Below are 121,896 nucleotides of genomic sequence, written 5' to 3' on the forward strand. Positions count from 1 at the left end.
TGATTGCTGGAGATGACTGCCCCGTGCACGCCAACAAACCAGCCAACAACCTATTCGCTCAACAAACGGTCGTCTCCTTGTTAGTCGGTCACCCAACGTTCACTTACCCCTACGGTCGGGGGTAGAGAGAGAGAGAAAAATGAGGTTTAACGTCGACTCGACACAACATAGGTCATTTCGAAACTAACATATAGTTTCAATTTTATTTCAATAATTCGCTTGCTCGTAGGGGTCTTTAGCAGTGGGTGCAAACCGGAGGACCCGGAGAAAACCCACGAGGTTGGACAGGCGACCCAACTCCTTGCCACGTACAACCGGTGATTCGAAACCAAGCAGGTTGACTCAATGACAGGCTTAATGATACAGCGCGCACGCGCTTGAACATTCGCCCCCCCCCACCACCCCGGAAGTAGAGAGGAAATGGTCGGATGCAACGTAGGTCGTTCAGTTTTAGTGGCGAATCCCGAATAACGTGATGGCTCGTTATTCGGGATTAACGAATAACGAGCCAGCACGTTATTTGGGATTCGGCAATACAACAGGTGAGTTCAGGAGAGGACTGCCCCGTGCATGTCAACAAACCAGCCAACACCCTATTCGCTTGACAAACGGTCGTCTCCTTGTTAGTCGGTCACCCAACGTTCACTTACCCCTACTGTCGGCGATAGAGAGGAAATGGTCGGATGCAACGTAGGTCGTTCTATTTTAGTGGCGAATCCCGAATAACGTGCTGGCTCGTTATTCGTTATTGGCGAATAACGAGCCAGCACGGTATTCGGGATTCCCGAATAACGTGCCAACTTCACGTTGCCGCCGCTGATTAACATAAATATCGTCTTCTAATCAACTGCTATAAGTGTCATCTTAATGTGACTTTTTTTTTAATACGACAGCAGTCAGGTTTATAATTATGGTTATTAAGTGTCGTCTTACTGGGTTTATAATAACTCCGGATTACTTTTCCTGTAGTTTGGAGATTTAATGCCCTCATTAAAAACGCTTCAAGAAAGAGAAATGAAATGGAGATTACCGTCCCATTGAAAGAACCTCTTTGATTTAGATTTTAAAAGATGCTGAATTGGGTTGGTCTGTTCTGTTGTTTAGTAGGGAGAGAAATGGTGTTAAACGTCAACTCGACACAAACTATGTCTTGTCTGCGATATCACCTCGGTGGAAGCGGACGTTAAATAAAGCTATTTCAGACACACACACAAACTATGTCATTTGGGGACTAACATATGGTTCAATTTTATTTCAACAATTCGCCTGCGCGAGGTCTTTAGCAGTGGAAGGAAACCGTAGATAACTCACGGGGTTGGACAGGTGATCCAACTCCTTCCCATGTAAAAGCTGGAAATGAGACAAAGCATTTCAACCAATAAATTCCAAATAAATCGATAATTTTATTATTGACCAATACACATCTTTTTTTTCAGTTTCTCACCTACTAACAGTTAAGAATGTTCGCATAACTATTGGAGTTGTATGGATGTATGCACTGCTGTGGGCTTTGCTGCCATTGATAGGATGGGGAAGCTATGGCCCAGAACCCTACAAAACTACATGCAGTCTGGATTGGACCAACCGATCTTACAACTCAATCAGTCATTTCATAAATGTCTTTGTGTTTGTCCTCGTAGTGCCTCTGTTTGTGATGATGATGTCGTATTGGGCCATTTTGAGACACACTAAATCTCAGATTTCACAGGCGGCATACGAATCCAGTGTAGAAAATAAAACTACATTACCGGTAAAACACGCTAAACATGGTGTTAATTACATCAAAGACATAGAAACGCGTACATCTAAAGTAAGTAATACACTACCCCTCCCTCCCCCCCAAAAAAAACAACTAATATTTTGCGTTAACCGATCAAATAGCAAATTTGTTCTAACCCCATTAATATGACAGCCATCCCAGTTAGCCTATAGGGTTGATTATGGGCTTTTCATGTAAATAATTGTTTAAAAATAATTTATGTAACATTTGAAGGCCGAAAAGAGACCTGCAATAGACATATTTAGACTTTACATAATGCATTTTTTTTAACAGTTGTTATAAATTGCTTCACAATCTTCCAGATAATAAATAAAATTTCAACCTTTGACTTTTTAACTATGCATATCAATTGTATGTGTAGCACGTCAGGTGTTGTAAATCAACTTTCAGAAGCAAGATCTACATCCAATTAATATTTTAAAGTTATTTTCATTATCATTTCAGATTGTACAAATAACTATTTTATTATACGTCATGTCATGGCTACCATATGCTACGTGCTCCTTATTATCGGCCTGTGGAGTTGTCTTTCCTGTAACTATGACCGCCATTCCAGCTCTGATTGCCAAGACCCACTGTGCTTATACCCCTATAGTTTATATTACTGCTCACACGAAATTTAAGATTGCTTTAATGGAATCGATTGGTATTAGAATGCCATTGAGAACAGCCACAACGCCATCCAAGACAATTAAACCCAAGCACATGGCTCTGACATAAGTTCTTAGTTGTTCGGAACAAATTAAATAATCGTTTGTTTACGAGTAACAAATTTGTCAGAAGACATTAGAATCTAGAAATTATCTTCATTCGCCTGAATTTAAATTCTAATCTCAACATACGGCCTTACACAAAATTGAATCAAATCTCAACAAATAAAAAGTAAAACGAACCAGTGAAAAGAAAATCTGTACGAAAAACATTGTTTATGTTTAAAATAAATTTATCGACGGATGCCGAATGTCAGCAATGCGTTGTGCCTGGATAACTAGACGATGTTCGTTACTGGGATCTTATTTGATCATGATACAGTTTGCAAATGTGTTCCAGAAATTCGAGTTTTTGTGCTATAGACATGTCACATGAACAATGACGTAAGGCCTAAAGCTTGGATAAACTGAACTATCATCGGGTGTTCCTCATTGACTCGTGTGTTTATTTATTTATCTTGGCCCAGCTTATGGTCCGTAGATATAACAAAATAGTTCTTGTAGGTCAGAAAATACCAACTTCCGGCACATGCGCCAAATTGGATGAATAGAAGGTGGTGCATTCCACCCCTGTGATTATAATAATAAAGCAAGGCAGCAAGCTTATTCATTATTTTTAACGAATATTACCATCTTTCACATTTATCTGTTTTCAATTAAAATATGCATAATCAATCAAAGGTGGACTTTTGTTCATTGAAGTGCAAGAGTTGTATGAACCATCATACTTTTAAAGTGAACAAATTGACGCATGCGCCTGAGGCTGGTCAAGTCTTTTTTTTAAACTATAGTTTATGTTCTAATTTTTTCAAGTATTTTAACAATTATATGTTTTTTAAAAATAAAATTTCAAGTAATACGCCCATCATTGCGTTATTGTGGTATTAAATGAAATGGGGTTTAACGTCCTACTTGTCTGTGCCAACTGGGATAATGAAAAGGGCCATACCGTGTGATATAAGAGTTTTTTTTCCATGACAGCCTACCCGTATTTAGAATTACAACTATACGGGTTCTTTCACCGGCACGCCAACGTTTTTCGTCCAATCATTACGACTACATTTTGTTCCTTGTCAGACCCCCATTGATAAGGGCTACCCACGTCAAGCAAGAACTTTCTCGGCGAACACCGACTCCTCCTGGTTAGTAAGCCAGTGCCTTACTCACTGAACCAATGCCGGGTGCATAATTTCTTATTGTACATACATTTAATATCTGGGTAATGGACAGGGCTGTGTTTTAGTTATGACTGTCGGACTTTGTGTCTCCAATTGAAATAACTTGGTTCCAGTCTCCGACTCGGAATCAAAGGTCAGAGTCGAAGGTACGAAATTCGATTTGTTTTTAAACATATTCCCGTCAAAATGCCACCTAAATCCTGGATTTGGAACCAATTCACGAAGTGTCATGGTGGTAAGGTTCGGTGTAATCGTTATGCAAAGACACGTGTCTCTATGACCATGTTTTAGAAGCTTCGATAATTAACTCATTAACTCGTTAACTTTAAAATATTAAGGCGTTAACCAGTGAAAGGAAATTTTAACTTGCTCTCAGCCCTAGTAATGAATATTTTTAAAAAAAAAACATGTACCAAACAGTTTATTGAAAAGGCGACAGGAAAGCCTTCTAAATGTACTCAAAGTAAGCGCTTGTTGGCTTGCGGGTGTCATTCTATGCAGAATCCTCTTGATCTACTGTTTATATCACCTGAAGGGAAATATGTACAGAACCGTCATTACCGATCACAGGGCACTTACATCTATTAAAAACATTAAAGCAGCCGGTCGCTTAGGAGGTTCAGATTCCTGAAATTCACTGTGACCCAAAACACATAAACAATGGTCTTGAAATACGCATTACCTACAAAGATGAACCTAGTCCACCATTTGTGGGAGAAGTAGCAGACAATCTTCCTAAAACCTACTTGATAGCGTGTCCACATGCTGGGAATCACTTGCCTCCAGTGACGTCACATTTTTCGTGATTTTCACTGATAGCCCATGACGTCACAAAATCACGTGATCTACATGTTGGGAACGACTTGCGTCGAGTCATTCTCACGTGACACGCATTATACAAATAGTGCCTCTTGCAGTCAAGCGAGTAAACCCCCCCCCACACACACACACACACCCTGTTATATATAATATATACTCTTCAAAAAACGTAAAGGATATTCAGAAACAATACAAAACTGCGGAAATGCACTGCTGTTTTTATGAGAGGTAACCAGCGTATGTTAATAACAGGCCAATTGCCTACACATGAACATAAACAGTTCATATGGCCGGCTTATCTGACGGCCTCATTTCACTCGCAAATAGATACTGTCAAAAGCGAAAATGGACGTTTTTGTTTTTTGTCTTAATAATGAGTAATTGCTCCGCCAATCCTCAGACATTCAGCAATTCGTCGTGGCATACTCCTAATCAACCGTCCAATCACGATTTGGGGGCAATCTGACCCACTCCTCTTGCAGTGCCACGGCCAATTCTTGCAGTGTTGTCGGTTGACGTCGACGAACACGTGTGCCGATCGAATTAAACGTAACACACTAAAGCAAAGATACGCTAAACAGTAAATCTTATTCAAGAACCGATAGCAAAGCAAACATTTATAGGATAAACCAGCAAGCGGCAGTTTTCATCAACCCTTCTTTGAAGTGCCAAATTCTTGTATATTTAATTGTATATTTCACTTATGTATATGACACGTTCTGTCAAACATTGTAACCTATTCTTTTATAATTATGTTTTTGTTATATTAAACATTCCAATTTGGTAAGACTATAAACTATATCGCTTGTTATATTTTCAAGACCTCGCGATCAAGCTTGCTCATCAGCACTAAACCAACTTTTACAATAATTAAAATGACAAACACATACATATTATATAAATATAATAAAATGGTACAAATGTACAGATATTATACGTTATAGTTATAAAAACATACACAGTATGTTACCGGTACTAAAAATGAAATGGGGTTTAACGCCCTACTCCGACTGGGCGAATAAAGACGCCATGCAGTGTTCTATGAGAGAGAGAGAAATGGGTTTAACGGCCACTCGACACAAACTAGGTAATTTCGGGACTAACATATGGGAGGAAACTGGATGACCCGGAGAAAACCCACGAGGTTGGACAGGCGATCCTACTCCTTGTCACGTACAACCGGGGATTCGAAACCACGCCAGTTGACTCAGTGACAGGCTTTATGATACAGAGCGCACGTGCTAACCATTCGGTCATCTAACCCCCCAGTGTGCTATGAGGGAAATTTTGTCCGGACAGCGGCGCTACGGCCTACTCTTATATCGAATTCCAACCGCCAAGGGATATTTTACGTGCACGCCAATGTGTACACGGGACCTCGGTTTTTCGTCCCACTTGAAGGACTCGGACTAACCAGCTGTCTTTGTCAGACCCTCCGTCCTACACCACTGACAAGGGGAAACCACTCTGGAAAATTGGAAAATCCCGATGAACTTTCTCGACCAACACTGCTACTAAACAACATCGAAGAACACGCCAAAGTTGCACATAAAACTGAAAATAAAAATACTAATTAGTCGAGATTAAAATGTGATAATAATATTAATAAACTTATGGACTTGATTGAAAATGTTATTGCTAACTTCTAGACTAGGATGTTGAGCCGAACAGGAGACAGTTTATGTTTTTAAAGTCATATTGTAATTTTCTAGGGTTTCCTTTCGTGCATCTGAATAAAAATAGCACCGCGGAAGGTAGTGGTCGCAATCTTCAAGTATATGACCGCAGAGGCATGCGGGACTGTCGGCAACATGTCTAAGGAATTTGTGACCCTTCAGATTAGAGCATCGGAGTCTTAAGTTTACTATGGATTATTTGGAGCTTCCGCTGACCGTTATAGTAAAATGAGTTTCTTGCCCCCCCCCCCCCATGATTTTGATCGGCAGGACAGATTTTCAGGTTTATAGCCCCATGAATGTCCCGTTCTGAAGGCTATCTAACCACTGCCTTGGCAAAATTTCAAAATTCTAGGTGCAGCCATGGATAATTTTGACTGACTTGGCCCAAACCGGTAAATTAACGGAAATGCTGGTATCTGGACAATACGATGGTGAGCTTGTTTCTATGCATCCGTAACTGAATCTGGAATTGGAACAAGAATTGCCATTCTTCAAGCTCCAGTTTTCGGCCAAAACTATTTCTCTTGTTCAGGAAGCGTTCCTCAGCTGAAGTGAGGCAGGTGTTCCCTTCTGCTGAACCTCTTCTACGTCTCACACTGCTGACCCCTGCTATTTCCTGCTCAGCCGAGCAATTCTTCAGCACTCTGCGCCGTATCAAAACTTGGCTGCACAACTCCATGACGCAAAAACGACTGACCTTCTTCATGATCAGGACCCAAAGCAAGTCGCCAAGATATTCATTGAGAACAGTCCTGATCGTGGAATGAACGTCTTTGGACGATTCACTTAACTTCTTGAACAAATAATATTTTTCCATATCTTCATTAAATTACCCCTAGTTACAGCTTTAATCCAAATAACACTGGTACAGTAAACTATTCGTAATTATTATTTTGGTTTGGTAATGACATGTTCCAGGTTCCAGCCCCCCCCACCCCACCCCAAAGTTATGACAAATCCACGCCCTTGAGTAAAATAAACCAAGTTTCTGCATAGAGGGATGCATGGCTACTACCCAGACACCCTTACCTGCCCCACAAATAGTGCGTCAAGTTGATAACCATAATGAAAGTGCGACAGAGTGAAGGAAGAATATAAGGTATTTAGCGATTTTCTATTTAAATTGATGTTTTGCTCCAGATTATATCAGATTTTACTACTAGGCAGTCATCTTTGGATAAGTTTTATTCTAATGATTTTATTTAGTCGTTAATTTAAATATCCCCATATTTTCTCCTCCAGATCTTACCTGCAAGGAAGCCCAAATGTGCTACAAAATAGAGTAATGAAAGAATTGGAAATTATTTTTTAATCAAGATAATGTTGTTTCTTATTGCTTGATTAACTTGCTGCATAAAACCAGGGGATCCAAAAATAAAGAATATAACTGAACAGCCGTATGTCAACCGTTAATCAAATATCGCAAGATTTTACAAGCTAACAAAGGGTCGTACTTTCATGCAAAATTAATGACATATCCCACGAAACGCACGCTTGATCTACAGCTCTGCTATATAAAACAGTCTACCACCCGTCAATCTAAAATCTCAAAGTTTAAATCAAAATAATTTTAAAAGATAGCAATAGTAAAAGCACACCCATACAGCAATTTATGTTTCATGGATAGTAGCATGTCCGAAAGGAAACCTCATTGTTCACCAAATATGATAACAGATGCCTTCAAGAAATCTAATCTCTACCGTGTTTAAAAGCTTGGAATAAAATCCGTTAAAAATGTAGCGTCTTTCGCGTTCACAAGCTTTTCGGAAATGGTCGGGCTAACTTTACAATGCTAGGTGGTACTAGTAGTCTTTTCGGAAAAGGCGGGTTGGAAAGAAGATCACGGGACGCTGCATATCTATAGAGTTCGGCCTCTCATGACACCAATGCTTCAAACCAAATTTCAAAAAAAGGCAAAAACTGTAGGTTCTATCGCGTTCACAAGGTTTACGGACAAGGGAAAAGAAGAATGCGGAACGCTAAAAATCGATAGCATTTGTCTTATCATGACCATAAATATTTTGTTTTTTTTTAAATCCATTCAAAACAAAGTTTTCGAAAAGAAAAGTGGTGGTAACTCTGGAACTGAAGGTCGCCGAACGTTGGACGACCGCAACATTTTTAAAAAAGAATCTATAGCCTTATTCACGGCGTTTAAGGGAAAGCTGAATGTCTTCCAGAGAAGGAAGATCACAGAAAGCTGAATATTGATAGGGTTGTCCCTTTCAAGACCGCGTTCCTGTACACCAAATTTGAAATACATAATCCAGTAAAGAAAGTAACAACATATGTACACTAAGAGTCTTGTCGAATTCCAGTAAATTTAACATATTCTCGTAAACGAAACCAATTACTAACCAGGAGCATAGTAATCACCTGAATGGCCTGAGGAAAGCTGTGCTTTCATTATCGGTGTAGGGTCACGATACTTCAATAAAAGAGCATTAGTTTCCGGTGAAAAGGAAGATCGCGGAAAACTGAATATTACTAGCATTGGCCCTTTCAAGACCGCGGTGCTGTACGCCAAATTTGAAATAAATAATCCACTAATCACAATAATAACAGTAATTACCTGAATGGCCCGAGGAAATGTGTGCCTTCATTATCGGTGTGGCGTCATGGTGGTTTTATAAAAGCATTAGTTTCCGGTGAAACGTCAAGCAGCGACTACCGACACACTGCACACGGGCATTCTATTCAAGGTAGAATCTGTTTACTTTGGTACTGATGGCCTATTATTTATAGCACAGTGAACGTTTGAGGTAGACTCCAGGTTCAGTACAATATTATCACTTTTCTGATTTATAGGCTTGAGTTGCCCTTGGAAATGGCAAACATCTGACCAAACACTGAAGAAGAGTGATATCAAGTTAATCAAAGCATCTACCCAGGGTGGGAATATTTCAGAAATATATATAATGCAGGAAGTTTTCCAAAAGAATTTTACGTAATGCTTTGACTGAATTTGGGAACGTTCGGTGTATTCCTAGTCTTCCTCGGGTTTCTATTACGTCATTTGGATAAGGAGTTTCTATGTTTACGGCACTGTATTCAAATACTAGAAACCCGTATCCAAACACTATTTCTGGTACTATTGTTGTAGAAAGTGAAGCTACACAAAACGTCTACGTAACTTGCAAAAGCAATCGGGGTGGGGGTGGGTAAAGCCTGTTGCATCTGGGGTGGCAGAAACAAAAACGAACTATGCATCAGAAGTGGCTGAGTTGGACTTTACTCATACATATTATTACCTCAACGATAAATATTAGATAGCAAATATCTGGAAGGTATTTGTAGATGGAAGTTCTTCACTTAAAAGACTGGGGTGGAAAGAGGGAACTGTATATAATGACAATGCAAAGATGTCTACCGAATATACTTTTCAACATTTCAGTCTTGCTTTTAAGTAACTAAGAATGCGTAAAGTATCAAAGCCATCAAACATATTCTTGGGAATCAAGTATGTACAGCGCTTTCTTCATTCGTGCATTTCCAAAATTTATGGTGTAGGTAAAACGGCTTTTGGATAGTTATTTCGGACGAGATCACGGCTTGTTAGCTTTACAAGTGCAGTTTGCTGCCTAAGTAGTTCTGAGTAAAAGTTTGGGCGACCATTTGAAAATAGTCTATGCATTATTCAAAGAAATAGATGATAATTGAAAAAAATCAAATTATATGATTCTTAAGGATAACCTATGAGAAGCAGCAAAAAGTACACAATGTGCTCTGGGTTATTTTCAATTGGGTCCTTAATGGCAGATCAAGTCATGTCGTCGCATGAAGGCAGGTTCTCTATAAAATAATCATACGAAAATAAATATATTTTTATGGAAAATCATTAAAAAAGACATTGTATAAACATTTATTGTGTAAAGCAATTCATCCCCTCCTACTTGTAACGTTACCAAATAAATTTAACATCTTTTTTAAAGCTCAAAGGTTGTCCATTGATTGTAGTTTGTTTGGAAGATCATTCCAAGCTTTAATATCTGACTAATTAAAAAGTTGAGAGCTGAGTATTAGTGTTGCATTTGGAACTAGTGCTATACACGTGAGCATCTTTTACTAAATTGACTGTCTTGTGTGCACATTTTTTTTTACTTTTGACTGCTTAACTCTTTTTTAAAAGGTTTAACATGTTAAGATCCTTTGTCTCGTGGTGTGATATCATGTATGGAAGTGTATTTTGTAGTTTTTGGTCGAGACCAGAAAACCAAGCTGAATAAGAGTAGTCTAATGAGAGCATTTGTTACTAACTTTCTAGTGACTTTTCGTATGGATCTGAACAAAACATTTAACCTAGAATTGGCCTTTTTGATTATGTTGTTGCAAATAAATTGTTAATATTGTTAATATAAAGGCAAAGCCATTACTTGCTGATTTTACGTAATTAGTGTTGCTTTGCACCAATCCTAACCATGTCAATTCCTCCCGCTTCCAGAAGTATTAAGTATTGGGGAACAATGATGGAACCCTCTTTAAACGCATTAATGCCAGCAGATTATTCTATTCCTAATACTCAAAACAAAAACTATAAAAACATCACAAATATCTCTTTATCCCATCGCAAATGAATCAAGAATATTTAAATAATTATAAACATACCTGAAATAATCTACACTTGCTCAGCTGTCGGGTGTAAGTCAGGTGATGAGGAAGTACTTGGGGTGCATTTCCTAGGAATGTCTTGGATATATTTAATTATCAGCATTCCACCAAAAGCAATCATCCATCTTGATGTTTCCGAATCCCGGAAGCCTCTAGGACTAAGGCTTGTATTAACAAGGAAAGCAACTCAATACATCATAATGGTTTTAAGAAGGCTTCAGACCACATTTAACTAATTAGTATTAAACTACATGTACTTTATAAAGGTTGAATAGTGAGCACATAATGCGGGTTATATAATTATGATAGTATAGCTATATGATTTCTCAATGATTGGTTGAAACACACGATCTTCATAATATATATATGCTTTATACGTTTTTATATAATAAAGATGTATATTGTGACTTTTGACATTTTATTTATTGGCTACTCGGTGGTACGAAATTAGAATATTTCGAGTAAATGTAGCATATAATAGCAGACAATTAAAATTAGTTTGAAGCTTCAAACAATTCGGTTGTTGGTTTGCAGGCCTTAACGTCCGAGTAGAGCGTTAAACACTGTGGGAGGAAACCGGTGACCGTGTCTATTCATTTAGGTGGTAATGACATCGCCGCGACATCGTCACCTGTGGATTATTTACCGTAGAATACTTAGAATTTGTTCAGTAGTGACAATATTCGAAGAATCGGTAAAATTTTGACAAGAGGGTTTTTTCAAAGGCGCCTGGTTTGGAACCGGAATCATTTAAAAAACATAGAAGACGCGTTAATAAGTCATTAAAAGACAGATATAAAGATAAATTCGTGTGCTTTCCTGACATATTATACCCAAATGATTTTTTACAGGACCGCGTGCACATGTAGTCAGCGTGTTATCATACTAAAATCACCAGGATGAAGAAACAGTTATAGTATAAGAAGATTTTTGAATAGGTCACGAGACCGTTAAATGAACATTTTTAAATAAACCTCTAAAATACTCTTTTATTTGGATGTTTGGCAGTTTATTTTATAAACTGAATTTATTTTAATGCATTTTTCAATCTTTCTTAACTTCTTTAAGAAATCTTTATTTTATGTTATGTTATATATTGATATGCTTTTAACGTGTATTATTGTATGAAGACACTATAGCGGAGGCATCTATAATTACCTGTTTTCCTTTTTATAACTTCGTCGTCTTGGAAACAAACTGCAAAGCCCAACAAGATGATTAAGTTGAGTAGCAATCTAAAATCTAGTTGTCAGTTGTAAAGGGAGATAACTGCGTAAATATTTCAATTTTCTGTAAATTATCGAATGTTTGTTGCAATTATTATACTGATGCACTGCTAATTGACTATATTAGGTTTGTATTTTATAATATTGGGCAGTATTTGATAAGTATTTGGTAGTATTGGGTTATTATTTGCTTGATTTGGGTGATATAGGAAGGCAATTGGAACAGCCAGACATCGGTAATCACATTTGAAGTACATTTCCCACGATATATCTCACTATTTTTGAAAAAAAATCAATTAATATGCTCATTTTGCACCATTATGTTGTAATATTGGGTGGTATGTGGTAATATTTGACTGGTAGTCGGGTAGTATTGGGTAAATCGTCCCGCCGTGCAACTAATACCACCCAACTACCACTCCAATATCACTACATACTACCCAATATTACAACATAATGGTGCAAAGTGAGCACAAAAATAGTGAGATATATCGTGGGAATTGTACTTCAAATGTGATTACCGATGTATGGCTGTTCCATTTGCCTCCCTGTATCACCCAAATCAAGCAAATAATTCCGCGACCATAAATTGTTCCGGACATCCATGTATCTTTCCTGCACATATTTCAGCTATCATAATACATTATAATGCAATCTATACTAATATTTGTGACTGTTGTTGGTCTGTTTGTTCAAGGTTGACGGCTACACTAGGGCTGTCCCGAGTCTGAAATTTGAAGTATAGGGGTAGCTCTGATCGGGAAGTAACATAGTATTTCGCAGTAGGAATTTCAGTTTCGGAACCCAGTGATAAGATGACATCCTAGCGGGGGTCCGGTTGGTTCCTCCCTGAAATGATGATCTGTGGAGTATATCCTCCCGGACAGGAAGTCATATACTTAGTTCTAAGCAGTTAAGTGTCGATTGCAGATCACATTTCCGAATAGTGCGGAATTTGCTTGTTCGGGAATGTACTCGGAGAATTGATTCAAAATTTTTCTTTTCTAACGGTTATGCCACTTTCATTGACCGATGACACTGGTTCGCGATTCTTGTTGTCAAACGAGCTGCTGGGTTGAGAAACGGGGGGCGACGGAAATATCAGACAACTAATTAGACCGCTACCTGTCAAGCTGAAATAGCATCTCTGATATCAACTTCCCGCTGCCAACCAACCCAACATGGAATGGTTGATATCAATTTCTTTTCTGGCCGATGCCCCTTGGGGCCCCCCTACCTAATAATTCCAAAACTCATCGAAAAAAAGGACACTTTGTGCATATTATAAAAGATCTATTTACAGTTTAAATTAATTTTCATAATAGAAAATAGCAGTAATTCCGCAACGATATCGACTTATTTAATTGCAAACTGAATACTACTCCACGTAGCTGGGATCAAAGATTAATTCATATTCTTAACTATATAGCGATTAAACCGATGAGTTTTCGACCCAAGGGCTTTATGTCGTCGTTTTGGTTTAATCAACATTAATTGTTAGTGGGTTATTCATAGATTTAAATTGTGTTTAATAAATATAGTGTGGAGTTGCTTATTTAATTAACTTTTCTCAATGATGCAAGATTATTAATATCATGATTAGAACCTACATATCCATTAATAAAAATTAATTTGTTAAATATCGAACCATTATGTTGTTATAAAAATGGGGTTATTTCCCCTGTTTGGCAGTAGGGAGCAGACCACCATTAATTTCCCCCATTGACTTCAATGCCCGGCTCCAACTTTTCACCAAATTTTCGTTGGGCTAAATGGTTTTCACTACAGACAGAAAAACAAATGATCATGTCGTAGCACCAAAATTTGTATGAGATCGAACGACAAAATTTAAGATACACAAACTTGAAGTAGCATACTGAAAACATGTAAATAATCGCCGTAACCAATCGGGAGAGAGAAAGAATTTCTATCTATTATAAGTTCATATATCAAAAAGATTCTTTTCTTCACATTTACTTTTGCAACATTATTATAATACCGAATCATAAAGACAATAAATGATAATTAATGCAGAAATGGTGACCCTTTAAAGTTATGTGCTGATTTGTATACCGGGTTGCAGCTCAGGTCTATGGGCAAACAAAACTTGACAGTTGAAATTCGAAATAAAGAGTACGCCGTACTGCCGCTGTCCTGGCAAAATGCCCCTCATGGCACATTACATGGTGTAACCAGTCTTCATTATCCCAGTCGTGGCAGACAACTTTTACGTTAAACCCCATTTCATTTGATACCAATTGTTGTCCGGACAAAATTTTCATCATGACGTACTCTGTGCCATATGACCGTCTCCATTATCCCGGTTGGTCCATGAACAGTAGGACATTTAAGCCCCATTCCATCCATTCATTCATTTGAAATATAAACCATACTATGATTTTAATATTAACTTGCATGTTATACAGAGTCTTGAGAGTGTCCTCATTAACTATGTCAATATTCATTGTTTATCTAAATCATAACTTATATTTACATATTTAATATGGAACAGCGTGGTAGTCAACGAATATACACTGCCTTACAAAGATAAATATATAGGCTCTTTATAAATCATATTTACACACACTTGAAAATTTGACCCAGTTAACTTTACAAAATATTGACTTTTTGATGTCGAGGGCCCAATTTGTTGATAAAACATCCGAGAATGATAGGCAAACATGTAACTCTATAATATTATTGAATATAATTCTTAAGTAATCTTAAGGCATGCGGCATAAGGTGAGTTTATTTTAGGTTAACGTGATATTTTGGTGGGGAATATTCTTACTAATAGTTTTGTTTCTTTGTTATGCCGGCACTGGTTTGTTTTCTGGTATGTCAATGCTTGTTTTCCAAAATCATGTGGCTCACATTCGGTTTAAAACGGGCATTTTCAAATATTAATCTATTCAGTAATCGCTATTCGCAGGGATATAATATTTAGATTAAACAGAAATATATTTCAAAAATTGTCCAACTCTGCCATCCCGTTAAACCGTTCATATATGGATATTTTGTAGACATGTAGAGCTCGTATGCCAATATATGCCGCTGCTGTGTCTAAATTCATATAATAAAAGCAAGTGTAGATACAGAAGAAGAGTGGGATCTCAGTTTTGGCAAGGTAAACCCGGAAGTAGGTTGGCAATCCCGCACCCAACCCACAAATATGTGGACATATACAGCTCGTAAATCACTATACTGCTATTATGTTTAAATTCCAAAAGCAGATGTGGATACAAAATGAAATGAAATGGGGTTAAGCGTTCTACTGTTCTGATCCTGGTGGGCTAATAAAGAAGGTGGGCATACACCATGCAGTGTGCTGCCAGGAAACTTTTGCCCGGGCAGCGGAGCTACGGTCTACCCTTATATGGAATTCCAACTGCCAAGGGATCTTTAACGTGCCCGCCAATGTGTACACGGGACCTCTGTGTCTCGCCCCATCCGAACGACTATATACGTTGTCCCGTGCCAGGCCCTCGGTCCTGAGCCACCAGGGATTAATCACGTCGGAAAATCCCGATGAACTGCCTCGACCAACGCAGGGACTGAACACGGGACCTTCAGGTTAGCGAGCCAATGTCTTACTCACCGAGCCACCGTGACTCCCACTTATGGATACAGAAAACAATATTCATTGTTTACAATGCACCATATAGTACAACTTAGAAAAGTAAAAACAGGAGTTGGGGTGGCAAGCACGCACTCACCCCCCACGAATGTCATACCTCATTTACTAACATTTAATGATCAAAATATAGGTCCCTATTCACACCTGAATGCTTAATTCCATTGAAAAACTAAAAGGTTTTATTCTTAAATTATATTTATGTAATAGCATATTTGTTAATATAAATAATTCATTTTTATAGGTTTAATTCTTCACAGACAGAAGATATTCTTACTATTGAGCTTTTTTGTCATCTTGATCAAATATACAAAAATCATGGAAGCTCAGGAAAGACCGAAAACTATTGAAGGCTATTATTTTACTGGAGTATTGAAGTCTCAGAAACAGATTTTATTTGAAAGGGTAAATAGTTCTACAAATTTATATTAACATATTTAAAGTTACTTTCCCGCGAACAAACTGGGTGATTTGATGATATATTTGGACTAAAAACATATTCAAACTAATTAATCTATCCAAATTTTGCTTCAAATCTTTTTCAAAACATTGAATTTGTGAGGGAAACCCTGCCATAAGAAATCTATTAAACGAGGTCATGTTTGTATCACGTGTCACAGTACCTAGCATCAGGTACGTGGAGCCGGAGGAGTATTCATTGCATATACAAGACGATGTTGTCTTTAATCGCTGATTATTTATCATAAATATCGAAACCTAATTAAATTCACGGATTATCCACTGTCCACGTCTTTTTCCGCGGTTTTTATCCCAGAAACTGTTGTACGCTTAAAGCGACAATTTCAAATTTTCTAAGAAAGTCAAAACATAATTATTTCTATGTCTTTTGCTCAATAGGTTATCAAATCACTATTATACGATCATGGGCATTATTTCCCACCCTTAAAAATCTATGACACAGGAAATAACAACACAATTAGCTCCCCTGTTTTGTTTGCTATTGACAACATGGGGCAGCCATTTTCCAACGTTGGAATTTGAAGTTAAAAATGATATTTTTGTCAATTTCTCAGCTGGCAATAGCGAATTATAGGATTAATAGGATTATTCTTTAACAAGGTAGGACTGTTTATGGATACCATCTATTTTAAGGCTTTATTTTAATACATTTTAAAAATATAACTTGAAAATTTGCAATTGCAACTTTAAGCTCACCATCAATTTTATCAACACATACATCAAGCGCTCACGGATTCTTCTCGTGCAAGCTTTGACGTCACTCAAGCAGACATCCCTAATCGTCTGGTTGTCGATTAGGGGAACCCTTACATTTTTGTCCTGTATGCGCTCCGTGGGTGTTTTTCGGGGAATCCAGTATTTTTCTAGTAAGATTGGATATCTCTACTTTCCATATATACCAAAATTGCCAAACTTTTATAGGAAATAACCACACGATAAATACTTTTCTTGGAACACATCTTTAAACAAAGAACAGGGAAGTGGGTGGACATTAGGTTTAACAGTAAGTTCTCGTCAACATAACAGTTTGTCATTTTAAAGGGACTAAATCTCTCACTCAAATATTCCAAATTTAAAACACGAATTAGAATTCAGTGTTGGTCCATTTTAAGACACGATGCACATTTCATAATCAGTACGTGAGTCGTGTATTCTAATTCTATGAACAAAGAAAAACATACCCTGCAAGACAACGCGGAAGTAATTAGCAATCCCCGATTCACAAACGACAAAATAATAATAAAAAATGAGTGGAATGAACTAAGCAGGCGTAAACGAATGTCGTTCAGTTTGGACTGTTTACGTATAAAACTTTAAAAATTGAATATAAATCATCTTATATATATTAATATAACATTAATTTCGTTCAATTTGGACTGTTTAGGTATAAAACTTTAAAAACTGAATATAAAATTAATCATGTTATATATATGCATATAACATTAATTATGTGCTTTTAGCCCTATTTTCATTTTAAGGATCCAAAGAAATGAGCCATACGCCTTTAATGTAAACATTTGTTTGGTTATTTTCTTTATCATAATTACGACAGGGAATAATGAAATTGTTTCAATGGTATTTAGTAACCTACTTGAACAGGAATACACCGGTCACAATTACTGCTTATTACTGAGCGACTTGTCGGCTTGGCTTCTCGGTCTTTTTCAAAAAATGATAAAATAATAACGAGACAATATAAAAAACAAAAGCTCAACCAGAGCTAGTCCTCTAATTAATTAGCGGAAATCTAATAATATAATTATGAAAGGGATACAGTGTTTGGGGTAATTCTATAATATACAGACCACTTTGCCTGAAAATTGAAACAATTTAATTAATGGACACCATGGCAATGATTTGATCAGTAATATAATTCCATAGAATTGTGACCTGTTATATAATTATAATTCAATCTTTATTTTGATGCATTGCCAATCTGATTAAAGCAGAGATCCTATTTCGTTTCGATTTTTATAGTTCAAAATTTCGTTTTACTTGTCTTTCCTACACTAGGGTCTGAAAGAGTTATTATCATTGATGTGAGGGATTAGCCAATGAAACGATCTGTTACGGCGAGCTTTTGGGGTGAGGTGCATGGACTTTGGATTAATTCAAATTCCAAACGTCAAGGGTTCTTTTACGTACACGCCAATGTTTTTTACCCGAACTAACAAGGGGGAAACCACGGCGGAAAAATCCGATGTGGTTAAAAAAAAACAACAAAAAATACCTCATGGCTACATAAAATCCAATTACTTCTTTGTTGCGAATATGTTCTGTATTAATTGTAGCCATTAATGCCAAACGAAAGGCATTCTTTCATTGGCTAAAAGATGGGCAAAACGGGTCATTTGAAGATTATGTTAGGCCTATACTATAGTGTACATAAATAACATGAAATTGAAATAGAAACGAAAGTTGCCCGGGAAGTGATGTTTTGTTCTACGTGCTATGCATTCCATTTTGAAACTATATACTAACCATCTTACTGGGCATTACGAAAAAAAAATATCATCAATATCTGATATAAAGATTGGTCAATTTCGACCAGTTGAGGAGCCACCGTGACTCAGTGGATAAGGTGCTGGCTCAGAAAACAGAAGGTTCGGGGTTCTATCTGAGTTTCGACATCATTGGTGCTTCGATATTTTTTTTAGTGTGGTTTCCCTTTGTCAGCGGTGCAGGTTGAAGGATGGTGTGCGCGTATAAGTTCGAAGAAGAGTAGACAGAAGCACTGATGTCCGCGCAAAATTTCCTTCATAGGATACTGTGCGTCTTCGTTATATATCCCGGTTGGTTCAGAAAAGTAGGAAGTAAAAACCCATTTCAATTACCTAGCTATTTAGCGCATAATATAGAAGAAATCATAGTTAGTCCTCTCTGGTTTCAAAATTAATTCGGGCTATGACTTCATTTTCCTAATCAGTTACATCATGGATGCAAAATTGAACACAAACCTGCCAAGTATTTGCTCTGGTTAACTTCAATTTGATTTATATAAAATTAATGGTATTTTCATTCTTTTGTTTTGATTGTTTTTTTGGTGAATGTGCCTATAGTTTTATTGAACCATTTATTTTTATTTAAGAAAAGTATACTCTTTTTCTTGCAATAAACAAAGTGTCTAGAAGAAAATTGTGCTTATTTTATGTTAATTTCTAAAAGTATTCGATGTCGTGATTTATTTGGTATTTTAAGAAAAAAAAAACTTTTTTTGCAATAAACAAGGTGTCTAGAAGAAAATTGTGCGATATTTGTGTTGATTTGCCAAAAAGATTTGAGGTCATGACTTATTCGGTAAGACCATATACCTCTTTGTCATTAATCACTACAATGAATTCCAGTTGATATTCCTATATTATATTTGACAATAGATGATATACATTATACCTATATCAGATCAGACATTAAACAATAAACTATAATTTATACCAACTCGTGTGGAACAGGATATCAAATTTTATATAATTAGGGCGTCATTATTATCTATTAGTATGTAGAATATATCGATCAACAGAAGTTTGTATTGGTGTATAACAGAATGTAAAGTTTTGAGGTAGGGCTGTGTTGTTTTTTTGTTTGGTTTTTTTTTTTTGGGGGGGGGGGGTAAGGTGGCGGGGGGATGAAACAAAGAGATGTTGAACTTCGTACATTTTTGGACCACCCATGCTAATGCTGACGGAGGGGGGGGGAGGGTATTGGTGTATAACAGAATGTAAAGTTTTGAGGTAGGGCTGTGTTGTTTTTTTTTTGGTTTTTTTTTTTGGGGGGGGGGGTAAGGTGGCGGGGGGATGAAACAAAGAGATGTTGAACTTCGTACATTTTTGGACCACCCATGCTAATGCTGACGGAGGGGGGGGGGGGGTATTGACAGAGAGGAGTAGATCGAGAGATCCATTGCCCGGAACCAAACTATTGTGCTAGGACACATACATTTTACTAAGCGTAGAATTAAAATTGTTCGTGTGCAAAATTTAGGCGCGGCAAGATAATTTGGGTTTAATTTCAACTAGACAGTGAAGGGCTGTTATTATTGATTCTATGGCCGTACGTTACTTTTATGCCTATGAAATAATACAAAACCTACCTTGACTTGTTCCACATAAATTAATGAATTATATATGTTCTCATAAATAGATATAGCCTATACACTTTACATAATAATGACGTGTTAAAAACCACATTTAATATACCGTGTCTTTTTAAACAAATTTTAGAAGGAATCTATAGGGCATTTGGTTACTGTTGCTTAAGGGATATAAATCTAAAAGAAATTAATTGTTCATTTCATTTTCTATAGAATTTTCCAACCCGATTCCAAGTCAGAATCCGCAGAAGGTAGAATAAGCGGAAACCCCATGGTCCGTTGCAAAATTCACTTCCTATGCCAAATTTATTAAATACAAACATTTATTGCGTGTTATTATCAAAAAGGGCCCTTTTAAAGAGTTGACGAAACGTTGAACTACACCCAATTGCATTGCGAAGTGGATTGTAGCAGAGCTACATTTGTTTATTCTCGTATCGGTCCGTTTCAAACTGCATTATCAGTATTATAGTTTGAATCAGGCGTGTACGAAGTAGGCTACGTATAGAATATAACTTCTATTTTTCTCAAAATTAATATAAACTGAATTATTCATCCGTAGCAAATCACTGGCATACGAAGTAACAGCAGTGGAAGACGAACGGTAGCGCGAAAAATAAAACCAGACGACAAAGACGATAATCTGGAAAGTGTCACCATGACGTCAGACATCACATCTTTTGGTGACAGAGAAGACACATTACTTGATGACGTTTTACATGCCCCAGTCGAAGATGAAAAACTAGGTAAAGTTTCTATAAAGTATCTAACGTAAATCTTATTTAAACTGGTCATTTGATTTCAGGTGCCATTTTTAAAAATGTAAGAAACAAATTCGAAAGTCGGGATGGGAGACAGTGGGTTTTAGCTGTTCTAGTAAAATAATTGAAAACAAATAGCCCGAAACAAAGTGGAAATGATATCGTTTCCTATCACTATATTTATTTCCTTTTTTTTTTTAATAATAAATAAGAATTTCTGTTCTAGACAGGCTTTAGAGTCCCCTTTTATTGTTATTTTGATTTCATACAATAAAATTTCCCGACATCTAAGGCAATTTTATCTGCTTTATCGCTTCACGGCTAACGCGCACTGATTGGTCTAGCCTCATATAATCCTTAATCCCCTGTTTGTCGTGTGTAATAACGTGCAAGCTATTGTTATGTAAGTGTGTAATATAAAGCAGAAATATATTAAATTCTTTGTATATTTTTATTTAACAGACAATCTACCAGTGAAGCTTGATACAGTAGATATACAGAAGAAATTGTATAGACGAGAGTGTGATAAACTGGGGGTTATACCGATTGGCGTCTATATGAGAAATCCCGTCCAACCGCAACTCATATTAAAACACTACAGTATGGGACCTGATGGTGCTAAAGCATTAGCTATTCCTCTCATGGTATACAATATTCAATAAACAATGTAGGAGAAATGTACAACAAAATAGATAAAACAATTAGATACATATTCCCAGAATATTTACACGACAGGACCCCTGCAAGTTACGGCGTCTATATGTTCAGATGGGACGGAAAACCTAATTTCCGTGTACATTTTGGTGTGCACGCAAAAGTACCCTTGACAGCTGGAATTCAACCCAGTAAACAATAAAGCAAAAAAGGAAATTTTAATGAAAAACATTTAACGGTTATAAATTGCGTACAATACTTTTAAATGTCATTTTAAATTTTGAATATGTATTTTATTGTTGACCTGTTGGCGAAATGCACGCGAGGAAGACATATTGCAGAACAACGACATTTCTTTGATATCTAAATGCCAAGTAATCTTAAAAGACCAACCTATATTTTAATTATATGTTATTCTTGTTGTTTCTACATATACTTAGATGTTTAATGTAAAATATTTCACCAACCGGTTATTCATTTGAATAGATAATATTGAGTTTATGGAACTGGATACGTTAAGGGTCACTTTCTGCTGAATCTCTCAATACGCCTTCGATTCGTCATAAGTGAAATCGAAAATGAAATCATAGATTGTGCCCTCACCCACACCTTGTCAGTGGTGCGGGACGGAGGAAGGCCTGGCAAGAAACACAACTTATAGTCGTTCGGATTGGACAAAAAACGAGGTCCCGGGTTCACATTGGCTTGCACGTAAATAAACCCATGACAGTTGGGCAAAATCTCTCCGATAGTACACTATTATGGCGTATGCCCGTCTACATGAGCTCAGTCGTAGCAGAACAGAAGGACGTTAAATCCCATTTCATTTCATAGATTATTGTTTATATGAGTGTTGGCAATTTTTTACAGCTTGATTCTAATATAGTTTGTTTGGATTTAGAGGGTAATGATATAAATGCAACAGGAATGGTGGCAATGGCTGAAATGTTGGCTGAAAGTGTAACCATTAAAGAATTGGTAAGACTTCAACTTGAATTTGATCAAATTTAACTATGGTAAGATTTCTGTTTGAAATTGATCAAATTTAACCACGGTAAGACTTCAGTTTGAATTTGATCAAATTTAACCATGGTAAGATTTCAGTTTGAATTTGTATCTAATTTAACCATGGTATGACTTCACTTTGAATTTAATCTAATTTAAACATTGTAAGACTTCAGTTTGAGTTTTTATCTAATTTAACCATGGTAGACTTCGGTTTGAATTTGATCAAATTTAACAATATGTTAAATTGTGCCAGTTTGTATTATGTGCAGAAAATGTTCTAAATCGAGATCCAGTGTGACCTATTTTAATCAGCAGTACTTTATATATAAAGTTAAGGTATAGTGGGGTGCCAATTAATCTCCATTCCACTGAAATATTTACTCTGCTTATTTCGTAAATTGCAAATATCGTTTGATGTTTTTGAAGATCTGAAGGTTTTTCTCTGTATATAACCCAGTCTGACACCAATGATATCACCAATGCCCTCATTAATTGTAAAATTATTGGGGAACTTTAGTGTTGGTGAGTGATGTAATGATAAAACTATTTCGTACCATATATAATATTAGTTGGGAGCAGCGATGACTAAGACGTTGGCTCGCTAACCTGGAGATCCCGTGTTCTATCCTGGTGTTGGCCGAGTGGAGATTTTGCGGCATCGCTGTCCCTTGTCATTGGTGCAGGACGGAGGGCCAGGCAAGGGACAGCATATAGTTGTTCGGATGGGACGAAAAAACCGAGATCCCGTGTTCACATTGGTGTACACGTAAATAAACGGTTGGCAGTTGGAATTCGATAGGCCGTACCCTATTTCATTTCACAATTTTAGATGTTGTTACAGGCACATTGACGTGTTTAATATATGAGATGTCTATAAATTCTCTGTTTCAGAATTTATCTAGAAATAATCTGGGTCATCGAGGTGCACTCTCAGTTAAATCTCTTTTACGCAAGAATCGACTGATTGATACTTTATATTTATCTGGTGAGGCCTTAATTTATTCAGATCATTTAAATGAACTTTAACGTCCACTCGACACAAACTGGGTTACTTTTGGTTCAATTTATAATTTGCTTGCGCGTAGGGGTCTTTAATCTGGGGGTGGGGGCGTAGGACCCGGAGAAAACACAAGAGTTTAGAAGGTGACCCTACTCCTTGTCACGCACTTGTAAACGAATCAATCGATACCGCGGCACTTGACTGAATGACAGGCCGTGTGACCTAACGCGGTACACCATTCGGCTACCCAACCCCCGTGTATTGATAGAACCCATATTTCAATGTCTTTTTGTTGGAAATTGAACCACGGTGGCTTAGTGGGTAAGGCGCTTGCTCTCTAGCCAGGACGTGCGAGATTCGATCCACTGTTGGTCGAGAAAGTACACCGAGATTTTCCAGCAAGTTTGTCCTTGTCAGTGGTGCAGGATGGAGGACCTGGCAGGGAACAGCTACTAGTCTTTCTGATGGCGCAAAACACCGAGGTCTCTGTGAGTGGTGCTGGACGGCTTGGCGTGCACATAAAAAAAAACATTGACAGTTTGAATTCAATTACTGTCCGGGCAAAATGTCGCATTTCGTATGTCCGTCTTCATTAGCCCGGTTGAAGCAGAAAAAAATGATGTTTAACCCCATTTATTTATTGTTGTAGGTAATGGTTTCACTGATGTAGATACTACAACATTTGCAGATATCATAAAGGTAATATGTTGTTTATTTGTTGACCTGATTTTGTTTGGAGGATGTTTTCATGATGCCACTCATTAGGGATTTGTGAGACAGACAAGATCACTCTTTTCGTAATTGGAGAGAGAGAGAGAGAAATGGGGATTAACTCCACTCGACACAAACTAGGTCATTTCGGGATTAACACATGGTTCAATTTTATATCAATAATTCGCTTGCGCCTGGGGGTCTTTAGCAGTGGGAGGAAATCCGAGGATCCGGAGAAAACCCACGAGGTTGGACAGGCGACCCTACTCCTTGTCATGACCGGGGAATCGAAACCCCGCCAGTTGACTCAATGACAGACCGTATGGTACAGCGCGCACGTGCTAACCATTCGGCCATCCATCCAACCCCCCTTTCGTAATTGGAGGAAGAAATGGTAGTGAGATCAATAATTTTATTTAAATCAAATTCTGTGTTCATTATCTGGTTAAGAGTACCACAATAGTGCGCCCGGAAGACATAAGACTTTCTAATGTTTTATAAAAATAGATAAGTATTACTCCTTTCATCGTACACGATGATACTATTTCAGAATAGGAAAACATTAAGGAAGCTGATACTCTCTCTCGTTCAAGCTATAGTGCCCCGGAAGGCAGAAGATTATCTAATGTTTCATAAAAGTAGATAAGTCGAACACCTTTCATGAATTCTTCGCATAACACCATCTCTAATCATAACGATGACATTATTTCAGGAAAGCAAAACATTAAAGAAGTTAGTATTGTCTCATAATGGCTTCGGTGATGGTTCTGGAACTTTATTCGGAAATGCCATAAGTAAGTTACTTAAAGTGGCATCTAAAACATTCCTTATTTATCAGCATCACGATAACGTCGCTTATACCCCCGTCAGACCGGGGTGGTCGCCATACGGTCGCAGCAGCGCAGTAAGGAGGCCGCCCCGGTCTGGCGGGGGCTTTACACTGTTAAGAAATGTAACTTTTGGGCGCGAACTAGTTTAAGAAATCGACTTTTCAAATGGGTGAGTTGCGGTGTCTTGGGTTTGCTCCCGATGTTGGCCGAGAGAGTTCCTTGAGATTTACCCTCGAGTGTTTACCGTGTCGGTGGTGCAGGACGTAGGGCCTGACAGGGAAAGTGTCTAGTATATGATTATACCCGTGCCACTATTGAACATTATTTACCATACCATATAATAAAGTAGTGTTACTTAAAACATGTGGGTAAGACGCTGACTCGCTAGCCTGGAGGTCGGGTTTCGATCCCTGCATTGGCCGAGAAAGTTCATCCAGATTTTCCGGCGTGGTTCCCCCTTGTCAGTGATGCAGGACGGCGGTCCCGTGTACATATTGGCGTGCACGTAAAAGATCCCTTGACAGTTGGATTTCGATATAAGAGTAGGCCGTAGGGCCGTTGTCAGGGCAAAATTTCCCTCAGAGAGAGAGAGGGAGAGAGAGAGAGAGATATGCTGCTTCATCTTTTTATTGCATTTGCAGTTGTGAATGAAAACATGGAATATCTTGATTTAAGTTGGAATAAATTAAGAGGTAGAAGTGCAGCAGAATTATGTCTCGGTTTAAAGGTAAGCATTTCCATGGCAAAAGAAAACACGGTTAAACACCCATAATTTTATATATACATGTATTAACTAACTCTTTATCTAATTCTTACATAATGCATCTTTAATTCTTTTCTTTCCTAGGAAAATATTGGTCTCAAATATTTCAACATTGCTTACAATGGATGTGGAAAACATGGCGCTACTGCCGTTGCCATGGCATTAGGTGTAAATTCAACCTTACGAGAGTTAGATCTGACTGATAATCGTCTGACAGACGTCTATGTACTTGCTGTAATACGAGAGTTGTCCAACAATGAAACATTAAAAATACTTCGAGTAAGTTTTAAAAATGTTTAAAGATTATATCACTGGTAAACATGACAATCCGCCGACCGACGTCTTTGACAAATTTATTAACAAAAGTATAATATAAACCAAACCTCTATAACTCAACAGGGAACCATGGAGTGGGGGTGTCACCAACCAGGTGGTCCATGCTGGATCCCTGCGTTGGCCGAGAAAAGTCCTTGGGATTTTCGATCCTTTATAATGTCAGTGGTGCAGATTACCTGTCAAGAAACAGTGTCTAGTCGTTTAGGTGGGACAAAAATCGAGGCTATACGTTGGCGTATATGTAAAAGAATCTTTAAGCGTTTGAATTTGAAATCAGGCCATAGCGCCGCGCTCATAGCACACCATGGCGTATACCCGTCATTATTAGTCCGGTTGATACAGAATGGTAATGCGTTACACTGCATAATTATTTATAACTCAACAAAAATTGATGCTTGGGCCTTAAATATGTGACTATCAATGACAGTATCATTCCTATAGGTGCACTGCCTTCTTCTTCACGGTAGGACCACGAAGTCCTTGGATTATAACTAGTTCCTCTCAATGCGCCATACTGAGCCAACTGATTAAAATATATCCCAGTACACTTTACCGAACATTAAAGTTACAATTTCACATTTTTAAGTTATATTTTTAAAATGTATTAAAATAAAGCCCTAAAATAGATGGTATCTATACACAGTCCTACCTTGTTAAAGAATAATCCAATTAATCCTATAATTCACTATTGCCAGTTGAGAAATTGGCAAAAATATCATTTTCAACTTCAAATTCAAACGTTTAAAGATAGCTGGGGAATAGGAAAACAAGGGAGGTAATTGGGAGGTGATTGTGTTATTATTTCCGGTGTGAAGATTTTTAAGTGTAAGAAAGATAACCAATGATCGTATAATAGTGAGTTAACAACCTATTCAGCAAAAGACATAGAAATAATTATGTTTTGACTGTCTTAGAAAATATGAAATTGTAACTTTAAGGGTGCATGTTTATTGTGACTTTTCCAGATTGGAGAGAATCTTATCACTGGTAAAGGGTGTCTGGATATTTTAAGACTTTTCTTAAAGGCAGAAAATAGTGTTCTAGAAATATTAGATTTAAAAGTGAGTAACTCTGAAATTTAGGGTATATAACCCTGCTTAGAAAAAAATAATACATTTTTATTAGGTCAGGATACAAACAAAGGTAAACTATATGAAATAAAAAAACCGAAATACTTTTATCATTAGAATTTCATTACATATAAGTTGCATTGTTTTTTACACCTACTAAGAAATTCAGGTTTGGGACCATGGTTATTGATATCTGGAACTCTTTCCATTTCGAATATCAGTTTCGACATAACGGGATTTAAAGGGATTGCCAGCGAGAAAATCAAAATTCTATTTAAAGATACTTTATTGGAAAATTAGATAAAGAGCTGACAGTTCTCACTATAATAGTTAAAAACTAGACGATGTTAAGGGAATATGCTAAAAATTTCAGTCAAATTACTTCACTTCATAAGCCGAGAAATCATATTTTAAAATCTTTGTAGCCTCGATTGTCATTGTTAGGTCTGTCACAATAATTAACAAAGTCTCGATTATCCAGTTTTACGTTTAATCATCAACGGACGTTGAACAGCAGATCGGATTCAAATCCAATGAAAATCGGACAGATAAGATGGCATCGAGAGTTCATTATGGTCTTTTCATGTTAATTAATGTCTAATTAATAGTTTATATAACATTTCAGGCCTAAAGAAAGACATGTTATAGGCAGATTTACCTCTTGCATAATGCATGTTTAATATCCATGGATGTCTGCAACTCTTTCATTTCGAATATCAATTTTAAAGGGGGATTATGCCTCCCACCAAAAAAATAAATATCATATCATATTCAAAATAACTGTTGACTGACTTAATTATGGAAAATCCATGGACTAACCTATAACTTTATAAAATTAGCTTTAGGGTTGATCCTTAATCTGATTGAAAACCACTAAAAAGTGTCTACGATGTCAAAATCTCATCGATTGCTGAAAAATTTGTTTGTAAATACATGTATTTAACTGTCTTTTCAAATCAATTGAATCAAAGATTTTCTTCTTTTTTTCGTTTTGAATAATAAACAAAGAATACCAAAGCGCTAATACCCGTTGAACTGTATTTTGAGGGAATGGACACGCCCATTATTCCATCTTGCCTATGAAATAAACGTTCGTTCTGTCAAAAAAATAAATGAATCTTAACAGTATATTTAGGAGTATCATAAATGAAAGACTATTGTATTATTATTATTTCAGAACACCAACGTGACGAAAGAGTTTTTAGAGGAGATGAAAATGCTCCCATCGATACGCACACCGTCACCTGTTATTTTACACGGTTCTTGTCCTAGTGCTAAACAAATACCAATGCATACATCTTAATTATTAGGGTCTGGATAAGGAGGATCGATGGGTCACCAATCACAAATATTTAAATTAAACTATTTTAAGAATTCAGTCATTTCATTAGCCAAAAGCTAGAATGTGTACTAGGATTTTAAATCTCAACCAATGAAAAGGCTTCATCTTTAAAATGTTTTAGTTTACGTTTTTCGTGAAAAGGGCCTCGTGGAATTTTACTGTTTATTGCCCTGGGCCCTGTTTCACGAAATTGTAACTAAAGATAAAATCCAAATTTTAGTAGATACTTCAATTTTGATTGGCTAAGCACTACAATCATTCTAATATTATCCAATCAAATTTCTAAAATTTGGATTTTATCTTAGTTAAAATTTCGTGAAACAGGCCCCAGAATTGTGACCTGTGTATTTCACTGCAATAATCAATCTCCCAACAATCAATTGAAATACCTACCACAACCCATATTTTAATACCTATAATATTATGGATATGTGATTAGCATCGAGTCATTCAATGTTCATTTATCTTTTTAACAATACTAAATATGTACGTTTATGGTGATATACCATTTGGAGACCGAAAGGGTCAGATGAAAATGAGACATTCAAATTTTAATCACAGCTACTGTGTTTATTTATACTCCCGGGACAAGAACCTTCTAGATGTGGTTTAAGAAATCGTTAGAATTGTGAGGTTTTATAATCCCGCCACCAAATCCTTCTTCTCAATTCTGCGCCAATGTAATGAAATGTAATTTGGTTTTACGTCCCTCTGTTCTGCACCAACTGGGCTAATCAAGACGGAAATAGGCCAACCAATGTACAATGAGGGAAAATTTGCCCTGAAAAGGGGTCTTCTACGTGTACACGGGGCCTCGGTTTTTGTCCCATCACTCACACTGTCCTTGACTTAAACGCGGTCTTACTCACTAAGTCACCGCGGCTCCCTAGTTTTTGTAACATAACCAAAGATTCACACTCAAAATCAAGCGATCTGCCCATTAAGTGCTATTTGTTATGTATTTGTATATAAGAGATTAAAAATATTGTTAAATTTTTATTCACCCGGCTTTCATTTAATTGTTGAGATATTTCGTCAAGCAAGAATCATAGATGGGGTTTAACGTTCAGTCAACACAAACTAGGTCATTTTGGGACTAACATATTATAAGGTTGGACAGCTAGGCAACCCTACCTCTTGTCAAGCGGGGAATCGAAACCATGCCACTTGACTCAATGATAGACCTTATATTCTACAACCCCCCCCCCCCCCATTTCATCAGCCGTTGATTTCTTGTAGAATGGTAATTAATTTGAAACTGGCAACTAACTAGGTCAAATGGTTGTAGCCCACCAGGGGCGGATCCAGAGGGGGGGGGGGGTCAACCCCCCCCCCCCCCCCTGCTCACCTACATAATTTTATTTTTTGTAAAACAACTTTTTTTGTGAGAAAAGTGTCATAATTGTGCTTTATCCTTTATCATCAGATGGTGCGACAGGATGGGCACTCAAAGCGCGAGATAACCTGGCAAAACCCCTCCTGCAAAAATTCCTGGATCCGCCCCTGATTACTGAACTCCTGAGTGGTGCAATAGGTATGCCCCGGGAAGTGTGCACTACTGCCAGGGACATAAAACTGTTTTGCCATGGGTAGAATAGTTCGGTCAGGATATTGAATGGACCCATATTGTTGGCAAAAAAGTTACTTATAGAAACTTGCAAACTCTAAATTAAGGTATTTTGACACTTTTAAGTATGCAAAGAAATGAGACCTAGCTACGTTCAGAGCTGAACTAAGAAAAGCCTTGGCGTGATTTGGGAAATATTTCAATCTTCAAAACTTGTAATTATCGTAAACATGGAGTTGGAGGGATATAAACCAACCCAGTGGTAAGATGGGAATTGAAATAAATACGTCTGGGTTAGACTTACAAAACATTCAATTAATATTATGAAGTAGACGTGAAGGTACGTAACAACATAGTCGTAAGGAAAAAAAATGGTACTAAGTCGTTCACTTTCAGGGGAGGTAATGTGTAAATAACGCGAGGAAACACTGACAACCTTTGGTGATTTTTGTTTATTATACCTTAATGGCAACAGAGTCTGCCAGTATATCGGAATGATTTTCAGGGGTAAATACTACCGAACGTTTTTCCAGATTCAGCCTTGGCTTAAACTGTCGGTTTAGTAGAATAAAAAAACCTGCTCGTGTTTCTAGTACCACAATGTATCTAGGAAAGCGAGTCTATGGTACGACTAACTCGTACCAAATGCAATCCTATAAAAGTTGATTCGCGCAAGTCAGACTTTCACCGGATCGTGTTTCTAGTACTACAACGTATCTAGGAAAGCGAGTTTTTATTATTTATCGACCAATTCGTACCAAATGCAATCCTATGAAGGTTGATTTGTTCCTGTCAGAGTTTACACCCTCAGAAACAAATATATTATATTGAAGCGAGAAAACAAATTAATATATGCGCATGTAGGCCTAGGTAGTATCATTCTACTATAAGGAAACAGCGTGCTTATAGAATAAAACTAGTGATTTTTTCCCACAAAAATTGTGTTCTGTTAAACTTTGCATAGTAACTGACATATTAAAGATGTCTACTAAACATGTTCAACTAATAATAAATACAGTATAATTCAACATAGCGTCCCAAGGTGTTAAATTCATATTGGAATGGGTTAGTACCAAATTGTTTGATTATGTAAAGTTTCTCTGGATTTGCCGGCATGGTTTACCCATGTTAGTGTCTATAGTCATTCAGATTGGACAAGAAAACCCCCGATCTCCTGTGTACACACTGGCATGCACAGTTTGAAATATGAGTAGGCATAGCACTACTGTCCAGGCAAAATTTCCCTCATAGCACACTGTATAGCATATGCCTGTCTTCATTAGCTCTTTCAGGTTTCAGTGCAGAAAAGTAGGCAGTTATAATAAACCCCCATTTCATTTAATAATGTGACTATCCAGATTTAGACTAGAGTGTCCACAAAAGAGAGACACATACCAGTCGTCTCCGATTCCAATTACCAAGACACTTTCTTCCAAGTTAACTACGACAAAAATAACTTGACACTCTTTTTTGGTTAACATTCTTTTGTAAACAGGTTTCTTCATATTGTATTGAAAACCTCTTTCTATATGTAGTTCTCTTTATTATTATTATTATTATTTAGTAATGCTGATAATCTTTATGTAAGACAAGCCACCTGTCCTACTTTTTAACCCTTAAAAAATATAGTTATTATTATTATTATTTATTCATACTGATACTTGGGATCAAGTTTATCTTTTGTAGGCCTCTATTGTTAGTTCTTTAGTTTCATTAAATTTGACCTACATTCAGATAATAGCCTATATATTAACCTTCTATAGCTTGTAGCTTGTTTTATTCACAGTATTCAGATCAAAAATGGCCAAGAATCTTGCTGTACAACAGTATTTCTGTACCACAGCACTAAACGTAACACCTAAAGATGGGCTGATTGATGAACCTGTCAGTCTTAAGATTTCTGGTTTAGATAAAAATCAGAGAATAACATTAAGGAGTAGGATAAAAAGTAAAGAAGATGAAGTATTTATATCACATGGTTATTATACAGCGGATGTTAATGGTTGTATAGATGTTGAAAATACGCCATCTTCTGGTGGAACGTATTCAGGTATGCAAATAAAAACATGTTATTCAGATTAACATTCTGGCAAAATATATCCCGCCATACGTTCGATCAAAAATATAATTATTCAGTATAAATATATGCTAATATCAAATATCAAATTTAGGAATTGTCTACTAAAATTAAAGGAATGTTTGATTAAGAATATATGTGCTCTGTCTCTGGTACAGGAAGAAGCACTTTGTGATAATTGGCAATGGACCGACGCTGCCCGGGCAAAATCATATAGCTCATTTTGTTAGTATCGTAACTTTAAAAAATTGTCAACATGCTCAGATGCCTATATGAATATCACAGGACAGCTTACCCAACCATTTACAGGTTTTTAATCAAAACTATATTTTTGTTGTCATTAGGAAGCCATGGTGAGTAAGTGGGTAAGATGCTGGCTCGCTAGTCTGAAAGTTGCGAGTTCGCTCCCAGTGTTGTCCGAGAAAGTTCATCAGGATTTTCCAACGTGGTTTCCCCATGTCAGTGGTGCAGGTAGGAGGGCCTGACAAGGACAGCTGTCTAGTCATTTGGATGGGATGAAAACTAAGTTATGTTATTTCCATTTCCAGGAATTGATCCTATGGGTTTCCTTGCCAGTATGGTTTCAGCACCAGGAAGTAAGCCAAACCTAAGACTGGCAGCAAAAGATGTTACATCACCTCATCGAGTTGAAATCAGTGTATTAGATGGACAAACGTCCCTGGATGAACTTTCTACTGATAAATTAAAACCTCTTATAACAAACACTATTAATAGATGGTATATGAAGAAAGATTATCAAAGATTAGAAATTAATGAAGGGCGGATTAGAGGCACCATGTTCTTACCTTCAGGTATGAATAAATGAAATGGGATTTAACATCCAACTTTTCGGCAATACTTTTCGGCTGTTGAAGATGTGATTTGGCTATGTCAATTAGTGTGCTATGATGGATATTTTTCATGGACAGCAATTGAATTCCAACTGTCATGATGGTTTCTTTCACATGCACACCAATGTGTACATAGGACCTTGTTTTTTTTTTGTACCATCTGAATGACTAGACCCTGTTCCTTGCTAGGCCCTTTACATTTGAAAAATAAAAAGTATTTTTCTCAGTCTGTTCATTACTAATATGGATAACTTGATGTGAATGAGCAAAAATGCCTGACTAGAGATTGCCAATGGTAATGGGAATAGGAATTCATAATTTAAATGTTTCAATAATTTCAGATAATAGTAGAAAGCCTGGTATTATAGACATGTTTGGTTCTAGTGGACGTATTAAAGAAAACAGGGCAGCTTTATTAGCTAGTAGAGGTTTTACTACACTATGTTTACCTTATTTTAACTACTCTGATCTACCTAAAGATCTTAAAGATATCAATTTTAGCTACTTTAAGGTAACATTATTGTTTCTTTTTATTCTGTTATTTAAACATTTTTATTTAAAACTTATTATCATTGAAAAGTTATGAAACAAGATGCTGTCCAGAATCATCGGTTACTTGTTAAAGGTCTCAGTCAATTTAATACCCTAATAACAAAAATCACATAAATGATTATTGAAAACAAGCATTTGTGAAAGACCTACTCTTTTAGAAATACTCCAATAGTGATTATGATTTTAAATTCTTCTGCTATTTCCAAAACAAGACCATTATCCCTTCTAGTGAGGTTATTTGGGTGTTAAATGAAGTTGTTTTTGATAACACAAACTTTGTCTCATTGGACTGTCTTTAAGATAAACATGTTATTATATGTGGTTGAATGGTTTAGTCATATTAATATTATTATTAAAGGAAGCAGTTGAATTGTTCAGTCGTCATACTAATGTTAAACCTGGTGGTATTGGTGTTATAGGTATATCTAAAGGAGGAGAACTTGCTATGTTAATGGCTACATATTTACCACAAGTAAGTCTGATAATGACAACTCCCATGAAATGAAACAAAATAAAATGAGGTTTAACATCCTACTGCTCTGCACCAACCGGGCTAGTTAAGACAGCGTGCTATGAAGAGTATTTTGCCCAGACAGCAGCACTACAGCCTATTCTTTTTTCGAATTTCAACTAGAATTCAACCATTTTATAAAGGGTATTGATACCCCAAAGGTTATGACGCTGGTTAAACAATCTATAACTTCTACCTAAGTTTGTTGTACTTCTGTTGCACGGGAATTCTTAAATATCTGATAAATAATAACTACATATATGTGGGAGATAAAAATGTGTCTAGAAATAATATTAGTGAAAAATATCTTAAAAATAAAAAAATGAATACTTGTGTCTATCTAGAAATAATATTTTTTATCTTAATGGATTTGAGCTACCTAGATATTTTACTTTCAGGTTAAATGTGTAGTGAATGTCAATGGTCCACCGTATTATTCTCTATCAGATTTAATGGAGGGTGAAAATGTTTTTTTTAAAGGAGTTAGGTAATCAATCATTGTTTAAAATATGAAAGGAGCCATGCTTCTTTAATTTAATTCCAATAAAATATTAAACTGGGTCAATTTTAGTCATGCATATATGTTGTCTGCGATGTCAGTTCACAGAAAGCAGACATTAAATAAATACAATTTCTCACGTCCGGTGAGAGATTTGAATCCCTTACAAACTATAATATTATGATATGTAATTGAATCTCTAAACAGAATATACATAAACAAGCCAGTGCCACGTATAAGTGTTGGTAAAAGTTGAATCTCTAATTGATCTTTGGATTCTGTTTTCTTAATTTGACTATATTTTAGCAATTTCATAGCTCGAGACTTTGGAACACCATAACTCCTCTCCTTATTGAGTATATATAATGATAAAACTTGATGAAGATGTTCATTGGGTCTGTGAGAGTGATGGAACTTGATGTATAGTTTCATTAAACCAATGACTTGATAATGGTGAAGTAAATAAGTGTCATCTATTTGTTTGGGGATTAAAGATTCCTTATGTAAGAGCTAAATCTGCCCATTGCAAGTCTCCATTTTGGCTTCAAATGATATATATATTATTATTTAGACATTTATTTACATGACCAGTCTACAATCAATGCGCCAGACCATCAGATGACTGAGATTTAAATGGATTAAAACAACCATGAGAATTAAAAACTTAACAATAAAATGGATAATCAAGACTTTGACTCGATTGTCAAATACCGTTGCTACAATAATAAACAATCTACGCTACATCTACAAACAGTCATAACTTCACTCAGAATAAAGTAATTTGAATAAAATTTTCAATATATTTATTTTTCATTATCTATTTTTGAACTTTTACAGCCAAGGATAGCCAGCTCTTTATCCAAATCTTACCTAATGCATCTTTAAGAAGGAGAACATCAGCCTCACTGTTAGCTTATATTAAAGTAAATGCTGTATCATTGATTTCTATTTTGTAGTGTTGAAACCAGCCAAATAGAAGTTGTAGGAGACAGTTATGTATTGAAAAATGCATATAATTATAAACCAGAGAATTTTATACCCGTACGTAGCCAACATATATTTTATATTGAATATCTATATTTTAAGTACATGATGGTATTTTTTTTTTATTTTGAAACAATAAATAGTGTTTCATTATAGAGCACTGTACTTGTGTGTGTTACTTTTCGTTACCATAGTAATTCTGGTACAATCCTTTGCCATCAAATTAAAGGACAATGTTCGGAATGCACCATCGAGTTAAAGGACAATGTTCGGAATGCATAGACTTTTTTTATTTTTCTTTCGTTCTCTTATCTGGTGACAGTCAATTTTTAATTTTTATGAATAGTTCGTTTTCGAACAGATATATCATAAAAACAACTCTCAACGTCAATGGAATAATTAGTGAGCTGAAATTTGAACATGTATCTGTTATCGTTGTCTACTTCAATAGTAAGCATTACTTGTGTTTTGCTTTTTTTTTGCGTCACTTTCCAATTCTTCAAATCATTGTTACAGATTAACCGTGGCCAAGATCTCCAAGTTAAAATTATATTAATAGAATATGTTTAACCAGGTCTATCACATAATTAATGTTGGCTAACGCCAACATTGTCCTTTAAGCAGCCCATTTAAAGTATTGGGAATATTCCACTTGTTATCAGATGTAACCCGACGAAAATTCGTAGTTGTGCATTTTTCTCTTTTTCTTTGGAAAGTGAATTTTAAACCATGGCTGAATATAAGCCTAAACTAAGTACTGATCATTGTTGTGTGCAAATGCTATAATGTCTTATTTAAAAGTACCCGTTTTCATCTATTTTAGGTGTGGAAAAGTCAGGCCAAGATATTGATCATAGCTGGCGAGGATGATAATCAAATTAACCCGGACTCTCATGATGAATTCTATTCCCATTGTCCAGATGATAAAAAACATCAAATAATTATAAAGAAGTACCCTGGAGCTGGCCATCTTATAGAACCACCTTATACACCATTATGTAAAAACTCTTTCACTCATTTAGGAGGTAAGTATTACCGGTAGATATCAGGTATGGTTTAGTTTGTAATGATAGTTCACTTTTTTTGGAAGTAAGCATGAGATCGGATGTTTGATTTAGTTTGTAATGATAATTCACTAATTTTGGAAGTAAGCATGAGATCAGATGTTTGATTTAGTTTGTAATGATAGTTCACTTATTTTGGAAGTAAGCATGAGATCGGATGTTTGATTTAGTTTGTAATGATAGTTCACTTATTTTGGAGATACGCATGAGATCGGATGTTTGATTTTGTTTGTAATGATAATTCACTAATTTTAGAAGTAAGCATGAGATCGGATGTTTGATTTAGTTTGTAATGATAATTCACTAATTTTGGAAGTAAGCATGAGATCGGATGTTTGATTTAGTTTGTAATGATAATTCACTAATTTTGGAAGTAAGCATGAGATCGGATGTTTGATTTAGTTTGTAATGATAATTCACTCATTTTGTAGGTAAGCATTAGATTCAAGGTTTGGTTTTGATTTTAATGAAAGATTACCTTATTTCCTGTGGGATTTTTAGAGGTCCATGCATTTAGTATTATTTGTCGAGTTGTTAACTGTCATACCAAAACACAGCCCACACCATTAATCGTAGGACTGTGTATTTTAATGGGCACTTGAGTTGAAAAATTACTGGAAAATAATCATTGGCCTAAATGTGCACTGACCTATGGAAAGCAAAGGATCAGTAGTTGTACAGGCCTTGCAAATAGTTGGAAATCAAAGTTAGAATAACCATAAAATCTCCACCCTCAGTCAAATCTCATGGTGTGTGAATTTAATGTGTCTTTTCCCCTTAATTTTTCAGTTTGTGGCTTATTTGAGTTGGATAGATCATTTTTATCTATTATTAAGCATTAAGATCAAAGCTATTATGTTAGTGTAGCCTTGACAACCATAGACTGATGAACTGGCGTGATTGGGCAAACAATAGTCTCAACCTGTATTCTTTCTAAATATGTCATTGTACATATCATCTTAGAGAAAATTTGGAAAATTATTAACTCTCCTTGGACAGGACATCTTACTCTTATAGCTAGCTATAGAAAATGAAACCAGTTGACTTGTTTAATGTTTATTGAAAATATTGTGTTTTTACTTTCATCATAGATCTAATAGAAAAGGATAATTATAAGATACGGATAAATAGAGAATCTCTTACCAGTCTTTTTTGATATCAAAAAATATCAACACAAGTCGATAAAGTAAAAAAAAACGAGTGTTGATATTTTTTGATGTAAAAAAAAACGAGTGTTGATATTTTTTGATATCAAAAAAGACTCGTATGAGATTTTATTTATCACTCAATCCTTTCTTACATGCACAAATAAATAAATATAATTCTTTGCTATAGATTTCACTTTTACTGAACCTGATTACATTACGGCGTAGTGATACATCATTTTTTGACAGCAATTCAACCATTGCAAAGTCCTTTATATTGACCCAGTGTTTCCATGGAAGTCAATTAAATAAAAATAGTTCCCTTTTTAATAAGAAAGAAGTTACTTTTAATAAAAAATGAACTGTTCTTTGAAAATAAAAAAAAGTAGTTCCTAAGGACATATCAGGGTAGATTATGAAATTTATCACACAAGCGATATTTACTGTGTCTGTAGAATGTATTATTGGGTGATAAAAGATTTTATTCTATTTTCAGGAGTAATGTTAAATAATGGTGGAAGTTATCCGGGTCATTCCACTGCTCAAGTTGATTCCTGGAAGGATATAATACAGTTCTTTAAAAATAATCTTAATACACTACAATCTCAGTTATAATAAAACTCCAAAACGATTTGATGATGAGCAGACAGACGTATTTATAGATAATTGTGTAAATAAAACTGAATAAACATGTGTGTCAATTCCTAAATGCCACTCAAAGACGATATTCGTCATCAATATAGAGATGAGACAGTGAAATCGGTGAATTTAATTGGTAAATTAGAGGGTAAATATATTAAAGGAAAAAACAATCTGACTTTTCTGCTCCCTCTTGATTAATTATTAATTAGTTGTTACTTGTTTTTTTGCATATAAACATTCTGTATATTATTTTCATCATCATTTGCTTGAAAACGTTGTGTTTATTACTTATATCAGTTGCTAAATGCCGCTGAAAGAAGATTAATAAAAGTTGTTACTTCAGTTTGGAAGGCTCACAGAACCATTTATTTTAGTCTCAAGCAACTATTTGAAGTTCAAACAAATGCCAATATTGGACTAACAATCACCTTGTGTCTGGATTAAATGAAATGAAATGAAATGGGGTTTAACATCCTACTTTTTTGCACCCACTGGGCTTATGAAGATGGTCATAGGCCATTCATTGTGCTACAGCCTACTCTCATGGAATTCAGATGGCCAAGGTTTTGTTTACGTGTACGCAGGACCTCAGTTTTTCCATACCATCCGAATGACTAGGCACCGTCTTTTCTAGTCCTTCACCACAGACAAAAGGGGAAACCATGTTCGACTAACACCACAGCTCCTATGTATAAGTCAGATGCGTGTGCAGTGAAGATTTGCAGGTTACCAATGGTTTTATAAAACCTTGACAAAGTTTTACAAACAATGTTGAATAATTGCTTTTATTAGTCTTTAAAAAGGGGGGGGGGGTGGATGGCTGAATGGTTAGCGTGCGCGCGCTGTATCATAAAGTCTGTCATTGACTCGACTAGCGTGGTTTTGAATCCCAGGTGGTACGTGACAAGGAGTAGGGTTTTCTCCGGTTTCCTCCTAGTTTGTGTCGGGTGGACGTTAAACCCCATTTCTCTCTCTCTAGTCTTTAAAAGGAAAATTGCAAAGAACACTCTTTAAGTTAACCATAGTTTAAACTTTAAGAAACCCATTATTTAACCGTGGTTAGCCCAAAAATAAAATATCTCTTAAGTGATCTTAGATGTCAAGACCCTATTGTGTCCATAGTTGACCCCATTTGACTGTAGTAACATGGCACTATGCTTAAAACTACAGTCAACTAGGGTTGGACTACACTTGAAGTACAGTACGGTCACAGTACTGTTAAGTACGGTTAACTACATTTAAACAGTAGGGTCTTTTGAAAATATTGAACCAACTTCACCTTGCTTTAACCTAGTTGACCGTAATGGCACTATGATTAACTACGTTCAAATGAACGTCCATTTACTGTGTCACTGTAAGATGTGACCGCAGCTTTAAAGAGTAATGCAACTGGTATAAACTGTTTCCAAATGACCTATTTTTTTTTATTTGAAAGTTTGGTACAGATTTTGGCATTTGATTTGTATCGTGACAATATTAGAGTGAATGAGAGGAAGGTGTTTTAACGTCCACTCACATATTTTTGTGACCAATATCGACATATGGTTCAATTTTATTTCAATAATTTGTGTGAGCATAGGGGTTTTTAGCAGTGGGAGGAAACTGGAAGACCCAGAGAAAACCCACGAGGGTGGAAAGGCGACCCTCATCCTTGCCACATACAAATGGGAAATCCAAACCACAAGACTTAACTCAATGACAGACCTTATGATCTAGCATGCACGTGGTAAAACATTTGACCACCTTTACCCCCCCCCTCCCCTCAATGACAATATCGACATCCACAGGTTTTATCTAGAGATCTTTGCTATTGTTGAACTGTAAGTACCTTTTGGAAATTGATGCCAAAAAGGAAATCTATTTTTGTTACTGAAACAGAAGAGTTGTCACGAAGACGTCAGATGAAGGTGACAATGTATGTTCACTCGACACTAACTTGTCATTTTGGAACTAACATGCTACAATTTTATTTTAATAATTTGCTTGCTCATGGGGGACTAGCAGTGGGAGAAAACCGGAGGACCTAGGAAAAACTCGTGAAGTTAGGCAGGCAACCCCAATCCTTGCCTTGTCATGTACCAGCTATTGATAAAAACCACACTACTTAACTCTGTGACAGACCTTGTGATCTAAAGAGCATGCATTCGACCAATCCATTCCACCCCCACAAGAAAAAGAGAAAACAAGAAATACTGGATCAATATACACACTGGCTGATTTATTGGCATTTTCTGTGAATCAATTAAGCATAATATATAACATAATGATACTCCAGCATGCTTCATATATATCACCCATTGTAAAACGTTTAACGTTATTTGGTAGCAAAGCTAGGCTTTTACAATATCATAAAACAGACATTAATAATTAATATAACAAAACAAAAACAAACAAAAACTTGAAGCAGTTTTTATAGTTAATTGCTAATTTCCTTCTTTGATTAGTTCATTATTATTATAATTAATCGTATTTTAACTCCAAATATTTTAAACTCCAAAATGACATAAATTATATAATTATCCACAAAAAACTATGACTCATTAAGTACTGCTCTTAATGTATAAATTTTAAGAGTACAATGAATGTAAATGTAATGGACAAACACAGGCATTAAAAGTAAAAGATGGATATAAGTAAGAAAAAGGAATGATAGGATTTACCTAATAAGCTTGTGTTTTAGGTAAACTGTTGCACTAAGCACAAGGTCACGAAATCAGTGATGATATTGTTTTGTCTAATCAAAATACAGCAGTTAAGATGAAGATCTGTTAAAGATGCATTATGTAAGATTTAGATAAAGAGTTGTCAATCTTGCTATGATAATTCAGAAATAGATAATGGGAAATTAATATATTGAAAATTTCAGTCAAATTACTTCATTCTGAGCAAAGTTAAAAGTGTTTGAAGTTGTCACAAGATAGTCTCAATTGTCAAGTACCATTGCTATGATAATAAACAGTCTCAATTTTCCAGTACCATTGCTATGATAGTAAAGAAAGTCTTGATTATCCATTTTACCATTAAATTATAAAATGGTGAGGCAGTTCTAATCCATTCAAAATCTAAGCCATTCAATGGCCTTGAAAGTTGATATGTCTTGTCATGTTAATAAATGTCTAGATAACAATAACAATATTTTTATAACATTTGAATCTAGAGAAAAAGACCTGCAACAGGCAAATTTAGCTCTTACATAATGCATCTTTAACATCATCTCCCCTCTATCCAAGTAATCATTTCAAACCAATAACTTCTCAAAATCAATACAAAATCATTCTAATTGTTCCTTGAGCCAGGTGCAACTAAGCCACTAAGTTTGTGCATACAAGAGATGGAAGCAAAGCATATAATAGGGGTCTTTACTTAATCCTATCAGAATGCAGTATAGCCATGCCGAATTAATGAATTCTACCTCATTATCTATATTTATCATACAAAATATGCATAAAGTTCACAATGACAAGTACATAAAGCAAAACATCTTAATTATGGAAAATTTGAAATATATTAGATTCTCCATATACATGTACATGGTACAAATGGGGTGCCTTTAACTTATCAATTTACATCTGTGCTATGTGCAATGTGCTATGATTGTGTGCATTATTATATGGTGAAATAAATTGTGTTGGCATTCAAAGAAACTGTTCCTCTTGTCGGATGTGGCTGATCATACCATTCATGACCAATAAACATGTATATCAATGTTCTAAGATCAATAAAACCTGATTATCTGAATATAAATATATGAAAGTACAACTGAAGGCATCAAATTAAAACCTATATGTTTTCTATGCAATGTGGTGAATTAAAGACAGAATATAATTGAGAGGTATAACAAGAAAAGTTGAGATTCACAAGTAAATGATACATGTGGGATGATTGTGAAGAAGCAGAGTTTTAAATTTCTGAGAATTTGAATTATATGGCAAATATTAGCCAACAAAACACCGCGATCTTTTTGATCAAAATTAGAAATTGTAAGCCTACATACTTGCATATTTATGTAAACAAGAATGGTTTTGATAATGTCATGTTACATATATCTAGATAAAGGCTGTAATCTATCAACAAATAAAGACTTGCATGTTAAGGTATAGGGAATTTCCTAGTTCATGTATGCCCTCCTGGCTTTTCGGCCTTAAATGATCCCCAATTCATATCCTGTAACTTCACTGATCAAGTCAGGAGGCTTCTAAGAGGGGTTTTATTACATCAACATAGAACTTCCACATTAAGGAGAGTTTGGAGATCTTCATCTAGCAGTTATAAACATGTTTTGTTTTAGATTTGATGTGAATTGACTACACAGTTCCATCTGCAGTTTTTATAATTTGAGAATTAAAGACCTCTCAATTTATCACTGAGAGAAACATGTTTAAGATACACATTGTGGCCTATAGTGGTTAAGTGAAATAGCCCTTTATTCTAAGTATGTGAATTTTGAATTTTTAAGTGAGTCATATAGACTATTCAAAATATGATAAATTGCATTTACTTTCTTGTTGAAAGTGATGATACCTCTTGCTTAAGGTCATTTATACTAAAGTGAGTCAATTCTTTGAATAGGGACCACCACGGTAAGTATTTAGATGCATTTTTTTAATAAAAAATAAAATAATCAATTGTTTTATATAGACATTGTATATGATATAAAATGATCTGAGTGAATAACCTTACATAAATATACAGCTTATCTTATATATACATAAACATCTACTACTACACCAAGCTATAGTTATAACATACATACTGACCGACTGGATACTCATCTATAGTAAAATGAGTGCTAGTTCCTATACCACTTGACAGGTTCTATTTATAATGCAGTTGTTTTATTCAAGTATTCAATCAGATGTCTATGAAAACTTTATTACAAAACAGGTAAAACTCAAAAACATTAACTCAAGACTTTATATGCTATGATTAACCCATTTGTTGTCTTTTGTGACCAAAAGAAAAAAAAAATACTGAAATACTACTGTTAAAATTTGAGTGAGGAAGAATGAAGGGAGATAATATGGTTGCAAATGGTTCTCAAACTTTTCTTTCACTACTTAATAAGAAACCATGCTACTTTTACATAAATTATTGAGAGAAATTTTGTCACAAACATGTGCTTCCATCAGTAGTTTTTTTTTAACAGTTAGCTTGTTTTTTCATATTTTTCTTACTTTGTATAATCATCTGACAAAAGTTTGTGGTACAAGAACTAAATGTGTCCTCCTCACTTTACAGAGTTTGTGGTACAAGAACTAAATGTGTCCTCACCTTACAGAGATTGTGGTACAAGAACTAACCATGCCCTAACCTTACAGAGTTTGTGGTACAAGAACTAACCGTGCCCTAACCTTACAGTAAGTAATGATATAAAAAGTGTGGGTGTGTGGTAAGGTTATATACTATGATGTGTATTTAATGTAATGTACATGTGAATATTTACCATACATTTATTACACATAATATGTACACATGTACTGTTATTGTAATAAATGTGTACAGTATGTAATAATTAATATTTCATCCGAATGGATAATTATGACCAAGAATAAAATAAATCTATTATTAACAATATTATACAATCATTCAAATATCAAAAGCTGTAGCTCGAGAAATTGCCATTTTCAAAAACACAATGTATATCAAGTTATAAGCAATTCATCTACAACTTACATGAATATGCGATAATTCATTAACAATTGATAAAAACTAATTGCAAAAGCTTTTTACTTACATAGATGTACATGCATACAATAATTATATAACTGATTTCTATGTATTCTCTTTATAAAGAAGAGCCTCTTTTAGTAAATATTGAAAATTAAACGTCTAATGATCTGATACAAATATTTTTTTGTGGATTGGTTAAACATGATGACATAGATGAGGAACATCTAGTATTGACCTTCTGATATCTGGGCTTTATAAAAAAGCAGGATTAAAAGGAAAAACTGAGTTAAAAAATTTGAAAATACAAGCACAAAAAATTTGAAAATACAAGCACAAAAAATTAACAAGACGTGTAGCACTCATTATAATGCAAGTAGAAGGGAAACCAACTTATTCTGTAATTTTATATCTTTTAGCTGCATGTAGATCTGAAGAAATTATTTTGAATATGTTTTTAACAAGCTCAGCTACAAAGACAATAATGTCTAACAACAAAACTTTATATAAATTAACATAAACAATAAAACATAAACAAGTAGTTGATTACCACCAGGGTTTAAGTAATCAAATATTAATAAATCAGAACTAATGATAACAAACGTCAGTTACTATAAGAAAATGCATAATTGTCTTAAAGAGGGGAAAAAAAAAAAACCCCTAAATACTTAGTATTGGAGCAAATTAAATTTTTTTAAAAAACGTTTTACTCCCTTGTTGAAAAAAACAAGATTATTTAGAAAGATTTAGTGAATTGAGATTTTCGATTCATTGCATACTTTAAAATTTTTGAGAATTATGTTTATTCTGTCAAGAATACTTGAAGGATTTAGAGTTGCACTGGAATATACAGGTGACAATTCTATGTAATCCAATAACTGCTTATTACTAAGCAACATTTTGAAACGTAGCTCAGTAATAAACAATAACTGTTTTCTATAGAATTTCACCTGTGTACAGTCCATCTCAGGAACGGTTAAATAAATGCACTTTACCCGCCCGATTAAAACATCAAAATATTTAACTCAGTATACCAGGATATCTCTTACGAGTTAAATGCAGCCCTGGAATTATTTAATTAATGATCAACATTATAGATTCTGTTTCTTAATTTACACAAGACATTTTGAATAACCATGGGTATATAATTACTTTACCAACATCAACTCTACATGTTTACTAGCGACATAGCAAAAGCAACAAAACAAACAAGTAATTCGTCATTTATCACAAAAAGTTCATCACAATAAAATTAATTCTTCCATAAGAGAGCTAAAAAGAAACAGGATTTATATTTTGGATATAAATTAATCATTAATTTTAAACAATCAAAGTGTTGATATCATTTTTATAATTTGATGGTTTTCATATAATATATTGACAGAGGGAGTGCCCTGAAGAAACTGAATGACTGTTTGGTTAATACCCACTGTATATTAAACAGAACACTGCCTTTCTGCTGGGCATTTAGTAATTGACAAGCATCAATCAAATAAAAATAAGTATATTGAATAACAATTACTTCGCTTTTATTACAGCAACATTTCAACACAGCTTCTCTAGTCTTCATCAATAAAAAGCTAAGTAATTGTTATTTTTATTTAATTCTGTTACTGTTTATTAAATAAAATTCAATTTCTTCGATATCTCACTACATTAAAAAATTTATACCCAAAGATTTAAAACGTTTTTGAACTGTTGACCATGATCAATAAACTGAAAGTAGTAAAGCAATGACTTTTAATAGAATTGAAGTGTCAAAGGTCGACAATGAAACTAATAGTATTGTGGTTAAAGGGTTTGCTATCCTCCATCAAAATAACACATCAAATTAATTCAACAAATAAATCAAATTGCTTTGAGCTCTCATATCTTATGTTTTACCTTCTACAACTGGAATAACAGTAGAAATTATTCACCTTGAATTTCATTTATTCTAACCTTCAATAATAAAGTTTAACGATTGAGTAATCCCATACTCCTCAAATATATTTTCGCTTATTTCATCAATCAAAATACCAGATTTAATCTTGTAGCCCCCCCCCCCCTATTTGTTTCACATGTACAAAGAAAATTGAGAATTAAAGAAATGAATAAGATAAAGCGAGGATGCTTGAATTTGAAAACTGAAGTAATGTTGTATTTTTCAAAAGCAGTTTGAAATTTGTATACACCATGATATAAATAATATCTACTATATTAATTCAAGAGTTTGTATTTTGGATGCTATGGTTACCTAGATCTATTATTAATATCATAATATATACATTAGCACATATATAAGTAAACATTATCAGTTTCCTTAATACAGATCAAAGTCAATTATAGCTTAATATATATATATATAAATATTAGTTAAAATCATTCTTAATTTGTAGAACGTAAAACGCTCACACAATAATATTGGCCTGATTTACGTTTAAATCTGGGTTGGTGTAGGCCTTAAGCTGATGAAAACTTGTACTCGTCTTTGGTAATTTCTTTACAGCAGAGTTATTTTGAACAATATCGCTCTGACACATAAGTCTGTCATCGTAAAGAGAAAATCGGGATTTATTAACGAGAACTGGTGTTTTTACCCTTTTCTTGATTTTGTCGCTCGAGTTAGTAGAATTTTTATGATCATTATGCACCATGTTTGGTGCCGATCGTCTGATAGAGTCACTACCACCACTATTGGGATTAGAATCCGAAAACGAAGATCCTTTCAAAGACAGAGAAGTAGGCCGTCTGCCACGAACATCATTCCCTTCACCTAAATTAGTTTCCTGTAACTTTGTGGATGTCTTTGCAGGACTTAGATCCGAGGTGCTTTTTGACTGCCCACTGCCTTTTATCCGCATCACTGAGGGACGGGGGCCATCTAAAAGTTGCAATTTAGCCACGCCTACTTCCGCAAATCCAAGCCTGTTTTCAGGATAGTGAGGCCTGACATTAGCACTATCAGTTTCAGTTTCTGTATACTGATTGCCTATGACCTGCAAGGCTAGATTTGTAGGTCGGGTGTGTGTTTGGCCATTTTGTAAAAAGACTTCGGTTTCCCTATGAAGGTTACTGTGATCTTCTTCCATTGGATAAAGTGGACTGGTTTCATCTACCAGTAAGCCATGATTTGATTGGTTAGTTTTAGCACTGTCTGATGTTTTTACTCCTTTATGATTCTTTCCAAATATGCTCAAATGACTAAGTTTGAGTCCAAGGACTTGTGGTTTGATTAATTTGCCAAGTTTTTCACGGAAAGTCTTTCCTTCCCTAGCTTTATTATGTGTAGAAACGCCATTTCCAGGGACATTAGCTACTTTAGGCCGTGTGGATATATTATCTCCATGAACTTGGTTCTGTAAAAAGGGAATCGGTGGATTTCGGTGGTGACTTAACACGTCATTCTGAACTAACGAGGTCTCTAAATTATCCCCTACAGAATCAAAGAGATTCTCTTGTAATGCTATATTCCCTTCTCCACTACTCGAATCACCGTGATTTGTTGAATTTATCAAACGATTTCCTGACACTGCCAGTTCCTCATCACTACATTTATGAGTATTTCTGGCCACGATGGGATTGCGACCTTGATGAGGTTTCAAGGCGACACTGTTTCTAACTTTAGTAATATTGTTTGCTTTGACTGGTAATTGCTCCAACTCGACAGGGGTTATCGGTATAACGGTTTCTGTGGTAGAACCACTCAGATCTTGGTACCAGTTATAATTATGACTTGTTGTGGAGATATCTTGATGACCTTGGGACAATAGTGGAATGCTAGAATCTGTTGGTGGACTATTTATATGATTTTCTGTAGTTTGTACATCCGCCTCATTCACTGTATGATTAGGTATAATATGATTTATAGTTTGTTTCTCTAACTGTTGCATTGTTGGATTAATGGTGGGGGTCATACCTGAAAAATATAGTTTAAATAAAAAATATAGTTTTAAATAAAAAATATAGTTTAAACAAAAATATCAATGTGAAAAATCTGGACAAGCTATTCATTTAAAACACAGAGAACAGCAGACTACAATCCCATAGTAATTTATTAAACCCAGTAGCTTCCTTCAGCCTCTGAAGTCCAGATTCAATTTTGTTATAAGTAATGATGGGTGTCATTGACCAAGCCTGGAAATAAGGCACCTGTAACAGACATTGTCAGGCACAAATTAAGGCTCTGTCAGCACAATTCCATTTTGTCTGGCACAGATTTTCTTCTCAGTGTCTTAACTCTTAATGTTAATTTGAATACATGTCCTGCACAGAATTTAAAATGCCAGGTATTGCCTGAGATTTTGTCAGGTACAAATAATATCATCATTTTCAGACTTGGGTGTCAGGTACAAGGTTGTGTATGCTGATTGTTCACCAATGCAAGCACACTTTGTTATTCAAATGGAAAGTTTCTGGATTTAGTGCAAAAGGGCAGCTAGCTAAAGTAAAAGACTGTATTGTTATCTTTATCTAGCATAAATAAATAAGAGCTACAGCAGATCCACAATTTCCAGCCAGTCAGGAAATTCATGACTGTAATGTAAGAGCACGACCATGGTTTTCAGGGATATGTATAAAATGATCAAATATATAAAGGCACTATAATTATTATTTTTCTGTATCTCAATTCCAAAACAGATCCATAGAATTGTGTTTGAAAAAATCCAAGCAGATGCCATGCAAGATATACCCACATTTTGCAAGAGATGGACAGAGAACAATAAGGGGCCATAATCCAGGATGTTACAATCCCACATGCGGCAATATTAAAAGATACCAAGACAAGAACTTTGTGACATAAACATATATATTAAGTTTCATAAAAATCAGAGAAAAATTGTGGCCTCTAGAGGGTCCACAACCTTTGTATTACATACTCTTACCCTATTTGGGTACAGGGAGCAGCCAGTTATGATCTGATTTTCATGAAATTTGAACTCAACTGTCATGAGGGTGATATAATTGAACCTTTTTTTTAAAATCAGATAAAAATTGTAACATCTAGAGGGTTCCACAAGCTAAAAAATATCAAAAGGAACTGAGATCTTTGGGCTATAAACATTCATTTGAGTTTCATCCATAAAGTTAAGGTCCGATAAATGCCAATATCGAAAGGAACCGAGATCTTTGGGATATAAATCTATTATTTCAAGTTTCATCAAAATCGGATAAAAATTGTGACCGTAGAGTGTCCACAAACAAAATATGAACGGACAGGAGCAATAACAATATACATCCACATGAAAATATGGGCGCATAAAAATTGGTGAAAAGAATTGATCTAAATTCATTAGAAACACAAACCCCTATGTTTTGAGTCCTGTGCCCACATCATAATCATATCAGATAATCTCTCTTCCACACATAACACAGTTAATCTGGCATCAGCATCAGCATCCCAACAATCATCCATAGTTTCACGTAATGATCTCACAGCCTATAATATATTATCATATACTTTATAATATACATATATACCAATATCTACCAGTAATCATATACTTAATAATATACACCAATAAAAAAATCTTATATCTACTAGTAAATAAATCTTACACCTACCAGTAAATAAATATCTACTAGCAAATAAATCTACCAGTAAATAAATCTTATATCTACTAGCAAATAAATCTACCAGTACATAAATATTATATCTACTGGTGAATAAATCTACCAGTAAATAAATCTTATATCTACTAGTAAATAAATCTTATATCTACCAGTAAATAAATCTTATATCTACTACTAAAAAAATCTTATATCTACTAGTATATAAATCTTATATCTACTAGTATATAAATCTTATATCTACTAGTAAGTAAATATTACACATACCAGTACATACATGTTATATCTTCCAGTAAGTGAATTATACACTAGTGAATAAATGTGATATCTACCAGTAAATAAATAAATCACACACTCATAAATAATTCAGATAGCCACTCATAATTTAAACTGAAGACATATAAATCTACTTTTCTTTATTAAATTATATCAAACCAGACATGTACCTGATTAGTATCTTTCCAGATTTCTGAGAATTTTGGTCTAACTTTGTTCCTACAGACTAGAAGTTGAAGTTGTTCAAAGGTTGGATGGCTACCAGCTTCAGCCTGGTATGGTAACATATATTCTGGAACAGGAGCACCTAAATATCAAAATAATACACAACTTGAAGGAAAATCAAACTGTTATTTTTGTAAAGTATTAACATTTGGACTGTCACAACATTATTTGTTATTATTTCAAATAGAGTTACCTCCCATTTAATGATTCCACACAGTATTCATAGTTTTAGGTCAAAAAGACTTGTTGACGACTAGAACAAAAAGAAGTGAAATGATGTTATCATCCTACTTTTCTGCAGACAGGCGTGCTATAAGGGAACATTTTCCCAGACAGCGGCGCTACAGCCTACTCTTTCGAATTCCAACTGTCAAGGGTTAACTTAAACGTGCACAGCAACGTGTACACAAGACCTTGGTTTTCCATCTCATTCGAAGGACTACACACAACTAGAATGATAAATGAACTTCCTTTGTTTCCTCTGTATTGATCAACTAAAAACGTTTCCCCTGGTAGTTGGATAATGATCATATAATCAGGGCATCAGACATAGTAATGGTACTTTACCTTGATAAAGATCTGAACATCGAGTGGCTACCTCCCATAAAACAAGACCTAAAGAATATATATCAATCTGTTTTAATGAGGCTTCACAATCTCGTAGATTCACAGCACCATCTAATAATTCAGGAGCCATATATCTTAATGTTCCAACCTAAAATAATATTCATTTCATATTTGTAATTTAAGAAGAATAGACATCTTTAAAAACTGAGCTGTCATAGAAGATAATGCAAAAAAATAATTAATACTGCCCAAGAAAAGCAATAAAAGTCATTGATTTTCCAGATTAGAATCTTTGGAGAGTAATCACATCTCAGCCTTTGATGGCTTTTATTTTTATTGTATCTGTCAATTCAATAGTCCTTTAATTACTCTCTGATTGTGTGGTTATCAACAGAATACACCAAAATAAATTCCCACATGTCAAACCTTTTAAGAGACAACCTGGTTTACCTTCTAATTTCACAAATAGATAGATACTTTATTTATTCATATTCAGTATTTTTCAAAATTAAATGAGTTAACATCCTCCTTTTTGGCCCCAACTGGACTAATAAAAACGACCATATGCCATGCAGGGGCTCATCAAATTCCATCTGCCATGGGACCTCAGTTTTTGTACTATCCAAATGACTAGACCTGTTCCTTGCCGAAGAAATTTCTCAGTCAACGATATTGATGTGCATCAAAATAAGGACCAAAACAATTTAAGAGTGTTTGTATACCTATGGATAATGTCTGACATGGATAATTAAGAGTGACAGGTTACTTACTGAAGAGACAAACAAATCATAAAAAAAAATCATGATACATCGATTCAGAAATATGCGAATTTTAAGAAGGTTCAACGATATATCGTGCCAGTACTACTGTATGTCTTACAAATGCAAAGGAAAAACTATATCTTATAAAAATCAAATGAAATGAAATGGGGTTTAACGTCCTACTGTTCTGCTCCTAAACTGGGCTAATGAAGACGGGCATATGCCATACGGTGTGCTATGAGGGAAATTTTGCCCGGGCAGCGGTACTATGGCCTACTCTTATATCGAATTCCAACTGCCAAGGGATCTTTTACATGCACGCCAATGTGTACACGGGACCTCGGTTTTTCGTCCCATCCGAACGACTAGACAGCTCTCCGTGTCAGGCCCTCCGTCCTGCATCACTGACAAGGGAAACCACGCTGGAAAATCTGGATGAACTTTCCCGGCCAATGCAGGGATCGAACACCCGACCTCCAGGCTAGCGAGCCAACGACTTACCCACTTAGTCATGTGATCCCCTATAAAAATCAAAGGATGAACAAACATATTTCTGCTAAAATTTTAGTTTCTCTTTGAAATAATTAACATTTAAATACCAGATAAAAAAGATTAAAAAAAATACTCACATCAGTTAGTGACTTCTGTTCCGCATTTTCAGCATGACCGTTTTTAATCAATTTAGACCCCATTGTAGACATACTAAAACCCAGATCTGCCACTATACAAGACATATCAGCAGAAACTAGTATATTACGACTATTAAAATCTCTATGAGCTACTGCAGATTTTGTTTTATCTGAAAAAAATAAATTTACATAAAACATTTAATAACATTTCTATGTTTGAAAGATTAAAATCTGAGAGCTTTTCGGGAAGAGTATAGATATCATCGATATTTACAAGATCTATTTCTCCACCCAACGGACTAATCCATTTTGCCTGCTTACATGTACATGAATTCCAGTTCTGTAAATGCAAACTCAACATTGGTCCAAACTTATTTTGTTCAAATAAATTGCTTTGGGTTATATCAATTTCAACATACAGGTAGTAGATAATAATTACTATTAGGCATGGCATGGGTGTGATTAATGAGTTGATAACGCTTGTTACCATACCCTTGAATTGGAAAATGGGGGATGGGGGCGGGTACATCTATTATAGTTACTATCCAGAAAGAATAATCGTAGCCTGCCTCTTGCACACAACACAATGGCTTATATTCAGCCATGGTTTAAAATTCACTTTCCAAAAAAGATCATTTCGGGACTAACATATGGTACAATTTGATTTCAATAGATCGTTTGTGCGTAGGGGTCTATAACTTAGGGACACAACTAGAGTACCTTGAGTAAACCCACACAATTACGCAGATGACCCTACTCTTTGCCACATTCAAGTGTAGGATCGAAACCACACCACTTGAGTCAATGATAGACTTTATGATCAAAAGAGTGCATGTTAGACCACTCAGCCACCTAACCCCCACACACTTGTAAAATTTATTATATAGATTGCACTACTTACCTCCTTTTGTAATATCATTATGTAAATGAGCCAAGCCTCTGGTGAAAGATATACACATTTTACAAAGTGTCGGCCAATCTACAGTGTTGTGTTTCAGGTAACCGCTCAATGAGCCAATGGGAATGTAGTTAAATATAAGCATATACTGCATATTGCCCTCTTGGGACAAACGCTCATCTGATCCATAAAACTGTAGCAGATTTTCATGCTCCATAAAAGGCAATGAATAAATGCTGCGTTCATTTAAATAATGTTGTTTATAGTTAGCCGGGTAAATTTTAACGGCAACTTCTTGATCATTCAACAATCCTTTCCACACTTCACTATAACGGCCACGGTTTACATTACATGATAACTTCAAATCCTCTAAGGTAATGTTAGGTGGTGGGGCTGCTTCCATGATATTTAGCGAGTCCATGGAGACTCGTTTGGATGTTACTAACACACGATACAGAAAATAAACAACAATTGTAACCAAGGCAACTGAACAGACAGACACAAGGGATATTATGATAGTTCTTTCTCTGTAATTTTGGTCAAATTCAGGAAAAACTGAAGAAGAAAGAAAACAAAAATAATTGTTATGATATAAATGTAGAAATTGATTCTTAATTATTCATAAATTTCATAATTTGAGTCCAACAATGTTAATATCTTTTCTCATCAAAAAAGTTCTTCGGTGACAAACATTTGAAGACATCGATACTCTAATATTGAAGACAGGTGCTGTTTTTGGATAGGGTTGCTCATTCTTCTGTATTCCATTCACAAGCAATGAAAGTTGAAAATAAGGCCATAAAAACACAATATTCTGGTTCTCAGACAGTCCTTACCAAAAATCTGATACGGGGGCGGGTGTTGTGTTTTTATTTTGTCAAAGGACCACTACTGGGCTAAACATCACATTTCAAAGCACTACATTTATCTCCTCATGTTTTTTTGTAGAAATGTATGATTATCCAATATCATTTATGATTGTCAGCAACATTTATCAGGATTGTGTACTTGATAAATGAGCCTATGTCACATTTCTGGATTCATTCAAATTTTTTTATAGAGCTACTTTCTGTAACTGGGAGTAAAACATTTATGTGTGATACATAAGGAGATTGTTTTTTTTTTTTTTATATTATCAAGCCCTTCACGTAATACCCTGCATATTTCGTCATTATTGGCTACTGACCCAGCTGGGGACCTCTCAGATTCCTTGAAATAAAATATCATCACAAATACCAAGTCTCGCGCTTTCCAGCTAAAATGTATCCCTGTGATAACTGAGTTTCAAAGTTGAAGGTTCGTTCAATGTCAATGTTTGATTTGAGTGTGTTTGTGTCACAACCTTTGATTGGACAACGCTATTGTTCACATGTCTGTGGTAAAGGGGGATAACATTCCTTCAGACCAATCTAGCAACGGCTTGATGTTGTAAAATTCACGGTCGTTGCTTCAGGAACATGTATATTACCTGGAATAGCAGTAGTATGAAGACCAGGAACATAGACATCAGTAACGTTCTCATTACACATATTACTAGAACAACAGCAGAATTTAGATTCTTGAGAACTGTTGGATGGTGGGATTGGTTTAGGTTCTGTCTTAGAAAGACAATTAACATTTGTACATGCTTCTTCTCCTATCCAACACCCTGAAAAAATATAATGATTTAAATATAAATATAAGTATAGCATAAGTTTCTATATCTATCCCACAATGTATGTCAGGCTTGACTGCATCAGATAATTATGGTGAAAAGATAGGACTTGTTAAGAAGATTTTAAATATTTTATATGAATTAAAGAGGTTCTATCAATCCTACCAAGGCAATAAATATTCTGCCCAATTATTGAAAATCTTATTAGCACTAACCTATTTTGTATAAATGTTTGTTAAGACTCCTTGATGGGGTGGGGTAGAAAAACTATAGGTTCATTGTAATACGAATATTGAGGTGAATTAAGTCACGCAATATATCATATACCTGGGTATTGGTTTCATTGAACTTGAGTTTTAAAAGAACAAGGTTGGCAGTGAACATTGTTACAGCTTATTTTTATGATCTTGTTCGTATTTTGTCTAGAACAGACCTCAGTCTACACACTGCGAAATATTTTTGTACAAGTGATTAGTGACTGATGCAAATGTTGTTCTATGAGAGTTTAGAGCAAGCAATTACACACTTCTTGTCTTAATGAGATCCAAGTTTATCTACAGTCCTGATGCGCCATTTTAAGCAATAGGAATCACTTTCAAACTAAAATATTGTGAAAGTATAAATCAATCCAGAAATGGTTCAATTTGGTTTAGTATTTACAAATACTAAATTAAAATTAAAATTTCATCAATCTATGCTGCTTGAAAGTAACAAGACACTACCATCTTTTATTGTTTATAGCAAAGAAACCCGATGGGCCTAGTTTAAATCCGATTGAATCCAAGCCAGGAGATTATCTAATGTTGATATTTTGATTTTGTTCTTTCAATTAAACATGCATTATGCAAGAGCTAAATCTGCCCATTGCAGGTCTTTCTTTAGGCCTGAAATGTTATCTAAATTATCAATTAGACATTAATAACTTATCCACACCATAATAAACTCTCGATGTCAAGGCTAGCCTTTGATGTTGGCTGGATTAGATTCCTATATGCCGCTAACGGCCATTGATAATTAAATCAAAAAAAGTTGATAATCGAGACTATGCTGTTTATATTAATGATTTTAGTAATGATGACCGAGACTATTCAAAAATTTCACCCGCTTCTTTCTCGGCTCATAGTGGATCAATTTGACTGAAATTTTCAGCAAATTACCTTTACACTATCTAGTTTTTAACTATTATAGCGAGAACTGCCATCTCTTTATCTCATCTCCCATAATGTATCTTTAAACATACATTATGCAAGAGGTAAATCTGCCTATTGCAGGTCTTTCTTTAGGCCTGAAATGTTATATAAACTATGTCATCTTATGTGTCGGATTTTATACTGGATTTGAATCCGATCTGTTGCTCAACGCTCATAGATGATTAAATCCAAAAATGGATAATCAAGACTATGTACCGACTTTAGTAATGATCGAGGCTAGGCTTAAAATTTAAAAGCTAATATCTCAGAGTGGAGCAATTAGACTGAAATTTTCAACATATTCTATTTATATTATCTATTTTTTAACTATTATAGCGAGAACAGTCAACTCCTTACCTTATCTCCCATAATGCCTCTTTAAATGTTAATTTATCAATCTGATAATTAAGCTGTGAGAAATTTGATATTTTAGCAAAAATGCAAATGGCACATCCAGAGTTTAATTATGAGACCATTGATCAAAATACACATATTTACAAACACATACAACTATAGTTACAGAAATCACAAAGCCATTCACAAGTACAGAAAACAGATAAGACAAGTGGATCAAGGTAAGAGGGCAATTCTTAACAAATTCCTCATCCATAAACATCATTTAAATAATGGTGTTGGCTTTTAACAGCCTCCTTATTCAGCCTATAAATAAAGCCTGTCTGCCAAGAAGTGATTATGGTGTCTAACACAATCGTGATAATAAAGGTGAGAGAGGCAGTGAGAGGCCATGATATAACATCATCCACCTGTAACCAGTCACAATATTATAATATAAATATATCAGGCACATGTTGCCAAAATTGTATCAGGTTCTACAAGCACCATGAATTGTTTACATGAAACAGTCATATACATGTATTATATTCCAATAAAATAATACAGACTCCAGATTCCCACGCATTGCTGCATGGCCTAGAGGGAAACACCAGATCTGGCATTTTATTCCTGCTTGTCATTATAGAGATGGAATTGTTAAAATGAAATTTAAAAAAAAAATAAAATAGATTTTCTTTTTCTATAAATACACTTAGGGACAACTAAACATATTCACAGAATGTTTCGGGGAATCAATTTTCTCTATATTATCAAGTTTATCCATTGATGTAAGGCACCATAATGTCTAGATTTCTGACGATGAAAATCAATGATCTAATTCAGAAAAGTTATTCTTAACCTTCTCATTTGTTTTGGAAGTAATAAATATAGTGATGCGTAATCAAACTCAAAGTCCATAGATACAAAAACACAAATTAGTATACGTGGACTTTGATATCTTAACGAATTGTGTCAATGAGATGAACAATAACAATGGGAGTATGCCATTTGGCATTTGGGGGAGGGGGGGGAGAGAAAGAAAGAGAGTTTAATATTCAGCCAAAACAACTATTTCATTTGGGATCTAAATTGTATCATCTTTATCAATAATTCGTCTATGCACAAATCTTTAGAAGTAGGAGGAAACCTGGGGAATACCCACAAGGTTTGGAAGGCGGCCCTGATTGTTACATACAATAGTGGTATTGAAACCACAGGATTTATGATCTAAAAGTGTATCATATCTAGACCACTTGTCCATCCACTCTTCCTCCCCTCCCCATCCCCTTTTGGTCTGATCAAGCATCAAATGTACTCTCGTGGAATTTCTTGATAGGCATTTAATATTATGTTACATATTATATGCCTGCCTCAGATTGGCTAAATATTAATTTCATGAAATATTAATGCTTTAGTAGGCTACATTACTGCTTGACTTATTGACTTAAGCCATAAAATCCACTTTTGAAACTTAAAAGATAAAACAAATTTAAACATGCATTATTTAAGAGCTGTCTATCGCAGGTCTTTCTTTAGGTCTGAAATGTTATCTAAATTATTAGTTAGACATTAATTAACTTATCCAGACCATAATCAACTCTCGACATTTATTGGATTGGGTTCCTATTTGCTGTTCAACTTCGATTCATGATTTAATCATGAACTGGATAATCGAGACTATGTTTTTTATCGTACCGACTTTAGTAATGATGATCGAGGCTAGGCCGAAAATTCAATCGCTAAAATCTTGGTTTAGAGTGGATCAATTTGACTGAAATTTTCAGCAAATTCCCTTTACATTATCTAGTGTTTAACTATTATAGTGAGAACTGCCAGCTCTTTATCTTATCTCCCATAATGTATCTTTGAGTTAGGTGTGAATTTGACCTTATAATCAATGAGAGAAAATATATTAGAGAGAGAGAGAGAGAGAGAGAGAGAGAGAGAGAGAGAGAGAGAAATGGGGTTTAACTACACCCAACACAAACTAGGTCATTTTGAGACTAACATATGGTTCAATTTTATTTTCTTTAGCAGTGGGAGGAAACCGGAGAACCCAGAGCAAACCCATGAGGTTGGACAGGCGACCCTCTCTTTGTCACCTACAACCAGGGGGAAAATACATAAGGTAAATATCATTTTTATTAGATGGTGCGATTACACAATGTTCAGTAAATCTAACCAGGACAATAATGATTATAACTAGGGGGTTGTATGTCTTGTAGTAAATATCACAACTATCACGTATCCCTTTAAAAGACGGTAGTAGTTGTTATAGAATTATAGTCTGCTACGCAATACAAATAAAGACAAGTCAAGAAATTTGAAACCCTGGGGGACCGCAGTGTTAGACATACTTCTGCTTTCTTTTTCTATAATTAGTATTGTTGGTATTATCACTCCGGTTCCGCGAGTCTGTGTTCAACATTTAAACCAACTTTCTAGACAATAAGGCGTCTTTCTACATTAAGATTTATATAACATCTTTCTAATCCATCAGATTTTATAATAATGCCTTTTAAATAATTATTCAATGCCAAAAGACCCATACATTGTTCAAGGATAACAGCAACTTCAAATTCTTTTTTTTTAAAAATAAGATTAAGAGATTCAAATGTTATATTTCCAACCAACAGAAAATATCAATAAGCAACATATCTATGCAAATATCATTGAGCATAAGTAATTCAATTAAATGAAATGAAATGGGGTTTAACGTCCTACTGTTCTGCTCCGATTGGGCTAAGGAAGGCTGGCATACGCCATACAGTGTGCTATGAGGGAAATTTTGCCTGGACAGTGATGCTAAGGCCTACTCTTACATCAAATTCCACTGCCAAGGGATCTTTTACGTGCATGCCAATGTGTACACACAAGTTTGTTTTTCGTACCATCTATATGACTAGACAGCTGTCTTTGTCAGGCCCTCCTCCGTCCTGAACCACTGACAAGGGGTAACCAGACCAGAAAATTAAAAATAAAATAAAAAATAATTAAATTAAAACAAATAAGAGTGGATTAGAGGTGTAGTTATATGCAGGTACAAATGTCATTTAAATTCATCTATGTATGAATGACTAGCTAGGGAACCTGTTTAAACCTATAGTGAAATGTGCGGTTTTAAATTTAGTACTAATCAATTTCAAATTTACATGACAGGTGCACAATGAACCAAGATTTTTTGGGGATTTTTTTTTTTCCAACTCGAAAATTATGGCAAGAAGGCAAACAATATAGTATTTGTAAATGCTTCGTAACCAAAAATAACAAGTCTAATTTTCTTATGACAACTTTCAATTTGCCATTAGGCAATTTTATTTGTTTATTATTTTGTTCAGCAATTATATGTAAATAGAGCACTGCTACGGCTAACAACATATTAACAATCTTCCTCACAATGTTTTTTTTTCTGATTCTTGCACAAGGCGCCACAAAAATCAACTTTAGCATTTATGATATTTAGGCAATGCTTATGGCTATAATTTAGATTTGAAATTCCGATGACAAGCCTGCTGAATCAGGTTTCCTTTATTTCTTCTTAAATTACTTTCCATAAATAACCACGACATTTGATAAAAAAAAAAGTGAAAGAGCATGACATAATTTTAGACATCTTGAAAAGTTCAACTTTAATACAGGGCTTCTGCAGAGCGAGTGAAACCTATGAGGAGAGTACATATTATTTAAAGGGAAGAAATGATAAAATGACACGAGTCTTGTGTTTTAAAACCAGATGAATAGACACGATGGAACTCTAAAATTACCATGACAGGTTGACCCAACTCCTATAATTCATTCCAATGTTTACATCACAGCAGCCAAAAACAAATTATCACATGAAACAAATCGCAGCAAATCAAAATTCCCAGCTAGCTTTGTAAATGGGTGTCATGTGAGTGGAACTGGCTATACAGATAAGATGAGGGTATACATTTCTATCAGTTTTTTTATGTCAATTTCAGGTTCCAAACTGTTGACAGACGCACTAAAAAACAGCCGTTTTCCACAACATAGTCTAAATAATATTTACATACAGTCGCACAAATTGCGATAAGTCTAGCAATCAGTGTGATTTTTTCAACTTCAACAATGAGCTCTTTCATGGAAACTTAGCCGAGTTGTCAGTTGAGTTTTTATCCGATTATTATCTTAAAACCAAATTTACTGCATCATATAAGTTATTTTCATAAGCAGCGTGTTACTGTACTTAAGGATTAAATGTTATCAGGGCTTCACAGGGGAATAACATCCACGCAACACTGACATCAGACACTGAGTTATTCTTAGATATGTTTAAATAGTAGATTAATAATAAACAAACTCAGGGTTGTGAATTTATAAGGAGGTGACGGCAGACAGGGCTTGGGCCTTGGGTGTTCTTGTTTTGCTTTCTTTTATTGTGCTCGAAAAACAAAATTATTCTATGAATTAAATATTTTAATATGGCCTTTCATCAGTAAGGCGTAACATTTGTCTCATTCGTTGTTTATGTAACTGTCTAGAGAATTTGCATAATATGCTTATTAAACAGATTTATGTATCAAAATTTTAACCAAGCCTCCAATTCAAAAAACAAAAAACAATTACTCTGTCAACTTCTGATTATTTGATACTTAAATAAATACATGTTTGGTATCACATCAAATCAAGATAATACAAGTGCAGACCAATGAGTTCCCATAACTGGAGCTCTTGAATATAGTGTTTACTTTTTCGCGATATGTATCGACATGGATCGTAGAACTTTTAAACAGTGGTTGAAACATGTCACATGTACACCACAAAGTGTCAAGGCCATGAAGTTATTGTAAAGTGGAAAACAGAGTTGGGTGTTTCCTTTACTAAAGAAATATAATGAGGTGGTAATTTTATCGTGTATACTTAATAAGTCAAAAGAACAGGAAAAACTACAATAAGAACCTCTGCTTCTCTATCCGGTTGAAAGCCTTTTATACGGCTATCTAATTACCGTTCAACAATGGAGGTAATTAGTCATATTGCACTTTAGAATTTCGCATTATGAACAAAAAAAAAAAAAACCCAATGTAAATGGCTTTACAAATCTTGTCTATAATTTTCATTATTAATAAACCAAAGAAAAACATAAATATTGAATTTATGGTACTCCATAAACTCACTCAATTAAAATCAAAGAAATATGGATAAAGTAATTGGCGGAGGACCATAAGGTTAAAATATAATGCTAATCTTAAAGAGATCCATATACACTGCAATCTTGTTTTACCGAGACCCATACAAATATTTTACCATTATATACAACAGCTCTACTACAACAATCATGTATTGAGGTCCAGTGTTGGCAGACCAATAGGAAAGTGTGAGCAGCCCTGAATACCGTTATCCATTTTGATCTACCACTGCTGCCTTAAATATTCATGAATCCTGCCATATCTATGTCACGGCAGGCTAAGTTAGTAAGGCACTGATCGTTAACATGGAGATCTGCATTTGATCCTGATGTTAGCCTGATAAGGAACAGTGTCTAGTTGTACGGATGGCACAAAAAACATCCTGTGTACACATTGGCGTGCACGTAAAAGCACCTTTCACAGTTTGAATTTGGAATAAGAGTAGGACTTAACACTGCTGTCCAGCAAATTTTTTACTATATCATACTGTATGCTATATGGCCATCTTGATTAGTCTGGTCAGAGCAGAACAGTAGGTCGTTAAACCCTATTTTATTTCAATGAAAATCTTAGCTAGGTCAATGTTTGCCTAATTGTACAGATGTTTAGCAATGATAATTAAAGTTAATTGACACATACACCAGTTGGTGGTAGTCAATAAGATCTGTTATGACGATTAAAACTGAAAACAAGTTTTCAAACAATAAGCTGACTATCCTAGATCACAAGAAAATCTACATTAAAAAAAATTGCATTGCAACCTTAATTTGTTTGAAGATTTATAGATGTCTAGGAAAGATTTTCTTCTGCTATATCCATAACTAAATCAATTTAATATTATCACCATCTGTAATTTCTCCATATTTTTTTTCAGGCAATTTTATTCATATTATCTGGATATACAAAACAACACGGTTCTTTGTTTCGTGCATCATATTCATGGCTTTATATTAATATTCAACTTAATGCGAGTGAAAACATTTTGAGCTGTATGCTGGTCTACTGATGTTTCTTTGAAGTCATATTTTAATGAAATATTGATAAGCCAAATTTTGGTAGCCGTCCAGCAGCAGGTTGAAACACCTCATGTGAATTATGGCAAGTAGTTTAATTCTTATACATAAACAGTAACAAACAATAAATGTATAATTCAAATTGGGTTAAGTCAAAATCACTCTGAAGTACAAAGAGAGATGTGTATTAAATTTTCAAAATTGGCCAGAAACCAACCGAAAATGACGTCACAGAAATTTTTTCAACAATTATATTCAGCGAACAATATCACCTCAAGAAAATTACTAGATGATTAGACAGAAAAATGTCTTATTGTGATACACCAATTTAAAGATCCTTTGGAGTTCATTATTTCCAGAGAAGAAAACCCCACCCACTTAATAGTCCCTTTACTCGACTTCCTGATATGTCGACATTTTCATGAAAGCTAAAGTACAAATTCCATTTCAAACATTTATGGCATATTTTCTTGTATAAATATACATATTAACAATAATTTACACACAAACTAGCCATTAGAGTAAGTTCTAATCAACATTCCTGTACAAGATTTTAATTTCGTTAGCCTTCAAAAATATTTATGTATTTTACTTCGATCTACTTTGGTAATGGTTCTAAAATCTACAGAGATTTTACTGATAATTTCTAATCATCGTCATCATCATCATCAGCAGCCGCTTAATGTATCACCTGACATCATTGAAAAACATCCTTTTTATTTTTGATTTAATTGACAGACTGCTTTTAATTTTTAATATTGGGTGTTTGATTGGGTTTATTTTCAGTTTATGGCAACATAATTACAAGGAATGAAAATAATTACTGTTTATATAATGAGTAAAATCAGTTTCTGTTTATGCTTTAAAAATGCTACTCTAAATACATCCTTGCATCTGCCATAATTGAAAAACTGATCATTTTTCTACTTTAATAAGCCTGGGAAAGCTGCAAATTACATAATTAGTTTTTACTAAAATAATGAAGCCATATTTTGCTGGTAAAGTAGGAAGAGAAGGATGTCTTGAAATAATTTTCTTAATTAAACATGTTCTAGGTTCCGTAATTATAAAGATATATATCAGCCTGAATGTTAGATAAATTAGTTCACACGAAAGAAACGACTATTGGGGGAAAACTCTTTATAGATTATTTTAATGTCATATAATAATGGCATTCCATTTTTCTCTGACTTTGTTTCCTATTCTCAGTGGCGCCAGTCAGGAGGCCTGGAAAGAAAATGTGTTTAATTGTTGGGATGGAATGAAAAACTGATAAGTCTTGAGTATATGGTTCGCAAAATTCTAAAGAGAGAGAGAAATGGGGTAATTTCGGGATTAACGTATGGTTCAATTTTATTTCAATAATTGGCTTGAACAGTGGGAGGGAATCCGAGGATTCGAAGAAAACCCACAATGTTACACAGGCGACCCTATTCAGGTCAAGTACAAGCGTTGAACCGAAACCATGCCACTAGATTCAAGGACGGATCTTATGATTTCACGTACACGCGTAAAACCACTACACCATCCACTTCCCCCTAACATGTTAAAGATACCCGGACATAGTTTGAAGGCTTTAGCAATGGTGGCAAGGTACAATTTGCCTGATAACACATTGCATGGCTTTAGCTTATGCCTGTCTTCATTGGCTTTGGTGCAGGTAAGTAATGTGTGTGCATCACTGCGAGGATAGTGTATTATCAACTTGGCACCAATGACGAGTTGCCAAATTTCAAACAAATTTGCTCTTTGGCAACAAAGAATTCTCGTTACTGTGAAAACCCCATTTCATTTCATTCTATTTTATGGATATTTCACTTTATATTATATCTAATTCACATGACTCATAGATTTAACAACAAATACAAAGGGATCATGCCACAATCATGGGTCCAGTTTATTGGTTGTAATTACATGCAAGAAGGTTACAAATGGTCCACACTTGTGCTCCTCTTTCATATCTGAGGTTTAACTTGAAATTTACTGAGTAACCTGACTAGGACACAAATCATCATTTTAAATGAATTCCAGCTATAGATCATTTTAAGGGAATTGGAAAATCAAGGGAGATAACTAGATTCAGACAGGTAATTCTCTCGGCCTATAACATTTTCGTCAATAATCCGATGATCTTAATTTTCATAATCACAACGAGAGCAACAATCATCTGACATTAAAAGGGTTTGATCAAATCAATTTTTTCCATGCCAGTTCAAAGGAATATGTAGACTTAAGTCAGTTTTGTAGGTGATTTATCTAATTTCTGTCTGTTTACCATTTAAATATTAATCCTTGTAGAATACTTAAACATACATATGCAAGAGCTAAATCTGCCTATTGCAGGACTTTCTTTAGGCCTGAAATGTTATCTAAATTATTAATTAGACATTAATTAACTTATCCAGACCATAATCAACCCTCGATGGCATCGCTAGGCTGCGATGTTTATTGGATTAAGTTCCGATTTGCTGTTCCACTTCCATTCATAATTAAATCATGAAATGGATAATCGAGACTATGTTTTTTATCCTACCGACTTCAGTAATGACGATCGACGCTAGCCGAAAATTCAATCGCTAAAATCTCGGTTCATAGTGGATCAATTTGACTGAGATTTTCAGCAAATTCCCGTTACAGTATCTAGTTTTCAACTATTGTAGTGAAAACTGCCAGCTCTTTATCTAATCTCCCATAATGTATCTTTAAATTCAAGCAATCTTCTTAGACTCTCTACCAAAATATTGCCCCGCAAAAGGAAGGTAAGAAGAACAGGCGAAAAGAAAGACTAGATTTGAAATAAGGGGAAATAATTACCAATCCTAGTTCATTTGTTTGTCATAGTGAAATTCGATAGATATGTAAGAAAAAAGAGGAAGGCGGGGGTAGAATGGTCTAACAGCTGGACTTCAGATCATAAGGTCTGTCATTGAGTCAATTGGTGTGGTTTTGATCCCAAGCTTATATGTGACAAGGAAGGATTAGAGTTGCCTGCTCGGCCTCATGTGTTTTCTCTGGTTTCCTCCAACTGTTAAAGCCCCCTCCGCGCATGCGAATTATCGAAATGTATTGTACATATAACCAGGTATGGGTCAAATGTGGACTTTAAAACTCAATTTTCTATACAAAGTATAAACCAGAATATATAACTGACACCATAACAGCAGGAAACTATAATTGATTTTTTTTACCCCATAAACAATTGCATGACCAATGTTAATGTGACCTCTTAAGAAAATCCATAGCTTATGAATTTAATATACAAAAGTGAATTCCCAAGAGTTGGTATAAAAGTTTAAAACGTACCATGCTTGTGATTTACTGTAAGTAAACGATACACGGAACAATCGATTTTTTTTTCATTATTAACCTTTTCACATGGCGATTTGTACTTTTGCATTATTTAAGACAAGTTAATGCCTTTAGAGAGAATATAATTATTAAATAATCAATATTTGATAGACTATAGCTGCTTAATGCTAGACAGACATATTTCAAGTGTTATATAGACCTATTCTTGTCAATGACATTATGTAGTATGTGAATAGTGGTAGCAGCTATATAGATGTCAAGGATAAGGCTAGCCAGACGTATTGATCAATCTTTTATGAAGTTTCAGGTCACACAAGGCAAATTCCATCCAGACAGTCTTGCAAAATAAATGTAGAAAATGGAAACGTCACTGGATACTCTTATATATTCAATACATTGTAAACAGACATCCCAGTCTTCTCTTTCTATTTCATGAGCATACTAAATTTCAATTTCTAATCAGAGAAACTAAAAATACATCTTTGGCAGGATTTTTCAATTTGTGAACAGAGAGTAAATCATGTTCTAGACTGATTCTAATTAAAAGAAGAAATGCTTTAATAATCTTACATGAAGATGTGTTACCATTTAACTTAAAGGCCATATTTATTCTCTGTGCCATCTTTTAACAGAAAATAGCAAAGGTCTTCTCAAGTCTTACATTTATATAAACACATACTTGAAATATAAAGCAGAAAAATCCACTCAAAAAATAAATATATTTTTTATCTTAAATATAAGAATGATTGAATGTTCTTGGTGTGGCCTGGTAACATAGAACTTACAAAAAACATATAATGAATCATAGAAAATTCTGAACAATGTGAATTCTTCATATAAAGGATAATTGGTTCTAGTGTTCTAAAAAGAGCAAGCCAGTCCTGTGTCATTCAAGACAAAATGAAATTGGGTTTAATGTCCTACGTTTCTGTACCAAGTAAATGGATTAATGAAGACAGGCATATGTCAAGCATTGTGCCAAGAGGCAAATTTTGCCAGGACAGCAGCGTTATGACCTACTCTCTTATTTTGAATTTGTAACTCATCTGAACAACTTTACAACTTTATGCTTTACCTTGCCAAGGCCCTTCATCCTCCATCACTGACTAGTTGAAACTATGGCAGAAAATCCTGAGGAACTTTCTCAGCCAATGCCGGTAGCAAACCAGGCCTGGTTACTGAGCAAGCACCTTACCCACTAAGCCACTACAGCTCCCTCTGATACAAGGCACCAGTCATAAGTTATAGTTAAATATCAGGGGCCTGTTTCACGAAATTTTAACTAAGATCAAATCCAAATTTTAGAAATTTGATTGGATAATATTAAACTCCTTTTATTGCTTAACCAATCAAAATTGAAGTATCTACTAAAATTTGGATTTTATCTTTACTTAAGATTTCGAGAAACAGGGCCCAGAACATTGTGACAAATATATTTAATCTATACACAAATCCCATATACAAGGTGAATGCAAATGGGATTTAACGTCCTACTGTTCTACACTGACTAGACTAATGAAGATGAGCAGGTGCCAAACAGTGTGTGATGAGGGAAGTTTTGCCCAGACTGTAGTTACTTTAGTAATGTAAATTGTATCGACTCTGCTCTCTGCTACGTTACTTTCAGCTCCTAATGACAACTAGTATGAAAATAAGGCTTTTCCCCTATCTCGGTTCTAAGGCAATTTTGGAATCCTTACCGTCTATTTTTCACCATGATTCTTCTTTGGTCGCTAAAAGGAACCATTTCTTGCCACATCCGACACAAATTTATGAAAATCCAACTCTATTTTCATGTAGAATTATACGATACAAAAACATAAACAACTTTCATTTGAATACATGAATAATTATTACATAAAATCTATAAAATAGAACACATTATATTGACCGTTATAAAATATTTTAAATATTCTCTGTGTTATTCTCATGTACAGTGAGAATTTTCGTTTACGGTAAAATTCCATTCCTAAATTTGGAAATATTGGCTGAGCGTTAGTTTGAACATGGCGGCCCAATTCAAATGAAAGTTGTTTATGTTTTTGTATCGTACAATTCTACATGAAAATAGAGTTGGATTTTCATAAATTTGTGTCGGATGTGGCAAGAAATGGTTCCTTTTAGCGACCAAAGAAGAATCATGGTGAAAAATAGACGGTAAGGATTCCAAAATTGCCTTAGAACCGAGATAGGGGAAAAGCCTTATTTTCATACTAGTTGTCATTAGGAGCTGAAAGTAACGTAGCAGAGAGCAGAGTCGATACAATTTACATTACTAAAGTAACTACCCAGACTGCTGCACTACGGCTAAGCCTTACAACTGTCAAGGGTTCTTTTACGTGCATGCCAATGTGTATACAGGATTTCCATTTTCCGACTCAGCCGAGCAACTATACGTTGTCTTGCCACGGGAATGCAGTCTTACAGGCTGATTAAAATAAAGACCTAAATTTTATGTGGTTTATTTGCACATTACAATTACAAATAGATTTGACGAAGTTGCGTGGGCGGTCACATCAGCAGTCATATAAGTTTAACAGAATCATAAAGACAATTTATCTTTAACTTTTTTTTGTATTTTTTTTGAGTCAAAGAATTCTGCACACACCTTGCATAAAACACAACAAAAGAGATAAATTCATTATTGACTAATCTCCCTTATCAAATTAACTGAATGCAGGTTATTTAAAAACAAATAAACCGAATTATCTAGTATAAATACCGCTAAAAACAAAACGATCAGTGTTTTAAATTTTAATCAAATTAGCAGTTTTAATAGTAAGGGTACCACCATCATGATACAGTACATGTAATCTCACAGTATAATGCACACGATACAACATAACCAAGATCTGTTTGGTTTATATCGTTTCAGCTAATATAAAATAGATTAAAATGACTAGTTTTTATGTTGATTCGATTTGTGGGGCGACAATCTGTCAATGTTCAAAATTTTTCATCCATAATTAAAGCCAATATATCAATGATTTTGTGTTCCACTGTCAACACAAAAAATCCAAATATTTAACTCCATGTAAAATTAGTAACCAAGATAACTCATCACTAATTTATAGTTCTGTAGCTGCCTCATCACTAACCAATAGTTCTAGCTTTCCCAATCACTAATCTATAGTTCTAGCTTGCCCCATCCTGATCAATAGTTCTAGCTTGCTCCATCACTAATCTATAGTTCTCTAGCTTGCCTCATCACTAAGCTATAGTTCTAGCTTGTCTCATCACTAACCTATAGTTTTAGCTGCCTTACCAATACTCAAAGAGGTTTTGCTGCTCTATCTATAATCTGCAGTTTTAGCTTGCCGCATCACTTATCGAAACAACACAAGTCAATACTTTATTTTTACCTTAATCAAACAGGTTTACCATCTTTCAGATAATTAAGATAAGCCTGTCATTATATATTTTATGAGGGCTTTGGAGAAGACCATATGTTTGCCTCAATATAGCCTGGTTGGAGCTGATGTGCCATAAAACTAGATTTCATTTCTTTGGAGAAGAACAGCATGCAATTGGGAACAAGATGCAAATATCAAATCTGATATCAACTTTAAGTTACTTTAAACAATGTATCAATTGTCTTGTGAAATTAAGTTTAGAGAATCCTGCATATCAGTAATATCGTGAAAGTAAATATTGAGATAAACAATACAATCGTAACAGCCCTAGTAGTATAATGAAATGGGGTTTAACGTCCTACTATTCTGCACAGACTGGATTAATGTAGACTGGTATATGTCATGCAGTGTGCTATGAGATAAATTTTGGCAGGACAGCAGCGCTACAGCCTACTTCTTTCGAATTAAAACTGTCAAGGGTTCTTTCACATGAACGGCCAATCACAGGACCTTAGTTTTTTGTGCCAATGACTCGACACTGTCCTTGCCAGATCCTCTGTCCTGCACTTGTAAACAAGGGGAAACCACACCGAAAAATCCTGAGGAACTTTCTTTTAGAATAAACTAAAGAAATAGGAAACTGGGATTATTGTTCTTAGCACATTTTAAGTTCTTGCTGATATTACTTCTATAAATTGAATGTTTTAAGTACATGTAGATTTGATAACTAATAGTTTGGCTATTCATAGTGTGCCATTTGACCACTTGCCAACCACAACTGCTTCATTTTGGCAATCATATTGCAAGTATTTCACTCTGTAATAATAATAGAAGGTGGTCTAATACTGAGTCTATTCAGTTAACTTCTCAACAGACAGTTGGTCAAAGACGTAAGGGGATTTTTATTATTCCAGATAATCTTATTACATCTATGTAAAAGAAAAATAGTCTGTGCCTTAATAACACAGATAACCAGAACATTTACCATCAATATTTTCTGTTTCAATATAATATGATATATTAATGATGGGGAAGGGGGGGACTCTCGAGTTTATAACAGGATATATATTGTGGCTTATAAATAGTTGCACATTAATGATGGGGGGGGGGGCTCTCGAGTTTATAAAAGGATATATTGTGACTTGTAAATAGTTGCACATTAATGATGGGGAGGGGGGGGGGGGTCTCAGGTTTATAACAGAATATATATTGTGGCTTATAAATAGTGGCACATTAAGGGGAGGGGGACTCTGAGTTTAAGTTGTTAATCATTTTTGTTACCAGACAGCAAAATAACAAAGCTCATTATTACTATTAGGCCGCAAAAATTTAATGTTTGGTTCTTTGGAAGCACTTATTAAATTTTTGCTTCCTATCTTCATGGTTTAAACTTGGCCACCACATAAATGCCTAGAAGGCATGTTTAGGATTTCCGCCTTTTGTTAATGTCTCCGGTGATATTTATTTGTCAAAAGCCTGATCATTACATATATATTTAGAAGGGAAGATCCCATCAAAATAGAGCTTGGGCATAATGTCCCTGTAAGTACATGAGTTGTGTAATATATCTGTTAACAATTTAAATATCACATTCATCTGATGGATGACATGTATAATTTTCTCTATCATTACATACATACTAACCTTCCATGCAACAGGGCGTGGTAGTATTAACTACACACTTGTTCTTTTCCGTCTTTATCTGAAACAATTTTCTTGTTCACAGTTGAAATATTTATCTATCATAATTTATATTGTCTCTTAGTTTTTATATTTATGACATCTTAGAACACAAAGACCAAAATCTTTTAACTCCTTTAATGCTTAATAATTCCTTTAGTCAACATAATTTTTCATAGTTGGAACATATTTATGGAATGAAATATTAGATTAACAAGACCAAAACCTTTTAACTCTTTAATAGGCCTACCTAATACTACTTTAGGTCAATAGTCTTTTTCATACACTTTTATGGAATTAAATTCCAATTTTTTAAAGAAACAGTTCAAGTTACTATTTTTAAAAGCCATGTTAAAGATTTATTTTTTAATCTTTTTTTTATAAAGTATAGATTTGTGTTTTATCAATATTTATTTTCGAATTAAGATGCTCAATTTATGTATATTTCTAATTCTAACCCTGGTACATGTAAATAATGACTACCCCATTTCCCTGAAAAGTGATATATTAATACTTGTACATCCCTGGATAGACCAAAACTGCTGTTCCTTAGACTGCCTTAGACTTTCCGTATAACACTACCATTTTGTGTGTCCATAGCTGGGCGGTTTGGGGCACTAGTTAGGGCAGTCCGAAGTGCTAAAGGGTTAGTAATAAAAATCATATGTCAATAAACTTTGTACAGTAGCCTAGTAAAGCCACTATGGCTGGATTTTGTTGCACAGTAGAAATAAATAAATCATTAATTAATATCATTATTTCTAGAAAATGTAATTTTTTATTGTTCAATAATTTTCTATAAGAGTTTAACATCCTACTTTTCTGCACCAACAGGGCTAACACATTTAAACAGCAAATGAAACTATATCAAATTTGTCAACACTTAAAAAAAGCGTGATTACACAATCTAATAAGAACAACCCCCAAACTGATTGCAGATGTTATTTGCTTAAATATACTGAACTTAATTCATAATTTTTTCTTCTCATGAAGACAGTCATCATAAATTCACAAACAAGTTTGTCTTAAAGGGCAGAAAATATGACATGAACACATGTTCCAAAATTTTGATAATTAAAACACAGACAAGTGTGCACTGCACTCGACTAAATGCGTTCGTGTTAGGTATCTCATAGTCGAGAATATTTCAAAGAAAACATTCATAAGATGAAGCACAAAATATGGTTTATTTCATAAATGATATCAGTATTGGGCAGTCATAGATAAATAAACATTGATTAGAGGTAAACTTTGTTATCAATATATCCCCACCTCGGTTCTAACTATTTACCAGATATTGAGTTGAAAAATAAAATCGTGTATTAGTTATAAACAGACCCTCTAGTGTTTTCCTTATCATCAGACGGCCATAACTACACTCAGTATGCCGCACATTATCTTTATGTGCAAAGAACAAATTAGAATATAATTATGTTGAAATTGCCAGAATTTTTCTTTATTATATTTCATATGTCTCACAAACGCTCAGCCTTTTTACTGCAAATAATGTCTGCAGGTTATGCGCACAACTGTACACCTTAATAATACATGAAAATAAACGTGAGCAGCTAGGATTAAATTTTTTTTTTTTTTTAGAAAACACTTTCATATTGAATAAATTTCGCTATATCTGTTCTAGTCAATATTATGCACTTGCATGCTTATTTTTTCACGATTTTTCTGCTTAAAAAAAATACTAGCAGTGTGTCTGTGTGCATAATGCATCTGTTCTGATGGAGTAATGAATTAAAAGCCCACAGGAATTACAATTCTATTCAGCCAGATGAATGAAGGGGATGTCAAAGTGACCCCAACCACTTGTTATTTATGTATGATACAGGGTTAACTATATCTGGAAGATCATGACTACCTGCTTATTACAATCACGATAGTATGAATAAACATAAGTTACGATACATCACACAGCCTTTAGTTCCATTTTTAATGCAAAGCTTTAAACATATTATCATAAATATATACATCGCAATAACCTTACCATCTAACAAAGGAAAAATGCCATTGATTTTTTGTTGCATAATGTATTGAAACCTATTTTATTTTGAGGGCAGACAGACACATCACTCGAACCCTTTCATAATCTATACATGTAATTGTCAAAATATAAACGGCAGTATTGAACCATTCTCATTTTAATATACGCTTAAGGAAAAGGCAGCCATATTTGAAAACAAAATCAGGCATTCTTTGGCATTACATAATAGAATCTTTTAAATACATGGTTATAACAATGTTTGACAAATTGATGCCCAACAATGGATATGTAAGTAATGTACTGCAAAGGATGATTCGTTTGCAACAATCAATTAAAGCAAAATGCAATCATGTACCGATGGCTAAAAATAATACGACCTTGGATCTGTAGGTCGATGTGTGTTTTAAACACAATGTCGTATTAAGATAATAGTGACCTGAAGGTTAGCATCATATGATTTTCAATATGAACATATGGTATTAGTCATCTAATTTACAGAAGTTTTTACATTTAGAGAAATTTTTAAGATCAAATTGACTGACTGTAGACTGAGTTCATAGTTGTTCATCTATTCATATTAAATTATCTGTATTTCCCATGGTCTAAAAATATGTCATCCCATTGAAGGGCTGGACATACATGTATAGTAGAGAATTGGCACATATATGTACGGTAACTCAAATTTTTATATTTCTTGCAATCAGTGCAAAGTTTATATCTGTTTTTTTGGGTCTTTTACCTGAAGAATGACGTTTTTCAACAGATTGTAGAAGGACCAGACGATGCTAAACCATAAACAAGACTACATGTATTTTGTCGAGCTGTCCCACAACACATTTTTACATTTTGGATGTCTGCAAAATCAAAGAGGTCCACAGAAGGTCACCACTGAAAAATGGGGTATGTGAAAAAAAAATGATAGCCTAATAAAAATTCAGTATGAAATTGCCGGTATTCAAACTCGTTTTGATAGGGGCTGATGTAACAAACTTCGATATTGTTGTAAATTTTCGATCAGAACTGTTAATCAAGATGGCCAATACTGAGGAAATCAGAAAAACACAATAAATGCTAATTCAGGATGGTTGAGTCCTGAAAGATTTATAAAATGTCCCAAGAGGTCCGCAAGTGAAACAACATTTCCATGTGACCACATAAAAAGGTTTGAAAACACTGGCATAGTCAAATCGAAAATAACATTTTTCACCAATTCGCGAAGGATTTCTAAAGCTCTAATGCCTCCTAATTGTCACCTTCCATATGTGCACCAAGAGGCTAGAGAGTAGAATTTGTAAGGAAATTGAATTTGATGACAATCACCGGGCTTTGGGACAAATATATAAATGTGTCCGATTGAAAATTGACAATTTATGGCAATTATTGATAGAATTATTACCCTTGCTTCAAGAACCTTGTTGACTGTTGGCCAGTACCAGTCACAATCTAATAAAGTGGGGTGAGAAAATGGAGCCAGAAAGTTTTTGACTAAATTCCGAACAAATTTGAGAGCAGTATCTTGATGAAACTTGCTGTTATTTGTACGGATCCACACAGAAAATTCCAAGACTTTATCAGTATTTTCCAACTTGCTTCTAAAGCTAAACAAAGTCTGAAGAACAGAATTTTACACAGAATTTGTTCAAATTTGTTGAGAATGCAATGGAGTTTAACATCCTACTTTTCTGCTCCGACTGGGCAAATAAAGAAGGGCATAAGCCATGTAGAGTGCTATGAGGGAATTTTGCCCAAACAGTGGCACTACGGCCTACTCTTATTTTGAATTCCAACTGTCACGCCAATGTGTAGTCTACATGGGACCTTGATTTTTTGTCCCATTCGAACTAGTATACATTGTCCCTTGTCAGGCCCTTTGTCCTAAACCACTGACAAGGGGGAACCACCCCGAAAAATTGGATGAAATTTCTCGGCCAATACAGGGATCGAACACAGGATCTCCTGGTTAGCAAGCCAACATCTTTCTCACTAAGCCCCTGTGGCTCCAAATTGTTTAGATGACTGGAATAATTTTTTTTGCTGACCGTATGGACTTCATGCGGATGCCTGGGGATATATGTGTTTTTCATATTATGAAAACAGACTGGTATCTTCAGCTGTTGAAAGTATTCTGCATAATGTTGTTTTTATTGACATTGTATGATTGATCATAAATGTCATCGTGTTCAGGACAATACGACATTGGAAATAACGTCTAGAGCTAGACTTAAATAAAGTAATGAGTGTACAGGGAATATATAACGTCGGGAAATGAATAGGATTTTACACTTTGCCACATGTGGATTAAAGGGGCCTTTAGAGGACTAGATTCAAGGAGCCATCGCTTGTTAATTATGTGAGAAGGATTATTAACATTTATCCTGGTCCTATGAAGCAGTGTGATAATTATTTTCATGTTGGATGCCGACGTTTGCAAACATACACCTGTATTAGTGCCTGTATGAATATGTCTATAAGCTAGCTGTACATGTAGTGTCTGGATGATCCAGTCTATAATTACTTTATTCAAGTTATGCAAACTGTGTTAAATAAATTTGGCAATCATTTCCAAATGGCTCAATATTTGAAATAAAACGCGATTTAATGTTTCATCGACAATTTAAATTTTTTTTAGGTCATTTCGAGAGAGAGAGAAATGGGGTTTAACGTCCACTCGACACAAACTAGGTCATTTTGGGACTAACATATGGTTTAATTTTATTTCAATAATTCGCTTGCGCGTAGGGTCTTTAGCAGTGGGAGGAAACCGAAGGACCCGGAGAAAACCCACAAGGTTAGACAGGCAACCCTACTCCTTGTCACAAACAACCGGGGATTCAAAAGCCCGCCAGTTGACTCAATGACAGGCCTTAAGGTCATTTCGAGATGGTAATCTTATTTCTATGTTTACAAGAGCAAAATGATGGGCCTAATTTCACCTAAAAAAATAGTGTCCCACCAACCCCTCGTCTCTTTTCCAAACTCCGACTAACATACAGTAAATGTTTACAAGTGCAAAATGACAGGTCTCCCTCACCCCCATCTTTTTTCCAAACTTTGAACTCTGACTAACATCCAATAATTCTATTTCTATGTGCAAAATGACGGGCCTAATTTCATCTTAAAAAATGGTACTCTTTTATATGCACTACCAATCTGTACGTGGGATCTTAAAAACCGAGGTCTCATGCACACATTGGTGTGCATGTAAAAGAACAACTATGACAGTTGGAATTAGAAATAAGAGTAGGCTGTAGTGCTGCTGTCCAGGCAAAATTCCCCCTCATAGCATACTGTATGTTGTATGCCCATCTTCATTAGCCCAGTCAGAACAGTAGGCCATTTTAACTATCACATCCAATCAGCTAAAGGTACCCTTTCTTATTAGTTCCACATATGCCTTCCTTCACAAGTGAGCTGAAACTTTCAAATAAGGTACATGTATGTCATATATTTATGTTGTTTGTTTTGCATACGTAAAGCGACTTATATCAAAGAATAATGAATTCTAGGACAGATAAATATGTAATTTTTCAATTACTAGCCAGAATTATTGGGAAGGGAATTATAATCAGAAGGTCTAAACTAAATCAATTTATTACAAAATAAGACTGTTTCGTTCTATTTGTTGCTGCTGGTGCAGAGATAATGTACATATGAGCTTACTAACTAATCAAATTGTTTGTATACTATACAGGCATGGGCATCACACATGGGGGGGGGGGTCGGATTGGGGCCGACCACCCCAATTGTTTTTCGGGCGGGGTCTGAAAATACTTGGCTCCCCCCCCCCCCAAAATAAAATTTACATAGTAGACCCTAACTCCTATTTATTTACAACAATTATTAGGATTAGTTAAGATGGTTTACATTGCTAAAATAAACTACAGAGAGAAGCGTCCTGGAAACATGTGTGAAGTGAAAAGTAACTGTGTTCCATAAAATTGTCATTTGCGGGACCCCCCCCCCCCCACCAACCCCAAATATATATTTCACGGCTACACCTCTGTATACAGGGCTGTATTTTGAAAATCTAAAGATAGGTTACCAGGCAACATAACTACACCCCCAGTAGCTAAATCATTTGTGCAGTCGACAAGGATTGTCTAATATTTATTTTTTTTGTGGGTAATGGGATAGTTTACAAATGATATCACTTTAATACAAATCTCATGATAACTATTGTTGTGTGAGAGTTCACAAAGTTCTAGAAAGTGAAACAAGGGCCATAACTCCAGAAGAAATTAACAGAAATTATTGAATATATAGGCTTCTTCATCTTACTAATGAACACAACATAATATATCAATTTCAAAACAATCAGATGATAAATGTAGTCTGTAGAGCGTTCACTAGAAATTGTGGACGATGAACATACCATCAGACGGACGAACGGACAGGGGCGACGGCAATATACAACCACATTTCCATGTGGGCGTGTAAAAATTATCACTGATGAAATTTTTTTTATATATAGACTTTCAGAAATCAAATCACAATATATGGATTAGGCAAAAAGCATCGCAATATTATCTATGTACCAGTATATCATTAGAAGTCATGTGTAGGCAATAAGTCAACCATTGTTACTCCAATAAATGAACCTCTGTACCAGAAGTTCACAAAAATAAGAAATTTGATTTGATTTATAAATAACAGTTCATCAGAGTTATTGCTTTGTGAATTGTCACATCACATAAACTTTCCATAACACTTTGTGTAATCATTTCATTTTCAGATTAAGAAAATTTTAGTAGAAATGAGGATGAAAAGTTATCAATTTAAAGCTTTCTTATTGATTGCTGGGATAGTGGAAGGGAATCAAATTATATTAGCCTTGCCTCGTCTACCCTAACCATCAAGACAACTACGAGAAGCAATACATTATCTCTGTCTGTCTAGCCATTGTAATTAACTTGGGACTCTCAAATTGTCGTCTACATATATCAATACTCAAACGCTGGTCTAAAAAGTAAAGTTGGATATTTTTCTCCAGACCTTAATAATTGAATTTGTGTTAAAGCTCAATACAAAGATAGTCTTGTTTCTCATGTTCTATTTCGCTGTGGTGAAACGAAATGAAATACAAAAGGGTTTAATGTCCAGATATTCCGCACCAACTATGCTAATGACAGGCAGATGCCATGCAGTGTGCTATGAGGGAAATTTTGCCCGTTGAGTGTTGCTTTGGCTTTCTTTTATACTAAATTCCAAATGTCAAGGTACCTTTTATTTCCCATCCAAAGGATTAGAGGCTGTACCTTGCCAGACCCTTTATCATGCAATACTGAACAGGGGAAACTACGCTTGGAAAATACAAAGAACTTTCTCAACAAACATTGGGACCAAACACAGGAATTCTTGGTTAGCGATCTAGTGCCTTACTCAGTGAACCACAATGGCTCTGAATCCATAAAAGAGTTTCTTCAATAATATAAAGATAAGTGTAAAATCTACATAACAATAAAGCACAGTATATAAACACAATATCTACTGATCAATATATATCAGTCTAATGCTACCGATATACCATAGTAACTCAAAGGGTATATATAATTAACTAGTACTTTATAATACACATTCAATATTTACTGACCATTATATACATCAGTCTACTGCAAATGATGTACATGTATGTATACCATAACAACCCACAGGGAATATACATTATAATTCATACTTAATAATACACAAAACTCTGGTCAGTCTGGTCAGTCCTACATGTACTAATCACTGTACTATTCCACATACAATCGACTCGGCTGATTTTTTTTTTTTTTGGGGGGGGGGGGGGGGTGTCTATATACCCAAAGTATTGAAAGGAAAGATATGTAATAGATATACATATTCTACGTATCACACCCACAAATTTAAATATGGATAAGTGAATTTGGACCCAAAAAAAAGCTCTTGTCCGTAATTAATTGTAGATAGATATGATGTGTAAAATGTACATATTTATAACATCTTTCATTGTCAAGTACTTCTTTCCAATACTTTGGGAGCTATTGACATTAGAAAGCTCTTATCAGGTGATTAGTAGGCCCAACAAGACAAACCCACACAAAAGATACAAACTGCCGACATTGCAAGCAATAAACAAAAATATGTTAATTTTATAAATCTACAACCTATATACTAATATATATGAGTCTTCTGTGAGCCACAAGTTTATTCCCCAGGGAAAACACAAATAACCCAAAATTTAAAATACACAATGTTTAAAGTGGCATTATGGAAGATTAGATAAAGAGCTAACAATTCTCACTATAATAGTTCAAAAATAGATAATGAAAACAGAATATATCGAAAATTTCAGTCAAATTACTTCACTCTGAGCCAAGGAATCAGCAAAATAACTATAGGCTAGTCTCAATGGTCATTAATACCGCTGTTTATCGATTATCCATTTTTAAGGTAACAGCATCCAGCACAAAACATATTTTACCCCACTAAATATCGCAGGCATGGCATTGAGAGTTGATTATGGTCTTGATAAGTTAATTAATGTCTAATTAATAATTTAGATAACATTTCAGGCCTAAAGAAAGACCTGCAGTACATGTAGGCAGATTTAGCTCTACCATAATGCATGTTTAAAGATTTCAACCATAATGACCAATTTACATAAAACCATTCTCAACTCGCAGGGACTATAAAATATCGTATGAATATATTATTCTACTTTTAGTATTTGTCTCCATAAGTAAAACATAATTCAATCAAATTTTCAAAGGGCAGACAGCCAATTATATCCAAAAGTATATATTCTGTGAGTTGCAAATTAATGTCTCTGCAAATAACAATGGTATGGCGCTCAGATGAACTAGACTTTTAATTCTCATCATAATTCCCTGGGGCACACCATCCGGAATAATTCTAAGTAATTTTCTTGAAGAAAGATGTCGGAGAAGTAAGTTTACACATTTCTTTCATTAGGATATCTTACAAAACTTATAATAATAGTCTTAGCATGATCAGTGAATTATCACAACTTGATCATACATACCAAATAAATCATCAGGGAGATGGAGACGGCCTATTGATTTGGGATGTAGGGGAAATTAAAGAAAAATATACTGTGTACACTGCATATTGACTAATACTGTTAGATCTACTAACCTTGTTTGATAATGGTAATTTGAGTTTTGTTGTGTGCGTCTGCTGACCACAGAGTATAACAAAATGTCTTGTCCTCCACACATCGAATGGTTTTATTATCGGGTAAAATTTCGCCACCAAACGACGCCTTTTCCATCTCCTTACTGGATGTTTCTCCCTCGTAGCTTTTAACGGCATTGTCTGTATCTGTGTCTTTTGTATCCACAAAACTGGAGAGCGGGAACGATTTATCGTAGAATGCACAGATGCTCTCCGCTTGACCACGCTTCAAACCTAAAAATAAATATATAACTCTATAATGCTTTTAGTAAGGATGACATTACAATACAATACAAGACAAGCTGGTACAGACCCCCACTTTAAAAATAAGCTTTCTTTTATTTCCATCTGTCTACAATCAGTAATTTTAACATACATTATGCAAGAGCTAAATCTGCCTATTGCAGGTCTTTCTTTAGGCCTGAAACGTTTTCTAAATTATTAATTAGACATTAATTAACTTATCCAGGCCATAACCAACTCTTGATGGCATCGGATTTCTCTTATATTTTATATAATAGAACAGTTCAGCCATATTTTGATTTAAGCTAAAAATGGAGTAACGAAACTTAGCTTCGAACAACCAGTACGGTGGTTGAAATTATTGCACACATCTTGTCAAACCTTCAAAGGTTAATAAGTAATATCTTCGCTCGCAATAGAGTAATTTTAAAGAAATTGTCAAATTATTCATTTTAGATTATCTATTTTCGAACTATTATAGCAAGAACGGCTAGCTCTTTATCTAAATCTTACATAATGTATCTTTAACTAAAAAGTAATCTAAAAATATTTTAGCCACAAAAAAAACCAAAAAACCCCACTTGAATTAATGAAACCGCAACTTAAAATACATGGCTAAAGAATGTTTATTTCTAGTATTTATTACCCGTTTTGGTACCTTTTCACACTACAAAGATACAGTATTTCCTTGAGCATAAAGTGCAAAAGTAAAACATGTACATCTAACTATTTTGTCAGATTAAATTAAAAATTTCATGTATATGTAAAGTATATGTGTAGGTAGGTTTATCTGTAATAAACCAAGATTGAATGATGTGCACAAACATTTACATCCCAAGCATCTTAACTCATTTCAATGGGGACTATAGGCCATGTTTGTTTTATTTAGGTTATTGTTTGTAATTTACTCTTTAAGTCACATGCACAATTGTGGAGAATGGAAAATATTTTGTGCCCTGTCTTGACAAATTCTTTCATTAAAAAGTCCTTTGTATTTTTTTTAAAAAAAACATTGGTAACAAAAAAAATTGACTGTTGACATATACTTTCAATTGATTTAAAGATTGCTTGCCAGGTAATGAAACATGCACTCAAGCAGACCATAATGGTTGTCACACCTCACATTGTGATTCTTAACCCTTTGGACCCGAGTGGGTGAAAGACCAGCGCGGATGCCCCTTGGCTGGAGTACCGAGGGCCCGGTGTACTTGCCCCTACGGGTACCTGTTCGGCCAATCAGTATCAAACAGGTACCCGTTTTTGTGGCCGCTCAAGTCCTAAGAGTTCATAATATTACAAGAAAAAATTTTGGGCCAATAAATTTTACCCTGGGAGGCTAGTATATAGGTCTAATGGCGTTCAGGGTGTCGATGTCCAAATCGTTAAGGCATTTAAAAAGAAAACCATCATTACCGACTGACAATATAACCAAAGGCAATAACTTTAGAAGTTTTATTAAAATTAGCATAATGCAATAGGCTTAGCCTTCGCAATTATCGAATAATGTTTTTATATTTTTCATGTAGATCGGATAACAGCTTTTGTTGCTGAAGTGACCTCAAGATTCTATATAAAGTCAGCCAGAGCAGTAAGTAATTAATAGAATCTGTTGAAATCTGATAGGCTTAATCTTTGTTTAAGAGAGAGAGAGAGAGAGAGAGAGATTTAACATCCACTCCATGCAAACTAGGTCATTTTGGGATCAACACATGGTTCAATCTTATTTCAATAATTCATGTGCATGTAGGGTTTCTAGCTGTAAGGTTGAGCAGACGATCTACCCTACTCCTTGTAATGTATAAATGGGAAATCAAAACTACCGCATTTGACTCAAATGCTAGATCTTGTGATCTAACGCGCACTTGTTAAACCATTCGACCACCCTACCCACCAATAGAGTTTACAAAACAAGAGAGAGAGAGAGAGAGAGAAATGGGGTTTAACGTCCACTCGACACAAACTGGGTCATTTCGGGACTAACATATGGTTTAATTTTATTTCAATAATTCGCTTGCATGTAGGGGTCTTTAGCAGTGGGAGGAAACCGGAGGACCCGGAGAAAACCCACGAGGTTGGACAGGCGAGTTTACAAAACGAGCAAGGGCTATACACTAGAGTTAATCAGGAGAAATTGTTGGATCTGGATAGGGGTCTTTGTCTCATTAATCTGAACAATACGTAAACATTTCAAGCCGATTTGATGATCTGTTGAGCTATAGCATACAAATTTTTAGATGATAAAGTGTTTACAAGAAATTGCAATCTGAATAAATTACAGATCTATATTTTTTTTCTTTATACTTTTGATGGCCTTTACTACACTTCATGTCATTGGTCATACAAATGGCTTTTGGCCCTATGGCGTCAGTCTTTCGCTTAAACAATCAGCATCCGTGTTCCAAGTGGGTATTGGAAATACAACTGCTTTTTTTATTTGTTTTCTATCACTGCGAATGTCTCCCCACAGTTCCGCATGCCAGAACAGATCATTTGATTGGCTAATCTCTCACTATTCCTAGTTGTAGTGTCAAATAAAACGAAATTTGAACTATAAAAATCGATTTGAAATAGGATCTGTATTTTAATCAGAAAGTGTGGTCGACACACTCTGGGATGATATAAACCATATTTCAACTTTTGTATATAAAATCATTTTTATTGTAACCAAACAAATTAAAGAGATATGACATTATTACAGAACATGCCAGGGGAAAAAAAACCTTTGCTGAAGGAATCAAAAATAACCAAATGTATGGAATTAAATTATGCACAAACAATTCAAATCTTCACTGGAATTGGATTAAATGCAATTGTATATTTTCATATTTATTGAACAATTACTATGTTGATGACTTCACCTCAAGGTTGAAAGAGCTGAAAAAAAAAACTTTGCTGATGGAACCCATTTTATGGACTAAGTTCTACACAAACAAATCCAACAATCACTGTAATTGGATTAAATGCAATAATTGTATATATTTATAATGTCTATAATGTAAAAATTACAATGTTCATGAATTTCGTTCAAGGTTGAAAATGCAGAAATAAAAACTTTACTGGTGGAAGCAAATGTATGGATTAAATTTTAAAATTGCAATGTTCATGGCTTTCCATCAAGGTTGAAAATGCAGAAAAAAAATTTGCCTATTAATTAGTCAAGGATATTGTTAATTAATGCAATATTAAACCACTTGATGATTGATGTTGGCACTTTATACCCCTTATCAACTTCCTGCCAACTTGCTTCTTTTAGTTGTACAATGTGCCTTTAAAAACTGAGTCATAATACATGTAATAAGAAAAAAAGCTGTTTGGGTTTCTGTCTGTTTCTAGAATATGGGGTAAACTTTTTTTTGTTACAGAAATTAACTTCAGGTTCCAAAAATCAGAAATGGTGGCAGAATCAAATATCAAGGTTCAACGTACGGTAATAGTATTCTCTAATTGTGGGTCAGTATTGCACAATTGAAGTACACGTAACTAGGGTAATAATTTTGAAACATCTAAATAAATAAAATTAATGAGGCTTGATAGTGTCAGTTACCATATTTTGTGTGATGTATTTAATAATTTGGAGCAGCTGCACCTAAAAAAAGGTACCAAGTCGTATTCAGAAAGTTTTTTTTAATTATAAATACATGTATAGGCCTACACAAGTTAAGTGTATGTGTATACATGTACATACATATTGTTTGTAGTTTGGAGTGTGGAGCTACAAAATATAAAATGCAGAAAAAAATCCAGGGCAATAATTATCCTATCACGAAAATCATCTTCCTAGAATTAAATCCAGTAAAGGGAAAGGGACATAATGCTAACTCAATTATATCTATTTTATAGATTTATCAATATTGATACCATTACATAACCTTAACTTCATAATAATCTGGAAAATTGGTTGTACACCTAACAAAATCAAAACATCAATGGAGAAATTAACTAGAGCATATGCACATTCCAAGATTGACAAATGGTAATTCGGCTTATGCTAATGTCATTCTGAGTAAAAATTTACCTGAAAGGGCAAAACTTACGTAATCGCCCACTTCCACATTCATTATTAAATTCATTTTTCACTGCATGATGAGTTCCACAGACAACCATACAGAGAACAGATTTGTCTCTGGTAGTATAAATCAATACAACCAGTAAAACATGCATTAAAGAGACCCAGGTAGGCCTAAATGAGGATTATTACGGTACAATAGAATTGGCCAAACTGTATACAATAGATTGATAGAGGGAAAAAAAGAGCAAAGGAAAGCCTCCAATGCTATCATAGGTCAGTATTGGTCAATATTCTGCTGGGCAATAACTATAGTTAAAATATAAACCACTACACAACCTTTTATAGAGTGAATGTCCATGAAAGCTATTCATTGATGAATTGTGTGGGGTGTGTTGTTAACAATGAATACACAGCCCAAGCTAATATACATCATGATAAACAATGCAGGATAACTATACACAACGAAAACAAAAGACAGAACAAACAAGACAATATAATTAGGAATCCTTGCTACACGTACATGTAACTACAATACTGTGAAAGCTGAATCTCTAAAAGGAATATCATTCCAAAATGGTTTGTTCGCTGTTCTGTATTTACAAAGATATGATTAACTGAAATTTTGTCAACATTTGGAATCATCTGTTGACGATATAAATGAGACATTTTTAAGAGTTAGCACCACATATAACCATTGTTAAAATCTTTGATGGGTCTATTTTTAATCTGATTGTATTTAAACTAGAATATTATCTACCGTTAATATTTTGATTTTGTTTTCTTAATCAAACGTTAAATAATCAATTTGAGTACATTTTTAAGCCACAGAAAATTTGATATATTTCGAAAATGCAAATCTTGCAGTGTCTTTAAGATTTGCATTCAATAATTTGCTTGTAACACCATGAATTTCATCAGCAATTACTCATACATTTTTCAATTCAACAACCCCAAATCAGTGGACACACACCACCAAAAACAGTTTAAAGATACATTATGGGAGATTAGAAAAAGAGCTGACAGCTCTTGCTATAATAGTTAAAAACTAGATAATGTAAAGGTAACAAGTGAAAATTTCAGTCAAATTGGTCCACTATGAACCGAGATATCAGCTTTGTAAATTTCTGCCTAGCCTCGTTCATCATTACTAAAGTTAGTACGTTAAAAAGCATAGTCTTGATTATCCATTGTTTTTATTTAATTATCAATGAGCGTTTGCAGCATATGGGATTCTAATCCAGTTGATATCGAAGGCTAGCCTTGACATCAAGAGTTGATTATGGTCTGGATAAGTTAATTAATGTCTAATTAATAATTAAGATAAGATTTCAGGTCTAAAGAAAGACTTGTGATAGGCGGATTTAGCTCTTGCATAATGCATGTTTAAGCTTCAAAATTTGTAACCATAAACAACTAAAAGCTTAACTTTTTATCAAATCTTTGTGATCAATTAATTGTACTTTTTAAAGTAACCCTAATTTGTTTTTTATTATTGTTTCAATTGTACTTTTTTAAAGTACCGCTAACCCTAATTTTTATATTTTTTTATTGTTTATAAATTTTTATTTTTTCAAATGTACTTTGGCCACAGTGATAACAAAACTACATTAGCTAATCACAGCAATTATACATTCACTATTTTATAATCCATATACAGGCTATCACATGATTATTCAAAATGGTAATTCTCTTATATTGCCATACATGTATTTGAGCTTTTATCAAATATTGAGCATAAGAGAGCCAGGGCATAATTGCATTAAGTAGAAGTCTTTCATAGTGAATGCTCTTATGGCTGCATACGACATCTAAAGTAGGGTGAACATCACAGAAATTGCCCATAAATAATGATAGCAAATCCTTGATGTCGCCTACATGATTTGATATTTGTTGTTTATTTCTTGTAATGTCTACTTAGTTTATCTTGTCCGCAGATTTGTATTACTGGTTCTCCCGCACTTACTATAAGAGTATAAAATTTGCTTCCATAATAAATGAACACTTTTTACCAATTGGTCCTGGGTATATTCACTGTGATTTATAATTTCCCTCAGTTCTATTGTATAATACACACTTTGAAACATAGTGTATTACAAAGCATTTGGGGATTACACTAGTATTGCCTATTGGATCAGATAGAGACTGCCTATAGTCCAATGATGTCAAGATATATGGTATCTAATGTTTCCCAGCAGGTATATTTCAGACTCAAGGGATCTGGAATAATATCTATTATGTCATAATCTAAGGTTAGTATAAACACAGATTGATAAATACATGAATAAACCACCAGATTTATAGTTTAGTAGGAGCTTTAGCCAATGGAAATTTAGATTCCCTAAGCATAAGGCTCAGACAGTTGAGCACTCACAACTGTAACATATCCCATATATATCACACTATTAAATACAAACAATGTATGGATTATATTCAATAAACCCTAGATATGGTAATATTACAATATCTTAGTTTTATCCAAAATGACATGAAATGGTGTTTAATGTACAATTTGTCTGCTCAGTACGGGCTAATGAAGATGGGCTAATGCAGGGTACTATGAAGCAAATTTAGCCAGACACCAGACATCTGTTTTTCCGACAACTCTTCATGGAAATCAAACTAAGGGTTCTTTTATGTGCACGCAAATGTGCACACAGGACTTTATTTTTTTTGACCCATCTAAATGACTAGACAGTTTGTCAGGCCCGTCTGTCCTGCACCATTGACTTATAGAAACCAGCCTGGAAAATTACGACCAACACTGTGATCAAACACTAGATATCCTCACCACTACAAATCACAGTGTGAATTCACTCTGTCAGCATAAGTTATGATATGCCACCAAATAAAAGTATTCTTATTCTGATAATTTTGCATAATAAAATGTATTAATTAGGAGTACCTTATTTTTAGTCTAAATTAAAAAAAAACAGGTGTACAGAAACATGCACATGCAAAATAATAAAAATAGAATTATGTCTGGTTACATTGTAGCCTAGCAAATTTCATTCTCGGGATTATCAGTTGATACTGATAGCCAGTTCACCAATTCAAATCTATAGAAGTCCTGTCCTAATTAGGAAAATATCTGGTCCATGTGAACACAGAAAAATAACAATATTATTACCAAACTGTATATCATTAAAATAAACAGGCCTGCCATAATGTGTGGTAGGCCTACTTAATCATTCTAATAACTATCTTTATTAAACAAAACTCAAGTGCATTTATATCTTTTATTATTGGTGATACAGGCCTAGGTTAATGGAATAAATGAATGAATATTTGATAAAATTTCATAGTTTTTCTGATAATTTCAAACTATTCCTGCAGATAAGGCTACCTGGGGAGGCCTACATTATTCTCAAATTTTACTTTGTAATAGGCCAAAACTGGATTAGTTGAACATTAAACAATTTTTTTTTTAAGTTGAATGTCTCACTAATGTATGTTCATCGAAAAAGGTTATCTTTAGGGCCTATCCCCAAATAATAATCAAACACAATATTGTCGATTATTGATACACATTATTAAAGAAATTAAATGTTGATGCTAACGGTAAATCACCGGCACGTGCAACAAAGTAGATCATCATCACTTTATAAGTGGTGATTACGTAATCAGTCTACAGTTATCACAAGAGCTCGAGCAGACGACAGCAAACTTGTGCCAGACGGACTATTATTGACCTAACGTCAGCGTGCAGACAGACAGACGGCCAAACCATTGCTACATTATGAAGTTTCGTACAAAGCAATTCAAATAAATTCTTTTTCTATTTTAAAGTATAAAATTGTTTTTGAAATAACCTAATTTATTCTAAAATTCACAGTGACCCAGAGTCTGAAAAATTGCATAGAAATGTGCTTTAGTAAAATTGATTCATATGAGGTCACCAGACGTTAGTTACACTTTTAGCCTCAATAATGATGACTATTGACAGCAATAATAAGGTGATCAAAGCGGTATAAAAATGATTTATTAGGGCTGTAATTAATTTACTCACCTGCGAGTAAGCTGAGCCAAACAATTAATAATGTAACTCCTGAATTGCGGTGCATTTTGAAGGTTTTCACCGCATTCCTTGTTGGCGTCTAAGCTAGACACTAGAACAAAATGGCGCATAGACTGTAAAGTCTAAAATATACTGTTATTTTCGGTTGGTTCCAACCGTTTTGAATCAATCCATGCAGACATTTTGTCGGAGAAACGATAATGCTAACCGTCCTGAATCAATTTCAATACTGATCAGTGGTAATCACAGAATACGGAATCGACCATTGGGTCTAATCATGACCCACTCCAATGTCGAGACCGACTGGCCGAGTCCATTCCGTTTTATTGGGTAAAACAGGGTTATGACGCCTGTTGGATCATGCATGACTTAATCGGAAGAAACCATTGCATGTACAAGGTGTGTAATAAATAAAGTACTGTTGATAAGGGATACTCCGGGCGTCTGCTCACTTCAGTTGCCATAAAACCTGTGGCTCAATATTATATTGATGTAATTACATGTTGTTATACAATACAAATTTTATCGCAAGGTCTTTGTAGAAATCTAATTAAAGGAACAAACCAGAAAAATTGTTAAATATAGAGTTTAAAGGAGCTAAATATCTTAACTCAATATTTTCCATAATATTTGAAATTAAAAACACGAAACAGAATTAAATATTGATTAATTTCAAGACACAATTTTATGATTAGTACACAAGTCGTGTACCCTGTGGTTACGGGTGCCATTTTCTAATGAACAGATAAAAACATATCCTACATCAAAATGTGGAAGTAATTAGTAAAGACTGATTCATAAAGACAAAATAATAATTTAAAAGATAGGTTGCCAGGCAACAAAACATACACCCAAAGCACTTAAATCATCCGAGCAGTCGACAAGGGTTGTCACATATTTATTCTTTTGTAGGTAATTGGGACAATTTCATACAGATCAATTATAATTTTTGTCTTTTAAGGGTTCACAGGGTTCTACAAACTGAATCAAGGGCCCTAACTCAGGAAGAAATTTACAGAAATTGTTAAAATTCAACAGACTTATGTTGTACTAATTTAAACAATGCATATAAATTTCATACAGATCGGATGATAACTTTTGTCCTTAAAGCATTCACAAGGTGGAACAAAGTGAAATAAGGGCCATAACTCCAGAAGAAATGAATGGAAATTAATGAAATTGAATAGGATTCTTCATCTCACTAATGTAAACAAAATATATCAATTTCAAAACAATCAGATAATAAATGTAGTCTGTAGAGTGTTCACAAGAAATTGTGGACGACAGACATGGAGCTGCCATAATATGAGAATTAACCCTTTGATTTGGAAAATGAGGGCTCTTTAATAGTAAAAGGAGTCTTTTGAACATTCTACTCACTAAAGATTGAAATATAATTCCTTTTAGGGCTATACTGAAAATTGCCTTGTCAAAGACAGCAATAAGCTTTTTCTGAGATTTGTGCATCAGTATAATAAATATGAAGCATTGACAACAAAAACAATTTACAAATATCGGCATTTGTATATATTTTATTCTTTTTGTTTGCTTACAATCTTTTGGCAAATTTAAACAGACAACACAAAATGTTTTTGTAATACAACTTTAACAATGAATTATTAGATATCATACATAACTTGAAATAAATAACAAGAAACATTCTTTTAACTCTTATAATTTCAGAGATGAAAAAGTACATGCATAAAAAATAAAATTAAATGGAATTTTTCACTGGTTTAAGTTACAAAGTACATGTACAAAACAGAATTGGACTGAAACAGGAAAGACTATGCAATAACATGCATGCACCCATTGACATAAATTATATTGAATTCTGCAATAACTTTAATTAACTTTATTTTTATGCTTACATGATTCATCATAATCTGTTTTAAAATCAGTATTTAAACCTTAATTATTTTGTCAAAGATAGGGCTACATCTAATTAATTTTAACTTTGACAGTTTTGATATCTAGAATTAGCACAGAATTTTTAATAAACATCTAATTAATGCAAAAAGAATTCCATAAGCCCATTTCTCTAAAAGTTAAATCTAACTATATAGATATTTTAGGGACTTTATCCTTATAGCCATCCCAAATTTTCACAATGTTCAAATTTGGATCCTCTGAATAATCTATTCTAAACCTAGTGCACCCCACTCCCCCAATATTTTTATTTTACTTTTTTGTAAGCACACACACTACAGCCATCATATTTTTGTTGGGTTTTTTTTTCTAAAAAAAGTTTGAACCTTTCGCTTTTAAAAATTAAAATAGCATTCGATAATTAAAGATGCATTATGTAAGAGCTAAATCTGCCCATTGCAGGTCATTTTTATGGCTTCAAATCATATATAAATTAATATTTAGAAATTAATTCACATGACATGCCTAATATCAACTAGCCGAGATTTAAATGGAGTTGAACACCTGCAAGATTTAAAAATTAAACAACAAAATGGATAATCGAGTACCTTTGCAACGATAAGCGATCTACACTACATATTCAAACAGTCATAACTTCACCAAGAATAAATGATCTGAATGAAATTTTCAACATATTCATTTTTCATTATCTATCTCAACAACTCAATCTTACATAATGCATCTTTAGGAGGATGGTTATTAAAACCATAAGATTATGTGCATTGTTCAATAATACTGACTTGAATATCAAGGATAAATATGTATTACATTAATTAAATAATACTATATAATATAAGATATGTAATATTCATTATAACTATATCTATATTGTCATATATCTTTTAATAATATGCTAAAATAGAAGATATGCCTGTCTGTTTACCGGTATATAAATAATCTTTCTCTATTTACGTAGGTAGGTAGAAAATACAAGAAAAGCTTCAAGGCAAAGTTATTTGAAAAGGTTTGGAAAATGACAGAAAGTTATCCTTGCATTAAAATGTCTTAGAACTTCTATAAATTCTGACAGGTAGGCTAATACCTTTATCCTCAAAGGAAAAAAAATATCATTATTTTATGATTTAACCCAACACATAGACATGATTTTAGCGCCTATGATTATTTAAATAATCACTACCCATCCCTAGCTGCATTAATTTCAATATGCATTATATCATGCTTGTTCTGTAACAAAACCAAATAGGTAGGTAATAATTACACCATACACCATATATATCAATGTTTGTATGCTAAATCAATGGTGATTAATTAAACGTAATCCTTAATTGGTATTTAGCGATTGGAAACATAACGAAACTAACATAGTCATATGGGACAACAATAACTTGTTTATTATACACAGGCATGTAATAACCCAGGGATTGTTGTCCCATATAACTGTTCTAGTTTTAACTAATTAAATGGTTGGCCATGATGAGTGATGTAATTATTCGAGAACTAGATATGTGTATACTACTTTGTTCAACTTTAGTTGTTAAACCTCTTTGTTATTTCCATTAGTGATGGGGCAATCTCTAATACAATTCAAGTTTTGTTTCGAAAGATTAAGCAAAAGTCGACTTGTTTACTAATTTTAGTTTCATGTTTCATTTACTGAGTCGATAATGGAACACAAAATGGGTCATGCCTCATCACTGGCTTTATCTACATATATAATATTTTCAAGGCAGACAGATAGTCATACCACAAAACAAATCAACATATGATATCCAATGTAAATGATAACTATATTTTTGACCCAAATCAAAGAGGATTAGCCATTTTAAAAGAAGCCTATAAGTCATTCTTTCAGAAAAGAGTTGGGTACAGCCGATCTCATTATTTTTAATACAAAGTTATATTGATACCCTTCCGTTCACATTAATAGCAATACAGAGTTATATCAATACCTTTCCGATAGCATTAATTGCAATACAGATAAACAGAGTTATAATGACTTCTGATTAAATTAATTGCAATACAGAGTAACAGAGTTATAACGATACCCTTTCGGTCACATTAATTTCAAGATGCTTTGATTTCTTGTATTAAAGTAAGTTATATAAAGACGATGAGACTGTACTAAAAATATCTAAATCAAATAAAATATGTCAGTGACATTTTGATTCAATAATTAAGTAAGTACAATATAAGAAATGAGTCACTTAAAGAGAAGCAAAGACTGTGAATCCTTATGGCGTTTACAAGAAAATTAAATTTCAAGAAGAGGCAACAGGAAAATAAAAGCTAGAAAAATTTTTTATAACAATAAATGTGGTAAATTTCAACATAAATTTCTCAAAAAGCTATAATTTTTATGATATGACATTGTTAAAAGTTATTCATATGTTAGATCTCTATGTTTTATATTTTAATTCTACGGATTTTATATGATCTCGGAAACTATAAAGCACAAAAAAATTTTTTTTTACATGATAAACAATAAAGCACTAAACACAATTTGACTGACCTTTTATTTGTAAGCAGAAATTTTTTGTTTGTTTTGATCCACATATGTAATATGAAAAGAGTATTAACACAATTTAAAAAAACCCCAATGTGTATTGTAAAATATATTACAATTTGCACAAAGTGTTAAATCTGAATGAATCTGTTAAAAATCAAAGAATGATTAAAATCTCATAAACTTTACCAGAATGATGAAAATCTATTAGAAATGCAAAAAAAAATAATTCTGTTTTGGGCTTTTATGAAATCCTGCATTGCTTCAGTGATTTTCAACCACTTTTTTCTGAAAATTAACGTTACGTTGTATATCAATATCAAATATATCAGCCATTTTTAAAAATCAAAACATACATCACTGACAACTTATAGTTATAGGTATTTGTATACAGAATTAAAAATTATGCATATACATGTAGTTATGTTTTGAGTTGTTGATCTATGTGACTTATTTAGACAGAAGCCAGGCACAATTAAATGAAGGATGGAATTAAATATGTAAGTTATTAAGTGTGCAAAGATATGAATATCATTGTATTCATATGTGTGAAATTATATTGTATAAAATAAATAGACAGAAAATAAATGATTGTTTTGGCATCTAACTGACTAAGTAAAAAGCAACTTGGTCCCTGCGAGTAATTTGCCATTTTGAAAAGCTTATTTATATAAGCCTGTCACACATGAAACTAAACCGTTATGAATAAAAGATGATTTTGAATAATATTTTAAACTTCAGGTATTATTGTATTTCCCATTTAATGATACATGTATTCCCATGACAATACTATTTCTTCTAATCTACTTCATAGTATTAATATGAATAGCATATGCTATTTTCTACTGTGTAAAACAACAATTCAATGTGAATTCAACAAAAGCAGCAGCCTTCAATTATCAATATGATAGTAAGCTACATCACATCAAACCAGAAAACAGCACACTGAGACTGTTTGAAGCTTCAATTTATAAATTTAACACCATACTTAACTTTAAATATATAAAGACTAAATGTAAAGAATGCTTAATCTAAATACAGTATGATTGGAGTTACCAATCATGAAATGTAAACTGATCACACATTCCAAAATGTTATAAGCGATCTCATTCACTATTCTTCAGGATAAACATTTAATCCTTCAATGTAATACATGTTCAGGACAGTCTGTCCAAAACTAAAATTCTATCACTAGCCAAAAAACGTCACAATGTTCTATAAAATACTTGAAACTTCAATAATTTTTTTTTTACTAAAAATTGTGTTATATATATTGCGTCATCCCTTATTACACACAATTTTGATTAAAAAAAAAAACTGTCAATTATATTTAGCCCTATGATACATAAATTAGTGAATAAAATGTGAGTATTCTTATTGCATCAACATAACACTTCTCTGTCCTGTTCTCAAATAGTATTGAAGCAACTTGTAAAAGTAACTGTTTGAATTGATTTAATGATTAATTGAGCTGTATGTTTATTTAATATTGATCGAAGTTAAAACTTCAAGCTCACTACTTAGTACTATTACAATTACATTAGGGCTTCACTGATGATGTTGATGGAGAAGGACAATAGATAACATCATGAGACCCTTTATATTATACACAAACGATTCAGTGTGATCATCATGCTGTGAAGCTCCTGGTCCTGCAGTATATTCACACATGCCTTATAGCAAACATGTGATATATTGATGAGGTCTATGTGTACGTATAATAATTTCCTTCAGAATTTACAGTGAGGTCTGATGTAGTCATGATTTCTTCTAGAATACATGGTGAGGCCATTATGTATTTATGATTTCCTCCTGAAGTTCATGAATGGGTCTGAATATTTATGATTTTCTCCCAAATAAATGTTGATTTCATGGTGTAATTATAATTTCATGGTGTAATTATGATTTCCCCCAGGATATTTATGAATTTCTCCATAATTCATGGTATTGGTGAGGTCTCCGCATATTTATGATTTTCTCCAGAATACATCAGGTGATATCTTGTGTGTTAATGATCTTCTCTAGATTACTTGTGAGGTAGGTATCCATGTACTTATGATTTTCACCCAAACACCTTTAGAATTTTGTTAATTAGACAAGAGTACAATTGCAATGATGTATATGTAATATGCTTATCTCTGGCGAGAATAAAATTTTTAGGGTTTAATAAATACTGCTTCGATAGAAAACAAATAAACCATAGACAACAATTACAGGGAAACAATAACACATTTAACATAAAATATTGCATTGATCTAAAATAAAGGGATAACATGGAAATACTTATCTAAAGGGTGGGCAATAAAGGTAAGTATATGGTGCATCAGAATAAGTTATAATAAGTAATACAAAGACATAAGACAGTTTATCAAAACATTCACGACTGATTTCATACAACTTAATTACATGTACCTTACGTATCATCATATTATCAAGTCAACGACATTGCTTTTCTACTCTCCGGATTTTAAATCAGAAATCTCACATTTATGGCAGAGGTAAATTCTCTGTGAACGGCTCTTTCATTTCTTTATTCTCATCCCAAGTACAAAGATTGGTTGTCAGGCAATGAAATACCTTCCCACAGTAGCTGAGTCATCAGAGCTGTTCACAAATTTGATATTGGCTTTTAATTCTTTTTCATGATAACATTTATTAAACAAAACTTATACCGGTTGTCAGATGATAACCATAGCTGTTTGAGTTACCATGAAAAATCCACTTCTTTGACCAGGATGACATTTTTCAAATTGTTTAATTTCTGATTAATATTGGAAATCAGTAGGATCCTTTGTCTGATGAACATAAACACTGTGTATAAATTTCAAGTTAAGCGGATGATAAGTTTAGCCTCTAAGACTGACGGATCAATGACAATATACGACCACATTTCAACGTGGGCATATATAAAAAATTCAAACTTGGTGGTGAGCAATCTCAAAGTGTTACAAAGCTCCTATAAACTATTTTGGCAATCATTTCCAAATTGTTCGTTATTTTGAGCTGAAACTTTCAGACTGGGTACATACCTGTGTAAACTTCCTTACCCTTGTAAATTTGGATTTCAAAAACATGTAACTCTTATAAGTGTTATTGACAAACAAAATAATTTTTGTCAACAAATAAATGACATACATTTTCAATTCAACAATGACTGGCTATTACAGGTATCATCAAAACATTAAACTAAGAAGTCTCAAAAGCAAATTACATGCATATCTAACAAGAACCCTTTAAAAGGTACCCAGTCACCTATCAATCTACAAGTAAATTTTGGTTAATTTTTGTTTTTCATATATTTCTGACTAATCTTTTTTTCACTAAGATACAAACGGTACCATTAAGAAGCCCTAGGCCACACCAATTGATTTTCTGTTATTCACAGTCTGGATATAAAAAAATAGCCACTTGGATCACATGAAAAATATTTAATTTAAAATTTCAAAACTCTAGAATTAGGAACTAAAAGTGCAACCATGTACTTTTGGTTAATCCTTATAAGACATATAGAAATAGATTCACTAAAAATAAACACACTTGTATGGATATATTACTTCTGAATTTTATTAACATGCTACGTTTCAATACACATACAGGTATCGTTATCAGCTATGTTTCAATATACATACAGGTATTATTACAGCTTGATAACGATACCTGTATGTGTATTGAAACGTAGCATGTTAATAAAATTCAGAAGTAGTATATGCATACAAGTGTGTTTATGTTTATGTACTTTTGGTTTTTAAAATTAGTCTTTTTCCTAAAGAAATAAGAAGAAAATTTTTAACAGATGTTCCTAAAGAATAGAAATTCAAATTGTGTGGCCTTAGATTAATCAATACATGATAAGCACAGTTGTTCACTTGATAAAATGAATTCTAGATAATATCCATACAAAATAAAAGTCATTCCACAACCGCAAGTACAATATTGATAATACATGACATTTACACATCTTCCATATCGGGTTTTGGCACTCATTAAAGGTTTTGAAGACTACAAAAGATGCAATAACAAATTTGTTCACCGCTTATGATCAAAATAGTCTTTGGTCTTCCTTGATGAGATATGAAAATATCTGATAATGTGATATGTTCGTTACACGGAACTGGCAAGTTTATATCTCCTTTCATTTAAAAAATGGACGAAATACTTTTGAGCACTTAATGAGAGCAACAAAATAATCAAATCTCGCTTTTTTAACAATTAAAAATTTGTTCAATTGCCCGTTAGAATGTTCGGAAATCGTATAATCCTTTTTTTTGAGCAGCAGCACATTTAACACTTTAATAAAACATATCACTGTTTATAATAACACATTTAACAAATACTGATTCCATTTAAATCTTAAAAACACACACACACACATCTCTAGCATTACTCTTCTTTTAAACCACCATTCATTGTCGAGGAAACGGAAAAAGAAACAGTTCTCTTCTCGCGACGAAATGCTGTAATAAGTCTATCATATATTTCACTCCTCACTGTATGTGTAAATTTGGTCACCAAACAAAGAGCTGTACACACAGCAAATATTAAGTTGTAGGTGAAAATGATGTAAAAATTACCTAACCAGTCCATACTTCCAAAATTTCCAATCAAATCGAAGTTTGTGATACCTGAAAAACAAAAACAGAACTTTACAGAAGATATAGGTTGATTCGTCTCATGAGAATAAATTAGATGACTATAATGACGACCAGACAGGGATGATGACTATATATAACAACATTTAAACATGGTTTAACATTTACTCAACACAATTAAGTGATTTGTATCATTTGCTTGATAAGATGAGACTATTCTTGTTGAAACATTGCATAGTAATAAATTCAGAAATTGTGCTAGATTCTAAATAAGTAAATGCCTAGCGAAGAGATGAAGTGATTTCGAGACTAACAAATCATATATCTTCTATACCTTGTTTGGCTTTACAGTCACAGGTTCAAAAATACAATTATACTGGTCACAGACTTCAGATCCCTTATGCAGTGTTGTAGATCCCACCCATGGCTATCCCCTATTTCTATTCTGATAAAGAAATCAATTGATTTCTGTATATCAGGCTAAATTTGTCTCAAATTAAAGGGACACACCCACACGAACACTTTTTACATTGTTGTTAAAAGAGACTAAATAACAATAATATTAGTGAAAATCATCAATACTAACCCAAGGTTTTAGTGAGTATTGGTAATGCTGAGCTTAAAATAAGAATAATAACACAGTTAGCAATTATTTTCACCATGGCAGTGTCGTGATCTTTTGGTTGTAAATGACGAAAACCTGGAAGACTGTAAAGTCCAACAACAGATGCAGACATTATATAACTGTTCTTATATAAGGAAAGTAATATTAAATTATCTTAATTCAAAATTTAAAGTTAAAAGTTAATACCAAGCAATACCAAATTACTAACCATGGAGGGTGGGGACGTGGGGGGGTTGTTTCAAGGGGAACAACTTTGACTTTTATGTTTTTTCTTGAGTTTTTCTATTTTTACACACTTGTATTATCATGTATTCTAAATTTCTGTAACATGCTTTACTTCATGAAGTCATACTACAAACTGCACAAGGCAGGATATGCTTATTCTTTCTGGAACACCAGCAACCACTTAACTCTAGGCTCTTCTCTGACAGAGGTGTATTCCAGCATTTTGACATTTGGATTAATTTGGCATTATATTTTTTGGGGACATTTCGGGTTGTCGGTGCCATACTGTTGTATGTTTTGTTGAGCCATTGTTCTGCACTGTCTGATTATTTATGGAAAAACAAACCAAACTGTTTGATTGCTCCCACTTATGAAAGAAAATCTTTTTCGTTTGGTCTATCATAAATTTACAAGCCAGCATTCTATTTTAAAGGATACAAAATCAGTAGAATTTCAACCACAGCTCCAACTGGACCAAAAGCCGATAGTGAAGATATACCAATAACAGCATCCTTAAACAAAAATAACAATATCAGTTTCTATCATGAAATTCTATGTACTAATAAGTTTTTATCAATTCAGAACACGTAAATATTGACTACCCTGGTTCTTTTGAAGAAAATTATAGAAAGGATGTGTCTCATACCAGTACATCCCTGTAACTACTATTGCTTATTTAGATCACCGCTTGAGTTATGTAAATATTTCTGTGTACTGTACAACAGTGCACTAGTTCTTCGGGGCACCACAGCTATTTAATTGACTCAGATGGTTTTATTTTGTGGCTTGGGGAATATTACTTATTTATAATTGATCAATTTTCCAACCATATCACTGGGATTATTCCATCCATTTGCTGAATATTCAGTAAGGAGTTAATTTGTCACAGTCTTGGATTTTAATAAAAGAAATGCTACATGGAATATAACAGCTGCTGATATGCATACGAAGAATATTTTTTATAAAGAATAAAAAAACAAAATTAAATGAAGCATACCTTAGCACCTCTGGGTAATGCTTTTATACCAACCAGCAGTAATAGAGTATTGTGAGCAACAAGTAAAACACTAAAAACCTGTAATAAAATATTCCATTTATTAAAATAACTTTGCAATATATATTTTTTGACAATTTGGAAGTATGCCACGTTACAATCTATTGAACCTATGTTATAAAGATTTATTTTGATTATCATAAATTGAATAACAAAGTATGTTTTTTGTTGTTTTCCATTGAGTTATAAACTTTTTGCAAGTTATTGTTACATTTTAGTTAGCTCTTTATAAAGTTAATAAATAGTATCAAATAGTCAGGTTTATTAAACATACATTATGCAAGAGCTAAATCTGTCTATTTCAGGTCTTTCTTTAGGCCTGAAATGTTATCTAAATTATTAATTAGACATTAATTAACCTATCCAGACCATAATCAACTCTAGATGGCATCGCTAGCCTGCGATCTTTAGTGGATTATGAGCCGATTTACTGCATAACTTTCCTTCACGATTTAACAATTAAATGGATAATCAAGACTCTGCTGTTTATCGTACTGACTTTAGTAATGATGATCGAGGCTAGGCGGACATTTCAATCGCTTAGTTCTCGGTTCATAGTGGATCAATTTGATTGAAATTTTCAGCAAGATTTAACGATTAAATGGATAATCGAAACTCTGCTGTTTATCGTACTGATCGAGGCTAGGCGGAAATTTCAATCGCTTAGTTCTCGGTTCATAGTGGATCAATTTGAATGAAATTTTCAGCAAATTGCCTTTACATTATCTAGTTTTTAACTATTATCGAATCTCCCATAATGTATCTTTAAGGCATTCAATGAAAAAATGAATCAGTCATCATTTTTAAACATCACAATATTTTAAATACAAACTTTCAGTCAAAAAGAACTTAATTTTTTTTAGTGAAAACTAAAACTTGTCCATAAAAACATGTTGGAAAACTATTGTTGCTGCTGTTGAGGTGGTTGTACTTGTCACTCCCCTGTGAACATTGGAGCTGGATCAGATATGATCAGGGGTACAAGGCATTTTTTAAAATAATACACTGACATAAAAATAATATCCTGGGTAACAGTTTTGAAATAAACTTTTAAAAATGTATTGATTTATTAAAATACTCACAGTTAAAGCCAATAACAAAAGCATGACTATTGGAAAGACTAGATTACGCCTTAAAGATGATACTTGTTGACGTTTTTCTGTAAAGGTAAAATAAATCTGAAATCATTGCTGTAAACAACATAATAATATTTACATAAGTTGTAAGACTGCACAATTTTTTTTTATGATGGTTGGTAGTCCGCAATATGACCTTGAGGGAGAACACTAAACAGATCGTTTAGGGACTAACACATTTTATTTCAATAACTCCCTCCCACACAGGAAATAAAGCGGGGTAGACAGAAAAAAACACCTGGTTAGACAGACTTAGCATCCTATAAAACCGGGATCAAAACCATGACTTATACAGACCCTAAGATCTAAAGAGCACAGGTTAGACACTCAGCCATCATGTCACTGCAACAAAGGCAAATAGCATGAAGGACATTTTACAAGGCCAACTGATTCTTGCATGCTCTTTGAAATATATAAATTAATACAAAAGATTATTACCTAATTCCTGGATTTCTGATTTAGCTTCCTTTAACTGATCTTGTAATAACTCTAAATTCGGATGTCCATTGGCTATTTGACATGGAGCTAAATTAAAGAAAAATAAATGTTATTTCATTTGGTGTTTGTTTTAATAAGTTTTATTGTCCACATTCTGTGAACCGAAGGACTATTGTAGCGAGTCTCTCTCTCAGTTCAACCAATTTCATATAAACACTTTACAGGACAGAGTTGCTCAGATTTATATTTTTCAAAATTGCTAAGTTGGTATGGCTTGTCAAGAGGAACCCTATTGAAATTCAAGGTCTTGCATGAATTTGCTACAGGGTTATTGCTCTGAAGCCTTGTAAACACCCTACTGGTCAGAATGTTTATCGATCAAGCTATGATTTTAGGCCTGTAATTAGACTACTACATTGAATATTGAAATTCTGATTCATGTATCACCAAAACGGTGACAATATACTACAGGTCAGGCATACCGTATTTCTTTTGTATTCAGATATTGCTTAAAACTGGCTGGTTTGTTCATTTGGTCATAAGGATGAACCACTTCAATTCAGTCATCTATTTTTCGAATCTGTGTCCATAAAACTTTTCAAATTGAGTTACATCACAATACTGTGACAACCCTCATGTCAACCCGCTTCATCAGATAATGAATTTTACAGGTAAAGTAATCACAAGACAATACAACGTGTCAGTCAGCAAAGGTCTGTATGTAATTACTGAATTGCAATAGGATTCTTCTTCTCTCTATAACCTAAACAAGACATATGACTGTCAAGCATTCACATGATTCTATAAAATATGCAAAGGTAATAACTCTGGGAGTTACAGGCAATATATTTCAATTTAATGAATCTATTAAACATCTAAACAGTCTCATATCAACACTTGGATATCCAATACTCAATCTGATTAAAAAACAGATCCTATTTCGGTTTGTTTTTTATAATTCAAAATTTAGTTTTACTTGTCTTTACCATACCAGTATGTTATATAACCTGCGTTCTGGTTGTGGCGAGTTCTTGGCATGCGGTGCACAGAACTGTGGGTAGGCATTGGCAGTGAAGACAAAGCAAAAGTTGTATTTTCAAATACCCACTTAGCTGCTCGTATGACCCCTGACGCAACCTCCCACTACAACCGCTCAGATATTCATTTAGTGGAGGCCATTGAAAGTATAAGGCAACAGAACTAAATGTAGATCTGTATTTTAATAAGATTGTCCAATACTTATTGCTAATTACCTGTATTTCTATACTGTATTTTACGAACTATATTTTCTCCTTCTAATCTTGCTGTACATAATTCTTCATCTATATCACGAAATAACTAAAACATTAAAAAAAATAAATCAAAAGTTTTATTATAAAATGCCAGTCAATGAAACATCAGGGTTATCCAAGCAGGCTTTAAAGGTTATCACATAGTGATTCTGGAGAATTTACACGACAAAAAAATGATCATGGGCAGCAACCCCCTTAGCAACAGTTATAGTAGATATAAACATAAAGATTATATGATCGGTGTTACTTTCAATCCATTGCCAAAGCCGTCAAGGAAAGATCCATGGTTACTGGCGTTCTCATAACTTCAGCTATCTTTCAGTACATAGACTATTTTTAAAATATCATTTTTGTCTCACACATTTAAACAAATAAAAATATTCAGATATAGTCATTATCTAAAAATGTTTTATAAACATAAATACAATTGCTGTACATATCTCATCACAATTGGACCTATTCGGCAATAGCCGGTACGGTAGGTTTACTTATTTTCGTTTTTAAATCGCTAAAATTAACAGTTCCAAAAGGAATTAAACAATAAATATAGCACTCTATAGCTTTAAATTCCTTTGCCCATGCATGACCGGGAGTTCTGTTATTATCCCTTCACATTTCTTCAAATGGGGACAACTGGTCCAGATCCTCCTTACGATGAAGACTAGGAGGTTCTTGGTAACCGAGACTACAGGCTTCTTCATGTCATGAATTTGAACACAGTGTATAAGTGATCAAAAGCAATAATTGAATATTGTTAAGAAAAGCAAACGCTCATGATCAGAAAACATGTAATCAAAATAATATAATTTTTTGTTAAAATGATTTAACTATCAAATATAATACCTTAGGTTTAACAACTAACTGGGCCATAACAGTGAATAATCTAGCGAACCCAACAGGTGTACACACTAAAAATAGAATCATGTTTATTAGTTTTACTAAAAGGAATCATAATATTTAGGGTTTCACACTGCGTAGCTTGTGTGAAACACTATTGTTTTTGTTAAAATTATTATTCTTATTATTATTATTCTTCTTTTGTTTTGAGTAGATCTCAGCAATTGATTGTCGGATCGTTACGATTTCTTCGGTTTTATCGGAAAAGTGGGTGTGACTTAGAGGATAAAGCTATTTTGAACGTTCTGCGACAATGCGAAATGTCCGAAATCACCGAAGCTATCGTTTTTAGAAATATTGCAGTAATTTTAACAATAATCATTGGATTTTAACTTTGGATGCATTTTGGCATAGCCGGAGACGGGGCACATAGCTACGCTACTTTTGATTTATAATTTTCGGCAAATCTTCGCAGATATTAGGCGCTAAATTTAGAAAATTTAAATTTTTACAAAAAACTTTTTTATTTATGAATATTTTTTGGTCGTGTTTTACACAAATATAACGAGTCCTCTGACTTGGGCAAAAATGTGAAAAAATTTTGTCTCGGTAATTTTCCTTGGCCCCCATTGGCTAATTCAGTTTTTCAGTCCTAGATTAATTATTTATTGTTCGATTTGTATAAAACAAAGTTCATATGCTCCGTTGTCTCAATTGCCATTTTTTTTGTTACCAATAGTGTTATCTGTCGGCACCGGAAGTGGCGTAAATTGACAAAAAACTACAATTTTGACAGTTAGGTACCATTTTTCGAAAGCAAATTTTTTTTTTTTCAAATCTGGTATAACTGAAATTGTGCGCTCTTTAAAGGCGCACAAAATGTTGGGACCAGTTTTTTTAATTTCGATTCCGTTTTCGGGCTATTTCGATTAAAAGGTGAAAAAAGGTGTAAAATTAAGCTATTTACAACCCATCCAGCGTTTTCATATTTTAAAATATTACTTCGTAACTTTCATAAACTCGTAGCAATAATCTATACGGAGAGAATGTATGTGAAAATTAATTTGTAATATGCGCAGTTGCCGAGAAATGGGCAATTTTGCATGAGTCACTTTTTACGCTAGTTTGCCTGTAAAAGAGTCAATTATTATTCGATTTTCATAAAAGTGACACCATTTGATGTGTAATGTCAATTTTAACTAGGTCAAACCAATTTAACATTTTCAATATCACCGGAAATGACGTAATTTGGGCAAAAATTGTATTTATAGCCTTCGAAACCAGTAATTTATTCAAATGAGTCATATTTGTTATTTGTTTAAAATTGTGATATTTGATTCAAATCAACTAATACAATGAACCCTTACGATCATATAGATATCACAAAATGGTTTCTAACTTGTTCAGTTGCGGAGAAATAGGCAATTTTCAACAGGTCACTTTTTAAGGTTTTTTGTCAATAAAAGTGTCAATTATTATTCGATTTTCATGAAATTTTCACTGTGTGATACATAATGCCATTTACGATTTCATACAAGTAATTTAAGATTTTCATTATCACCTGAAGTAACGTCATTTTGGCAAAAACTGTATTTTTAGCCTTCAAAACAGATATTTTATTCAAATGAATCAGATTTGTAATGTTTTTAAAATTATGATATTTGATTCCAATCAACAAATAGAATGAACTCATTCGATCATACAGATACCTCAAAATGGTTTCTAACTTGTACGGTTGCAGAGAAATAGGCGATTTTCTACAAGTCATTTTTCAAGGTTTTTGGTCTATAAAGGTGGCAATTATTATAGGATTTACATAAAATTTTCACCATGTGATGATGCTATTTCTGATTTCATAAACCAATTTAACATTTTCATTATCACCGGAAGTAATGTAATTTTGACAGGATCACTGACATGTAGCAAATGAATTGATTGCTGGATTTGGTTGTTTCTGCGTCCATTTTATTTCATGTGTGCAATGCTTATGTGGAAACCTGTTTAACGGTTTCATTGGTACCGGAAGTGACATAAGTTCAAGGGTAACGTGGCACCAGTGAAACCCGTCATTACTGCTTCGCAGTTCTAGTTTTAAATTGTTAACACAAATTGTACATTTCCTATCAATTGACAACATTATTTCAGCTACTTGATCACAATGTTTGTTAGTCCCTCCGATGAAACAAATTTGCTCTAATTTAATTTGGCTTATTATTTATACACACAATAATTAACAAGTTGGTGTGAAAGCTTAACTCTTTCAAAGTCGGTGTATAAAATAGCCCAGCTCAACACAAAATTAATTAAAGTAATTGCTTTAGATAATTTAAAATGTTAACTGATGCAAGTTCATTTTCTAAATATACTTACACAATAATACTAAAACTCCTAGAAAGGATATACAAGAATACAAATACGGTAAATATATATTCCACATATCTGAAAGAATAAACATACAATACTCTTTATGAAATCATTTGCATATCCTCAACATAGATCGACATTTAGTTACAGAAAATTTACTGTCCAAAAATACTTGGCTCTTTCTATCCTCGTACAACACACTGCTCCCCATTCAAACAATTTGGCAGATAATTCTTGTCTACATCCTATATATGCCACTTTTTTTCTAGCTTTTTGAAAACTTTTTGCTGCATTTTAGTTTGTGATCAAAAGGTGCAGAATTTCAGTAACTCAAAAATAATTGACCATATCATACATGTATTATTTATAGTGAAACAATCACCTCCAGCACTGCCAACTGGACTATGATTAAAATAGGACAGTTTTTGATAGGAATATCTTTTACACAAAATCAACAGCAAAACTGGGTCAAAGTTATGTTTCAACACAAAATTTACTATAAAAGTACATACTTACCAAATAAAGTTTTTTTGCTATTTTGATCATCATTTATAAGGGCAGATGCCACAAAGGCTAAACCTAATACTAAAATTGCTAATAAAATTAAAACAATCGTTGTTTCTTTTACTCTGGCCATAACACCCTTCAAATATAAAAAGATATATACATTCTCACAATAGAAACACATTCCACTAGGTTATATTATAGGTTTTTTTTCTTCTTGAAAAACAAATACACCCAATGTAGTAAACTGGGGAGCATTCTGTAATACAAGTTAGTTGTTCTTTGTAACATGCTAAACTCTGTACCCTGTACATAAAATTTAGTTTAAAAAGTTACTCATAGTGAGAAATACAAGAGTGAGAGAAAGAGAGAGAAACAGAAGCTAAGTAATTTTGTTACTAACATCGCATAATGGGAGAAAATGACTTCGGGGAGAAAACCCACAAGGTTAAGCAGGAAAACCTTATTCCTTGTCACATACAAGTGTGGGAACCACGCCACTCGACTCAATGATAGATCATTCGGCGACCAACCCTCCGAAATTCAAGAGAACTGTAAAACTCTGACCTGAATGGAACAATTACCTAGTCTAGTGCACATAATCTAATTGTAAGAATATCCATTCACATTTATTATGATTTAAACCGATGAATTCCCAAAAATTAATATCTAAATTATTCCGTTACCTTTTTTGATCCTGAAAAACCTTCTGCCTCAGTGAAGAAGTAGGCAAATGGCATCAATATAAAAAGAGCCGAGTTTGAAAATAAAAACACCTGATTCCATAATCCTAAAAAATACAAAATCAATGCATTTTAAAAATGTCTTTATAATAACACCAAGTAAAGTAGAGATATATTAGTCTTTATACCTTAGAGTGTCTGCCTACTTAAAAGAAGTCATCAATCATTTTATTCTCACCTTTCTCAATAAATCTAGGTTCTCTTATAAGAATACTGACCTACATTTTGTAAACTAAATCATATTTGCAATTTTTTTCCACATTAACTGGCTGTCAAAATATTTATATAATATAGGGCAAGTTTGGTTGTTTTTTTTCATCCATTTTCGTCCACCACTTTGAGAAAAAAAAAAATGCTAGGAAATCATAAGGGTTTTATCAATTTTTTCTGGCTTTCACATGCCAATTTCTTTATTTTGATCATGTGAAATACAGCTTTCAGCATGTCAATGTGATTTATAATGTATGGAAGTGATTGATGTGGATTTTTTAATTTAAACTGAACCTGTATGTAATCTGGTACATGTATTATGTTAAAGTCTACTGTATTTAATTTAATAAGGTTAGATATAACAACAGCTGACAATGATTAACAGATCACATGGTGGGCATTTATAGATCGGGCATATAATGGATACATTCAAGAAATTGTCAGTTCTTCACGGTACACATACTTTTAAAAGAGCAATATAGATTAACAGATGAACGACTACCTGAGATTAATTAATATAATCAATAAAATCGTTGTGATTGTATTTAAAGTAGATCATACTTTGTACACATAATCATTATACCATTAATATTTTACAAAATTCTTCAATTTATTGATGGTCATGCTAGTTCAAACTGCACACCCTGGCTTATCAAAACTACATATAATTTAAGCAAGACATCCTTTTAAATTAATTTGTGTTGGTTTCAGCAAAATATTACGGTGATTGACATTTTGGGATCAAAATGGTGCTATAACAAATACTGATGGTAATGTGATGGTTTGCCAATTAAATACTTACCATTTATGAGTGAACTGTTCAACCATTTAACATAGTAGCTTTTAGGATAGAGATGTAGAACTTCATTACTGACAATAGATATTGGTAATAACATAACTGCGGCTGCAGATACTGCCAGTGTAAATGTACATAGCCATAATCTGAAGGGAAACAAAACAACCAAAATAATTATCCAATTTATCAATTGAAAACTCTTGAATCAAATAATATTCAGATCAGTATCAATTCAACTCAAAATATCTTATTTTGTTTATAGTGCTATAAGATGGATTCTCTGGTGTATCTATATTTGATGTCTGTCTATACTTAATTGTATCAAGACTAACTTTCTATCATATCAATACTTCAACAAGGGTTTTTGTAATTCTAATTTTGAAAAAATTCATTAGAGTAATTCAACTTATGCAAGCAAAACTGTTTTTACTGAAGAATGATCTATAAAAATAGGGTTTTTCTTTTGAAACTGGATTTTACAATACATAAGTTAGTATAACAATACATTGCAAAACACAGACTATTTCATTCTGTATACTATTCTTAAATGTGAAACTACGAGGAAAAATAAGGCAGATCTTATTCTAGAAAAATAAACCAATTGTGACACACCAATACAGATTTTAATCATTTTCCCATTGATTTATATTACTTACGATATTCTGTACACAATAGCATCTTCTTGTCCTAGAAAAATTAAAACACAGTTTTTCAATTATTCACATAACAAAATGGAAGTAATTAATTATCTATATTTTCTGCAGCACATTGAAATTTTGAGGAGCAAAATAATAATTAAAGACAGGATTAAAGGAATCAAAACAACCTAACCCCACAGCAGTTAAGTCGACCATGCAGACCAAAAAGATAAAAATGGCAAAATCTTTCTAGTTCTAGTGATAAACATCACTATAGCCCAGTACATGTAACTGTTGTAATGAGATATACTTTTACGTTGCCATATCATTCACAATATTGTATAGATTTAGCAAAGAAATTAACTAAACATAAATTGTTGATATTTGCCATGCTCCATTGCCTCAATAATCTGAATAAAGATATAAATTCAGGCAGATTAACTGTCATTTTTAGCTCTTGCATAATATATGTTTAATGAGATATGAGGCAGGGGTCATTGAAATGTATGACTCTATTAAGATATGGTCAATGGAGGTGTAAATATGTTGTAGGCTTATACATGTATACGATTACGTACAATATCATTGTTGTGTAAATATTTGCATGTATTAAACTAATAAAGTAGTATAAAGTACCTCTATGCTTCTATTCATATAAGTTTACTTTTATTATATCCTCGGCTCATGAATATTCATTTAATTCCATTGTTCTTTTGCTTAATTATGCCTATCAGATAGTTATCATTCGTTGAGAGAAGATATTCATACTATGTTGATATTTGAAAAGCAGATGGCTCATGATCCTGTTTATAGATAAGCTTACCTTTTATTACACTTCACTTAGTCTATAAATACTGAAAATAACCCATGTGTGTAAATCTATAGCTCAGTTAGCATGCCTAGTAATAATGCCACATACTTCAGGTTCAGGTACTGACTAAACTCACAAATGCATCAATTATTCAGTCAACATACATGTAACTGAATATGAACAAATTTGCTATAATATTGATTTCAGTAACACATGAATAAGAGCTTAACCAACATTTCAAAGAAAGGATGCATAATCTAAGTTATGCTGGTTTGGGAGAACTTCCCAATTCAATGATTAATTTTTTCTTAACATGAAGGAATTTTGCTAAAACTAAATTTACTATATATACATGTACGCCTAATCACCATTAAAATATAAAACTTACCAGCATACATATCTTCTGAATCCACTTTTCTTTTGAACTGACATATTATAACATATGAGCTTACATACAGTAAAATAAACAATAAGAGGGATATCTGAAAACAATAATATCAGTTATTAAGAATAGGGGCTGAACACTACTGTTCGAGACAGTCTGTTTCCACATATTATAATAATTAAAAAAATATTATTGTCAATTTGACATAAATGGGCTATTTACACGACTGAAGTCGAAAATGACTAGTTGATCATGGTTTAGCAAATATCACACACTTGAACACAATTGTTGTTATGTGTTTGTTCGTCATGTAAATAAATATGCCTTGATTGTGAGTAATATTGACTCTTCTTTTCGTCATAACTGTATAGATTTTAACTAAGTTTAAAAGAATACCACCACTTTCTACAAGAGGATATCAATGTAATTGTTTTGAATACTATACATTTTTTCAAGTTAAACTTAGATCTATCTAATAGAATTGGAAAGAAAGACCAATTCAGATCAATATATTTTTTTTATGAGCTTCTTCAGTCAACTCATTGAAAACCACCTAAACATTTGTATAATAACTACAATATGTCTCAAATATTGAATATAATTTTAGTTCAATGCACTTGAAGCTAACAGTGATGTTCAAGGATAGAAGTTATAGAATAAAGATGGTGGCATGAAATCAAATGAAAGTAATGTGAACTCAGATAATGATCAACCCTTATGTTTGGAATGATCAATATTAATAACTTTTGGGATCAATATTAATAACTTTTGGGAACAAATTTGAATTTTTGTAAAAACAGTCTTGGCTAAAGTTAACTTTCGAGCAATGTAGGCCTATCAGCCTACAGTCTTTTGGGAGGGAATAAGTTCTGTGCGAACTGATATTTACAAAAAATGGGCATTAAATTCTGAGACTCTCCTCTACTCTAGGCAGCTAGGTTACAATAACTTTCAATAACTTAAGTTAAAATTGAAGAGTAGTACATTAATAGTGCACAGGAACCACAGGCTGATAGTGCTTTCACGGGGCTTGCTGGATGAAGTGTTGGAGCGATTAATTTTGGTGGGGAATAATGTCACACAAAATGAATGAGTGGAGCAGATCAGAGTCTTATTTTAAGACTGGCTAATTAATAATGGGTTAGGTAAACATTTCTTAATATTATCAAACTTTATGGATATAGTACGTGCCAGGTTGAAAAGGAATACAAATATTTTATATTACTTTACATCATTGATTAGCCTACTTATTTTACAATCCAGTACACAATTTATTGACCCTCACTCATGCTCATTCGAAATGATCCACTATGCCTAGATAGATTCAGTCAAAAGTTTTGAGTCCCATCCTCCTATTCCATGCCTAGCACTGAGAAGTCTAGTTTCGATAAATCATGCCTATTTTCATGTTTTATACTGCTTTCTAGTCTATAACTTAGCTATGGTAAATAGTATAGGCCTTTTATTGACGATGATCCAACTATTAGGCATTAGCCTACTAAGGTACTACACAAATAATAAAATCAGAAACGTCATTTTTTTTAATTCTTTCCTGGCTCTGTGCCTGGAACATTTTTGACTTACAATATACTCCCTGACGGCGTTATGAAAAACTTGCTCTTGAATTGAAACATCATAATCATCCATCTTCAATTTGTGTTGATTAAAACTAACTTATTTCAGTGTGATGCTCATTCATGTAATAATTTTCTGTGGTACATTACGCTCGTCTGCATTGTTGTCATTCCGCCATTTAAATTAGGTACCCACAATGCATTTCAGTAGAGAGAGGTCAGTGCGCGAAACGTCACACTGTCATTTTGCTTCACGCAGTCGAAGGAGAAGGTTGTGAAATGCAACACGTTAAGAGACAGGTGTGTGTGAAATTAATATAAACCGAAAGTAGATAAATATAGTAAGCCCCACGTTGTACTTGTAATCTATTGAGCCGTAATCAATTGTAATTTATTGAGCCGTAGTAAAGTTTCCATTATTTATTATTTTATTCTTATATTCTAATTCTTCTTACATGGAACCTCTAAATTAATTGATATCCAATATTTAAGACAAAATAAATATTTTACCATTGCCATTGGTACACGAATCGTGTACCATAATCATCATAATGTGTTTCAGCACCATTTGTAACAACGGACTCGAAGAACGAGGTTAAACATATTCCACAAGTCATGTTAAAGGAGCTAATTAATCGCTAATATTTGGGACCTACAAATTGGCACAAATGGGTCGCAACGTATATAATAATGTAATATGAATGGAAATAAACTGATTTACATTCAATCGTTTCCGTTTTTCCTCAAATTTCAAAGCAGTTATGTTCGGCGAAATATGCAAGAAGTCTCAATCGAATGGCAATATCTAGCGTCTTGTTATTCCAGTCTACACCGATAGTATTTATTGCGCATGCTCTCCAGATAAGAACATGGAGTCGCCGTTTGACATGACTTGTGAAATATGTCTAACCTCGTTCTTCGAGTCGCTTGTTATAAATTGCGCTGAAACGCATTATGGTACACGATTCGTGTACCAATCGTAAAATGTTTATTTTGTCTTAAATATTGGATATCGGATGCCCATCTTTTCCCGGTAAGATCACAACACCAATGTTGATTAAAATTGACAACTTATTTGTCTTTTCAATGTCGAAGGTTTTGGATGATATTGAGTTAGAGACAGCTACTTTAAATGGTGACGTCATATTTTATCTGGAGAGCATGCGTAATTAATACTATCGGTGTAGACTGGAATAACCAGACGCTAGAGATTGTCATTCGATTGAGACTTCTGGTGTATTTCGTCGAACATATCTGACTTGAAATTAGAATAAAAAAACGGAAACGATTGATTGTAAATCAGTTTATATACATAACATTATTATATGCATTGTTACCCATTTGTGTCAATTTTTTGATCCCAAATATTAGCGATTTAGCTCCTTTAAATGTACAATCCCTGACCTTTTTTATAAATTCAAGCCTACTTGGCCATTAACTGGCAAAAAAGCAACAATAAGCAAAAACAAATTTCAGACATTTCCAAGTACTACAGTATTCTAATAAAATATACCTAATTTAATATTTTAATATTTTCACAGGATGCCCATTAATACAAAGAACCGATTTTTATTGCTTTATGGTTCTCAAACTGGACAAGCTAAAGCCATTGCAGAGGAAATCGCTGATAAAGCCGAGAATCACGGTCTTCATGCTGATATTCATTGCATGAGTCAAACAGAGAAAACAGTTGGTATTCTTTTTATTTACAGGAGCTACCTCTTAACTCAATATTATTCTTAATCTTCAACATTAAAAATGCAAATTATTTTCTAATATTGGTCCATTCAATCAATATTGATATTGTTATCTTACCGTGAAAATATGGGCTCCTGATATCCCATCACAACACACATTTTAAAATCAGTTCCAGACATCCAGTTCTTTATGGTCTCAAGAGCCATTTGTAATGAGAAAGCTTGATAAACTAATTCAACCAAATCACCACAAGTCAACGTGGAAGTACAGTAATTAAACATGACTGTTCCACTAACAACCTAACGATTAATTTGTAAACTGGACAAACTGAGTGCAAACGGCTTGTGCCATTACATTTGGACTGCTCACCTATTTTACCTAACATAACTGATTAGAAATTTCAATAATATATTTTAAAAGATAGAATGCATCCATGTTACAATATTGTGCTTTTCGACTCATTTTCATCCATATAAGGTTCCAAAGAACAGTAAGAGACTTAGCTACTTTACAACTGGCGAATTTATTATGGGACACGAAAATGTTGCTGACTTATTGATGTACCAGTAGCTTTTACTAAATCTGATTAGCTTGTAAATTTCAACACAGAATGACTGTAGCTAGCATTGGATAAATGGATTAACTACAAAGAGATATACCCATTTAGACCTAGTAAAATTGATTTTAAGACTTATTGATATTTTTAGTTTAGGTAGATAAAATGATACACAATACCTTACCTATATAGATTTCTATTATTTTGTACTTCATATATTTTTATGGTTATAAATTTGTATATTTTGTTTTATTTATAGTTTAATTTGGAAAAAGAAAACTGTGCAGTATTTGTAGTATCTACAACTGGGGAAGGTGATGCTCCTGATACAGCTTCTAAATTTCTACGAAGATTGCGAAAAAAAACTTTACCCGAGGATTATTTATGTCAACTTAGTTATACAGTATTGGGTATGTAATTTACATCTATATGATCAATTTAGAGTATAAGAAAAATTATAATTTGACTCGAAATGTTTTTTTGCATGGCTTACTATGGCATTGTTTTGATGTGGGTATGCTGACCCTTTTTATGTTAATTTAAAAATTATTCACAGGTTAAGTTATTATGTGGGTGTGATATAGTTTTAATTAACATCTGCTACCACCAAAGTTATATCATCAAAACCAATTGTTTATTCCTAATTTGAAAGAACCAGTCCTTTGATGTTTAAATTCCTACTGAAAACAACACAACTTAAAATTGTGATCAAGGAATCGTATATTCTATTTCAATTCTAAAAGTACTCTCTGAAGTATTACTACCGGTAATAAATAGATTACTTAGCAGCTGGTTGTAGTGTGGTGGTCTATAGTTACGCTACTCGTAACTACAAGACACTACATGATGACAATCAATTCAGATGCTAATGATAGGATCTCTTCATTACTTGATTGATTTTAAGCGTATTAATCATTTGCATATTATATCTATACTTTTATTTTTCATAAGAAAGGGCATAAATAAAATAAATGAAAATAATTCTGATCCACTTAATCTTACGGGAACCTATTTTTGTAGATATAATGCAATTTTTTAAAATCTGTTTGCTGAACTTTTATTTTTACAGATTTTTATTTTCAATTTTAGGTTTAGGTGACACAAACTATACGAACTTTTGTAACTGTGGGAAAACCTTAAACAAACGGATTCTTGAATTGGGTGCAAAACTGTTTTATAATCCTGGCTGGGCAGATGATGGTGTAGGGTAAGTTTAGGTTTATAATTTAGATTTTGTCATTGTGATTAGGATATAAATCAGTCAAATGTGTCAAGGATAAAAGAAAGCCCTAGTATTGTATCTCAGTTATGAATCAGTGCGATTTCTTCTAGTTTTCCTCCGGTTTCCTCCCACTGCTAAAGACCCCTACGCGCAAGTGAATTATTGAAATAAAATTAAACCATATGTTAGTCCCGAAATGACCTAGTTTGTGTCGAGTGGACGTTAAACCCCATTTCTCTCTCTCTCTCTTCTAGTTTTAAATCCGCTGTTCTCACTTTAAATGTCTACATTACTATCCAGTTGTATCTTATTGACTATTGAGCATAGTATAGCCGTTTTGTCTGCAAGGTTGAGGTGGGTGTCATGCACAAGGCAGGATACTACTTCTAACTGTGATAGGGTATGTTCTCTTGTGATGGCTTGGAGTAGCTGACACTTTGATTCACATTATGGATTGACTGTGCTGTGTTTATTTTTCTTTGAATCTAGACATAACGGATGCTTTGTTTTGTTTTTCTTGAGATGAAGCCAAATGGTCTTAAAGTACTGAAATCAACTATTATTGATATATTTGGAATTTAACATGTATATCTTTTCTTCTTTTTTTCTATGAATAGGTTAGAGATTGTGGTAGAACCTTGGCTGGATAATCTATTTGAATCTTTGAAAAAGCAACTCCACATTTCATCAGTGCCAACAGATGCAACCATGGATAATACTGCGTCTAATATGAACAGTAATCAGAGGGAAATATTAGACCCGTTAGAGAAGAAAACAGATTTGAATACTGTAGTTAATCTTCAAATGACTGATAATGATTCTCATTTAGATAACAAAGCATCAAATGCAGACAAAACCATAACGGATCAGGGCTCTGATCTTGGTCAGGACAGTAGCAGGAACAATTCAAGTAGTGATATTGGAAATGAAAATGATTCAAAAACAATTCCCTGTTTGACTTCTACAGTGCCACCATTATCAGACAGTGATCTAACATTACCTGCAATGCCACCATCTTATATTCATGTGACCTTTGATGAAAATCTCACCATTGTAAGAAAGGTTTCTTTTTTTTTTGCAGATTAGGCAATTTTTGAAATATTATTGTGTCAGTTTTATGTGTTTGAATTTGATGAGTTTTTCTTTTTTATAATGTGTGTGGAAAAAGTTAGCTTCATAACAATATTGAGTTATAATTGTAAGTAGGTGGGGTACTATATGGTTTATCACTTAATGTTGTATATATACTTACATATCTACCTTATGTTCAGAACTTGGCATAGTTATATATACAGAAACATAATATTATTTACTTTCTTTTACCCTTCTTATTCTAGGATTTAACAGATTTACCCCGTCAAAATGGCTATCCTTTTCCTTCTGCAAACTCAGATGTGAAAATGGTAGCAATTTCCTCAGCTACAATACTAACATCAAATGATTCTGTTAAAAAAACTCTAAAGATAGGACTGGATATTAAGGTATTTTCTGATATTTGTTAATCATTCGTTATTCCCTTCAATTACATTTGTAGTCAAAGGGGAGATAATAAGTAGTTAGGGTGATTGGTACAGAGTTACCCCCCTTTAGTCTTCACAACACATTTTTTGTTGAGACAAAATAAACCTAAGTTAATATTTAGATTCAGATGAGAGAGAGTTAGAGTGTAACATCCATCCGACACATACTAGGTCAATTTGGGACTAACATATGACTCAATTTTATTTCACAGCATAGGGTGTTATTGGTGGGAGGAGTTTAGATAACATATTTCAGTATCTTTAATAAGTATTATTCAGTATTGATACATAATTGTGCTCTCTTTTAATTTGTATTATTGTAGAACCGTGGAATAACCTATGAACCTGGTGACGCTGTGTCGATTATTTGTCCAAATAATGAACATGAAGTAAATGATCTACTAAAAAGGTAAGAAGTATTGGGGAGGCCATTTTTCTTTTTCAAGCAATGCTTGATGTGTTGTTATTATTTTATGTGACTTTTGGAATTACTAATGCTCTCTCACAAATATCCTAATATCTTTTAGTGAGATAAATGTTAGTGCTGGCACAATATTATCTTTGAATTGATGTATTGCGATTCACTTTCTCACAATTCGTGTATTGAATCGCGAGATGCTGAATCGATTTTTCCCGATTGTTTTTTGTCTCTTCAGTAAGTAACCTGTCACTCTTAATTATCCATGTCAGACATTATCCATAGGTATACAAACACTCTTAAATTGTTTTGGTCCTTATTTTGATCCACATCAGTATCGTGATATAAAATAGTTTTATTTCTATGACATCGGTAGGAATAATAATTATCGTCATCCTGTTGTTTTCTTGATAAATATTGACCAGGTTATGAATTGTTATATGAATCGTATCATAGCACCTGTATCACAATACGCATCATGAAAAATCTCTTGTAGATTGAATGTATTAGAAAAAGCTGATACCACTGTAGATTTATCAATTATATCTGATACAAAAAAGAGAAGAGCTGTGATACCACCTCACATACCAGAACAAGCCACATTACGTCATATATTTCTCACATGTATTGATATCAGAGAACCCCCTAAAAAGGTATGTTAGAACATTTTGAGACAAGTGCTGCCTGTATGCAATGGACTGAGAATTTTATGTCTTATTAAAATTCATACAATTTTTTTTTATTAGAACAATTTAATTTTGCATATAGCTTCTATGCATTCATAAATTATACACATATTGCAGTTGAAATAAGATGTTAAAGAATAATGAAATAACTAGGTATAGAGAACTAAATTCACAGAAAATTAGATAGCAATAAGGCTACACTCATTTGAAGTTTTATTCTTCAAGAGCACTTTTTTAAAACATTGCCTTAAATTTCTTAAAGGGGCATTATGGGAGATTAGATAAAGAGCTGACAGTTCTCGCTATAATAGTTAAAAAATAGATAATGTAAAGGGAATGTGCTGAAAACTTCAGTCAAATTGCTCCACTCTGAACCAAGATATTAGCGCTTGAATTTTAGGCCTAGCCACGATCATCATTACTAATGTCGGTACGATAAAAAATAAAGTCTTGATTATCCATTTTGACGTTAAATTATCCATCACAAAATGTATTCAATTCCAGTAAATATTGCTGACTAGCGATGGCCTCGAGATTTGATTATGGTCTGGATAAGTTAATTAATGTCTAATTAATAATTTAGATAACATTTCAGACCTAAAGAAAGACCTGCAATAAGAAGATTTAGCTCTTGCATAATGTATGTTAAAGGAAAAAGATTAATTTAAAAACAAAAAGTAGTTGGTTACTGACTCTGCTCAAAAGCTTTTAGTTCTTAATATTTAAGTTTTGGAATTTTAACAATTGGTTTGGCCTAATTCCTAAACTTTGCCTAGATACATAGATGGATAAAAGATATGTTATTTATATACATGTTATGTTTGTCAGGCATGTCAAATTGTACTTTTATTCTGAAATGGTTGTGGTAATACTTTACTAATTACTTAATTTGTGAATATTGATTAATTTCAGGCCTTATTAAGGGTGTTTGTTGAGCACACAAGCCATCCAAGAGAGAAAAGAAGGCTCCAAGAATTATGTAGTAAGCAGGGCTCTAATGATTACTCCCAGTTTATCAGGGAGCAGTCTTTATCTATAATGGACATTTTAACCGCTTTTCCTTCTTGCCATCCACCATTACATAGTATTTTAGGTAAGAATCTATTAGAGTTTTTTTAAGATTCATTGCTCATTTATCGACCCAACCACCATATGATTAAATATATCTTCACTTCTTTGTTTTTAGACAATGTTTCTTAAGGCCACTCTACAGGGCAGAGTTCTTTACAGATAATGCACTTTAAATTTTGAATGTTAATGATATCTCACTGAACACAATTACAAGAGTACGAGATTATAAGATATTAATGTTAATTGATTTCTTCATTGTAATTTTTCTTATTTCAGAACATACAAGCAGATTAAAACCAAGACCATATTCAGCTTGCAGGTACAGTATATGTGATAACTAAGCTAATGTTATACTTCAGGTTTTAACCAGAAATGTTTTATAGAATTACTTCCCTTTTTTCGCGAGAAATATGAGAATATGTGGTTAATATCAACAAGATTTTTTTTTTGTGTCATGTGAGTTACACAGTATCTGATTTCCAGAATATTTTTGTATATGGTGTATTTGTACTCTGATCTATAAACTGGAATACTTGGATAAAGTGTCTTAATTCAATTTCGCTAACTGCTGTTACGTTTACCACACAGTCTATTTTGGGGATTTTGAGTTGACAATATGAGGTGTAATCGAGTGACTTGCTATAGTAGGAAATGTTTTTGCAGGTTTTAATTCTAAATATAAATAGTTATGTATATTTCAGTGCCCTGTCTGCATGCCCAGATAGACTTGAGTTTGTATTTAATGTATTAGAGATACCAGAAGGAAATGGCAGATGTACAGCTAGACAAGGAGTTTGTACAGGATGGTTAGATAACATAACTAAATCAATACAGACAAATAACGAAGATCTCAATAGTCAGATGTCATCTTTATCTCTTAATGAAGATATCCAGGTAAAACTATCAAGTTGTATTTTCAGTTAGATTTTATCCCAGAAAGTAAATTAAATATCTTAGATTTCATGTGGATTAGACATATATTGGCTATCAACTAAGAATGAATTAAAACTTTGCAAGATGACCCAAATCTGGTTGGTTCATTTCCAAATGGATTAAGAACCCTGGTGGACTTATATTGTTGTCTCTAACATCCAATGATCTGATGGATCATCTTGTCGGATTAATTTCAGTTTCGTAGACATTGTTTGTTAGGTTATTTGCTGATATATATTTCTGGTCACTTGATACAAGACAACGTTCTCAACAAAAGAAATTTTAATACATGATAGCCCTTGTCTATTTTCTAACAACAGCATTATCCAAGGTTTGCAAGACGTGTCATAAATAATGATAAGCAGTCACAAGATATTTTAAAGATAATCATACTGAGTGGATTGAATATATATTCCCCAATATGACTTTCATACCCAGTTCTCCATCGTTTGTACTACTTATCATTATAATCAGGTCTATGATTTTATTTCAGATTCCTATTTTTACAAGGACTAACCAACATTTCCGACCACCGACAGACCTTTCCTGTCCTGTTATTTTTATAGGTCCTGGTACAGGTGTAGCTCCTTTTATAGGATTTTTATTGGAGCGACAGAAACGGAAGCAGTCATTAGTTGAGGAAACTACTTATGGTGAAACATGGCTGTTTTATGGGTGTCGTAATAAGAATAAAGATTATCTTTTCAAGTAAGTTTAGAGTTTGAAGAATTCTCTCTTTCAGAATGATGGGTGATACTTGATTGAGCGTTCTGGAATTGAATTCACGAAATAGTGACTATTGTGAGGAAAGGAGGATTTCGGGCTATGAAGCATGCATGGCTGCATAAGAAAATATCTCAACCAACCATAACAGCTGAAACCATATTCGTTGTTTTTAAGTACATTCCGATTCTACTAACCACCTCAGTGACGGGAAATGAAAATGAAATGGGTTTAACGTAATGCTGTTCTGCTCTGACTGGGCTAATGAAGACAGGCATATGCCATACAGTGTGCTATGACGGAAATCTTGCACATACAGCGGTACTATGGCCTACTCTTATATCGTATTCCAACTGTCAAGGGATCTTTTAGGTGCACACCATTTTGTACACAGGTCCTCGGTTTTCTGTCCCATCCAAACAACTATAATTATCCCTTGCCAGGCCCTCCATCCTGCACCACTTAGAAGGTGGAACTGAGCAGGGAAATTCCTGATGAACTTTTTCGACCAAAGCAGGAATCGAACACGGGATCCCCCAGGTTAGCGAGTTAATGTCTTACTCACTGAGCCTCCCTCAGTGACGGGACTGACGGAACTGTGACATTACTGAATTCCGCATCACTCAGTCAAAATTCTGTCCACTTGCAACGTCCCAACTAATAATTGAGCATCCCCATGGTTTCAAGTGGCTAGGGGACTGAACCCAAAATTTGAATGTCAGCTTTTCAATTTTTGGTTTTATAATATAAAAACATTTTTGAGTGTAACACCTTAAGGATAAAATAGTACATTGTTTTGATTTTTGAGATCTATGTGAATAATCTGGCCTGTTGTGCCTTTAAAGTTTAAGTTTAGTTCCTTCTTGCAATACAACAGATAAACATTAAACTATGTCAATAAGAATTTTCATTTACATATTTAAAGGCAGGAATTGGAAGATTTTCATGGTTCCGGAACCTTAAACAAACTATGTGTGTGTTTTTCTCGAGATGATCAGCCCGAAGATTCACCAAGATATGTGCAAGATTTTCTGCTTCAGGAGACAGATGCCATTAGTAAATTGATAGAGACTGAAAAGTTACTTATTTATGTTTGTGGGGATGCTAAAAATATGGCTAAAGATGTTAATGAAGCCTTAGCTAAAATAATTAAAACTAAAATGGGTATGTATAAAGATTATAGATAGAGGTAAAACATCCATTGCCATCTTGAGACTTTAAAAACAGTAATGAGTCTATGCAAATCAGAATAATTTGTCATCATTATCTGCTATTAATCATACTAACTGGTGAATGTTGAATATGCATATTAATTTAGATATTCCAACAGTTTAAGCTCTGGTACTTGCCTTTTTTTTTAATAATGCCAATTATTTTCTCTCTATAACATCACTAAAGAAACATTATTTTGGTAGCCTACCAATTTAAGAGTTTTCATACATTGTATTTGAAAAATATGGAGGTATGTGAGATTCATTGTAGATCTATACATGAATTATCCGATGGTTTAACATACATGTACAATGTACATTAATTCTTTTATTCTATAAATTGTGGAATGTTTCTGTTATATTTTTGTTTCTTTTGTTAATGTTTTCTAGGTTTATCAGAAGAAGGAGCAAAAAGTTATCTGATGAAAATGAGATTGCACAGAAGGTATTTTGAAGATGTATGGACATAATAAACTTATGACTGATAACTTGTTAATATGAATTAACAGTCAATATGTTCTAATATTGCAAAACAGAACATGAAATGTGACTCTTTTAAACAAGAAACTTTATATTTATTTAAATATAAACACTATATTATATAATCATGGCTGTGATAAAATTTTAACTGCAAGTATACAAAATAAATTTTATGGTAAACTATGTGATTGAATTTCTTTGTATTTGACATCTTTCAATATTTTATCCCTGTGTCTGGTTTCTTTAGAAGCATACTTTAATATAAGACCTACATGTAGACTGTAGAGCCAAGACTTGTCATAGGCTGATAATGGGTTCTTGCCTACAGACTAGAGAGATGGGTTTGATAAACATGTAATTTTAATATACAGGTCACAGATCTATGGAATACAATTACTGTTTATTACTGAGTGATGTTGCAACTATGCTTACGTCTTGATAAAATATCAATGTAATGTAATGTGTTAAAGGAGCAGTTAATTGTCAGAGCAGTGATATTCTTGTATACTATCTAGTTATGTGTGTT

The 121,896-nt window shown here is 33.8% G+C and overlaps 5 protein-coding genes across 8 annotated transcripts; 3 read left to right on the forward strand and 2 right to left on the reverse strand.

The window, feature by feature from the left end:
• Nucleotides 1-15,926: 15,926 nt before the first annotated feature.
• LOC126821541 (leucine-rich repeat-containing protein 74B) lies at nucleotides 15,927-29,636 on the forward strand. The gene is made up of 11 exons (XM_050549987.1): nucleotides 15,927-16,039; nucleotides 20,764-20,947; nucleotides 21,425-21,606; nucleotides 22,487-22,594; nucleotides 23,516-23,609; nucleotides 24,274-24,323; nucleotides 25,048-25,129; nucleotides 25,807-25,892; nucleotides 26,013-26,207; nucleotides 27,230-27,325; nucleotides 28,512-29,636. The coding sequence occupies exons 1-11, from the start codon at nucleotides 15,953-15,955 to the stop codon at nucleotides 28,635-28,637; spliced, it is 1,290 nt and encodes a 429-aa protein (XP_050405944.1). The 5' UTR covers nucleotides 15,927-15,952; the 3' UTR covers nucleotides 28,638-29,636.
• A 1,002-nt stretch (nucleotides 29,637-30,638) lies between these two features.
• Nucleotides 30,639-38,913, forward strand: LOC126821684 (acyl-coenzyme A amino acid N-acyltransferase 1). 2 transcript variants are annotated; one of them, XM_050550157.1, is made up of 9 exons: nucleotides 30,639-30,750; nucleotides 32,030-32,293; nucleotides 32,869-33,132; nucleotides 33,513-33,682; nucleotides 34,082-34,195; nucleotides 34,633-34,721; nucleotides 35,690-35,774; nucleotides 36,541-36,742; nucleotides 38,423-38,913. In XM_050550157.1, the coding sequence occupies exons 1-9, from the start codon at nucleotides 30,738-30,740 to the stop codon at nucleotides 38,539-38,541; spliced, it is 1,320 nt and encodes a 439-aa protein (XP_050406114.1). In that variant the 5' UTR covers nucleotides 30,639-30,737; the 3' UTR covers nucleotides 38,542-38,913. The 2 variants fall into 2 exon arrangements, with proteins under 2 accessions (XP_050406114.1, XP_050406115.1); XM_050550158.2 differs by having other exon boundaries at nucleotides 30,645-31,308.
• A 14,223-nt stretch (nucleotides 38,914-53,136) lies between these two features.
• LOC126821539 (bone morphogenetic protein receptor type-2) lies at nucleotides 53,137-88,546 on the reverse strand. Its single transcript, XM_050549986.1, has 4 exons — nucleotides 88,230-88,546; nucleotides 79,933-80,205; nucleotides 54,610-54,789; nucleotides 53,137-53,696 (listed from the first exon to the last, which is right to left on the reverse strand). The coding sequence occupies exons 1-4, from the start codon at nucleotides 88,282-88,284 to the stop codon at nucleotides 53,137-53,139; spliced, it is 1,068 nt and encodes a 355-aa protein (XP_050405943.1). The 5' UTR covers nucleotides 88,285-88,546.
• Nucleotides 88,547-96,327: 7,781 nt separating this feature from the next.
• LOC126821850 (limb region 1 protein homolog) lies at nucleotides 96,328-111,034 on the reverse strand. 3 transcript variants are annotated; one of them, XM_050550380.2, is made up of 15 exons: nucleotides 110,863-111,034; nucleotides 109,282-109,375; nucleotides 108,101-108,131; nucleotides 107,451-107,590; nucleotides 106,382-106,485; nucleotides 105,708-105,834; nucleotides 105,198-105,266; nucleotides 102,834-102,898; nucleotides 101,952-102,036; nucleotides 100,699-100,785; nucleotides 100,207-100,283; nucleotides 99,068-99,145; nucleotides 98,509-98,582; nucleotides 97,807-97,964; nucleotides 96,328-97,253 (listed from the first exon to the last, which is right to left on the reverse strand). In XM_050550380.2, the coding sequence occupies exons 1-15, from the start codon at nucleotides 110,923-110,925 to the stop codon at nucleotides 97,012-97,014; spliced, it is 1,494 nt and encodes a 497-aa protein (XP_050406337.1). In that variant the 5' UTR covers nucleotides 110,926-111,034; the 3' UTR covers nucleotides 96,328-97,011. The 3 variants fall into 3 exon arrangements, with proteins under 3 accessions (XP_050406337.1, XP_050406338.1, XP_050406339.1); XM_050550381.2 differs by lacking the exon at nucleotides 110,863-111,034 and having other exon boundaries at nucleotides 96,329-97,253; nucleotides 109,282-109,678; XM_050550382.1 differs by lacking the exon at nucleotides 96,328-97,253 and having other exon boundaries at nucleotides 97,802-97,964.
• A 22-nt stretch (nucleotides 111,035-111,056) lies between these two features.
• Nucleotides 111,057-121,553, forward strand: LOC126821848 (methionine synthase reductase). Its single transcript, XM_050550374.1, has 14 exons — nucleotides 111,057-111,152; nucleotides 112,394-112,541; nucleotides 113,366-113,516; nucleotides 114,196-114,313; nucleotides 114,946-115,381; nucleotides 115,666-115,809; nucleotides 116,172-116,257; nucleotides 116,763-116,919; nucleotides 117,865-118,045; nucleotides 118,300-118,342; nucleotides 118,725-118,917; nucleotides 119,450-119,664; nucleotides 120,605-120,843; nucleotides 121,281-121,553. Exons 2-14 carry the CDS (start codon nucleotides 112,395-112,397, stop codon nucleotides 121,358-121,360), a joined length of 2,190 nt encoding a protein of 729 aa, XP_050406331.1. The 5' UTR covers nucleotides 111,057-111,152; nucleotide 112,394; the 3' UTR covers nucleotides 121,361-121,553.
• The last annotated feature ends 343 nt before the right edge of the window (nucleotides 121,554-121,896 follow it).

This window comes from Patella vulgata, chromosome 5 (genome assembly GCF_932274485.2).
Source record: "Patella vulgata chromosome 5, xgPatVulg1.2, whole genome shotgun sequence".
Taxonomy (NCBI): domain Eukaryota; kingdom Metazoa; phylum Mollusca; class Gastropoda; family Patellidae; genus Patella; species Patella vulgata.

Bases quoted from the DNA above. Each gene is read 5' to 3' on its own strand.
- LOC126821541 (XM_050549987.1), top strand. From the start codon at position 15,953: ATGGAAGCTCAGGAAAGACCGAAAACTATTGAAGGCTATTATTTTACT. The intron at 21,607-22,486 runs GTATACAATATT...AATTTTTTACAG, and splicing joins CATTAGCTATTCCTCTCATG to CTTGATTCTAATATAGTTTG. The intron at 27,326-28,511 runs GTGAGTAACTCT...TTATTATTTCAG, and splicing joins TAGAAATATTAGATTTAAAA to AACACCAACGTGACGAAAGA.
- LOC126821684 (XM_050550157.1), top strand. The intron at 34,722-35,689 runs GTAATCAATCAT...TCTATTTTGTAG, and splicing joins GTTTTTTTTAAAGGAGTTAG to TGTTGAAACCAGCCAAATAG. The intron at 35,775-36,540 runs GTACGTAGCCAA...CATCTATTTTAG, and splicing joins AACCAGAGAATTTTATACCC to GTGTGGAAAAGTCAGGCCAA.
- LOC126821539 (XM_050549986.1), bottom strand. From the start codon at position 88,284: ATGCACCGCAATTCAGGAGTTACATTATTAATTGTTTGGCTCAGCTTA. The intron at 80,206-88,229 runs GTGAGTAAATTA...ATTTATTTTTAG, and splicing joins TTGGCTCAGCTTACTCGCAG to GTTTGAAGCGTGGTCAAGCG. The intron at 53,697-54,609 runs GTAATATACATG...TTTCTTCTTCAG, and splicing joins TCATACTACTGCTATTCCAG to TTTTTCCTGAATTTGACCAA.
- LOC126821850 (XM_050550380.2), bottom strand. From the start codon at position 110,925: ATGGATGATTATGATGTTTCAATTCAAGAGCAAGTTTTTCATAACGCC. The intron at 100,284-100,698 runs GTAATAATCTTT...TTACCTTTACAG, and splicing joins ATCAGAAATCCAGGAATTAG to AAAAACGTCAACAAGTATCA. The intron at 97,254-97,806 runs GTTAGTATTGAT...TTTGTTTTTCAG, and splicing joins AATACTCACTAAAACCTTGG to GTATCACAAACTTCGATTTG.
- LOC126821848 (XM_050550374.1), top strand. From the start codon at position 112,395: ATGCCCATTAATACAAAGAACCGATTTTTATTGCTTTATGGTTCTCAA. The intron at 112,542-113,365 runs GTTGGTATTCTT...TTTTATTTATAG, and splicing joins TGAGTCAAACAGAGAAAACA to TTTAATTTGGAAAAAGAAAA. The intron at 118,343-118,724 runs GTACAGTATATG...TGTATATTTCAG, and splicing joins AGACCATATTCAGCTTGCAG to TGCCCTGTCTGCATGCCCAG.